This window comes from Talpa occidentalis, unplaced genomic scaffold (genome assembly GCF_014898055.3).
Source record: "Talpa occidentalis isolate TD23 unplaced genomic scaffold, MPIMG_talOcc4v2.1 talOcc4.7, whole genome shotgun sequence".
NCBI lineage: Eukaryota > Metazoa > Chordata > Mammalia > Eulipotyphla > Talpidae > Talpa > Talpa occidentalis.
Window position 1 is genome coordinate 51,289,521 of NW_023605083.1, and position 124,463 is coordinate 51,413,983.

The window sequence follows — 124,463 nt, forward strand, 5'->3', positions numbered from 1 at the left end:
GTGAGAGGATTCACCAGAGACAGAGCGGGGAACAGAACAGGCAGACCGACTGACAGAAATACGCTGAGGGGAGCGGCGGGCGAGACAAGAGAGGTCTACCATGCCATGTGGGTATCCCCCCCCCCCCCCGCCTGCAGGGATGGCACCTGCGCTGACAGCTTCACAGCGCTTCGCTCAACCGCCTGTGCCACCAGGGAGGCCCTTTATTAATACTTTTAAAGAAAAATCTAGAACATGTTAAGTCTGGAAGAAAATGGCTGGCTTGACCCTGCAGATAGTTGGTTCCTATTTTCCAGCACCAAGCTCCCAGGCCCTATCTAAAAAATGTATGTACCAGCTCGATGGGGGCTCAGAGCAGCGCTCGCCATTCCCGCCCGCCTCCCCTATGGTCTACTCATACTTCCATTACTTCCTTCCGCCTTGGCATCGCCTTTCTAAGAATTTCCCAGGGTACCGCGCGGGGCGGAGCGAACTCAGCCGGTCCCAGGCCCCGCCCCTTTCCAGGATCCTCCCACTAACTAGCCGGAGGCCGGGGAAGAAAGGTAGTTTCCGGTAACGCTCTTTGACCTAATCCCGCGAGAAGAGAAGACGGCCGCCATCAGCCGAGAGGTGGCGGTGGCAAGGGAAGGGGGTGTGGCCGGGGAGCGCGAAGTCCCCAGGAGCCAGGGAGAGGGGGCGGGGTCGCGCGCCTCGGGCGTACGCATGCGCGCACGCGGCCAGTCGGGCTGGGCAGTGAGGGGAGGGGGCGGCGGCAGCTGAGGCGGCGTCGTTATTTCTGCGGTCCCGACGGTGCGTGACGGCGCCAGTGGCCCGGGGGAAAGTAGGTAGGGACCGCGTCTGTGGAGCCATTGCGACTCGCGCTCTCCGTGTCCGAGAGCCGCAGCCCCCCGCGCGTGAGGCGGACCCTGCGGACGCTAGGTCACCCTGCGGCCCCGGCCCTCCCGCCGCGCTTCGGCTAGGAGCCGCGGGATCCTCCGTGCCCGCCGCCCGCCGAGGCTCCGGCCTGGCCCGGTGGTACCGGGGCGACAGCCCGGCGCCAGGTGCGCCCGCCCTCCCGCGCGACGACAGCTCCGTCCTGGCTTCCGCGCCCTGGGGGCCGGGGCCGCCTAGCCGGACCCAGGTGGGGCGGATTCCCGCCTCAGGTGCGCCCCGGCGGGGGGGCCGGGCTTTGCTGGGTTCGCGCCTCGGGGTGGGGGGAGGGGAGGGGGAGACTGGCCAGCTGAGCCCCAAGCTGGCGAGGGGACCACCTTGGCTTGAGCAGTTGCCGCTTGGGGTCCTGGGCTTCGCGAGGGCACCCTGAAGAGTGCCTTGGTCTTTTTTGACCTGTGTTGAAAGTTAGGAACTGGAGTGCTTTTAGCAGAGGTGGCATGTTTTCTTAATTTTCTTAATTTTCTTCTTAAATAGTGAAAGGGAGACTTTTTATGAACCCGGCTAGGGAATGGGCTATTAGTAAACGAGCACCAGTTGTGTTAGTTTACGTGCATTTAGTTCATTTTTTCCGGTACCGTTCTCGAGTCCAGAAGAGCTCTGCTTGTATAGTTTATTTAGTAAGACTTTCATCCAGTACTTTAAAAAACAGGCTCACGTAGTTGGCAAATACGCTTGTCCTCAAAACTGCATCCTCTCTTTTACACCAGTTTTAATTTTATAGGCATAATGGTTATGAAAGCTTCTGTAGAAGATGATGATTCGGGATGGGAACTCAGTATACCAGAAAAAATGGAAAAGAGCAATACCACATGGGTGGACATAACCCAAGATTTTGAAGAAGCTTGTCGAGGTGAGTTTTTGGAATAGAAGTTCACAGTCTGGGAAAAGGGAAAAAGTTGATGGTGATTTCTAAGCTATCTCAATAAAGGAAATCAATAGGAAAAGGTGGTTTATCCAATTTGTTAACCACACTTGTTCTCCACTTTAGTAAATTTTATTTTATTTTATTTATTTTTTTTTTAATGGACTTTTTTTTTTTTTAAAGATTTGTTTTTATTTATTTATACAAGCACTGGGTACAGTCAGAAGCGCGGGAGGGTGAGAGAATCCACCAGAGCCAGAGCGGGGAGCAGAGCAGGCAGAAGGACCGAAGTACACTGCTGAGGGGAGCAGCGGGCGGCAGGAGAGGGCGGCAGGAGAGGTCTGCGCGCCATGTGGGACCCTCCTCTGGTGGCCGGGGAGCAGCCGGGGATTGAACCGGCGCTGAAGAGGCTGCTGGCAGCTTTACAACCCAGCGCTCAACCGCTGCGCCACCGGGGAGGCCCCACTTTAGTAAATTTTAAAGCCAATATGTGTTTGATAGAGCATTACATATGTTGAGACAATTTATTAAATTTTTATAACTTTAACTTGTTAGAAAGTATTAGTAATAATTTCACACTGATCACATGAATTCTCTTAAAGACAGTAGTAATGTTGTGTATTTGAGGTTTGAAAATAATCAGGCAACATCATTCCCTGTTTAAGAGCCTCCCATGGCTTTCTTTTGCATGTAGAATAAAATCCGAACTCCTTTCCCACAACCTGTATAATCTGGTGCGTGCCTACCACTCAGACTTCATTTTTGTGCCACTGCCTGCTAGGCTCATTATGTTAATCATAAGGTCCTTCTCATTTAATTAAGCACACCAAGGTAGTTGTACTTATCCTGCCCTCCACCCCTTGTCATATTTTGTTTTTTCTGTCTTAAATTGCTTTGCATCCAGGTTTTCACATAATGGTTTCCTCTTGATCACTAAATGTTACCTCCCCAGTGAGGACTTGACAAAACAATCTAAGCAGATTCACCCTCTCATTCTTTTTTGTCCAACTCCTCATGGTATTTTCTTTGTTAGCCTCAATCTGCTCTCATTTTCAATTATTTCTTTTTTATTATCAATCTTATCCTCTGGAATATAAGCGCTGAGTGCCAAGATCTTGTTTGTAATCCTAGCACATAGAACATTACACATAGTTTAATGTTTGGCCATGAATTATTGGAGAAATGTTTGTTGTTTGAGATGGAAAGAGGGAAATTGAAAAAGGAATGAATGGTAACGTGAGAATTTGAACTTTAAGAGATGATGTGATCAACAATACAGTAGACACATTAACTTGGGGGGAGAAAGGACATACTGAAACAGGAGAAATTGAGGTTTGGGTGCTGACAATACAGTTGTATTTCTTTACCTTTTTTTCCCCCCAGAAAACATATTTCTAAGTGGATGAGGAAGAATGGTGGAGGGATTCACACCTTACTGTCTTTTATTTTCTTGCTGAGAAAAGATCAGATCTTTGGTGATGGTGAAGTGAGGTGTATTTATAATGGTGTTCATAGGTAGAGGAATAGACTTGGAGAGCTGCAGGTAGAAAGGGAGCCAGATGAATATAAGCACAATGTTTAAATCATGTGCCTACTCTTACACTATTTTGAAAACATGTCCAGTTAAAATATGCCTAAGTGAGATAGTGGAAAGAACTTTAGTCTGGGATTTGGGTGACTGTCTACATATGTCTATCTAAAGGAGAGAGAAAGAAGTGTAAGTTTCATTGTAGTTTTTGTTGCTCAGAGATCTTATACTATAAAGTGGATTTGTTTGTATCTTGTACTGACTTTAAGTGGTCTATATGAACCTAAATAGGAAAGGTTTTGTGATGTATATGCAGCTTGAATTGGACTTTTAAGGTGTGGCCAAGCTTCTATAAGTGAATGTGAAGAAATCATTCTAGACTGAGGTGAACCATGAGAGCCAGAGTTTAGTGAGAGTTTCTGTTTGAGAAACAGTATATAATTCTTCTTTATGGAAGGAACCTTGAGTAAAAGAAATGGTTTAGTCCATACTTCTGTGTGGCTTAAGAGGGATAGAATGTCATTTTTTGTCAACATCAGATGATCTTAATTAACTTACATGATTAGCTCTTATGCTATATCAAGTGACACAAAAGGAGGTATGCTTCTTGAAGCTAAAAGGTTGACATAGAATGTATCTTCTTTAGATTTAGGACTAAAGGCGATTAGCAATGCTTAAGCCTGTGGTATTCATTTGTTTTCCCTTCCTGAAAAAATTAGTTCATAATCTCAATTATAGTGTATACTTCTGTCCTAACACCTTCCTGAAAACTAAATTTAAAATCAGTATCAGTACATTCTTTAACACTCTCAGTGGTTTGTCCTCTTTATTAACAGTGTGATGAACTTTCGTGGTTTTTTTTTTTAGTACTGAAAACAGTCTTCATACTGATGACTGTGTTTCACATGCACATTTCTGCTTTTTTTTTTTAAATTGCTGTTTAATGTTCTCTGGATCAAATCCTTAAATTTACTGTTTCTTTTAGTTCCTCTTAAGGAGGTGGCACACATTCTCTATAACTGATCTTGGGTTCTTGTTTTTTTTTCCTCCCCAAATTATTTTCTATAGCATCAGTATCACCACTGAGTGTTGCTTCGCTAGAAAACTTGTCTTATTTAAACCATCTCATTTTGCTACCTGTGAAAGTCTCTGATCTTCATATTCATTTGGCTCTCTATATTAGGAGCTTTTTGAATTACAAACCCACAATTAAGAAATTTCACTTAAACACAAATGAATATAAACTCTTAATTTTATGCATTTATATGCTATATATTCACTGCTGCTTTTGTCTCTCAAATTCCCTTCTTCCACACACTATGTATAGCCAACAGTCTGTCTTAGGATGATGGGGCACCAACAGGTACCTAGAGCACAGAGATGATTTAAGGTCTGCCGTTATAACTTCCATTCTTTTTAAACTGTAGTCTAGGAGATATGAGTCCATACTCTCATCCCATTTTGGGTTTTTTTGATGGCCAAGATCATTCTTCATCTTTAAATTTTTTTAAATTAACATTCCATTATTAGCTCATTCTTTTTAGTCAGTTTTTATCAGAGATACTGTTCTCTCTGTGATACAATGGTATCCATCCAATGTGTTCATGCCTGGTACTTTTAGAAAACTCCTTTTATTACATTTTCTTCCCTCTTTTAAAATATGTGGTACTTAAGCTTTTTGTTTCTCTTCCTTAGTGTTCTTTTTTTCGCCCAGTATGTTTGTAGGTGCTCAGTTTTTATTTTAAGAATAAAAGACCATTCTAAGACCACGTTTCTTCTAACCAGAGAGTATTTTTATCTTTGACTTCAGAATTTCCACTGCATTACATTAAAAATTATCATTTGGGGTGATTGCCTGAAACCGGCATAATTATAAACATGAACTTGGCCACTGAAATTGTAGCAGTTTTTGATTCATTATCCTGTTCATCTTAAATTATTTCCCCACCCCTGCAATCCATGAACCCCAGTTTGAAAATCTGTTGTAGAATTTTGCTTTTTGTTAACACTTTATTTTGAGGGAAAAGATGGACCGAATATGCCCTGATGAAATACATATAAAATATTTTTTTAGGTGGGTTTGGTTTTAGAAATGAAAATTATATTTTCCTTGTTCTATATGATCAAGAATATTTTCAGGGGTATGGCATGGTTGTTGGGGAAGCAGTACTGGTAATTGTGTCACCATTATTACTACCAATTAGATGAGCTGTTCTCCTCTGGGATAATTTTGCCCCTTAAGGGACATTTACCTTATTACTTACTTGGTTGTCACAGTGGGGAGGGGGTGGTTTTCTACTGGCATCTAGTGAACACCAAGAACGCTGCTCTCTAATGTACAAGATAGCCCCCCCCCCAAAAAAAAGGTAATTTTTCTGACCAGAATATTGATAGTGCCACTGAGATGACTCCATTTAAATTGCTTTCAAGAATGTTGAACTATCACGTAACATCTCTGATCCTGGATTTTTTAGGATGGAAACATAATGGATATTGTATGTCTTAAGACCTATAGCAGCTGGTATCAACATAGAGCAAGCAGTAGGAAGTGCACTTTCGATGCACTTGAGTGCATCTCATCAGTTTCCCTTTATTTTGTAGCCTGCTTTATGTTAGGAGGTTTTGTCTGTAGATGGGGTGTCCTTAAAAGTTACTACTTCCCCCCCACTTTACTTGGTATTGCGGTATTTATGATTCCAGAGTACCTGCATTTATTGTTCCTTCTTGATTGCCCATTTCCAATTATAACATTTCTACAGACTTCTCCTATACAGTTATAGCTATATTATGGATATGCAAACATTATTCATAACTGAGTCAAAGAATAAATCTATTATTCTGCCTTGCTGCACATAAAAATTTACCCAGACTATTTGTATTTACCGTTAATTCTGCCTTAGACTCTTCACCAACCATCCAAACCTCTTTAAAGCCATCAGATAATCAAGACATCTTATTATCTTCATCTCTAAACAGATTTTTCTTCTTGAGCCTCTTAATTTGCTCCATCTGGATTTATCATTTGTACCTGGTATGATCCTGAGATCATCTTTGTCATCAGCTTGGACTTTCTTACTTTCCCCCCAGCTCTGATTGGACATCTTTATTATCTTCCTGAATAAAGTGTGATACATTTCTTTTAGGCTCTGGATGCCTAAAAATGTCTTTATTTTATCCTCCCACTTTATTGATAATAGGACTGGGTATGTTTGACAATTCTGAGGTCATTGCCATTGATTTATTGCTCTGATGTTGCTATTAAGGAGACTGATTACATTCTGATTCCTTTCATGCGTACTCTTTTGGGATCTTCTGCCCTTATCCAGAACATTCACCGTGGTTTGCCGTATTGACTTGACTCTAGGGACTTTTTACTTAATCTGATCCTTCAGTTCTGAGAAACTTTATTGAATTATACTATTTCATATTTTTTTGTGTTTTGGTTTTCTCCTTATAGAATGTCTGAGTTGTTTTGGGGTGTTTTTTTTTTTTTTGATGTTGAACCTTCTAGATTGATACTCTGGTTTTCCCTCGTCTTTTCTTATTTTCCATCTGTTTTTTTCCCCTCAAGCTTTGGATTGGATGTTTATGTCCCATCAGGTTTATTTTGAAACCTAATGCCCAACAAGATTGTATTAGGGGGCCTCCCCGGTGGCGCAGTGGTTGAGCGCTGGGTTGCGAAGCTGCCCGCGGCCTCTGCAGCACCGGTTCGATCCCCGGCTGCTCCCCAGACACCGGAGGAGGGTCCCACATGGCGCGCAGACCTCTCCTGCCGCCCGCTGCTCCCCTCAGCAGTGTGCTTCGGTCCTTCTGCCTGCTCTGCTCCCTGCTCTGGCTCTGGTGAATTCTCTCACCCTCCCGCTTCTGACTGTACCCAGTGCATGTATAAACCAAACAAACAAACAAACAAATAGATAAATAAATAAAACATGCCTCTAGAAAATTAAAAAAAAAAAAAAAAGATTGTATTAGGAAGTGAGATCTTTGGGAAGTGCTTTAGTCTTGAGAGTGAAGGTCATACGAATGAATAACATTAGTACTCCTGTAAAAGAGAATCCTCAGAGCTCCCTATTCCCTCCCACCATGTGGTTTCCAGCAACATCATGGGCATCTGGTACACTAAATCTTACTGGCACCATGGACTTCCCAGCTTCCAGAATTGTGAGAAATAAGTTGTAAAGATACCAGTTTGTGGTATTTTTATCTTAGCAGCTTGAATAGACTTACTTAGACTATCAACTTTAGCTTCCAAACTTTCTACTGAATTTTTCTTTTCTCCTGTGATGTTTTTAATTTCTAAGGTTTTTTCTTTGAATGTAACTGTATTTTTAAGTTGTCTTGTTTTTGTTTCAGGGTTGCACTATTTTACCTTTCTGAAAGATAATAATTCTCTTGAATTACTGTTTGCTTGCATTGTGTCTTTCTTCCACCTTGCCTTTTTACATTTGTTTCCTTTGCCTTCTGTCTTATTAGGGGATTACTTCAGATATCTAGGAATCCTTTGTTGCCTATCTAATGTTGGTGGGGGAGGAGGTACCAAAAAGCTAGTTGGAACCTTTGAATTTTTGAACAGGGCTCACTATCCAGCTTGACTTTTTTCTTGGAGAACCTCTGATAAGTTGTTTAACTCTCTTCTCTTGGAAAGATCATACTCTGTAGAGAAAATTTGCCTGACTTCCTTCCTTGAGGTTGAAGATCTGACTTGACTGATTAAACATTTAGGTGGGGGTGGGGGAGAGGTGGCATTTTTACATTCTTTTTTTTTTTTTAAAGATTTGTTTATTTATGCATATAAGAACTGGGTTACAGGCCAGAGTGTGGGAGCTGAGAGGATTCACCAGAGACAGAGTGAGGACCAGAACAGGCAGACTTGACTGAAATACGCTGCTGAGGGGAACAGCGGTCGAGACAGGAGAGGTCTGCTGCACCATGTGGTTATCTCCCTGGGTGGCTGGGGATTGAACTCGTGCTGCGGATAGCTTCATAGTGCTGTGCCCAACACCTTGAGCCACCAGGGAGGCCCTAAAAATTTTTCTTTAAGAAACCTCCATACTGTTTTCCATACTGTTTTCCAACCTATATTCCTACCAACACTGTGCAAGAGTTCCCTTTATTCCACACCCTCACCAACACTTATATCTTTTTTTTTTTTAATGTGGACCATTCTCAGAGGACTGAGATATATATCATTGTGGTTTTGTTTTGCATTTCCCTTGCTTTCCAGTTGACAAGTGATGCATTTTTTTTATGTGCTGTATAGCTTTGCAGTATAGTTTGAAGTCTGGGATAGTGCCTTTCTTTTTGTCAGGGTTGCTTTGGCTATTGGGGGTCTTTTGTGGTTCTACATGAATACAATGTTAAATTTTTGAAATTGTTATTCACATGTCATATATATAGATGTACACCATATTAGAATTTAAAACTGAGAATTTTTAAAATTTATTCCTTTGAAAACGATAGTAAACCCATTACATAACATTTCTTAATGAAAATTTATTTTCCAAAAATTAGAAGAGTGGAATAAACAGTTTTGAGATCTCTTAAATTTTGCCATAATTGAATATATCTGAATTTCATGTTTACTTCTGTATTCAGTCTTTTGCCACAAGTTTTGGTTTTGGTTGAAGTATATGAAGTAAATCTGGCCTTTTCAGTAGTTGAAAAATGGAAGAAACTTTTCAGATAATTGTGGATATTCTACTCTGATACACCAGAACTTGACAGGTGGTAATTTCTTAAAGATTAATTGTAGTGTGGAATCTGAAGCCATGTATCAATGGATGTTTCATGCTCTGATACATTAAAATCCATTGGTCTGTCTTGAACTTTGAGTGACTCCTTGATCCATATCTACTTTTTTAACATACATTATCATTTGCAAAACACTAGTTCAGTGAGTCAAGCAGCTCTTCCAAATGTTGACACACTTCATTATACAGTATTAAAAACCACATTTCTAAGTATGTAAGTTCATATTTTATCATTGCAACATTTTCCTATGTTTTTCTTGAAGCTCATTTATTTTTTGAGTAGATGCCTTATTTTCATGTCTGAGTAACTATAGTTTGTCAGTTGTCCTTTCAGTTAAACAGGATGTTTTATAATTGTGTGAGTGCTTATCCACTTTGGTGCGCAGTTGAAGTATTTATGTATACTTCCCATATTGTCCAAGTATTAAAAAGACATGTACTCAGACTGAAATTTAACAAAAATAATCAACTGGCACTAGAATGAAGAAAGCGAGGCACCTAGGTACAGAATTTAAGAAAACACAACCTGAAAGTGAGTGCCTCCTTAAATTTTACACCTGGATCTCTCTGGTCATGGTCCTCAGATTAATCATTTACTGCTTCATGAAAGACTTAAGTGAAATTTGAAAAAAAAAAATTTTTTTTTCTCTTTTTAAGTCCAGGTTTATGAAGGTGAAGAATGCACTCACTTGGATGCACTGACTTGATTTGTGCCAAAACTATAGCAGTTTTGCCCAGCTTTACTTTCTCTTTTTCTTCTTTATAGTATTGCTTTTACTAAATCAGTGTGATATCAACAGTGTAAAAGACAAAGAACCTTTTAGTTTGTTATGAAAATAATTTTGACATCACAGACTCCTGGATCCCCAGGTCACTTTTGAGAATTGCTCTGTGTTTTGCTATGCTTTATTGTAGTATTTTGGCATATGGTTTTGTTGATTTATCTCCATTGTTAGATGGAATTGATAAAAATTTTATTTAACTTATGATTAGTTAAGAGGATAGGTAAAGTTCTGAAACTCCTTTACACCTTCCAGTGGTTTTGACATCAATATTCAAGCAACTTACTATGTTACGGTCATAGTTCCTGCCTTACCTTCAAATTGAAATTACTTGGAATAGTTTATTACCACTGCTTAGATCTTACTCCTAGAATTTAATTGGTTTGGGGTGCTGCTTTGACATTGGCATTGATAAAAGCTTCCCAGTTGATGATAATATACTGCCAAAATCATTTTGATTTAGCTGTTTACTCAAGTGTTTTGTACAATATTTAAATAAAATTTAGTTTAAAAAATCATCTTGACACTATTTCTGAAACAAAAGTATTAAATTATAGAATTCAAGTATTTTTAGAACTCAAGAAAATGCAACCAATTCCTTGAAAAAGTTTACTTAGGGGGAAATTTACTGATGATTTTTAAAATGAGGTTGGTAATTTTGATTGGACATGGTAACCTGTGACGGATACGTGCTCATTCTTAAAAGCTACTTTTAATTATATTTAAATGTTCACTGTGGAGAATACATGTTAGTAATTGAGTAGAAATAATTAAACCATTTCTAGAAAATAAATTTTAAAATAATGCAAGCACATTCTTTATGTGCTAATGTTTTGTTTTAGTTTTTTTCGAATTGAAAGGTAACTGTGGTATTGAAAGGATTTTTTTCTTTCTGTCTTTTAGAATTAAAGTTGGGAGAACTGCTTCATGATAAGTTGTAAGTATTTGTGTCCTTTGAAATAACATAGTAAATATTTCCACCTGTTTTTCCTCATGTACACTATTATTCCTGGAAGTCCGAGCAGTTTTACATTTCAAAGCATTTAAAGTAAAAATAAAGCTAATTATAAATATGTTTTTAACCTTACTGAGCTATTTTGGGGCAGCTGACCTTAGTTGTTAGTTGAAATGGTTGTCCCCGGTGAAACTGTGGCTTGTGATTCTTTCCTTGAGGGGTAGTATAGGGTAATTGAAGATTGCTCAGGCTTTTATGCTGTTGGCCTCTGTGGCTGTCACCTGTGGCCTTGAATGCAGGAGGCTCTTGGGAGCGTGTCCACATGTGCCTGATAGTGGACACCTGGAGTATGGTATGGGCATGCGTGAGTGGGCACACCTAAGCCTGGAGGCTGAGCATATAAGGGCGTGGCATCACAGAGAGCAGGGAGTGGCAGAGGAGTGTGTGGTGAGATGGCAACAGAGAACAGCTACCAGAGAAAGAAAACACAAGAGAACGTCAGAGAGCCCAGAGAGAGTAAAGATTGGTCAGGGGCCCCCTGCCTGCCCTGCATCTAGTTGCCTCACTACAGATGGTGTAGAAAGATCATTAAAAGCCTGAAAAAGCTACTGAGGGTCCCAGAACTCTCCTTTGCCCGCTCTGCCTGCTTCTACTACAGATAGAGAATTATTTTAAAGAAAAGGTATTGGTTGTATTTCATATGTGATTAGTGACTAGAGAATAGGTGACTAAATGCTTGGATGAAAGTAGTTTGAAAATCCCAGTAAAGGTAAAATAAACAGAAGTGCTTAGCCTCAGTTCCTAAACTGCAATGGCCAGGCTTAATTTTTAGGTGTAGGAATGTGAAAACCAGGTATTTGGGGAGGGGAGGTAGACCCCGGAAGTTTAGTTCTTTACAAACGCTAACGTATATAAGAATCCATTGAAGAACTTTTAAAAACCGTTGCTGGACAACAGAACTCCTTATTTAGTTGGTCCAGTGTGGGACCTCAGAATTTGACAAGTTCCCAGGTGACCTTGATGCTGCTGATCCTGGGACCACACTTTGAGAACTACTGTAGGTGTAGTTGATGATAGAATATCATTTTGATGCTGTAAGCAATCCTGTGAAAGATAGAATGAAAATCAAACCACACGCTAATGCAGGAAAGAATGTTGCTTCTGGCTGTGGAAAAGATTTGAGAGAGGACAGCTACAGGGACCTGGCACCTTCATTTCCCCTAAGGTTTTAGGCTCTGAGCCCAGGGAACATGATTGCCCGCCTTGACCATTTGTCTTGTTTAGTTGTCTTTTGTATTCTCCTTAGCAGGTAATGTCTTCTAACATATTATATAATTTATTTTAAAGTAAATTTTTCTTTACAATTTATTGTCTTTTTTCTTCTACTAGAATGGATGCTCTATATGGCAGGCAAATTTGTTTTACTCACTCTTCTATTCCAGTGCACAGTATAGTACCTAGTACTTAATAGGCACTTATTAAGTATTGTTTGAATAAATGAAATTGCTAACTTAATGCTATTATAGTTTCTGTATCAATTTTAGTAATTAGGCAAATATTATTGTCCCAGAGTTTTAATTATGTCATTAAAAATTTCTTTTTAGTTGTCATGTAATACCTGGATACTTTATTTTTAACAAATTTAAACATCCCATGACACCATCTCTTCTTACCATCTATTTTTTACCCAGCAATAATCACCATTATAAATTAGTAGGTTTTTGCATGTCCTTTTGGACCTGTAAAAAATATATCTTTATATATAAAATCTATAAAAATAGCTGATTGTACTTTTTTTTACCTTTTTCTTTTACCTTTATCTTCTCTATCTCCAGGGGTTTGTCAATTTTAAGAGCCAATTTTCATTTTTGTTGAATTTCTTAATTTTGTTTACTATTTCTTTACCTTCAAATTATAAAAGTAGCTAATTATAAATGGAATATTTAGTAAGTATTATTTTGTAACTTCCTCTCCCTGTTTTAGTGTACAATAGCTCTGCCTTATTAATTTTATTGGTATCTTTGTGTTGTACAAAATGGCTGTACCATAATTTAGTCTATGATATCCTTATTGATGGACATTTAAATTTCAAAATTTTTTTGGTAATAAAAGCAAAAACATCAGATTTATATAAACCTATTTGTATATATAAATGTGCATCTGCTTTTTAGGATAAAAGCCTAGAAATCAAATGACTTTAAGGAATTCAGCTAAATTTCTGTCAAAGTTTGTATTAATTTAAGCTCCAGTAGTGTGTGACAGTACACTAATTTTTTTTTTTTTTTTAATTTTCCTTGTGGCCAAAAAAGCCTCCAAAACTCTTCATTGTTTTGTGTTATCAGATTGTATTTGAATTTGAGTAGCTTTCCACTTTGAATTAGTAGTTATTATTTTATGTGAATTGTCCAAGTTCTTTTTTTTCCTGATTATTTGACTTATTTGTTTGTAAGAGTTATATGTTCTAGATATTACCTCTTTGAAAATTATGTAAAAATATTTCCTCCAGATAATTATCAGTGTTTTACTTGTGATTTTTCTTGTTTATAAATTTAAAATATTTACTTATTGCAGTTATCATCTTAATAATTTTGTAAATTAACGAGTATTTTGTTTTCAATTTAGAGCTTAAATCTGCCAGGGGGTTATTTTTTCAAATTATGTGAATCAAATTTTCATTTTTTTCAAGGTGCTTAGTCTTTTGTCTCTATAGTGTTGACTAATCCATTGTTCCACTAATTTGAAACTCCACTGCTGTCATATGTAATTCCTGCAGAAACAGGTTTGAGCGGTTTTCTAGTGATTTGTATATACTAGACACTTTTTAATTGTAGTTTTTTTTTTTTTTTTTTTTTAAGATTATTTAGGGCCTCCCCTGGTGGCACAGCGGGTTGAGCACAGCGCTCTGAAGCTGTCCACAACCTCTGCAGCGTGGGTTCGATTCCTGGTCAGCCGAGGAGATGCTCACACGGCGCGGAGACCTCTCCTGCCCCGCCCGCTGCTCCCCTCAGCAGTGTACTTCATCAGTCTGCCTGTTCTGCTCCCTGCTCTGGCTCTAGTGAATTCTCTCACCTTCCCGCACTTCTGACTATACCCAGTACTTGTATAAATAAATAAATAAAATCTTTAAAAAAAGATTATTTATGCATACAAAAGCTGGAGTACACGCCAGATGTGCGGGGGTGGGGGGTGGTGAGAAGATTCACCAGAGACAGATTGGGGAACAGAACAGGCAGATCAACTGAGGTGTACTGCTGAGGGGAGCAGTGAGCGAGTCCGGAGAGGTCTGCTGCACCATGTGGGTTGCTCCCTGGCCGACTGGGGATCGAACTCGTGCTGCAGAGGCTGCAGATTGCTTCATAGTGTTGTGTTTAACCCCTTGCGCCACCAGAAAGGTGCTAATTATTATAGTCTTGTTGAAAAAAATTCTCCTTCCAATTTTGCATATCTTCTCTTTTGATTTGATACTCTTTTTTAAATACTATCTTCTCTTTTGATTTGATACTCTTTTTAAAATACTATCTGGGTCTTTATTTATTTATTTATTATAGAGGCATGCTTTATTTTATTTATTTATTTATTTGTTTGTTTTTGTTTATACAAGCACTGGGTACAGTCAGAAGCAGGAGGGTGAGAGAATTCACCAGAGCCAGAGCGGGGAGCAGAGCAGGCAGAAGGACCAAAGTACACTGCTGAGGGGAGCAGCGGGCGGCAGGAGAGGTCTGCGCGCCATGTGGGACCCTCCTCCGGTGGCCGGGGAGCAGCCGGGGATCGAACCGGTGCTGCAGAGGCCACGGGCAGCTTCGCAACCCAGCGCTCAACCGCTGCGCCACGGGGGAGGCCCTAAAATACTATCTGGGTTTTGATTAGCATAATTGCATCAGATTTACAGATAAGAGTTCTCTTATATGAAATCATAACATGCATATTGTTATAGTATCTTAAATTGAAGCTTTAATAGATTTGATGGGTTGCATGGAAAGATTGTCCCCTTAAAGCTCTTTTGGATGTTTTACAAAGCTGCTACTTTTCTGAGACACCTGTTTTAATGTAATAAGGTAGAATGTCTTTATTTTCCTGGTAATCAAATGATTTATTTTTTTTTTTAAAGATTATGCATACAAGAACTGGGGTACAGGCCAGAGGGGTGGGGGGGGTGAGAGAATTTACCAGAGATGGAGTAGGGAATAGAACAGGCAGACTGACTGAAATACACTGCTGAGGGGAGCAGCAGGCGAGTCAGGAGAGGTCTGCTGCACCATGTGGGGATCTCCCTGGCCTGGGATCGAACTCGTGCTGCAGTGACTGCGGCTAGCTTCATAGTTTGCGTCTTAACCCCTTGCACCACCAGGGAGGCCCTAATCAAATGATTTAAATTAAACAAACTATGAAGTCAACAGTGTGATAGTGTGTGTGTGTGTGTATATTTTTTTTTTTTTTTGGTGGGACCCTCACTGGCGGCTGGGGAACGAACCGGCGCTGCAGAGGCTGCAGGCAGCCTTGCAGCCCAGCGCTCAACCACTGCGCCACCAGGGGAGGCCCGATAGTATATATTTTTTTAAACCTTCCTTCTGCTCCTATTTCTTGAGGTTTATCTAATTTAATGATATAATTATCAGTCAACAGTGCATCTCATAGCTATCTGTTTCTGTGGCTCATAAGCTACAAATACCAGACTGTCAGAGTTTCTACATTATTTTTCTTTGTGTAATTGCCGAAGTTTTGGCAGTTATACAGATTGTAATATACCAGATTATTGGTCTTTCAAGATATAAATAAAATTAAGAAATCTAAAAGTTACATTTGATGATTATTCCAAACAGACTTTCTAAATGTTAGAGGAAATTATTTAAAGATAATAAAGTGAAATTCATTATAGATAAGTTGATCACTTTTTCCCCAGAAACTTCAAATATGTAACCTTTTTGAAGGAAACAAAAAGTCTTTTGTTTTAATCCTTTTCTCTGCCAAGTATGTATAAAGTAATTTGAATGACAATTAAATGGAAGGATTTTAAGAAAGATTATTTAATTGAGAGGTCATAACAAGTTGGTAAGACTAAATATAAAAAATACATTTATTTAAAATACTATAATAATTTGATATTATGGGAACTGGGTAAGTTTACAGGTTTAAAAACAATATGTGGGGTCTTTTTTTATATTTGCAGATTTGGTCTTTTTGAAGCCATGTCTGCCATTGAAATGATGGATCCCAAGATGGATGCTGGAATGATTGGAAACCAAGTTAATCGAAAAGTTCTCAATTTTGAACAAGCTATCAAGGTAGTCACCATTGCACTTTTTTAATGTTTTCCCCTATTGTTTGTTATTTTGCATTGTAAAACATTCTGATTAATAATGGAAATCAAGCTTAGTATACTGAAGTGTAATATTTAATGGCATCTCATGTATATAAACAAGAATTATGACCTATAGCTATGTATCTTATTCGTAGAAATCTGGAAATTTATTGTTCAAGGTCTTCAGTAAAAATTTTCTCTGAAATTGTGTGCATATGTGTATATACTTTCAACTGGTTTTTTGAAAGCATTTGAGTACATATTCAAATACCAAGGTAATTGACTTAGGAATTAGATTCGCTGTGTTGGTATATTATGTAAAATACTTGTGGTGGATTAGATTTATTCAATGCAGGTTGATTTAGAAATTCATTCATAGTTGACACAGTTTAATTTTGCATGTTTCATGAAGAAAGATTAGTTAAGGGCCTCCCTGGTGGCCCAGGGGTTGAGACGCAACCTATGAAGCAATCAGCGGCCACTGCAGCACAAGTTTGATTCCCTGCCGGCCAGGGAGAAACCCACATGGCAGCACAGACTTCTTCTGTCTCACCCTCCGCTCCCCTCAGCAGTGTACCTCAGTCCGTTTGCCTGTTCTGTTCCCCACTCTGTCTCTGGTGAATCCTCTCACCCCCCCCACCCTTGCATCTCTGGCCTGTACCCCAATTCTTGTATAAAAACAAATAAATCTTTAAAAATAAAAAAGATTAGTTAAGTACATGAATACTGTAAACAAAATTTTTGTATAGTTAACCAATTTAAGAGGGCAATTTTTTTAAATATTTGTAAATATTGGAATTATTAAATGATTCATATTTGTACTTAACTAAGTTGAACTGTGCTTTCAAATACTTACTGAATTTTTTTATAAAGGGCTTATTCTGCTTCAATTTCGAGAGGCTTTACTTTTCCTTATTGAAGATCTTTAATATGTTATTATTTTTAAGAATACGCAATTTGGAGTCTTCATTGATGATCAGATAGTTTTCCTAGAATTACTATGTTTAAATATTCACTATGTATGTATAGCCATAAATTTTTTTCAAAATTTCAAGAAACTTCTGTTGATGTGTTGTGTTTCCCCTCCTTTTTAGGATGGCACCATTAAAATTAAAGATCTCGCCTTGCCTGAATTAATAGGGATAATGGATACATGTTTTTGCTGTTTGGTAAGAGCTAAAAATAACATAACCAGCATTGAATATGAAGTATCTGTAATGCTTTGTCTAGTATGGTGGATTAAGTGGTAGATAAAATTAGTAGATTCAGGTTATGATATAGTAAAGAGCTTTTTATCATTTTATCACTCTGGGTGATTTTTAGGTTCTCATTTTTTGGGTAAAGGGATATTTTCTTTCCATGGAAGATAGTATCAATATATAGCCATTACCCAGAGTACCTTTTTTGTTCTTAAGGAACCTAGGGGAACAAATCTATAATTGGAAGTTTTCATTAAAATAAGCATGGAATTAAAACAGAGAACTCTAGATTTGCTTTGGAAAGATTCTTCTCCCCTAAAATAGGGTAAATTGTAGCAAACTGACCATATTTTATGAAGAAAATTTTCTGGTGGTTTATATAAGCTGGTTAAACTGTCTTCCCTAGACAGTATTGTTTAATTATGGGGAAGTCTCATTTGTACTGTCATTTTACTTTTTCTGTTTTGTTATTCCTTTCTGACTTGCTTTTTTAAACTTAATGATGGCGCATCATCCTAAGAAATACATAAAATTTATTTGTTAAATTGGAATGATTGCCAGTGTATGTGAAATACTTCTCTTAGTTGTTTTACGTGTGTAGGTCTTACATCATCTCTGTTAGATATCTGTTACCATTTTATTCCATTTGCCTAGGGTTACATTGCTAGGAAGGGGCATTGCCAGAGTCTTAATGCTGATCCTTCTTCCTCCAGAGCTGTCTCTTTCCCTCTAAAGGTATCTTTATCACCTCTTAGCAGTTTATAGTCCTAGTGGAATAGGACAAACAGAAGCAAGACAGGGTTTTTGCCAAAGTTGAGGAATCATTCTGTGAGACTTTGGGATTGTATCTAAGTGTTTGGCCTTTAATAGGCAGATGGTTTTCAGTATCTTCTTGATACTGTTAATACAAAATACACAGATTAAGTTATTTTTATGCTTATTTCTCATGAAATGGATAGCATATATCTTGCTATCTATTGCAGAATTCTCGGACTTAGTGTAAAATATAACCCTGCAGTGCCTCCCCGGTGGTGCAGCAGTTGAACGCTGGGTTGTGAAGCTGCCTGCAGCCTCTGCAGCGCCAGTTCAATCCCCAACCACTGGGCAAGGGTCCCACATGGCGCGCAGACCTCTCCTGCTGCCCACTGCTCCCCCTCAGCAGTGTACTTCGGTCCTTCTGCCTGTTCTGCTCCCTGCTCTGGCTCTGGTGAATTCTCTCACCCTCCCACGCTTCTGTCTGTACCCAGTGCTTATATAAATAAATCTTTAAAAAAAAAATTACCAAGAATCTTTATTAAAAAATATATATATATAACCCTACATACTTTGACAAATGATTTACACTTTTTTTTTTTTTTAAGATTTATTTATTTATTTATACAAGCACTGGGTACAGTCAGAAGCACGGGAGGGTGAGAGAATTCACCAGAGCCAGAGTGGGGAGCAGAGCAGGCAGAAGGACCGAAGTACACTGCTGAGGGGAGCAGCGGGCGGCAGGAGAGGTCTGCGCGCCATGTGGGACCCTCCTCCGGTGGCCGGGGAGCAGCCGGGGATTGAACCGGCGCTGCAGAGGCTGCGGGCAGCTTCGCACCCAGCGCTCAACCGCTGCGCCACCGGGGAGGCCCTGATTTACACTTTCTGACTCTGCTTCTTTATATGTAAAAGGAGAACAATGCCACTTTTCTGAGTTTTGGGGGGGGGGAATGAGGTAAGATATATGAAAATACCTAGCATAGTACTTGGGAATAATAGTTACTTAGTTTTAACTGCTTTTGGTATTCCCAGCTACTACACATGTTCATCATTGAATAAAATAGTGTTGAATGATATTTTTTGTATTTTGGAAAGATGCCTCTAGTGGGGTATTGAATTAGATTAGAGATGGGAGGCAGGAAAACCATTTTTTGAGGTAATCTAAATGAGATATGATGCTTTCGATAGTTGTGAGGTTGAGAAAAGAATAGTGTAACTAGTTAAGGATCTGGTTAGTTTTGACATTGTGAATTTCCTAATTTATGAAATCTTATTGACCGCGTTGTGGAGTGATTGCTTTTGGATGCAATGTAAGGAAATACTCTAATTTCGTTAACCTCCAAATATATTATAATAGAAACTGAATTATGGGCATCCCTGGTGGCGCAGGTGGTTGAGCGCCACACACTATGAAGCTGTCTGCAGCCTCTGCAGCGCAGGTTCCATCCTGGCCAACCAGGGAGCAACCCACATGGCGCAGCAGACCTCTTCTGTCTTACCCGCTGCTCCCCTCGGCAGTGTATTTCTTCAGTCTGCTGTTCTGTTCCCCGCTGTATCTCTGGTGAATCCTGTCACCCTCCCGTACATCTGGCCTGTACCCCGGTTTTATATAAATCTTTAAAAAAAAAAATAGAAACCTAATTATATATGAGAATGCTGTCCATATCTGTCTCTCAGCTGATCAAATTTGTGGTAATGATTCTTGAAAGACTAGTCAATGAAAGTGAATTCTAACACTTGTCTTTCCTGGCCATTTCTTTAATCATCTTTATATCTTTTGATTAATCTTACATTTATTTACATCTGTGGCACTCTCATTTTTGACTGCTGGATCAATGCAGATTCTGCGTATCATTTTAAACATACACATTCTTTCTTACAGATAACATGGTTAGAAGGCCATTCCTTGGCACAGACAGTATTTACGTGCCTTTACATTCATAATCCAGACTTTATAGAAGATCCTGCCATGAAAGCTTTTGCTCTGGGAATTTTGAAAATTTGTGACATTGCAAGGGAAAAAGTGAATAAAGCGGCTGTTTTTGAAGAGGTAAGATTTTGTAATCTAAGTTCCTGAAGTTCATTGACCACCTTACTGTGATGTATTTAAATGGTTATATGATACATAATTTTGTCTCTATATATACATATGTGTGTGTGTGTGTGTGTGTGTGTGTGTGTGTGTGTTTAAAGTGATGTGTTGCTGTCTGCAAATATATTGGCTAAAGCAATCCAGTTTTCTCCCAGCAAGAATTTTCATCTTGGGATATGTACTTTCCGTCCATACCATTCAGTATCTCTTCTGTTCTGGATATTCTGATTCACAAAGGAAATAGAATAGAGCCTCATCCCTTAAGTTTTCTTAGATATTATAACAGATATGCTATACTTCCAGTGTTTGAATAAGAGGGTGCTAAGAAACACATTTATAAAGAATATTTTAGAGTATGAGCATTTTCTTCCAGGGTTTTAAGTACCTCACTCGGAGGAAGTTTTATGAGTTTTAAACGTGTGGTGTTTTGTTTTTTTTTTTTTTAATCAAAATTAAGATTACAGCAACTCTTCTGCTGCCTTTGACTATGCAGGTGCCTCTCTTTCTTTCATCTTTTCCTAATAAATCTGTCCTTTTAAAATGTTAAAAAAAAAATTTCAAATGATTATTTTAACGGGAAATGTGATAGCAATTGAAATAATTATTTTTCTTCAATTCTTCCCTTTATTGAAACTGTTAAACTTTTTTTTTATACTGTAGTTGATTCAAAATAAATAGGTTAGGTGCCAACAATGGTCAGTGTACATTGTATAAACTTTTCTAAATTTAAGTTGTGTATGTGAGAATAATTAAATGAAACCTAGTATCATCCACATTTGAATGTGTGGCTTGTGAGTAGTTTATGAAATACTATTTTACTGTTTATACACTTATTTAGATACATATTTGAATTGATGTGTGGGTATTATCGAAATTCTTATTCATTTGAAAATTTTTAAATGATTACTTTGAGTTAATAAGTGAGAAGAAAAATACAAAGTGTTTTAAATACTCACATTCTCACAGTGCACCCAAAAGAACATCAGAGATCGGGGAGGGGGAGGACAGAGAAAGGATTCTTTTAATAAGTAGTACTAGAATAGGTGGTTAACACCCTTGAAAATTATTATCATTTTACAACTGCCTTAGTCCATTTGGGCTATTAGAATACCATAAATAGGGTGACTTATAAATAACAGAAATTTATTTCTCACAGTTTGGAGACTAAGAAGTCCAAAATCAAGACTCTGACAGATTAGGTGCCAGTTAAGGCCTGTTTTCTGTTTCATCTTCACATTTCATCTTCAAATGGCAGGGTGGAGGGTTGGGGGAGGCTCTTTGGAGTCTCCTGTACTTTTCTTTTTTAATTTTTTGTAGTAATGTGAAATCTCCAGTTCTTGAATTTTTTTTTTTTAGATTTGTTTATTCATGCATACAAGAACTGGGTTACAGGCCAGATGTGCAGGAGGGTAAGAGGATTCACCAGAGACAGAGTGGGGAACAGAACAGGCAGACTGACTGAAATACATTGCCGGCGAGGCAAGAGAGGTCTGCCATGCCATGTGGGAATCTCGCCGGCTGGCTGGGATCGAGCTCATGCTACAAAGGTGGTGGACAGCTCCACAGCGCTGCGCTCAACCATCTGCACCACCAGGGGAGGCCCCTTGAATATTTTATTCTTGAGGTTTCTACCAAATCTTGATCTAATCACCTTCCAAAGGACCTACCTCCAGATTGGGTGTTAGGAATTCATATATGAATTGGAGGGATGGGAGATCAGCACAGATATTTATTTAGTCTGACAACATGAAAATAAATTGCACATAGATGAAATATTTAAAGTGTAAAAATGTTATTAAAAATCAGAAGATAGTTTATAAGAAATAAAATGACCTTTAGAAACATTAGATGCTTGAGCCTCATGTTGGCACAGGGAGTTAAGATGCAACCTATGAAGCTGTCCGGGTCCACTGCAGCGTGAGTTCGATCCCTGTCCAGGGAGATACCCATAGGGTGCCGCAGACCTCTCCTGGCTCTCCTGCTGCTCCCCTCAGCAATGTTTTTCAGTCAGTCCCCCTGTTCTGTTCCCCACTCTGACTCTGGTGAGTCTCTCACCCCCCACACCTGACCTGTACCCCAGTTCTTGTATGCATAAATCTCTTTATTTTTTTAATTAATTTTGTTTCATTTTTTACATTATTCATTTTTAAACAATATTTGTTTCCCCCGATCCCCTCAGGTGTAGTCCCCATAGAGTTTCCTTCACCAGTGCACCCGTGCACTATCACCTTAGTCCCCTTTGCTCCTACCTCCCTCTCTGCATAAATAAATCTTAAAAAAAAAAAAAATTAGATGCTTAATGTCACTTAACTGCAAATTAGAATGGAACTACTGTATTTTTACTGTTACGGGCAAAGATTAGGATTTTTTCATAATATGCCATTTGATGAGAGTGGGAAAGATAGGCTCTCATGTGCTCTTACGTGTGTATGTGTGTTTATATTTCCCTCTTTTTACTCTTTTAGAAAAAATCTTATTTGGAAATAATTTCAAATTAATAGCAGTAATAGTAACATCACAAAAAACACTATATATTCCTCACCCAGGTTCAGCTACTATAACCACTGGCCCATTTGTTTTTTTACCTTCTTATGTTGTATGTACTTCCCCCCATAAACTGTTGCTACATTTTGATCTTTGAAAAATCTCAGTGTGTGCATTTCCAAGAAAAATGCCACACACTCATTCCAGCCATGGCAATTTCAGTAAATCTGTATTCCCAGTCTTCTATCCATTTTCCTCATTTGACCCAATAATGTCATTAGCATTTTACCCCCATATGGGATCTAGTCTAGCATCATTTCCTGCATTTCATTTGTATATCTTTTTAGTATTCTTTCATCTACAGCAGTTTTTTAATCTTTTTTGTCTTTAATGACACTAATATATATGAAGAATATAGCTCTCTCCTTTGTTCCCTTTTTAAATAGAAGTTCTCATTGGGGAACTTTACTTGTGATCAGATTTGGATTTCTGCAATCTGGATTGGAATATGATATAGGTGATATTTTGTCCTTATATATTGCTTCTGAGGCATACATTGTGCTTCACCTCAATCGTGATATTATTTTCATTACTCCATCAAGATGTTTTCTGATTATTGTTTTTTGATGACCATATAGTAATCAGATTACTTCAGTAAATAATCTTTAGGGAAACCTGTAAATACCCTGCTCATTGAAATTTCTCCCCACAGATTTAGCATCCATTGGTGATACTTAGTTGGGTTAATTTTAGCACTCCTTCCACATTTATTTCAGGGATCAAGAATTCCACTATAAGCAAGACTTAAAGATTTTTGATCAGCATGTAAATTTATACAAGTTTTTAAAAGAGCAATTGGGTAATTTTTATCCTACCTATCTTGTTTGTGTTTGTACACAAAGACCTGTGCACAGAAACATTCATTGCATTATTCTAGTAGCTGAACTCCAAAAATTACCTTAATAGCCATCATTAAATAATGCTGTATTTATACATGATGAGTGTTGTGCAACCTTAAAATGGAAGGTGGTAGGTTTATGTGCACCGATTAGATCTCAAAAGTAAGTCAAGTAGAAAAATATGTATGACTTGTTGCTGTTGTTTTTTAAAAGGGAGAGACAGGCAGTTAAATCTTCATGCAAAACACGATAACTTGAGTATTGAGAGTCAGGGTATATATCTGTTTGGATTCTTGGAATTTTTATTATAGGCCAGTATTTTATTTTTAAAGTAAAAATTTATTTTAATAATAGAAGTAATTATCAAAATTCTGTATTTTCTGGGTAAAGGACATTAAAAAATAGGTGAAATCTTAAACAGATGGACTAATAGAGAAAAAAACTAACAGAAAATGCTATCTCATTGTGTATTGCTTATCTCCCCTCCCCCCAACTTTTTATTATTCAGCTGGTTTTGAATATGTTATTCTCTTCCATTATCCCATGCTTCTGCACAGGATGTTCCTTCTGGCTCTGAGGCCTTTTCTTCTTGCCCTTTTAGGGCAGTCTTATTTATCTTTAAACTTGGATCTCATTCTCTTGACGTGCCCAGAAAGATGTTGTTTTTTTTCCCTTGCCCTTCTTTAGGACTTTATTTGTTACATCTGTGGTCATACATGCTGATTTACATAAAACAGTCTTTTGTAATATTTAGTAACGTTCTCCTTTATTCTTAATAATGTACAGTACCAGTTTGAATTATTCAAACACATCCCTTGTCAGTTCTTTGAACATGGATGTAATGTTTGGAGGTAATGCTTCATTTTGTGAACATGAAATGACAGATGTAAAAATCTAAGAACCTGGGATAGTGGAACTGAAAGATGATGACTTCTAATCATTATTTGACATGAGATAAGTCTGCATCACTTAAGTCCTATAGTTGGATTTTTCTCTTACTTGCAACTGAACATAGAAATATGTTTATATAAAACTAAGTCAAATGGTAAAAGAAAGAAATGCTGTTATCTACTTGGTGTGCATCTTTCCAACTTTTTCTATAATTTGTACATATAAAAAAATTTTTTTCTTACATCGTTGTTCAATTTTGAACAACATTTAATTTCTCCCCTCAAGTGTAGTTCCCATAATTCTCCCACTATCATAGCACTCATGAACTATCATTATAGTCCCTTGTGCTCTTCCCTCCTTTATTTTAATCCCTCTCTCTCCCTCTCCCCTACTGTGTGCCTCAGATCTAAGATCAGCTTGCAAGTTTTATCTTTTTCCTGACCCTTTGTTGAGTTTCTCTCTATTCCACATATAAGTGAAACCATCCAGTATTTCTCTTTTTCCTTCTGACTTCACTTAGTATAATCCCTTCCAACTCCATCTATGTTGCTTCAAATGGCATGAGTTTATCTTTTTTGATTGCTGAGTAGTATTCCATTGTGTACACATTTTTTTAACTTGATGGAAGTATCAATATATAAACTATAGGGTTGTTGTAAAAGTCATGACATATTTTTTCTTTGTTGCATCATGACTTTTCCGACAACCCGATATTTGCAACTTGCTTTTTCTTATGTAGAACAGAGAATAGATTTGTTTTACCAATACATATAGGTATATCTACCTTGTTTTTATTGACTGCATAGCATTGTGTTACAAGTACAGGTTTTAAATATTTCTAGCAAGAGTTATCAAAGGATGCTAAATATAACTAGACCAAAGCATGATACTCAAGATTTGTACCTAACATCGGTGTATCGCCCCATAAGATAATTTATTAATTATAAAGGGAGACAAGGATAAGTTTACAGTGGAAAAACTTGGCTAACACCATTTTAACCAATTAACCAGAATTAACATCACCAATAATAGAAAAAGTTGTCATGTTCCTCCATGTGCAATGCTTTAAAAACACAAAATCAGGGCCTTCCTGGTGGCGCAAGGGGTTAAGCATTTCACTATAAAGCAATCCACAGCCTCTGCAGCACGAGTTCAATCCCCAGCCGGCCAGATTGCTACCCACATGAGTAGCTCTCCTGTGTTGCCCGCTGCTCCCCTCAGTAGTGTGTTCAGTCCGTCTGCCTGTTCAGTTCCCCACTCTGTCTCTGATGAGTCCTCTCACCCCCCACATCTTTTGCCTGTACCCCAGCTCTTGTATGCATAAATAAATCTTTAAAAAAAAAACCACAAAATTATTTCTGTGGTATTCATATCAAATATGACAAGCTGAATTTGATCTGGTAAAAACAAGGCAAACCCATTCTGAGCAGCATACACAAAATGACTGACTTGTACTATTCCAAAATGTCAGGGCATGAAAGACAGAGAAAAGATCCAAAGATACATGAGTTTCCTGATTTGATAATTGCTCAATGGTTATGTATGTATTTAAAGATAAAGAGACAACTTTATCTCTGCAACTTAATTTCAAAAGTTTAAGAAAAAAATAAGGAATTATAATGTAATGTTGTAACATGTTATCAGATAGGGAATATGAGTGAAGGGAATGTGGGATTTATTTTCACTTTTTTTTTTTTTTTTTAAAGATTTATTTATTTATTTATACAAGCACTGGGTACAGTCAGAAGCACGGGAGGGTGAGAGAATTCACCAGAGCCAGAGCGGGGAGCAGAGCAGGCAGAAGGACCGAAGTACACTGCTGAGGGGAGCAGCGCGCGGCAGGAGAGGTCTGCGCGCCATGTGGGACCCTCCTCCGGTGGCCGGGGAGCAGCTGGGGATCGAACCGGCGCCACAGAGGCCACGGGCAGCTTCGCAACCCAGCGCTCAACCGCTGCGCCACCGGGGAGGCCCTATTTTCACTTTTAAATCTGAAAATTTTTTTTTAAAAATTTATTCTGGGTCTCCCCGGTGGCGCAGCGGTTGAGCGCTGGGTTGCGAAGCTGCCCGCGGCCTCCGCGGCGCCGGTTCGATCCCCGGCTGCTCCCGGCCACCGGAGGAGGGTCCCACATGGCGCGCAGACCTCTCCTGCCGCCCGCTGCTCCCCTCAGCAGTGTACTTCGGTCCTTCTGCCTGCTCTGCTCCCCGCTCTGGCTCTGGTGAATTCTCTCACCCTCCTGCGCTTCTGACTGTACCCAGTGCTTGTATAAACAAAACAAACAAATAAATAAATAAAAACATGCCTCTATAAAAAAAATAAATTTAAAAAAAATAAAAAATTTATTCATACAAGAACCGGGATACAGGCCAGATGTGGGGAAGGGTGACAGGATTCACCAGAGACAGAGCGGGCATCAGAACAGGCAGACTGACAAAATACACTGCTGAGGGGAGCAGCGGGCAAATCAGGAGAGGTCTGCCATGTCATGTGGGCATCTCCATGGCCAGCGGGGATCGAACCAGCACTGCAGAGGCTGCGGATGGCTTCACAGCCCTGTGCTCAATCACCTGTGCCACCAGGGAGGCCCTAAATCTGAAATTTTTTCAAAATGAAACTATGAGACCTAGGTTTGTGCTTTGACTCTTGTTACTGGCTTAGTGGTTTGGGGGAACTTAAACTTTCTTTGCCTTAGTTTCTAATTTTTATTTTATTTTAAAAAGATTGATTTATTTATGCATACAAGAACTGGGGTTTAGGCCAGAGATGCAGAGGGGGCTGTTGAGAGGATTCACCAGAGACAGAGTGGGGAACAGAACAGGCAGATTGATGGAAATACACTGCCGAGGGGAGCAGCAGGCGAGTCAGAAGAGGTCAGCTCACTGGTTGAGGGTCGAACTCTTGCTGCAGTGGCTGCCAATAGCTTCATAGTGCTGTGGCTAAACCCCTTGTACCACCAGGGAGGCCCATTTCCTAATTTTTTTTTTTAAAAAGATTTATTTATTTATACAAGAACTGGGGTACAGTCAGAGGCACGGGAAGGTGAGAGAACTCACCAGTGACAGAACGGGGAGCAGAACAGGCAGGCGGACTGAAGACACTGCTGAGGGGAGCAACGGGCGAGGCAATAGTGGTCTGCCACGCTATGCAGGATTCTTCCTGGCCGGCCGGGAATCGAACCCGCGCCACAGAGGCTGTGGACAGATTCACACAGCGCTGTACTCAACCCGCTGCGCCACTGGGGAGGCCCCAAGTTCCTAATTTTTAAAATGTAGTTTATAATGTCTATTTCAGAGCCAGGCTAAAGGTAGTCTTAGAAGTGAGAGATGGTGGTGATTAGAGACAGCTGTGAAATGAGAAGTGGTTAGAAATAGAAACTTTTCTGATAAATTGATATGGGCTATGGGAAAAAAACAGGACTTAAAGTACAGGTTTTCAGCTTGAGTAGCTGGATAAATAGAGGTACCATTTAGCCAAGTGGTAAATACTAAGATAATTCCTTTTTTAGACATACAAAAATTGAGAATTGTTTGATGTCCAAGTAGAGATAAAATATAAACATTGCCTAGAGGATAAACTTACAGTTCTGTAACATAATGAGATTTTTTTTAAAGACCCTATCCTGTCAGTTATGTTATGCGTAACACAACTAAGTGAAATCTTTCAGACCAAGGACAGTTTATTTGTTTTTTCTGTTTGTAGGATGCAGCACCTGATATGAATTGTATACTCACTGATTTTTTTTAATTAAGTTTCTAGAGATTTTGCTATAGTTTGGGCCACTGCTGTAAATAACATACTCCATTATGTTAGACTTCTATAGGCATATTTAGAAGAATTGTAATATGACAGAAACACTCCTTTTATAGCTAGTTCTGACTTAATAAAATGATACAGATGCTATTAAATTCAGCAGTGTTTTTAGAAGTTGGAAGCCACACGAGTTTTTTTCTTTACAATGGGGCTAAAGTGGAAATGTGGTTTTTTCATCACTTTGAGTAATTGTATTTGAGAATTAGCCTTGTCACTTAACAGTAGGTATTAAATAATTTTTGAAGAGTTTTGTCTAGATCTTGATGCTTTATTATCAGACTGTAATTACTCTATGCTTACTATTCATTTGTGAATGTGAGAATAGTCTGTAAGTGGGAGTTAACTACTTCGTGATGTTTCATAAGTATTAGCCTTATTTTACAGATGAACGTATGAAAGGAAGTATATTTAAATTGCCTAAAGATCAACAATTAAGGACAGAGACAACATTAGAATATGATGTTCTAAAGATATGCCTATAATGAAATTTTGGATGTATGAGAGCAATATTTTAGACAAACAGGATGACATTCTGTTGTTTTCTGACTAGCAAATAGTGATTTTGTAAGAAGTATAACAAAAAGTTTTCCTACTATTCAAGAGTTTAATTATTCCTTTTCTGTATAGGAAGATTTTCAGTCAATGACTTACGGATTTAAAATGGCAAACAGTGTGACAGATCTTCGAGTTACAGGTAAAACCATTTAGATAGATAATTCACACGTTTTGTGTTTAGATTTCTTTTTTTTAATTCATTGTTTCTCTTTATAGGCATGCTAAAAGATGTGGAAGATGACATGCAAAGAAGAGTAAAGGTATGTATATTTTTTTTTCTTCAGTATGGAATTATTTTTTTCTTCTAAATATCAAGTTAACTTTAGCTAATTGCAAATGGGTAGTATGGGTAGGACAGTCAACTTCCTTTAGATATGCTGTCTTTTTTTAATGAAGACTGTTAGAGGCGTTTTTGTGAATTAACATCACTTTTACATATTAAAATTTAGCCATATTTCTGAATTATTTTCCATATTTTGAATTTCGGTATGCTATTTTAAGAATAGCGTAATGTTCTTAAGAGTCTTAAGTTACTCACATGATAAGGATTATCTTCTTCACCTTTGTATAACACAGAAGAATCCAGTAGATGGTGGTATCACAGATCTAGTGAAAGCCTTCTATGAATCACATCCTTTAGCCAAATGACCTTGGTCATTGGTTCTCATAGAGCTTAAAAAGAAAAAAATATTTTTCTATTTTTTAACACTTATAGCAGCATGGTTATAATAATTATACGTTATTATTTGATATTTACAGTTCTTTAGTGAATTAGGCAATTAGGTGTACAAAATGCCCAGGTTTTAGATAAGAGTTAGGAAACCTGAGTTTAAGGATATACCACTAGTAGTGGCAGCTCCAGGATAGATCTTCCACCAAATTGCTCCTACGGACCTGTAAAAATAATCAACATGCATTACTCTTGTACTAGCAATATGTTTTGCATTTGAGTTTAGAACTGATCAGTATTTACCATGCAACTTTGTGATGATATTTTATAAAAGTTACTGTTTTTTTCTAACAGTTTTGAAAGCATCAGCAATCTCAATAGATTGTTAAAAGAATGACGTCCTGTGAGCTAGGTGTTTTTATGTTACTTCATTGTTTTTGCTATTTTTAACCCTTTGCACTCCGCTGTCCCCTCTCAGGGGACATCGGAATTCTAGCATATCACTCGGATGTCCCCTCTCAGGGGACATTGCAATTTATTAGTGATTACGGGGAATTGAGTTATTTCAACGCAACTTTTTGAGACACGCATGTTTCCCTGAAGTTTTATCTTGAAATGGCACAAGAAATTAAATCAAAATATCGTAAAATTACTAAGATATATACAAGAAATGTCAGCGGGTTTTGTGTCGGACGAGAACGTGAGAAGCGTGCTCACGATGGTCCGAGCACTTTGCAACGCCACTTGAAAAGAGCGATAAGGGGAGTTTGTAGAAGAAAGGTCGGTTTTCGAACATAGCGTGCACTGTATAGTGAGATATATAATTACAAATAAACAAGTCTACATCTGGAGGAAAAGATTTTCAAAGCTGAGCTCGTTTTGGTTTGAAGCTTCGAGCAGTGCACATAGATCTAACGAGGAGAAAATCGGAAAAGTGATTCTTTTCTTAGTGAATAAATTGTTTGGTGAAAGCTATTTTGGTAAATATCATCTTGTCAGTTAGTAATAACAATTAGAAATTTTCAACCCACGCATTTATTCATATTTTTTATTAGAACAATGGCAAAGTGTCCAACCACGAATGAGTCTCATGACACAAGTAGTAGTGAAGATGAGCTCCAGATAGACCTCTATACAGACATGTCAAACATGTACTAATCAGCCTGCAATGCATATTAGGGAGTGTTACAAAACTTATCATACTGTACAAAATTATAAACAATAAAATATTGTTTTTTTTTGCAAATATACATTCCTCAATGTCACCCAATTCATATAAGTCCAATATCATTATAATACGTTACTTGGTTCCAAAATTATACTAAATAATACGAGAGTCTGTAAATGCACGTTTCCGCCGCAAAGTAGCATCGAGTACCTGGTAGCCAATGTCCAGAATGGTTCAGAGTGCAAAGGGTTAATACCTTTTCCTTTGGAATGATCTTTATGATTTACATCACAGTGCACTTTCTGTATATATTATTTATAGGAGGAAAAGAAATATACTAAATACGGCTTTTTTCTGCCAAATTCTTTTCTTTCTTTTTTTTTTTTTTTTAAAGATTTTTTTATTTATACCAGAGCAAAAGTACAGGCCAGATGTGTGGGAGGGTGAGAGAATTCACCCGAGACAGTGGGGAACAGAACAGGCAGACTGACAGAAATACACTGCTGAGGGGAACAGTGGGCGAGACAGGAGAGGTCTGCCATGCCATGTGGGTATCTCCCCAGTTGGCCAGGATCGAACCCACACTGCAGAGGCTGTGGACAGCTTCACAGTGCTGTGCTCAACTGCCTGCGCCTTCAGGGATGTCCCCAAATGCTTTTCTTAAAAAAGCAGATTTGATAATCAATTTTAGTGTACTTTACCTTGTATATTTATCATCTAATATGTCTAAGGTTTGTGTTTGTTTTAAATCACTTTTTTTTTTTTTTTTTTTTTTTTCCTAAAGAGTACTCGAAGTCGACAAGGAGAAGAAAGAGATCCAGAAGTTGAACTGGAAGTAATTGAACTTATTTTCTGGTAGATAATATCAGCGAAGTCTACCTCTTAATGTTGTAATTTTATGAACTGCATTATAATTTATGGAAGCTCTTTTTAAGGTATTTCTTTAAAAATTGGACATTGCAAGGGATTTTTATTTCCCTTGTATTTATTTTGATAGAATGATCAATACATAGTTTCAGAGTTCTTCATTATTCCTCTGAGGTAGAAAGGAAAAATGACTTTCTCCTGATAACACATCAGAATTTGTCAAAATTTAAGAACTTGCACAGTATCAAAAATTGCCAATCCTTCCTTGAGATCCTAAGTTTTCTGGCTCTGCTTTTTGTGACTGGCTCTGCTTAGTGTGGCTTTAGATGTAGGGAAAAACCAGTCCTGATGATACAGCCTTACTTTTATATTTTCATTTCAGTACAATAGGTCAATTTTGTTTTGTTTTTGCAGCTCATTTTCAGCTATTTAACAGACTAAGTGGAGGTGTTTGTAATGTAATAAGTTGTTAGCATTGAGATTTAGAACTTTTGAGATAATTCCTTTGACAGATATTGCATTTTTTTAAAAGATTTATTTATTTATTTATGATTACAAGAACTGGGCTACAGGCCAGAGGTGTGGGAGGTGAGAGGATTCACCAGAGACAGAGCAGGGAACAGAATAGACAGATCGAAGTACACTGCTGAGGGGAGCAGTGGGCGAGTCAGGAGAGGTCTGCTGCGCCATGTGGGTTGCTCCCTGGCCAGGGATCGAACTCACGCTTCAGAGGCTGTGGACAGCTTCACAGCGCTGCGCTCAACCCCTTGTGCCACCAGGGAGACCCAATATTGCATCTTTTAACTTCTAGTCTTTTTTTTTTTTTTTTTTTTCTTTTAAGCATCAACAATGTTTAGCAGTGTTCAGCAGAGTGAAATTTACTCGAGTGTTACTGACAGTGCTTATAGCCTTTACTAAGAAAGAGGTAAGGGCATTTACTGTTAATTTGTTGTTTCAGTGTTTTGCTTTGTTAGAAAGCTTTCTTGAAGTAGTTCTGCTACTTTTTTAATGTCTCTAATTGCACATACAGAGCACTCAGCATTTGGTATATTTGCATTAGAGTAGCTTTGATGATTTTCTAAAAAGTCCTGAATTTTACCTTCTGCTCAAATAACATACCTGTCGCTTGATATAAAATAGTATTTTATATTGCTTTTTAATGGATAAAGTAACAAAAGCTGGAATTCATGTGTGTAGTCTTACTTTGTGGATTACAGAGAAGAAAGTGAAAAATGAGAATTCTTTCATTCAGTTAAATAGTTAACTGTTGCATTTGTGTAGAACCAAATGTAAACCCTAGATAATGAGTATTTTTTCTCTTGTGTGTATTTGCAGTAACTTAAGACAATTACAGACTAGTTTATGATTAAAGACCCAACCTTTATTATTGTCTTAACTTCTGTAATTCTATTTTTTGTGTTTTCTCTTTTTTACCTTGAGTGACACAGTAGAAATATTAAAATTTTTCAGTTGAAAATTTCTGGTTTTTGATTTTTTTTAAATATAAGAATTTTTTTTAACATAACTAAATAAGAAATGTTTCCCTTTTTTTAAACAACTTCTACAAGAAATAGATGTAAAAAAAAATAATATCCTAATAGGATCTGTGCATCCTATATTATGTAAATAGGTTGTGAAAACCAATGTCATTATAATAAACAATTTCATTATTGTTTATAGGATTTTCCTATTTAATGTATATCTTTCAGTGAAAGAATATGTAAGAATGTTTTTGGTGATTTGTTTGCTAGACCAGTGCTGTTGCAGAAGCTCAAAAGTTGATGGTTCAAGCAGCAGATCTTCTTTCTGCCATTCATAATTCATTGCATCATGGCATCCAGGCCCAGAATGATACCACAAAAGGAGGTAATTTTCTGCTTTGCTCTTTTTTTTTCCTTTCCCTTCTAGAACATATGGTGTTCGGTTCTAAAATTACATAAGTCAGTCTGTCTATACCTTAAAATATTTTACTCTGTAGTTATATAGAGTGTGTTTGTTCCTTTCTTTTAATCTATTTTATATCAAAAAGAGTACTATAGAACCTGAGCATCATCTGTGTCTTACTGTTTGGACATTGAATATTTACCCTGTATGATGCTGATACCTTGATATCAGCAGTATTTTCCTCCTTAATCACCTCTCCATTTACTCCTTTGCAAGATCATCACCTCTGCTACATAGTCTTCTGACTCCACCAGGCAGCCCTAGATATTTTTCTGTGACCTGATATCATTCATACGTGCTTCTGTCATTTTATCTTTTTAGTATATCATATTGTTGTTTACACATTTGTCCAAGAGATTTTGACTACTCTAGGCCAGGAACTATCTAATTTGTGTATGTCTGTGGTGCTTGGCATATCATTTGATACTCAGTAGATTTTTGTTATGATATGTGCTTTGAAAGGAATAGTGTGCCTTTGTTGTAAAAATTGAGTGAACATTTTGGATAATGTGTAGCAATTTTGATGACCCTTAGAGCTCCTTAAAATGAGATGACATATGTTAGCTTAATATGGTGATCATTTGGTGGTATATTGAATTGTTGTGTTGTATAACTGAAGTTAATATAATGTTCTATCAGCAACACCTCAGTTTAAAAAAATTCCAGTCTGCTGTTTCAAATACTGTAGTTATGCTGTTGAGACAGAGTACTTCTAATTCCCAGCCCAACTATTAGTATCTTTGTGGCTTTGTACAGGAGATTAAATTTCTTTATCTGTAACATGGGAATAAAAACATATTCTAACTAAAGGAAAAAATAGAGAGATGATATATATATACTCTTTAAATTAGTTTTTCCCAGTGTTGGTCCTGTGACTCGGAAGGCCAGTTTTTACTGATTCATACTGCTTTCCTTACCCCTAAGGTGTTCCCCTTCCCATGGTTTTTTTCTTTCTTAAACATTAGAGAGTAGAATTGTCCAGTAATATCATACTCAATAATATCATACTCTTTTTGGAAATCAATAATATCATACTCTTTGTTTCTTATAATTATACTGATTTTATTAATTCATTAGCTTTTTTTTTTCCCCCATTTTTCTGGAGGGGAGGAGTGCATACATGAGCTAACTAGCATTCTGTAATCATGGGACATAAAAAAGGGTTTTTATTTGTGGCCAAGCTGTCTAGTATGTGTTCATGAGTGACATATTTGCAAATCTTCAAAAGTTTGAAATTTAAGGCAAGAATACTTTCATAAAAACCACTGTATCATACATTACCTCAAAGTAATTAATTGGATTAGGTATCAACAAGGTATTAACGTAAAGCATGACTCTCTAGGAAACTGGATTCTGATGATTTCTTTTTGCCTTAACCTAGCAAGTGTGATTGTTCTGATTTATAGCTGAGAATAGTGATCGACCTTTTTTGGTTTATAATGCTGAGGATAATAACTGCCATAGGATCATAAGTGGCCTATTTGGTTTATATTCTGCTCACAAGTAAGCTTCAGGAAGATGGTTGCATAATGGTGGCTTGAATAAACTTATTAAATATTGTAGCCTGCAACTAAGCGAGTGAAGTTTGAAATTTAAGATGGTATTCGCCCTGTATCACTTTTCTGTTTAACACCTTTAAACTTCCATAATTATCCCTAGACATAAAGCTAAACAGTTATATAATAAGAAAATGAATGCCTTTACAATGTATGTTCTAAGAAGGAGGATGAGAAAGCAGTGATGTAGATTAGTTTGGTTTTATATTGCTTATTTTGTCCTCTTAATAGTGTTAAAACTCTTGCTAAAGACAAAATGACTGTGTAAAGCTTAAAATCACCGAGCATTCATTATCACTTCTCATTGGGAAGTTACGTATTTCTTGGAAATAGTGGGGTAAAAGGAGAAATTTGGAAGATTTAACTTGATCCAGAGAATATATGCTGGCATATTTACTTGATAGATGGGATGTCTTGAAAATACAGAAAGCAGAAGTGGTTTAGGGACCAGAGTGACTTGACAGTAGCTCATATATAATGAATTTGATTTTTTGATGGGGTCACATGAAGTATTTGGTTCTGGAAAATTAAGAAGAAAGCAAGTTTTGGAGTTATTCTCATATTATTGTCATAATATGGAGTTATTCTCATATTAACTGAAATTAAAGAAGTGGATGTAATTACTTCAGCCTTGCTGGGTTTAGGGCCTGGTGTTAGATCTTTGTTGAAAAAACAAGGGAAGAAGATCCAGTGAAGCAAATGTAGCTCTTTGTCTTTGCTTATGCTCATGAATGCTACACTTTCTTTTGTAGAATAACCGATCCTTCAAAATGATGTTTAGATCATCTCTTGCAATGAGACTTTTCATGGTACCACTTGTCAAGCATCTTTTAATAGTTATTAATGAAATGAGAAATTTTTCTTGCTTGAAATTACTCTATGTCTATAAATTTTCTAATTTCAGTTTCAAAATGACTTGTTAGCCTTTCAAAATAAACTAAAAGATGTCTGATTCAAATTGATAGCTTGAATACTTGCGTTTACCTTCTGAAACCCCAATGAAACATGAAGAGTGGTTATTATTTTTAAATAGGCCTAGTTGACAAAAAGGAAAAGGAGACAATAACAACAAAATCTTAGAAGTTGAAAAACAGGACTTTGACTGTCTCCAGATGACTGAATTCTTTCTGAATTCCTACTCTGCTAATTATCAGAAGATAATCTATTTTCTATTTTGTATTACAAATACCTTGAAGAGTCCCATTTTTAATATACCAGCTACTTCTGAAAATGAAAACTTGTTGATTACATAAGAACTGGTTGAAAATCTTTTCAGAAGCCGAGATTTCCTCTTCCTTTTTTCCTGGGACACATTCCTGAGCCTCAGAAGAATAAAAGTTTGTTCTCTGGAATTGGCCTATAAGTATTAAGGACAGTTCAGTAGAGAAAGAAAAGTTTTTTAAAAAAAAAAAACTTTTCAACAAATGACACTGGTACAATTGAACAACCATGTGCAAAAGAATACAGGTGTACAACCTCACATATGTACAAAAATCAAATCAAATTCCATCACTGACCTAAACGTAAGAACTAAAAATACAAAACTTTGAAATCATGGGCATAATTCTAACAGCTCAATAAAAAGAAAATCAATAAAAAAATGGACAAGAGATCTGAATGGACACTTCTTTAAGTAAGATATAATAATTGCCAAGAATCACATGAAAACATGTGAGCATCATTAACCATTATGGAAATGTAATCAAAAGAAAAGAACCCACTTAGCACTTAAACAGGCCTACCCTACTATCCCAAAATAGAGCATTCCAATTTGGTATGATTTGATACGTTATGTTGGGGATATAGGAATGCTTAAATTTTTTTCCATATGCATTAATGGTAATAAAACCTATGAACTCATACCAAATCATTTTATATGCACTTATGGTGCTACTTCATACATTTCCAGCTTTACCTATAACCCTTCCTTATTTTGAAAATTGAAAAGTCAGAGATAATAGGTAAAGCTGACAGAACATGAAGTAGCACTATAAACTTGTTATTTGACAATATGGTGATAAAATCAAATTAAACAGGTAGGAAAGTAGGAGAGATACTTCTGAGAAGAGAGATGTTTAATAAAAACCTCATTCATCTATTTGACTCTAGTGGCATGCATTTATGACTATGTAAAACTAAATTAAAAATAGCATGGATTAAAAAGAGGCTAAGATACAATTTTGAACGTGATTATATATCATCTAATGAGATATCTTTACATGCCAAGGGCTAAACTTGGTGCAGAAGGAGAAACTATGCAACTTCAACACAGTTGGCTTCATTAGCCAGTTTAGCAGAGGTAGGGACTGTCTCCATTTAAAAATCACAATCCAGGCTGCCCTGGTGGCACAAGTGGTTAAGACAAAACTTATGAGGCTGTCCACGGCCACTGTAGCACGAATTCGATCCCCAGCCAGGGAGCAACCCACATGGCGCAGCAGACTTCTGACTCACCCGCTGCTTTCCTCAGCAGTGTAGTTCTGTCTATCTGCCTGTTCTTTTCCCTACTCAGTGTCTGGTGAATCCTCTCTCCCACCACACCTCTGGCCTGTACCTCAGTTCTTGTATCCATAAGTAAATCTTTAAAAAAAAATTAGCTCCATTAGAGAGGCCTGGGTCATAATGTGCTAATGCCAAAAACTTAAGACATTTATTTAGTCTTTCAAGTAAGTTATTTTTCTTAAGAAAAATGCACATATCTCTAGATGTATGGGAGTATATATAATCTAGAGAGCTTCAGAGTTTTAGGTGGAACACTAAAGATTTCTGTTTCTCATCTCTGTGACTAGCTGAAAATAAGGAATATGACAGTATCCTCCCAACTTCTTAAAAAAGTAGGAATCCTTGTAGCTTGAATCAAAATAGAAGGACCATCAAACACAGAAACAGTAGAAACTAGATGAATGAGAACATTGGGAATGGGTTCCAAGTTTTTCTTGTTTTGAAGTATACCAGCAAACCGCAGTGTTTTCCAAAGTAATTGACATGTGAAGGCCAAATTAAGGATTCCTTTGGAATAATAAAAATGGGATACACAAATTAACTGTGGGCACCTAGCTAGTGTTCGAGATACAAAGGCAGTAAGACTATGCCAGAAACCATGCAAATGTGCTATATTTGTTACTCCTGTAAGAGATCTAAAAATGTAGTAGTAATATAATAAAAGATACACAGTGAGCTCCTAAAACTACAAAACAATAACCCAATCAAAAAAATAGGCAGAAAAACTAACAGGTATTTCTCCAAAGATATAAACTGCAAACAGGCATGTGAAAAAAATGTGCACCATTACTTATCATTAGAGAAGTGCAAATCAAGACCACAATGAGATACCATCTCATACTGGTGAGAATGGCCCATATCAAAAAGACCAGAAGCAAGTGCTGGTGAAGATGTAGAGAAAGGTAAACCCTTGTACACTGCTGGTAGAAATGCAGACTGGTCCAGCTCTTATAGAAAACAGTATGAAAGTGTTTCAAAACATTAAAAATGGATCTGCCATATGACCCAGTAATTCTACCCTAGGTATGTACTCCCAAAATTCAAAAATGCTAATTCAAAAGGAAACTTGCACTTCCGTATTTATTGCAGCACTGTTTACTGTAACTGAATTATGGAAACAACCTGAGGGCTTCAAAACAGATGAGTGGATCAAGAAGACAGGGTATATAGGGGGCCTCCCTGGTGGCTCAAGGGGTTAAAATGAAACCTATGAACTTTTCCACAGCCACTGCAGCACGAGTTCAATCCCCGGCCAGGGAGGTGACCCACATGGCACAGCAGAACTCATCCTGACTTGCCCGCTGTTCCCCTCAGCAGTGTATTTCAGTCAGTCTGCCTGTTCTGTTCTCCACTCTGTCTCTGAATCCTCACCCCCTGCTCCCACACCTCTGGCCTATACCCCAGCTCTTGTATGCATAAATAAATCTTTTAAAAAAAGAAGATGGGGTATATATACACATGGAATATTACTCGGTGATTAGAAAAGAGAAACTCATGCCATTCATGGCAACATGTATGGAGCTGGAAGAAATAATGTTAAGTAAAATTAAGTCAGAAGCAGAAAAATAAGTACCAAATGGTGTTATCTATTATGTGGCATATAGAGTAGTTAAACTAAGAGGTAAGACAAGCTTAAACACTAACCCTTAAAAGCTGACTAAAGAAATGAAGCATCCAGAGCAGGGAGGTGGTAGGGGAAGGGTAAGAGCAAAGAGGGAGGAAAGCACAGTAGACTGTGGGTTATCTGGTGGTGGGTACACCACTGTAGCAATACCTGATGGGAATATCCAAATAAGTCAATTAAAAATCTTTAAAAAAAAATAAAAAGGAAGTGTTGCCACACTCCATTTTTAGAAAATGTTGCATATAGCCTTATTAAGAAAAGATAAATGTGCATATGAACTCCAAGTGTATTTGTTATAAATTTTAAAATCTATAAAAATTAAGAAAGTTGTCTTATGTTTAAGGATGACTGTAATATGTTTCTAAAGAGACAAACCTGTTGCAAGATATACATACAACTGAATGATAGCCAAAAGAAAAAATTAGTAGTCTAACAATTGGTAATCTTTATTAGCAAAGGAGAAAAAAATAACGTTTGCATTCTCACGCAACATAGACACATCATATGAGTCTTAAATGCAGTCTATGAGACTTCTGTTAGTCCAGAGAAATAGTCTAATACCTCACCCATTAACTGGCTTAGGAAGCATTCATTCAGTGATGTAAAAAAAGAAGCCATACACAGGCCTCCCTGGTGGCGCAGGTGGTTGAGCACTGCACTTGTGGAGCTGTCCACAGCCTCTGCAGCACAGGTTCTATCCTGGCCAGCTGGCGAGGGTCCCACATGGCGAAGCAGACCTTTCCTGCCTTGCCCGCTGCTCCTCTCAGCAGTGTATTCAGTCTGCCTGTTCTGTTCCCCGCTCTGTCTCCAGTGAATCCTCTCGCCCTCCCACGCATCTGGCCTGTACCCCGGTTCTTGTATAAAAAAAAGGTACTTATACACAAATATTCCAGGAAGTTAATGAGCAAAAAAACAAGACAGATAAAAAACAGACCAGAAGCATTTTATCTGCAGATTTCAGAGAATATTAAAAAGTAAAATCACTGCTATACAAGCAGAAATATTAGGATGAGAGGAGGAAATAACAGAAAATACAAGTGAGCGGGCGGAGTTCAGGAAAGGACAAGAGAAAAATCTGTAAAGTGAAGATTTTCTCTTTGAAAAGAGCAAAAAGAGGCGCGCTCTCCTGCCGCCCGCTGCTCCCCTCAGCAGTCCTTCTGCCTGCTCTGGTCCCTGCTCTGTCTCTGGTGAATTCTCTCACCCTCCTGCGCTTCTGACTGTACCCAGTGCTTGTATAAATAAATAAATAAATCTTAAAATAATAAAATAAAAAATAAAGGCTTTAAAAAAAAAAGAAAAGAAAATAGCAAAAAGAATGCTAAGTATTTCTGCAAAGCTGTACAGGACATGGAGATCAGGACTGAGGAAAAAGCTAAGCAAAATGAAAGCGCAAAAAAATTTAAAGTGTTAGATAATAGGTAAGGAAAAAAAGACTCATAATCAGTGTCTCAAGAGGAAAACTATAATGGAGAGAAAAAAATGTGTTAAACATTTCTAGAAAGAAACAAAAATGTTTATAGATTTAATTGGAAGACTAAAATGTGTCCTATGGAAAATTGGTAGAGTTAAGGGAATCCAAGAATATCATTTAAGATATAAAGCTATAATGATGCATGCAAGCTTGACTTCTGAGTTGCTCATATCAACATTCACGAGCAAAGATAGTAAGTAGAACAGTATCTTAAATTAAAAGTCCTCAGTTTTAAAAATGTTATCCAAGAATTTTATATCCACCTCAGCTATCTCTTAAGTGATACTCAGGAAAGTGTTTTTAAACTTGCAAGGACTCAGGAAATGTTTTGCCTAGTTTTTTCCTGGATGGAAAATGTTGGAACAGAGAGTGAAAAATTAATAAAAGAAAATCTTTAAAATATGAGGAAGATATACCAGAGTAAACTGTAGTGAAATGTAAAAATCAAAAGCTTTACAAAGGAAAGCATAGATTTTGTATTGAGTGGAAACAAAACTAAGATCTCATTCTAGTTCTTAGTTTTTGAAAAATTTCACACTGTAAGCCGTGAACTGGATCTGAGCAAGTTGGGCATCTGTACTAGAGTACGATTTTGGAGCCCAACCCAGGATTAAGATCATGTCTGTGTAGGGGTAGAGATTGCAGTGATATAATTAGGAAGGACATCATGGTTCTAGGATATTCTTCAGGTTCATTAAAACCTGTGTGGAATGAGAAAGCTTCTAAGTATAATAGTGGAAGACAGATGAGGGCATTTGTGAAGAGGTAACCCTGAATCAAGATTTTGGAGTTAAGTAATTGAGGGCATCATCATGAATGGGCAACCGAGTTGTATTTACTCCTTCCCATGTGAGATGAGAAGGGTATCTTCACAGGAGGGCAACTGTTCCTATGGTAGCTGAAGCTAAGCAGGGTCAGAAAGGTGACCATGTGTGGGCAGCCTGACACTATGTTTCTAGAGCCTAAATAGGATGAGGTGAGTGTGTATACGGGACGGCATTTTAGTGCAGGATTTTTGAGCCTAAAGGTAGAGCAAGGAGAGCGTATTAATGAGTGTGGCCTATTGTGGTGTGCTAGAGCCTGAGACAGATTCATAGAGGTGACTATGCAAACACATAGGAGACCATGAAGGTAAGAGGACAGCTGTGTAGGTGATGGCCCTATGTTGGATTTCAAAGCCTAAGCATGTTGAAAAAGGTTTCCCTGTGGAAAGGTGCTCAGATCACAAGTGGAATGAAGCATGCATTTGTACAGCATAGAATGTCAGAGTCTAAACAGCAAGAGGAGGGTGTCTGAATGGAATGGTAGCCCCTTTTGATGAGTTACCTGCACAGGTTGAAGAAGGGTATCTGTACAGAAAGAGGAGCTAACATAGGGTTTTCAGAACTTAAATGACTTGAAAAGGCATCTCTGTGGAAGGGCAGCCTTGCCGGGGTGTAGGAGGCCAAACATAGTGGGGGGGTTGAGGGGTTATGGTGTCTTTGCCTGTGAGAACCCCTGTAAGGTGAGTAGAACAGGTGGGTGTCAGTCATACAAGAGTGTAAGGGGCTGAATGATAACCAGAAACAGACAAACTTCCTAATTCTTGGATTCTGTAAGAGTTACCTTTATTTGAAAAAAAAAATACCTTTGCAAATGCAGTTAAGTAAGGCTCTTTCAGTGAGATAATCTTGGATTATCTGGTTGGATCTCAATTACATCCCAAGTGTCCTTAAATAGGAGGCAGAGAGATTAGACCACACACAGGAGAAGAGGTGATGTGAAGTTAGAGGTAGGCATGATACAAATGTAAGCCAAGGAACTCCAACATGTTGGAAGAAGCAAGGAACAGATTTTTCCCTTAGAGCCTTTGGACACAGTGCTGCCCTGCTAACATCTTGATTTCAGCCCAGGGAAACTGAGGTTGAACAGAAGTCCAGAACTGTGAGAGAGAAAAAGCCTCTCTTGTTTTGAGACACCCAATTTTTGGTAATTTGTTACAGCAACCCTAGAAATCAATGCAAAGATTAATACATACAGGGAAATTAATTACATAGATGTGTGTAATCAGAACTATGGCCACATTTTTTAGAGTTGGAAAGTTAAGTTATACTGATCTCCAGAAAGGAAGAAAATGAAATAAAACTAGTTTTGAATTGAAATTAAAAGTATGGTATAAATTCAGTCTAATCTATATAGATTGATATAGAAAAAAGTACATGTAAAATATATGACTGTGGGTGTGTATGTAAACATGTATGTGTCCATATATATATTTTCCCTAGCTCATCTGGAGAACCTTAGAATAGTGATACCCCAAAGTAGTGAGCACACCTCCAGATCTCGCTTCCTCAGAGGCATTCCACTAAAAGTAATTAGGGGTGGGATTTGACCAACATATTGGTACAGGAGGCTTATGAGTACCCCTCTTCTCATGGACACATTGAATATAGAACTACATAAGGAGCACTACCCTCTGAAAGAGATTCAGAACTATAGTTGATTGACTCCTACACATAAGATGAATGAGAAATTCCCCTCACTGAAACAGGTAAGAAAGATTGAGTCATACTCTGCCGTAAACCCCACCTCCTAATACAGCATTATATGACCAAGAGAGAATTCACAGCTCCCAGCTTCTGAAAAACAAAAGGGTTTATTTATACCCCACAAATAGTGTCCCAACTTTTAAAACTCCCTTTGGAGGGATAAGCTCCCAAAGCAACCTAGCTCTAAAATCCAACGGGGCTAGTGTCCGTAAAACCCACAAGACCAGAGCAGACAAAAGAAGCAGTTTTTCATAGGGCATGAGCACTCAGTTTGTGCGTGGCTACTGCTGCAAGGGCAGCATTGAGGAAGTAGGCAAAACTGCTGGTCTCCCAGTCTGTCCCTGAAAGGTTTATCGATATACTTTAAAACTCCCTGCCTAAGGGCTGAGCTTCAAATTTAGCCCACACTGGGGACTGATTGCTATCCTCCCCAGAGACCAGGAAAACTAGAAGACAGTTTGCCCCTTCTTCCATTAACCCATTCCAAGTTGCCAGTATCATTTGAAGGAGTTTATCAACTTACCAGTACCTTAGCTTTTATGGCTGTAGTCTGAAGGATAGAACCTAGATTACCTGTCTCTCATAGCCAAAGGGATTTCCAGTCGTGTGTCCCAGAGGACTGGAACAAACCAGCAATTCTTAATTGGCTACCCACTGCCACCCACTCTAGGATTTAATGCAGAGAGATCAGGCAAAATTGACTCTCTCCCAGTCTTCCCCCAAATAGTCTTACCTATTTTAAACTTGCCTGAGTGCCAGGTTTCTGATTTATCTGCCACTGGCTGGCTGAGATCCTCAGGCAAAGAACAGTGGGCACCTCTTCACCTGTCTATCTCAGCGGTAATAAAACTCATTTACCAGGATCTCCTAGGAAGGAGCTTGTACATACATCTGCTGCCTAATATTTGCAGCTGCCACCCAAGCAATGATCCTGTGGGTCACCTGACTCTAATAGGCCAAAGGGACGTGTGTTCATGAGTACCATAACAAAAAAAAAGTTAACAGGTGTGGGAGTACCCTTTTTCTGTGTCCATACACCCAGGCCCAGCTCAAAGGGATTAGGTGAAGCATACATCTTCTGCTTTGTCATTGCAACAGGCTTAACCGCACACTACCTGAGGGTCTAGTTTCTTTCTAATCAGCCTGTGTCTATATGCTGTATTCCTCCCCTTTGGGATGCTAGTGGGTTTTGGCATACTCTAAATTGCTGGTAGCTGCTAAGAACAGACCAGAAAGCTTGGGTAATCACAAGTTTGAGAGACAGCTAGGAACTTAAGCTGGGCTAATTTATAAGGTTCATGTATATTAGATCACTCAGTAAAGACTGGGAGATGTGACTGTTTTATCTGCTGTGCACAAACTAAAACAGACTCAAGGAAAATTAATAAATAGATGTTCCAAACAAAAGAACTAGATAAATACCCAGAGATAGATGTTAATGAAATAAGTATCAAACAGGGCCTCCTTGGTGGCACAAGGGGTTAAGACGCAGCCCTTGAAGCTGTCCACAGCCTCTGAAGCACGAGTTCAATCCCCCAGCCAGCCAGGGAGCAACCCGCATGGCGCAGCAGACCTCTCCTGACTTGCCTGCTGCTCGCCTTAGCAGTGTACTTCAGTCAGTCTGCCTGTTGTGTTCCCCACTCTGTCTCTGGTGAATCCTCTCACCCCCACCCCCTCCACGCTTCTGGCCTGTACCCCAGCTCTTGTATGCATAAATGAATCTTTTTTAAAAAGTATCAAAACAGGAATCACAGAGCTGAAGAATGCAATAACTGACCTGAAAAATTCAGTAGAGGGGTTTAGCAGACAAAATCAAATAGAAGGGAGGATTAGCAAACTTCAAGATAAGTCAGTGGGATTCATTCAATGAGAAGAGCAAAATGAGAAGTGAAAAAAAGTGAAGGTAACTTAGATTTATGCCACACTATCAAGCCGCTAAGCATTATACATTATAGGGGTTCCAGCAGAAGAGAGGAAGAGGGGTAGAAAGCTTATTCAAAGAAATAATGGCTAAAATTTTCCCTCAACTAGGGAAGGAAACCAACAACCAGCTCTAGGAAACCAAAAAAGTTCCAGATAAGAGGAATCCAAAGATCCCCATAGCGAGAGACAACCGAAATCTTGCAGGGCAGAATGGATCATATATTTAAAAATATTGAAAGAAAAAACTCCCAACCAAGAATACTCTACCAGTTAGCCAAGCAGTGTAGAATAGCATAATAAAACCTTAGTAGTTTCTGCATTTTTTTCCCTAGAATTCCTTCTAACTTCCATGCATCAGGCTTGTTATTTCAGTAAGTATAACTAATTTATCTGTGTAATTTGAGAGGCATTTTGAAAACTAATAAAATGTCTCTCTCCTAATACATTTCCAGGTCTTTAGATGTGACATCTACTTTATTTTAAAATAGCTTGCTTTGCTATGTTAAAATACATTGTTACTATGAATCATTTTATAAGAATCCTGTGCTGTTTGTAACATTTTTCTACTGCTTAATAATGAAGACCTGTTATCTAACAAGGATTTCAGTAACTAAAATACTCTAATGTGCCATATCTATTAAAAATAGTAACTATATGTTATCATTTTCTTTTTAAGAGAGTAGTAGTGTGAGAGGGAAAATCATCTTATTTGACATTCTTTTTTTTTTTTTTTTTTTTTTTTTTTTTTTTTTTTTTTTTTTTTTTTTTAAGAGAGGCATGTTTTATTTATTTATTTTGTTTGTTTGTTTTGTTTTTACATGCACTGGGTACAGTCAGAAGCGCGGGAGGGTGAGAGAATTCACCAGAGCCAGAGCGGGGAGCAGAGCAGGCAGAAGGACCGAAGTACACTGCTGAGGGGAGCAGCGGGCGGCAGGAGGGGTCTGCGCGCCATGTGGGATCCTCCGCCGGTGGCCGGGAAGCAGCCGGGGATCGAACCGGCGCTGCAGAGGCCGCGGGCAGCTTCGCAACCCAGCGCTCAACCACTGCGCCACTGGGGAGGCCCTTATTTGACATTCTTGCATTAAGAAGTATTTTATGGGGCCTCCCCTGGTGGTGCAGTGGTTGAGCGCTGGGTTGTGAAGCTGCCCGCAGCCTCTGCAGGGCTGGTTCGATCCCTGGCCGCTGGTGAGGGTCCCACATGGCGCGACAGACCTCTACTGCCGTGTCTGCTGCTCCCCTCAGCAGTGTTTCATCACTTTGCTCTGGCTCTGGTGAATTCTCTCACCCTCCGGCGCTTCTGACTGTACCCAGTGCTTGTATAAATAAATAAATAAATAAATCTTTTAAAAAAGGTATTTTATGTATGAGGTATTTTAGCTAGAAAACCAAAGTAATTTTCCTAAATCTACAGACTTTTAAAATCAGAAGTGAGTCTATAAGTTATTTTGTCTCATCTATATCCAGTTCATTACAGAAAAATTTATTGAGCACAGCATACTCTAGGTAGAATGTGATAAGAATTATGTTCTTTGCTGAGCTGATTTAAGGTATTCAGTTTATTTTACATGAGATAAATTATGTGGTAGAGATATGTGAAATAATATATGGGGGAAATGTTAGAACAGTGTATTCTGGGAGATTTTGGCCATGGGAAGGTTGTTTTTAACATTTCATACTTTTTGTTGCCACAAAGCCAAATGCAAACTTCTGTCTGACTTAACCCCTCTCACACTCAACTCTATTCCATATCCTGAATAACTGCTGTGATCCCTTACGGTTTTCAATTCTTCTGATCTCTTCTAGTCAGGCAAGTTAGTATTTCTTAGTAGAATAGTTACAAGGTTCTTATGCATGAGAGTCAACAACAGAAACTTAAAAATAGCATTCATCATTAATAATATCCAGAAAAATTAGGGAGGGGAGAATTTAAATATATGCAGAAAATGGAAAGAAGCCTACCTATAACTTGCAAATCTATACTTATGACTTTGTCCCCCTTCTATTTATATGCATCTACTTTTCCTTCCTGAGTTGGTGAACTTACAACTTGGAAAGTTGCATCTCCCTAAGGCAAAAGCAAAAGGAGCTATGTTCTCTATTCCCTAGATAGATACATTTGAAATACTTTATCCTGAGCAGTAGTTTGTCCTTTGACTAACTTATAGGTCTTTCCTTAATCATCTAGCAAGTTTTTCATGTAATTTTTCAATGGATAAGATGTTCCTGTTACTTTCTAAGCTTATCCACACTGAATTATGTTTGCTTATTTAATTTGTCTAGACCAGTATTTTTCCTTTTTTTTTTTTTTATTTTCTTACATTGTTATTTTTTTGTACAGCATTTGATTTTTCCCCTCAGATGTAGTCCCTGTAGTTTTCCCACCCATAGTACCTGTGATCCATCACCACAGTCCCTTGTGCTCTTCCCTCCCCTGTTTTGACCCCCTTGCTCCACCTCCCTTGCTGTATGCTTCAGGTCTAATGTCAGCTTGCAAGTTTCATCTTTTACCTGATCATTTGCTTGGTTTCTCTGTATTTCTGGTTGGTTTCTGTATATTTCACTTAGCTTATGCAGCAGTCCCTTCCAGTTCCATCCATGTTACCACAAGTGTCATTAATTTATCTTTTTTGATGGCCAAATAGTGTTCCATTGTGTATATATACTACATCATCTTGATTCATTCATCTGTTTTGGGGCATTGTGGTTGTTTCCATAGCTTGACTATTGTAAATAGCGCTACAGTAAACAAAGGAGTGCAAATTTCCTTTGACTTAGTGTGTTTATGTCCTTTGGGTAGATTCTTAGGAGTGGAATTGCTGGTAGACCAGTATTTTCGATTAGGGCCCCAGAAACAATGGCAATATCTGTTTATATTTTCCTTTTTCACAATTGGGGAGTGTTAATGGCATCTAACAGGTAAAGATCAGGGATGCTGCTCAACACTGTGTGAAAGGACAGCTGAATTTGAGAAATTAATGCTGTATTATATTGGACTTTACAGCTTATATAAAAATGAATGCATTCATTATCCATTTCTCAGGAATAAACATTATTATGGTAATACAGATTTTTATGAGTGACTATTATCTAATTAATTATCTTCAGTTTGTGGTAGAAAGACTGAAAATATGTGTATTTAGAATAAAAGAATATTCTTGGGTTATGATTTCAGGTCCATAGTAGAATCCTTTGAAGAAAAGTAAGAGTAATGTACTATCTAAGTATTTGAATTTCTGTAATTTATTATTAAAGCCTAATATGTACTTATGTTGATGTGATAAAGAACCTTCTAACAGCATTGTCAATATTACTTTATCTTAGTTCTAAATGAAATGCTTTAAAACAGAAATTCAAACTTGTTAGAGTGATTAGCAGTCTGTTTATTTTGAGCATGCATATGTTGTCATTCAGTAAACATGTACCTAATGCCTGTTATGGGCCATGCATTTAAATATTTGAGACACAGTAGTGTTTCTTTGTAAAAGAACTCAGATGCACTCTTACAAAGTAGAGTGGTAGGTATGTTCACTAATACTAAAGGAAGACCTAGAGGGAGAGGGAATTCAAGCTGTATCAAGTCTCCCAGGCTAAGAATAAGGTTTTTACAAATAGAATTATTTGTGTAGACTTAAAATAATATATTTGTAAGTCACTGTGCCTGCTTATACTTAGGGAGCCTAGGAAATAGGAGCACATCTATTGATGATTATCAGAAAAAAGTAGAACCATGAATCTCATACAGACAAAACATGTTTTGGATTTTTGTTAAATTCATTCAGTAATATGACCAGACTGAAATGTTTTTAAATGAACAAATTTATGTGAACTAATGAAATGTTGGAATAAATTATAAACAGAGCAAAACTTTTTTTTAAAGATTGATTGATTGATTTATACAAGAGCCGGGGTACAGACCAGATGTGCAGGAGGATGAGAGGATTCACCAGAGACAGAGTGGGGCACAGAACAGGCAGACTGACTGAAATACACTGCTGAGGAGAGCAGCGGGCAAGACAGGAGAGGTCTGCCGCACCATGTGGGTATCTCCCTGGCCAGCCAGGATCAAACCTGCACTGAAGAGACTGCAGACAGCTTCACAGCACTGCGGTCAACCGCCTGCGCCACCAGGGAGGCCTGCAAAACTTTTTTAATAGAGTGGGGAAGAAATAATTTGGACATAATTTGCATGTCTGAGTCACCTATAAGTTACAGATTTGTAAAATAGCTCCCTTAGAATCAGTCTGTTAGTGCATACTTTTCCATTACAATACAGAAATTTTTTCTATAGGAGTGGCAGGAAGTTGTAGAACACTTTCCAATGCCCTGCCAGAGAGTCTATATGTAATAGGGAGGTAAACAAAATTTTTGGATTAGGGGAGTGAAGGTAGGTTGTAATTTAGATAAAACACTGGAGATGACGTTGTGTAGATTTCATTTAATAGGGAGCAGCAATCTGTGCATTGAAACTAGGCTTTGCAATGGCAGTAAGATTGAGCAAAAGGGACAGTTGGTAGATTTAGGACATGGAATACTTAAGATTTATGGCCTGGTTAAATAAAGCAGATGAGGAGGTAAGAAGAGACAGGAGGTGTCTGGCATATGCACTTGTAAGGAAAGTGGCTTATTTCACTGAAGAAGGGAATACCAGAGGAAAAGCACTATTTGTGGAAAGATAAAAGTTAGTATTGGATATGTGCCTTTTGAGATAATGTGGGATACCAGGGTGCACATGTTCATTATGTAGTTAGAAATCTTAAGTTTGGAACTCAGATGGAAGATTTTGGACTAAGAATTTCAATCTGTAAACTATTAGCTAAATTGAAATTTACATAAAATAACTGAGCAGGGAGAACTTCACTGTGAAGAGGAAGACAAATAGTAGCTCTGGGAAAAATCTTTATTTGCCTATTCCCCTGGAGCAATTATAGTGTATGTCTTGGGACCATTATTATAATTTGGTGAGGTATCGTCTTACTTTTCATTGTTAATAATGACACTTGCTGAGTTTTAATTATATTTTGTATTGACCTTTGAAGCTATTATTTATTCTTGGTTTGTAGTCCAGCGAGAGAACTTTGAATCAAAAATTATAAACATTTTAGATTTCAGATTAGAAAGACTTAGTTGAAACTCTGCACTAGTGTGAAAAGTAAAATCCCCCCCAAGGGACAAAGAATAGGAAAAAAGGATTTGCCATTAGGTTTATATAACATATTTGCAATATGTTATACTGTGAATTTCTGTAATTACCTCTCAGTTCCAAATGCATTCCAGACTCATGGGAGTGGTGTAGGGACTGTTCTCTGATATTTTACACTGTGATAATAGGTAAGTTTGAATAGATTCTACTGTTCAATAATTGAAGCCTACATTTGTGTTCCCATTTACTTTTCTTCACAGTCTCAGAATTAATGAAGCATAAAGCCTTTTTCTTTTCTTTGAGGGAATCTATTAACCGTATTTTATACCATTCTTGTCTTGGAGTTAATTTTGAGATAGAAACCCCTTTCTATTACCACTGTCACCACCATATAGATAGGAAGTATAGCTGTGTATTATAACATCACATTTTTAAAAATGTGTGTCTACGGCTATATCAGTTATAAATTATAAAATCCATTTAGGGAATATTGTGATTAGAATGTGTTCGGAGATTTTTTGAAACTGGCCTTTTTTTTAATGTTTAGTTGTATTTGAAGTTTAAAACTCAGAGAAGCATTGAAAATCTTTTTTCTTTTCAGATCATCCAATTATGATGGGTTTTGAGCCCCTTGTTAACCAGAGACTGCTTCCACCTACCTTCCCTCGATATGCAAAAATAATTAAAAGGGAAGAAATGGTCAACTATTTTGCAAGATTAATAGATAGAATAAAAACTGTCTGTGAGGTGGTCAATTTAACAAATTTACATTGCATCCTGGTAAGTAGACATTCTATTTTGGAATCAAACATTGAGTTGACAACAGAATAGTTAATCACTTTTTAGAGACTGTTCCAAAGGTAAATAATACTGCTAACCTGTTCACTGTGGTGACTGAATTAAGTGGTATATATATAGATAGATAGCTGGATGGCTGGATAGATAGATATACATAGATATCTATTGATGTATTTCTGTTTATCTTCTTTTTTTTTTTTTAAAGATTTATTTAGTTATGCATACAAGAGCTGGGGTACAGGCCAGAGATGCGGGGGGTGAGAGGACCCACCAGAGACAGAGTGGGGAACAGAGTAGGCAGACTGAAACACACTGCTGAAGGGAGAGACAGGAGAGGTCTGCCTCGCCATGTCGGTTTCTCCCTAGCCGGCTGGGGATCAAACTCGTGCTGCAGTGGCTGTGGATTGCTTTATAGTGTGGTGCTTAACCCCTTGCACTACCAGGGAGATTAATACAGTTTAGAGAAATTAGATAATTCACCCAGTTTTTACAAATGGGAGTTTGAACCTAGATTCTGCCTTCAAAACCTTTTATGAAACTTATGTGTGTGTATAATTTTTCATACAAAGATTGGATCATAGTGGTTTCTAACCTGTCTTTTAAACTACTCATCTATGGTGTGAACATGTTTTAATATCAACAAAAACACGTACTTCCACAGTATTTAAACGGCTGTGTGGTACTTCATTATGTGCATATACCACAGGTTTTTTTTTAAGTCCATTCATATTGATACATTTAGGATTTTTTCATTGTTTACTGTTATAAACAATTCCAAGATGAACCTCTCTACATGTAATTTTTTTTTAAAGATTTATTTATTTATACAAGAACTGGGGTACAGAGCCTCCCTGGTGGCACAAGGGGTTAAGCACCACACTCTGAAGCTATCCTCAGCCTCTGCAGTGCGAGTTCGATCCCTGGCCAGCCAGGGAGCAACCCACATGGTGAGGCAGACCTCTCTTGTCTCGCCTGCTGCTCTCCTCAGCAGTGTGTTTCAGTCAGTCTGCCTGTTCCGTTCCCTACTCTGTCTCTGGTGAATCCTCTCACCCCCAGCATCTCTGGCCTGTACCCCAGCTCTTGTATGCATAAATAAATAAATCTTTAAAAAAAAAAAGAACGGGGGTACAGGTCAGAGGTGCAGGAGGGTGAGAGAATTCACCAGAGACAGTGGGGAGCAGAACAGGCAGATGGACCAAAGACACTGCTGAGGGGAGCAGTGGGTGAGGCAGGAGAGATCTGCCGCGCCATGTGGGTTTCTCCCTGGCCGGGTGGGAATTGAACCCATGCTGCAGAGGCTGTGGACAGCTTCACAGTGCAGCACACAACCCGCTGCGCCACCAGGGAGGCCCTCTACATGTAAATCTTTGTATCATGTATTTCCTTCCTCCTTAATCTAAATTCCTAAACAATAAAGTTGCTGGGAAAAGGTATGCGTGTTATTAAGTTAGCATATTTTGGATTAATCTTTTTTACTGGTTAAGATATAGAAGAACAAAATTTATCCAAAGGCTATTAAAGCATTCAGAGGTAGAGATTTGTTAAGCTCATAATGACTTATGTAAGGTTGATAGGAAGGTAGAAAATGTGCAAAATAATACTGTTGTATAGATATAAGCACACTATTTTGCATAATTCTATATAGATGTGCATTTGGGTACTATCCCCTTGCATGCTGAGGTATAGAATTCCTGGCCCCTATGTCTATTCCTCTGTGAAGCCTTCCTTATTGGTTCTAGATTGAAATTTTACCTGTGTTTGCTAAGATGAAAAATTACCTAGTTTATACTCCTAGAATTAAGCAACAGCCTCTGGGACATAATTGATACCCAATAAAAATGTGTACGTTTTACTTATGCTCTTTTTTGTAATAACCTTTCCTTTCTTCTAATTTGTTGTTGTTTAAGTCGGTGAAATGTTGGTGAAACTTTCACTGATGATGCCTTTTGCGTTTGCTTCCTTTTTAGTAGTTTGTCCCATTCTGTCATAAGACTCATAAAAGACAGATAAAAGCAGAAAAGATCAGACATCAGCCAGTTCACTTTGCAATTTACTAAGGTTTAGAGAGCTTATAATTAAATTTGCTGATTGTTAATGGTATAATCTGGATTTTATTTTTTTTCCTTTTTCTAATTTAAATTTTATTTTTATATTCCCCATACAATTACAACCCCCTTATTTTGACCCTGATCCCTCCTTTCCCCGTCCCCCACCTCCATAGTATGTCTCTGGTTTATAGTGGTTTGTTGATTTTGATTTTTTCTTTCTTATAGTTATTCTTTTTCCTGGTCCCTTATTTAAGTTTTCTAGATTCCTGCTATGAGTGAGACCATCCGGTATTTTTCTTTTTCTTTCTGGCTGCTTTCATTGAGCATGATCCCTTCCAGCGCCATCCATGTTGCTGCAAATTGCATGTGTTTATCTTTTTTGAATGCTGAGTAATATTCCATGGTGTATATGTACCACATCTTCTTGATCCAGTCATCTATTTTTGGGCATTTGGGTTGTTTCCAAAGCTTAGCTATTGTAAACAGTGCTGCTATAAACATAGGGGTGCAGGTGCTCTTTGGAATTGATGTTTCTGTGTCCTTTGGGTAAATACCTAGGAGTGGAATTGCTGGATCATATGGAAGCTCTATGTTTAGTAGGTCCAGAAATCTCCACACAGCTCTCCATAGTGGTTGGACCAGTTTGCACTCCCACCAGCAGTGCAGGAGAGTTCCTTTTTCTCCACAACCTCGCCAACATTTGTTGTTGCTAGTTTTTTTAATATGTGCCATTCTCACTGGTGTAAGATGGTATCTCATGGTAGTTTTGATTTGCATTTCCCTGATTACAAGTGATGTTGAACATTTTTTCATATGCCTGTTGGCCTATAATCTGGATTTTAAAGAGATTTTTTTTAACTCTTCTGCTGCATCTACTTTCTGATCTTAATTGTTTTGTGTATATATATATTTGTGTTCATCAGATTTAATTATAGGATTTTAGAAAAGGAGAAGCTCAATGTGTATTGGAATAAGAAAGTATAATACAACAGATGGAATTTGATATTCTGGGGGAGGATTATAGATAGCCTTGGGGGGGGGGCGGAGTTGAATGTATGATGATACCCATAATAGAGGGGAGCTGAGAGAGCCCAGGGAGCTGGACTACTGGTACTGGACATGAAAGGGGCAGAGTAGGAGAAGAGTCTGGACCCATGGAAGGCTTGGGACAGAGGGAAAGGTGACAGTAGTTATGGAGGACAGGGTAGCAGAGACTAAGAATATAGGAAAAGATTAACGTTAGGAAGAATAAGGGACCAACTAATCTGCTGGCTATGCCTGAGAAATCTGTTACTGATACGATAAAGTACTCGTGTCGATAAGATATAAAGGTAAAAGCATCTCAGTGAAAAATTGGCAAAGAACACAAGCACACACATTTTAAAAGTGCATATGAAAAATGCTAGAAGTAAAATAGGGGAAAAGGACTTAACATTTTAAGTAAAGAAATGCAGTTTATAGCAATTAAGTTGAAAAGTATGACAATTTAGTGTTCATAAGAGGAAATAGTCATTTTTCTATACTCCAGTGATTGTCTTTCTCAAAAGTCTTAAAAGTGTGTACATTTTGACCCAGGACCTTCCTTGGTGGAGAATATTTAACAGTCAATTGACCAGAGAAATTTGGTAGATCTTGGTAGAACAGGCACTTAAACTGAGAAACAGGAGTGTCCTTAGACTTTGTGTAAGTGTGGAAGGAAAAGCATACTAAAATTGGTGATGAAGAGCTGATAAAGGAGTTAGAATGAGTGGATCAGAAAGATAGTAAATGGAGCTAAAAAGTAGAAGATTTGTCTCCACTAAAAGAGAGAATTTAAAGCATGTTGCATAACTATTCAAAAAGAAGAAAAGTTAAGTGTCATGAGATGGTAACCAGACAGAATAATAGTTCAAGGAGAAAAGGAAAACCTTTTTAAAAATAGTTGTGACTTAAGCTGACATATTTTAATAACCCTGGAAACACTCATTCCCTCACTACCCTCTTCCTCTTTGTCTCCACCACTTCCTTCTACTCCTTCTCTTCCTCCTTTATCCTACCCTGCCCCACGTCCCTTCTCTTATTTTAGGGATGCTACATAATAAAAAAGACTGGTAATTTTCCCAGCCCAATAGTAACATTGCCTTTCTTGGATAGAGTTTGGATAGAGTTTGGGTGGCACATACCTTGAATACAAGCTTTAAGTCATTGATGGTTAGGTAGTGCTGTGCTGAGGGGATCTTTCAGCTGTAATACAGGGGGAAGTGCTATAATTGTCTAGATAGTTTTTGCCCAAATGACTATCACTGTAGAAAACAGTCTCTTTCCAGGAAAGGAAACTATAGGCTCTATATCTTTAATTCGCTCATTGCCATCATATAGCAATGCCGTAAGTGTCCGGAAGCACAGATACCTTGTCCTTACTTAATGAGCCCAATCCAAATATTAAAATGCATACATTTTTACTAACTCTAAAATTTGGAAAATGCAAAAAATGTGAAGTTGATAAATCACTAATGTTATAATCTGCAAATGTTAACATTTCAGTGTATATTACCTTTTTCTTTTATTTGTGTATAAGCTGACATACAATTTTCTGGCATGTCTTTTGGTTTACCTAAAGTCAGAAACAGCAATATGAATTCAGTCAGCCTGGTTACTTGGTATTTATGTGAAATAGGAAATAAACCTCTCCCATTAGTTATAATTTCTTGATTCTATTTTTTTCATGGTGTACACATTTACTATTGATATTATTGATATTCTTGCAGTACTCAGTTTGTTAAAATTCTAAAATTATTCATTAATCCCAGTGACTGCAATTAAATAAGCCCTATAGATATGTTCTGAAGTTATTTGTCTTAACACAGGTGGTAAATTACACTCTGCAAATATTTTCAGCTTTTATTTAATCTGCTAATGACATTCCTTTTTCTCTTGTGTATCAGGATTTTTTCTGTGAATTTAGTGAACAATCACCTTGTGTTCTTTCGAGATCTTTATTACAAGTAAGTTCCCATTAGTATCATTCCATTATAAAGATGGGATGTTTTTTAAACATTAAGTGTTGTGTATACTCACATTGTTTTTTTGATGGAACAAGGAGATGCTTCTAAAGGATGTTCCACAGTTAGTGTTATTTTAATAGAATAGACTTAAAAGTGTTAGACATTCATCAAGATAATAGGCCATAAAATAAACTTCATTAATTTTAAAATAATATAAATTGTACAAAGTATGCTCTTTGTTTTTTTTTTTTTTTTTTTTTAGGCATGTTTTATTTATTTATTTATTATATTTGTTTGTTTGTTGTTTATACATGCACTGGGTACAGTCAGAAGCGCGGGAGGGTGAGAGAATTCACCAGAGCCAGAGTGGGGAGCAGAGCAGGCAGAAGGACTGAAGTACACTGCTGAGGGGAGCAGCGGGTGGCAGGAGGGGTCTGCGCACCATGTGGGATCCTCCTCTGGTGGCCGGGGAGCAGCCGGGGATTGAACCGGCGCCGCAGAGGCCGCGGGCAGCTTCGCAACCCAGCGCTCAACCGCTGCGCCACCGGGGAGGCCCCAAAGTATGCTCTTTGACTGCTATGAAGTTAAACTAATCAATAACAGGAATGTATCTGGAAAATTCTCCAGATATTGGAAATTAACACTTGTCTAAAAAATCTGTGGATCAAGGAAGAAGTCTTAAGAATGAAAAAGAAAATATATCAGAATCTGTAAGGTACAATTAAATTAAGCAGTGCCTAGGGGGAAATTGACAACATTAAATGTTTATATGAAAAATAAGAAAAATCTAAAATTAGTAATTTAAGATTGTGTTTTAGAAAACAAGGGGATAAAAAACAAACTCTAAGCAATCAAAAGGAAGGAAATAACAAATGCAGAAATCTGTAAAATAGGAAACAAGTGGTAGAGAAAATCAGCACAATCAAAAGCAGGTTCTTTGAAAATGTCAACAAAATTGATGAACCTCTAACCTGACAGAGCATGAAAATAGAAGATAGAGAATCATAATTTTATCAGGAATGAAAGAGAAGATACCATGATAGGCCCTACACATTAAGGTGATCATTTAAGAATATTATAAACAGGGCCTCCCCTGGTGGCGCAGCGGTTGAGCGCTGGGTTGCAAAGCTGCCCGCAGCCTCTGTAGCGCCGGTTCCATCCCCAGCTGCTCCCTGGCCACTGGAGGAGAGTCCCACATGATGCGCAGACCTCTCCTGCCGCCCGCTGCTCCCCTCAGCAGTGTGCTTCAGTCCTTCTGCCTGCTCTGCTCCCTGCTCTGGCTCTGGTGAATCCTCTCACCCTCCCGCGCTTCTGACTGTACCCAGTGCTTGTATAAATAAATAAATAAATAAATAAAATAAAAATAAATAAAGCTTTTTTTTTTTAAAAAAAAAAAGAATATTATAAACAACTCTGTGTCCATAAATTCAAAATTTTTTTAAAGATTTATTTATGCATACAAGAATGGGATACAGGCCAGAGGTGCGGGAGAGGAGTGGGGGTGAGAGGATTAACCAAACAGAACAGGCAGAATGACTGAAATACACTGCTGAGGGGAGCAGTGGGCAAGTCAGGAGAGGTCTGCTGCGCCATGTGGGTAGCTCCCTGGCTGGGGATTGAACTCATACTGCAGTGGCTGTGGTTAGCTTCATAGGTTGCGTCTTAACCCCTTGCACCACCAGGGAGGCCCCATAAATTCAAAATTATAAATGAAATAGACCAATTCCTTGAAGGACACTACCAAAATTCAAAAAGAAATATATAACTTGAATAATCCTATGTTTAGTAAAGAAATTGAATTCATAGTTGAAAACTTTGCAGCAAAGAAAATGCCAGGTCATTTGTATCTTCCAGAAAATAGAACAGGCAAAAACACTTGATATTTTTAAGATGTTAATTCTCCCCAAAACTGATCTACAAATTCAAAGCAATCTCAATCAAAATAATAGCAGGAAAATTTGTAGATAACAGCAAGCTTATTCTAAAATGTATATGGAAAGACAGAGAAATTAGAATAGCCAGAGCAATTTTGAAAATAAAGTTAGGAAACTTACATTACATGACTGCAAGACAGGTATGGTATTGGTAAGATAATGGGCACATAGATCAGTAGAATGAAGGGTAAAGCCCAGAAAAGGCCTATTCTTTAATTAGTCCTTTATATAGCCATTTTTATAGTATATATGGTCTTTATTAATTGACTAATGTGGTTGATTAATATATAATCGGTTGTTGACAAAGCGCAAAGATTAGTGGTGAAATGGTGTGGTGCTCTTTTCAACAAATGGAGCAAGAACAGTTGGACAGACATAGAAGAAATTGACTCAGAATATATTATAAACCTAAATATAAAATGTGAAGCTATAAAACTTATGGAAGAAAAGTAGGAGATAAGTCTGTGACTTTGGGGAAGGCAGAAAATTCTTAGATATTACATCAAAACTACAAGCCATAAAAAAATAGATAAATTGATAGGGAAAGGAAAGGGGACTACAGAATGGAAAAAGTCATTTGTAAATCCTCTCTGACAAAGGATTTGTATTTAAAACATAAAAACTCTGTAAAAATAACTAAAAAACAGATAACCTTAAAATACGCAGAAGTTGTTAAAGGGAGAAAATTAAATGCAGATTATTAATAACTTATTTTAAGTATGTTTTCTCCAATTTCAGAAAGTTTGTAGTATTCCTAAGTGTTCCTTGGGGGTAAAGATTATCAACTAAATATTTATAACCATTTAATATTTCATAATTTGTGAATCCCTTTTACATATTAGCTTGCATGACATGCTCATACTAGGCATTTCATTTTGATTAGTTCAGTTTTTCTGCTTTTGGGAGATATTTTTTTCTCTCCCTCAGAACACACGTTAACATAGGGATCAATAATAGTGCCTATTAGGAAATCATTGATTTATAAAAATTTTCTAGCAGTTTTTTATATTTTAATCCCTTGTATTCTGTGGTATTTTAAGAAATATATTCATGTCACACTGATCATTTAGTATATGTATATATAGTATGTCAAGATTGTGACAGCATTACTAATATGTAGCACTTATTTTAAGACCACTTTCCTAGTGGATAACAAAAAGGTCTTTGGAACCCATCTCATGCAAGACATGGTCAAAGATGCACTTCGATCTTTTGTCAGTCCTCCAGTTCTCTCCCCAAAGTAAGTATCCTAACATTTTATAGCATTTGTGTTTCTTAAAACCTGAAATTCTCTTTGTTCCTTCGCTGCCAAAGCATAAAAACTGTTGGAATCAAGTCACCATATAAAAGAAAGTGCAGACATGCTAATATTAATTGATTTCTGCCACAGGTTGTTTGAAATGAAGTATGTGTGAGAATGGCATTAGGGTCTAACATAAGAAACACTGAAGTCATTTGCAACTTAAGTAACTTGTATTGAACCTCATTGTATGCAAATTACTGTTACGCAGGCATTTTATAAAACAAGATAAGTTCTCAGTGATCTGAGTCTAAGTAGAAATAAAAAATGCAGATAATTGATCTCTAAACTTTTTTCTGGTGGCATCACTGCCCTGCCCTGAAAACACTAACAGATTTTATGCAGAAAGTACAAACATTTGAGTTAGAGTTTAAGACTTAAGTAGAGCTTTTCCAGTGGGGAGCAGAGAAAAGTATTGTCCCTTATTTTCAACTCAACATGGTCACAGCATCTTTACCAGGAGTAAATTCCATCCCCAGAAACCACTTTCTAAGCTCATCTATAAGAAGCAATTCCTCACCCATTCAATTTTTATCATGAAATTATAGTTTAGTTATACTTCAGACTCTATTTCTAATTTTAGTTCTTGTTATTTCTACTACTCCTGCAGTTTCTTCCTCCACTGAAGTCTTGAATTCCTCATCAGGGTTGAAATCAACTTCTTCCAAATGCCGGTTATATTTTTACCTCCTCCCATGAATCATTAGTGTTTTAAAGGCATTCATAATGCTAAATCCTTTCAGGTTTTCAGTTGATTTCGCTCATGTCGCTAAGAAGAATCACAGTCTGTGGCAGTTACAGCTTTATAAGATGTCTTTCTTCATAAGACTTGAAAGTTGAAGTGACTCCTTGATCCTGCAGAATGGACATAGCACTAGCAGGCGCACACATGAAAACATTCATCTCTTTGTACCTCTCCACCAGAACCCTTGGGTGACCGGGTGCAGTGTTACTAAACAGTCCTATTTTGAAAGGCATCTTTGTTTCCTGAACAAGAGAAAGCCTTTGGTGTCTTAGGGGCAAAGGCAACTGACCTCTCACCTCAGTAATAGAAAAATAAGTATTTCCCATCAATTCAGACCTATAGTACATTTAGGGCCAGGCAGGGAGCAAATCCTCCCAGAGTGCTTAAGGAAGGCTTTAGTCAAAAAGTGATGCTATCAACTGAGATAAAGAACACCACGGGGAAACTACTTTGTGAGGATAGATGAGGTGCCAGAGGGTTTTGTAGATGATGATTTTGGGTAGTAGTTTAAAGTGTGAGTACATCTTGAAAAAAATTAGGATTCTGTACATTTTCTTGGCAGTTACTGTCAAGAGCACAGACCATAGCATGAGAATATCAATTACAGGGAAATAAAAAATGGGAAAATTGGATCATGAAAAAGTAGAGCTTTGGGATTTTCTTTTTGTCATTAACTTGATGTATTATTGGATCCAGTGCTAATACCCAAATAGAGAATAAAAAGAAATGGAAATACTGCACATTTGTTGTGAACAACACAATAATGAAATATTTCTCAATCTAATGCCTGCAGATTTTTCCATTTTCTCTTTTTCTGCCTTCCCTTGTTCATTGGTACACCACTGCTGCTTTTTGTAGGCCAGGCATTAATAGTTTGATCTTAATGACGTGAATATTATCTTACAGGTGCTACCTTTATAATAATCACCAGGCTAAGGACTGTATTGACTCTTTTGTTACTCACTGTGTTCGGGTAAGAGCTACAATTTGAATCACTGTGGTGGACATTTAAAAAATTGTGGAGTGTAATTTCTTTAGTAGCATTAATTTCTCCTACTTTTTCATCTAAAATTTCTTATTCATGTTCACTGAATAAATAAGCAATTTCGGTCTCCTGTTTAACACTGTACATGACCTGTGCTCTTCCTGGTAGGTACTGAGCTCCTTTTGATGCTATCTCAGTATAGTTCTTAGGGGCCACAGAACGTAATATTACAGTAAGTCATGATCCCCATTTGGGAAAATAGCAGTGTTCACTTTTTAAAAATTTTTTTGGTAAATGGACAAAACACTTTAATCTTGTAAACAAAGAATATAACATCCCCGGGCATTTACCTTTATACTACATTAATGAGCAGGATACTAGTGAAATTAAAATTATTATCAAATCATTCTTATTAATTATCTAAACAGTTCTCTTAAGAGTGCTTGGCTGTATACCAATATGGGCTCTAATTTGATTTATACCAAGTTCCAGGAAGGCAGCATGGTATGGTGAAAGGAGAATATGAATAAAAGACCAAATTTCATTGTTATCATTATCAGACAGATCACTTTTCAATAAACTTCCTCAGTCTTTAAAAGTGATATGTTAATACTGCCTCTACAGCTATTTATTTGAACAAATAGCTATTTATTTGTCAGATATTTTGACAATATCTGTCAAAATATGCAAATGTAAAACACTGTTGTGCTTAAAGAATCTTATAGTTCATACTTCTTAAATCATTCTGGTGTTGAGTTCCACACAAAGGAAACACCTATGTAAAAAACATACGTAGACATTATTCATTCATACACGGCATTTTCCCCCATTTAAACCTAGAATGTTTTGGAATGTTTTCTTTTGTATCAGGAAATTTCATATTGATGGTTGAATAAATTGTATGTGTATTGCAGCCATTCTGTAGTCTCATTCAGATCCATGGACATAACAGGGCTCGACAGAGAGATAAACTTGGTCATATTCTTGAGGAATTTGCTACCTTGCAGGATGAGGTAAGAGCCTGCAAGTTTCCCTCTCCTCTAATTAAGCAGTTTATATACTTTGACCAGATTTTAAAAAACAACTCTTTGGAACTCTTTTGATTTTAATTTTTCAATATGATGAATTTGCTTTTAACTTAAAATGTATTGTCTTTCTACATGAAAGAGTTAATAAAAAGAAATACCAGTAATCAAACTGAAAAACATCTTATTTTGCTGATAATCAGTGTAAATTATGAAATGTGTATTGAACTCCGAATTATAGTTTTATGTAAAGTTAACATTATAATAATACCGTAAATTTGAGAGCAGAGGCAAATTAATAAAGATCTGAAGTCGATTGCATATCTGTCCTATAAAATGTGTGTCTTTTTGTTTAAGGAATATTTAGGTGAAAATTATCCATTGTGACATGAGATGTTTGAATATAAATCTAACCACAAATGTATTTGAAAGTGTCTTTAGGTCTTTACATTTTCCGTTCATGTGCTGTTTTTAGCATTTTTTTTTTTTTTCAATTCTCACATTAAGAAGAAAGTCAATGTTATGACATTTCATTCTGATAGGCAGAGAAGGTTGATGCAACCCTTCACACTATGCTGTTGAAACAGGAACCACAAAGGCAACATTTGGCCTGTTTAGGTACCTGGGTCCTTTACCATAACCTCCGAATTATGATACAGTATCTTCTAAGTGGCTTTGAATTGGAACTCTACAGCATGCATGAGTACTACTACATCTATTGGTAAGAGAATAATATGAGTAAAAATTGGTGGAGTGTGGGATAGATGGGATCTGAGAGCATCCATAAAAATATAATTTCAGGGTACTGCTTTATTTAGTATATTTTAACTTTAATTACGGGAAAATTGAAAAATAGCTATTGAAAAATTAGAACCAGGTCATCTTGAATATCTTAGGCTACCATTAAACTGTACAAATATACTTTCTACAGCCATTGAATACTTATTTTAAAAGTTCTAGTAAATGTGGCTCTAAGGTAAATGGATTATTTTGTTTTATTAATACATTGTTAATGCATTTTGCTCAGATTTCAGTGATGCTCGGTACTAGCGTGGAATGTACTTAATATTCCAAACTTGACCTAATTCATGACTTGAGATTTTCATTGAGAGCAAACAATGACTCTGATTTGTCTTAGGAGCTTTAAGGGAGTTGATAAGAGATAATCCTTAGTAGAGTAGTTCTTCATTTTCTTTTCAGTATGGGGTAAATAATCCAAGGAAGAGGATGCTTGAGACTATTTGAAGCATAGAAAAACTCACAGAAAAGAGAATTGAGAGCTAATGAATTTTTTCTTTTTTTTTTTCAATTTTATTTAAAAAAAAATTTTTTTTTAAAGATTTATTTATTTATTTATTTATACAAGCACTGGCTACAGTCAGAAGTGCGGGAGGGTGAGAGAATTCACCAGAGCCAGAGCAGGGAACAGAGCAGGCAGAAGGACCGAAGTACACTGCTGAGGGGAGCAGTGAGCGGCAGGAGAGGTCTGCGCGCCATGTGGGACCCTCCTCCAGTGGCCGGGGAGCAGCCGGGGATCGAACCAGCGTTGCAGAGACTGCAGGCAGCTCCACAACCCAGCGCTCAACCACTGCGCCGTCGGGGAGGCCCTATTTAAAAAATTTTTAAATGTAGTGTTTTGTTTTTTTTTTCCCTCCATCGTTGTTAGTTTTTGTACAATATATGATTTTTCCACTCAGGTGTGATCACCGTAGTTCTCCCACCACCAAAGCACCCATAGTCATGACCATATTCCCTTGTGCTCTCCCCCCGACTGTTTTCACCTGTTCCTCACTGCCTCCCCTACCACCTCCCCTCCTGGATGCCTCATACCCATGTTAGCTTTTAAGATTTGTCTTTGAACCTTTGGTTTTTCTGTCTTCCACATATAAGTAAAACCATCCGATATTTATCCTTTTGACTTATTTCACCTAGCATCAACACTTCCAGTTCCATCCATATTGCTGCAAATGGCATGAGTTTATCTGTTCTGATCACTAAGTAGTATTCCATTGGGTATATACACACCACATCTTGATCCGTTCATCTGCTATACGACCCAGCTATTCGACTCCTTGGAATCTACCCAAAGAACACAAAAACATTAATTTGAAAGGACACCTACACCCTTTTGTTTATTGCAGCACTAACAGTAGCCAAGGTATGGAAACAACCTAAATGCCTGAAAACAGTTTAAATCTTTTCCTTATTTCTGGCAAAGCATGATAATTTAAATAATGACCTTTTCTTGTTCATTACAAACAATTAGATTTAATATTATCAGATCTTAGTATAGTTCATCTTAACTCAAATTATTAAAAATACTGTATATTCTATGGAGGCACTGTTATGAAGAAAGTTAATCTTTTCTACTTTGTTGACCTTATTTTGTTAATATTATTTACTGTTATAGCTAAGCATTAGTAGATAATGCTTAGCTATGAAAATTTAATTTGAGCATCAGCTATAGTAATATGAGAATCATATTTAGTATATTCCCACATTCATATTTTGCCACATCTACTTAGGATAATACATTTTGTTATTAACTCAAGTGGACACTCGAACATGAGTTCACGTTCTTTGTAGTTTGAGACAGCTGACTGGAATCTTTTCTGTTACTTACAATTTTTATATGCTTTTGGCACAAAGAATTGTTATATTTTAATTAAAGTAATATTGTATTATAACACATAAGTTTCAGATATGCATCATTGAGAATTAGCATGTATACATACTACATTAAGCTTACTGCTAAAAGTCTAACTCTGTTCTGCCACACCTTGTCCCCTTTTTCCCAATTAGCTCAGCACCTTCCCCTTTCCCATCTAGCAACCACTAGTTGGTCTTATATTCCAAAAGTTTGGTTTTTGTTTTTTTAAGATTTATTTATTTATACAAGCACTGGGTACAGTCAGAAGTGTGGGAGGGTAAGAAAATTCACCAGTCAGAGTGGAGAGCAGAGCAGGCAGACTGATGAAACACACTGCTGAGTGGAGCAGCGGGCGGCAGGAGAGGTGTGCTCGCCATGTGGGACCCTCACCCGGTGGCCGGGGATCGAACTGGCGCTGCAGAGGCTCTGGGCAGCTTCGCAACCCAGCACTCAACCACTGCGCCACCGGGGAGGCCCCCCAAAAGTTTGTTTTTGTTTCATTTAATTCATCTATTTTCTCTATATAAAGCATGCAAGTGACATCAACATGGTGTTTGTCTTTCTCTTCACTAAGCTTAAATAATTGAAATTTTATTTCAGCAAATAAAGAATATTCAGATAAATACTTCATATACTAAGCAGTGTCATTACTTGGTAATGAAAGAAGTTTTATTTCTGCCTATAATTAACCCTGTGATCTGTTTTCATGTTAATGTTAACTGATTTTTAGTTTTAAAATTACCGATTGGGATCCTGCTTCTTTGCAGGATCATCTTGTTGCTGAGCATGATCAGTAAAGTATATAAACAGTAGAAAATAGTGATTTGTAAACTTTAGCATGCATCGTGACTTAGAAAAGAACATTAGCACTCAACTTGGGTCCCTAGAGTTACTGGTTTTGTAGGTCTAAGGTAGAACCAATCATTTACACTGATCACTAGTTCTCCTGGTGCTGTTGCTGCTAGACCAGAAATCACAATTTGAGAACCAGGGGTAGGGAATATCAGTAATCTGATTTCTTAGATATAGCTGTCTATTAATTTTGATAAAGCTCTTAATAAAAATTCATTTAGATATCTGATATTTGAGAAGAAAGGCTTGAATCATGCCAACTATCCCTATACTCATCTGTCCTTGGGTTAGATAATTAGAAGGTAGAAGAGAGCATTATTTCCATAAAGAAATCCTATAAGTTGGGCCTCCCCGGTGGTGCAGCGGTTGAGCGTTTGGCTGCGAAGCTGCCTGTAGCCTCTGCAGCCACCAGGCGAGGGTCCCACATGGCGCGCAGACCTCTCCTGCCGCCCGCTGTTCCCCTCAGCAGTGTACTTCGGTCCTTCTGCCTGTTCTGCTCCCTGCTCTGGCTCTGGTGAATTCTTTCACCCTCCCGCGCTTCTGACTGTACCCGGTGCTTGTATAAATAAAAATAAATCTTTAAAAAAAAAGAAAAGAAAAGAATTCCTTTAAGTCAAGATATAAACCTTCAGATTTTGTATTGTGATGGAAAAAATTCATTTGTATCTTGTAAAAAGGATACAACAATAAATATTTTTTAAAAATTTATTTCCGGGAATTACTTTCCTTTCCATATGAAATTACATGCTTTTTAAAATGTATTTATTACTTCATTCTTCTTTTTTATAGAATGTATGCTTTCTCCACTCAGGTGTAGTCCCTGTCATAATTCCTACCACCAGTTCACCCGTGCACCATCCCTTGTGTTTCTCCCTCCCTCCTTCCGATTCCTCTCCTTCCCCCTCCCCTGCAGAATGTCTCTGATTTATAGTTGCCTGTTAATTTTGTTTTTTTATTTATTATAACTTCTTTTTCCTGATCCCTTATTTGGTTCCCCTATATTCCTCCTGTAAATGAAACCATCCGATATTTTTTTTCCTTCTGGCTTATGCTTTTTTTTAACCAAGTAAAATCATATTGGCCAGTATGCTGTAACTGCCAGGGAGCATAGTTCTCACATTAGCTTTTGCATACAGTACCTAAGTCATACCACATGTACTTTTTGACTAGCTTTTGTTTTGCTTTATCTTTTTGCATGTGTTTTAATATTATAACCTACATCATAACTTTTAGGGATATTTTGGGAATATGCATTATATATACAAACTTAACCATAAATTTTCTTATAAATCAAAAAATTTTCTTTTAAGTCTTTTTTACTTTATGTAGTAGTGGTTCATAATTTTTTTATTGAACATATATAAAGTATATTTGTTCATAATCCTAAATTTGAACTGCTTTTCTGGCTTAGAAGAATGTAATTTTCGTTAAACTTATGAAAAATTAGTGTCTGGTGGAGTAACCAGTTTCACATTCCATTTATGGAATAAACACAAGTAAATAAAATAAGCCTGAATGTTCTTAAATTTTTATAATGATTTTGCAGAATGCATGGTGTTTTCTCTGTTCTGTGTTTACTTTTTTCATAATTAACAGGAGACTGAAATATTTAGTAGGTTGAGTCAAAATGTGTCCTGACATAGCAAAACCAATTTAATGAGCTATCCTTTGATTTACACATATTTATCAGGAAATCTGAAAGGTTTGAAAATACATATTATTATAGGAAATAAAACAAATTTTCAGTATTTTACAGCAGCATATATGGCAACAAGGGAGTTAATCATTTGTAATGTTCATTTCTTTTGAGAGCTCACATTATCAATTATCTAATTGGATAATCTGGGTTTTGTTTTTTTTTTTTCCTAAAGATTTATTTATTTTTATACAAGAACCAGGCACAGGCCAGATGTGTGGGAGGGTGAGAGGATTCACCAGAGACAGAGCAGGGAACAGAACAGGCAAACTGATGAAATACACTGCTGAGGGGAGCAGTGGGTGAGACTGGAGAGGTCTGCTTCGCCGTGTGGGATTCTCGCCCAGCCAGCCGGGATCAAACCCATGCTGCAGAGGCTGTGGACAGCTTCACAGTCTGGCGCTCAACCGCCTGCGCCACCAGGGAGGCCCCTGGGGTTTTTTTGTTGTTGTTGTTGTTGTTTTTAAGACTTAAAGTGTTATTAAAAATACCTATTATTATTAATACATGTACTGATAAAGTTATCTCATTGAGACATCTGTGTTTTAATATTTGTATCTTTGAAGGTATTAATATTTGTATCTTTGAAGGTATCTCTCTGAATTCCTTTATGCATGGTTGATGTCAACATTAAGTCGTGCGGATGGCTCTCAAATGGCAGAGGAAAGGATAATGGAAGAGCAGCAGAAAGGCCGTAGCAGTAAAAAAACAAAGAAAAAGAAGAAAGGTGCTATGGATTATTTTTAAATTTAAGAAATAATTAACATTGATGTGCACTTTAATTTCTACAGCTAAATACATAGAGAGTTACCTGTGCATTGTAACGGGTAAATTAGTTACTACATTTTAATTCTCACCCATTATCTCTTCAGAGAGTATAATTAGTAACTGATATTAGTGATAACAAGCCTTTTTGGCTCCTTTTCTTTTACTCCTTTATTACTCCATGTGTCAGATGACTGTTAGGAAAAGAAGCAACAGTTACATGAAGCACAAAAAGAGGATGGGTTAAGGAAGAAGACAGAAGGGGAATCTATGATCTCCTTTTAATAGAAGGCTGACAGTTCAGGAGGTAGATCTGGAGTTGTTGTTACAACCATCACAGAAAGAGATCACAGGTACCACCAAAGCATCATGCGGGGAAAGAAATGTTTCAAAGGGAAGGCTCTGTAAATCAGTCCAAAGGTTACAGATATTGCTACAATTGTTAAAAATATTACTTTATATTTTCTTAGGATTTCAACAATTTGGTGGGTCATTAAATGACTATATTCATAACCTGTAGGAACTGAAATTTTAATTTAGTAAACTAGGTGGAATAATACAGAGGAGGGGAAAAAGACTACAAATGATTTTCTTTTTAATTATAGTTCGCCCACTGAGCCGAGAGATCACAATGAGTCAGGCATATCAGAACATGTGTGCTGGAATGTTCAAAGTAAGTTGTTGAAAATGACCTTTTTTGCTTTTTAACTTTGTTGCTCCTGTGTAGTTTAGCACAAACTCTTCTGTCATTCTTTCTGGATTCTAAATCATCTGCTTGAAAATTGCCCTTTTCCCCAGTCTAGTTGTTGATTCAATTTTTTTTTAAAGATTCATTTGTTTACTTATGCATACAAGAGCTGAGGTATAAGCCAGAAGTGCGGGGACTGGGGGGCAGGGGGAGGGTTTTTTTTTTGTTGTTTTTTTTAAGATTTATTTATTTATGCATACAAGAACTAGGGTACAGGCCAGGGGTGTGGTTGGAGAGAGGATTCACCAGAGACAGAGCGGGGAACAGAACAGGCAGACTGATGAAATACACTGCTGAGGGGAACAGTGGGCGAGACAGGAGAGGTCTGCCGTGCCATGTGGTATTCTCTCCTGCCGGCCAGGATTGAACCTGCGCTGCAGAGGCTGCGGACAGCTTCACAGTGTGGCACTCAACCGCCTGCGCCACCAGGAAGGACCCCATTTTAATTTTTTTAACAAATATTCGAACCTTGCTGAGTGGCAGATACCTTTTCCTGAGTAGATTGCAGTCTAATCAGATGTGATCCTTCTCTCAAGAGCCTATTTAATGACAGGTCAGGTGACATATGTGTGACACATGTAATAAGAATACAGAAGATTAATGATCAGGAAAAATTTCTTGAAGAGACAGGGTTTAGTTTATTTAAGTGTACACTAGGGAGGGGGTGGGCTACACAATGAGTGGCTTAAGCAAAAGCAAACACTTTGCAGAGTTATGAGTACCTTCAGTTGTACTAGGCAATTCAAAAAACAATGTGAGAATTTATATTAAAGTATACAAATAGAACATGCACTTCTATTTGAAAAACAGGACCTATGCTTATAAAAATTATATATTTGTTTTTTCTGAATCTTTTACTTGATGATTTCAAAGCTATTACAAAAGCATGCGCTTAGAAGAATCATATACATGTGTATGATTTCACTTGGAAAGATCATATATAAAAATTGCAACTTGAAAATTTTTTGTATAAAAGTTGGTACATGTCATAGCAAAGAATAAGCAAGGTCAATTTTTCTCTTCTCAGTTCTGATTTCTGAGCCACAAATTGTTTTAGCTATGTGTAAATAGCCATTTCTTGTTTTCTATTCTGATTTAATAAGGATGTTTGCTTTTTCATATTGATGGCAACTTTGTCCTCTTTTTTTCCTTAGACCATGGTAGCATTTGACATGGATGGCAAAGTACGAAAACCTAAGTTTGAACTTGACAGTGAACAAGTTCGATATGAGCACAGATTTGCTCCATTCAACAGTGTAATGACACCACCACCAGTGCACTATCTGCAGTTTAAGGTGAACCTGTTCATTGAAATAATTATAAAATATTTAGTCCTACACCCTCTTAAGAGAGGTGGCATTGGTACCTAGTCATTTTGTTAAGGCAGTCAAATCAAGCTATTACTAGATCAACGGGGTAAGGTCATAAAATAACAGTTTTAAATAGTGTGAAAATTATTTGACTTTGTTTGGATTTACTAATATTAACAGTTATTTAAGTATGAGAATAATTTGTAATGTGAAGATAAAATATTGAATATTACATAGGGAAAAATGAGGATACAGGATCAATGAATGGATAATATAAAATTCTTTAATTGCAAAAGAAACTAGAGCTTTTCTTGTTAATAAACATGTTCTGAATAATAGTATTTGCCTCCTTTTAGGAGATGTCTGACCTCAATAAATACAACCCTCCTCCTCAGTCTCCAGAACTGTATGTGGCAGCTAGTAAGCACTTCCAGCAAGCAAAAATGATACTGGAAAATATCCCAAACCCAGACCATGAGGTAAGATGGCAGTCCCAGTAATTCTAGAGAAAAAACTTGGTAGACGTATATATTTTACTATTAGATGGCTGTGATTATAAAAATAAATTTCATACTATTAATAAATTAAGCCTGTCCTGTTTCTGGCAAAGATTTCAAATGACTTTACTAACCTAATTTTGTCAGACTATATTATTTAATAAAGAGGTGGTATAAATACCTCCTTTGTGTAAATTTAGAAATGAATGCAAAGAGAAATTAAGACTTGTGACCATGAAGTAATTACGGAGAAAAGGAATAAAATTCAGATTGAGCCATAGCTCAGAAATGTTAGCATTTAAATTTTTTTACTTTTAATTTGTAGTTCACTATTGAAACATAATTACTTAAATCTAAAATGTGAAAAAGAATCTGTCAGTTATCACAAGTAAAACCACCTTATTTCACTTGACTGTTTAAAGTAAAGACCATTTAAAATAAAAACTTTGAAATAAAGTTTTGAAGATTTTGTGATATTCTGCAGAGCTAAAAACTTACAAAAATAGCTAATGGCTTCAGATTTTTGTTATTTTCACAATTTACTAGTGTATACCTAATTTTATTGTAATGCATTTATTCTGTTAATGAGAGTTACCTGTAACACACAGACCATTTCAGGGAGTACATCTTGATACAGCATCCACGGAAAGAAAATTTAGTAGTATCAGTCAAAAGTCACAATTGTTTAGGACCAGCAGTTCTTCTTGAGATTTATTGTATAGATATATGTGCGCATGTGACAAGTGTGGAAAAGTAATGGATGTATATGAGTATTCATTTCAGCAGGGTTACTGATAGCAAAAAACAACTTTAGTGTCCTTTAGTAGGAAACCATTAAATTATACATTATACAGTAGAATACTATGCAGTCTTTAAAAGGGCAAGAAAGATCTTTATGTACTATAATGGACTATCCTCAGGATAAAAGAAGTTTAAAAGGCAAGTACTAGACAGCATATATAGTATACTACCACTTCAACCTCAAGGAGCCACGGATGACTATATGTATATTTATAAGGGTTACTAATAATAATTATATTTACTCCTTGGTAGGGGGTACTACTAAGTGGCTTGGGGAACAGGAATAAAAGTATGATTTTTATTTATGTCTTTGAAGTACCTTTATTTAACACATTGTACAACGTAACTATTTGTATCTATAATATAAAAGCATTTTGACTATGAATTTTATATTTGATGGTCATTTCTTAGGTCAACAGAATTTTAAAGGTCGCCAAACCCAATTTCGTGGTGATGAAGTTATTGGCAGGAGGACACAAAAAGGAATCTAAGGTAAGTACATTATTATAAAAGTTGTTTTTTTCCCTTTCAAAAAGATGGCATATTACCCCCCAAAAAAGCACTCATAAAACATCAAGTTCAGCAACAGAAAATAAATTCACCAGAACTTGTCATTTTGCTTTGAAATTTATATTTTGCTGACTTAAAATTTCTAAAATCTGCTTTTTGACTTATGAATTACTGAATGACATGCGATCAAAACGAAAGTGTATCAAAAAAAGTTTATGCTTTTAGAAACATGAAGACTATAACAGTTAGACCTTTTTTCATGGCTCAGGAAATGGAAGATTCTGTAAGTTTCCCTTGATAAAGTTGTTATATCATCAGTGCTATATCACCATTCACAGAAGTTCTGCATTATGGAACTGAGGCATTTTTTATGGCATTTTCCCATTATATGTACCAATCCTTTTCGGTAATTCATCTTCTTTATCTCCTGCCTTGTTTTTCCAGTGACTCACTGTATTGCTTAGTAATATCAATGACCTTGAAACTAAAAAAGTTTGCTGAACCATGACCCTCTTTCCTGTAATTTAAGTCCATTTTCCTTTTTAACTGTTCTCTGAAAATGGACAACTAATGAGCATGTTTTCTAATGACTTTCGTAAACCTAGAGATAAGCTAATTATTTTTCCTCTTCAGGTTCCTTCCTAACAATGTTTTTTGTCATTAAGCCAATTTTTAATATCTTTTGTGCTATACCTTCCCTCTCAGAATGAAAAGCTCTAAAATAAAATGTCTTTGTTTACTGTCTGAATATTTGTAGATACATAATTGACTGTTAGGTTTTCTTCACAGGTTCCTCCTGAATTTGACTTCTCTGCTCACAAATATTTTCCTGTTGTGAAACTTGTTTGAAAGAGACTGTGATCATAAATGGGTAGGCACTACTTTTTAGATTCTACTCTTAGAGGATCCTCCCATGTCTTACCACAACATGAAGTGAAATGGATTTCTTGGATAACAGCCCATTATAAGGAATACTTTTAATTTGACAGCCTTACATGGTGTGAATGAAAACTGCTGTTTTAAAGTGGTTTATTATGTTCCATGGATGAAATTGGTCTTACTGAATGCATTGCTGAACGTTATATGGTTTTATTATTACAGATTTAATCATAAATCATTTTTTATGAATGAATGAAAATAGTGTTTGTAAAGGTTAATAAATTTCTTGACAAAAATGCACTACTGGAGATAAAAAACAATAGTACTTTGTTGGTACATGTTGCCAACTAAAGGTGTTTACTCTTTAACATTTGAGTAGTTCACACACAAATTATCCAAAAAGGTTTCAAATCAAGGAGTCTAGTAAAATTCTTTTATGGGATTTTGGCAAAATACATTTAAAACGATTTTTTGTGAGGAGACTACATGAAGATTGTGATTTTATGTTATGACATCTTAATTTATATACTTGTAAGAGAATATAGATGTTTTTAGAAAACATGTTACTTTTGGCACTTTTAGAAGACATTTGCTAGTGACGTTCAAAAGGTAAAAATGTAGATTGTTAATTTTTAGGCTAGGTTTAAATGTGACATATTCCTTTTTGTTTACTAGTTCATAGTCAGCTTAACACAGGAAACATTTTCAAATGGGGTCTTTTCCAGTGTTCTCCAGATTTAAAAATAGACTCTCTCCACGTGCCCAGTGCCAAAAGACCCCACCCTTTTTTTTTTTTTTTTTTTTTTTGCTGCTCTTTGTCCTCTCGTCTCTGCTCTGCTCCTCTGTTTCATGCTGCCATGTCAACTGTCCAGACCTCTGGGGACTTCTCTTTCGTCCTCCTTAGGGGGCAGTAGTAGTAGCAAAATAAGCTACATACACTGTGACTAAAATTGGCTTTTGTGGCTTGGCCTAAGACTAACATTCTTTTATATCTGATGTATGGTAAAAGGGGTTCCAAGCTTTAACTCTGATTTGACACCTTTATAAATACAAAGGTGATATTAAAACTTTATTTCTGGAACTTTTTTTTTTAAGATTTATTTATTTATATAAGCACTGGGGTACAGGCCAGAGGCGTGAGAGGGTGAGAGAATTCACCAGAGGCAGAGCAGGGAGCAGAACAGGCAGACTGACTGAAATACACTGCTGAGGGGAGCAGCGGGTGAGACAGGAGAGGTCTACCGTGCCATGTGGGTATCTCCCTGGCCAGCCTGGAATTGAACCAGTGCTGCAGAGGCTGCGGACAGCTTCACAGTGATGCGCTTAACCCGCTGCACCACCTGGGAGGCCCTTTCTGGAACTATTTTAAAGCAGCTAATCTGACTGAATCTTGCCTGATACGGTGGTGCTTGTTATAGGTTAAAAATTTTCCTGACTTCTTTCTTCTCAGGGCTACTTTTCCAAAAGTGCTTAAATTTGTGTTATCCAGAAACAGCCAATAGACACAGAACCTAGAAGTGTTAGCAACAACAACAACAAAAAAAAATAGCTTGTACAATAGCCACTTAAGCTATGGGGAGATAAAGATGAAGGACACACCTGTAGTTATCTGCTTAATTTATTTGTTGGTAATTTCTGGGAACTCTAAAAAAAGCAAAGAAATGGTAGGAAACAGAAAATAGAATAGTTAAAAGAAAAAACGAGAATATAAGAAAGAGCAGCAACATTTAGCAAACAACTGAGAAACTGAGGCAAGATTTAAAGTGGATCCTTGCCTCAGGGGCTCTGCTAAATGATGGGCTGGCTCACTCTGGCATTTTTAAACATGACATGGCTTTTATGGGTCAGCTAATATAAAGGAAAATAATTGAGGTAGCAAGGATTCAACCTAATTTGAAAATGTCTGGGCTGTTTTTTAGGAGTAGATCTTCCTAAGAGCAAGAGTCTTCCTATGAGTCATCAACTGAAAGACAAAATATTTATTGTATTCATTGAAAGAAATGTGTTTTTCTTTAGTAACTTCAGTATTTTTTTAACTGCAGGTTCCCTAATCAGAAAATTGAAGTTGCTTTTAGAACTTTTAAAAAAATCTGCCATGCAAGAACCTAAAAAACAATGGGAGAAATAAGACAGTCTCTTTTCACAGAATTTATAACCTTATGAAGAATGCAGAAAAGCAAACAGGTATTTAAAAACTGAGAAAAATACAGTATGCTGGTGTAGGAGAACCACCTAAAGGTACATGGAGAAAGTCACCATTTGGGGCACCGTGGAGCCTCAAAGGTTAATAAAGCAGCATTAGCTGTAACGGGGCCTTAGCAGGTAAATAGACATGTACAGATCTAGAGGTGAAAGGGAGGCAGTTTGACATAAGTGTGGAGCAGGAAAAGGGATTTTGGAGAACTAAGATCGAGAGATTAGGGGAAGGCCAGAATTTGGGGAGCCAGGTTAAAGAATTTGGACTTTATCTTATGTGTTGGTGGGTACCATTAAAGAGTTTGATGCAAGGATGATGGGGTCAAGTTATATCTGTTAATCTTCTCAGGCAAAGTAAAAAGCAGACAAGACCAGAGAAAGTAGTTTGGGGAGAGAAAATAAGGTTTAAAAATTCAAACATTGAGCCAAGCTTCAAGGAAAATGTGGTGCTTTATTTTGTTCTGTTGACTCCTAGAATAACCTTTTAAATGAGCCCATTTCAAAATCCTAGAGAAAGGATCCTGAGTGTTATATAACAAGATTGTCCTTCAAAGAAAAAAAAAAAAAAAAAAAACAGCAGCTGTATACTGCTGCTCCAGGTCACAGAACTACCTTAAATAATATTCAGATGTTAACTGATTTTAATGCAGTAGCTTTTTTAGAGAGTGAAAACCACTTAGATAAGCATTTCCGTTCTAGATAAAGACAGATGTGATGTATCACCCTGCAGGTTCTGTCATTTCACTTCAGCTTTAAGAGACAAATTAGTATAAAACAAGCAGCATCAGGAACTCTTCCTCAAAGATGATTTATTTATTAAAACTGAGTTTACATCCTAATTTCCATATATTTAACATTCATTCTAAAAAGGCTAAATCTAAGATTAACTCTATTTCTAAAAGTTTTTTAAAGGGCAAGACTTCAGTTACATGGAAAATTAGGTTCTGTAGGACCATACCTCTGATGAGTCACATTTACTTATTTTGACTTTAAATTTCTAATACCCATCAGTTTTAGGATCTCTGTAGAGGGATATAAAGTTGTACAAACCAGGTATGGCCATTGTCACTCAACTCAGGATTTTTAGGAAGTATAATTCTAAGGGGTAAAATGAGTATCAAGCATTTGTCTCAACTGGTCAGGGCCCTGGTTTATAAAAAAGCTCATCTGAATTTTATATCTCATTTAAAGATGAAAATATTTCAAATCAAATCATTTAACTTTCCCAGGCACACCAACAAGGATGGAAACATTTCATTTTTTTTTTTTTTTCATTTTTTTCTTAAAGTGCAATAGGAAAACACCTATTTTAAGTAACCCATAAACGTATACATTTTACAAACCTGTTTTTAAGGGGCAGTGACTTAGTACATTTTAAGAAAATGCTGCCCTCTGAACTGAGGGATAGCACATAAACCTACAGACATTTATACATATAATTAAGCTTTCTCCAACTTTGATATTAATGAGTATGCACAGTCTAAGCTAACCATATGAAAAAGTGTTAATATAACCCATCATAAATGGAAAATTTGTATTTCTAAAATTCATTTCAAAGGCATCTTAGAAGTTGAATGTTGTATAAACTACAGTCTGTTTGTAATTTTGGGAGTAGGTTTTTCTGGACCTTAGATGACCCTGAATTCACAATTCTTTCCACCGTTTCAGGTTTTACTGTGAATAGCTAACCAGCTACTGCCAATTAAAACAACCATGCTATTAATTTAGCGATTTAATGGCAGCATGCTGATTTATAACAGGTAATAGTTTTTTTCTCAAGTTCCATCACACAAAATAAAAAATTGCAGTGATTGTTCATAAAACCTAATCCAGGATTATGACAAATGAATCATCACGCCTGTCAGTCTGCACCCCATTTGAAAATATAAACAAAGGTGTGAAATTAGTTTTATACCTAAAAAATTAGCATAGCTATTTATTTGATTGTGGATGAAAAGACCAAGGTCAGGGTTTGATATCTACTTAATGTTTATTACACAAGTTTTGTGTTTTGTTTTTCCCTTTTAAATAACTACGACTAAACAGTCACCTTGGAATAGGCACCTGTGCCCCTAAGGGAGACTAATGGTAATAAATCATGTCTGCCTAGAGAAGTAGCTCAAAGTATATACTTCCTGAATCAATGGCCTTTTTGTGACTCTGTACATGAAAATGAAATCATCTGGTTGCTATTTATTTATACTGATATTCCACATGAGGTTTAATAAGACAAACCACTATCCTTAATCCACAATTTAAGTTGATTCTTTAGAGACAGAATAGGGGATGAAAGCAGTTTTAAAAGCTGAACTAGCAGTATTTTATTTCTTGGTAACTATGCACATTGATTAAACTTGGTGTTTTACTATTAGGCTTTACCGAGAAAGCAAGAGGGGAAAATCAACCCTAAGACCGTAAGACAGAGAGGGAGGTTGAACACAACCTTAAGTAATATAATAAAGCTACTTTTATAATACCCTTCTTCAGTGGGCTTTCCTGGGTGGAAAAGTTTAATCTTAGTGGTTAGGTTAAAGGATTTTATACATGAAGAACGTTCAGGTTAGAGATCTTAACCTAAATAAAAACCAGAACCTGCATTCCATGATTGCCAGGGCAGAGTGAGTCCATGTGTGTCGGTCCTCCACCTCCCCCACTTCACCCTCCCTGGCCCGAGGTGAGAGACCAGGTATTCCAGCTATCTGGCATGCATTTAAGCTCCATGAATTCTCTGGGTCCTGGTTCTCTGAAAGGAGGCGGTTATACCAAGTGATCAGAGGTCCCTGCATCTCAAATGCAAGGACTTCAAACATGCTAAACTGTGCCCCACTGAAAGTCAATGTGACTTTGACAGTCATTCACAAAACTGGCAAGAGCAGTTTACCTTAAATAAAAACCAGCTGAAGTCAAACCTGATGTCACTTTTGTCAGTGTGAATTATGATTAGTCGTTTTCAAATTAACATTAATATTTGGTTTTCAAATCTAATTTGCTACAAGCTGAGACTTAACTGTTGCATTTCTCTTGACTTTCTATACTTCCCAAATTTGTAACACTGTATATCCCGGTCAACATCCACCATCTTCCTCTAGTAGTAGAGTAAGGTGGTTTGTCACCATTAACCTCCCCTCCACCGTGCTCTACTGCCCTCTCTCTGTTCTGCCAGATACCTGAGTTTAGCTCTACTTTGGCCCCAATTGTGTCAAAAGTCTAATCCACTAGTGGCTTTTCTTAGTAATAAGAAGTCATTCCAAAAGATCTGCTTTTGCCCACACAATTAAGCAAAATAAGTATAGATCACAAGTGTTCAAATTACAAATCATTTAAAACTATTTAGTCCATTAATGACAAGTATTATTATACAAGCAATCTTTTTTTTTTTTTTTTTTAAACAAAATTCTTGCACAAAACACTTTTGTATTTAGACTCATTTGAAACTGTTCCTAGTGATGTTTTTGCTGACTGTCAGTACTCTGGGCCAATGACTGTCACAGCTGGAGTAAGCTTATCAATAAAATTATTCAGTGCTAACCTGGGAGAATAAATAATTAGCTGGTACCAGCCACTCTGCACAGCATGTGAAGAAATGACTCCAGGGAGAGGTAAGAGGCGTTCTCTAAGAAGAAAGACTTCCTACACTTTGTTTAAAAAAACAAAAGTTATATTCCAAAATAATCAAGCGCCACTGTAACCATACTTGAACTTCCTCTTTTTGTCTTGATCTTCTCATGAAACACCTATTAGCCAAATAATTTTGACAAATTGTGAAATATAAACATTTAAAAAGTATCCCCCAAAAACTGCCTAAAAAAGACAGTTTTCCTAGATAAGTACATACTAAAACTCCACAATTATCATCCTTAGATATGTATTTTTTTCACTTGGTACTTTTCACAGTATTCAACCCCTCATGAATATTTTGTAGTGATCTCTGTTTAGACCTAACATGAAGTATCTGATTCCAGTTTGATTCATTCAGTGTGATTCCTCTATTCATGTTGATCAAGTAAATTTATCATGTTTCTTTCTGATTTTCAGCATTAAGAACTAAAAAGGGAAAAAAGAAAAAAGCATGTTGAGAAATCAACCTAGGCATATCCCATTTAACATTAAGTATGTGGAAACTATTGGAGGAAATCCTAACGTGGAATTGCATTCTTAATCAAGCAAGAGACCATGTATCACGAACCAGGTGCAAGAAATAAAACATCTAAAAACCCCATAATTACTTAAACAGTGAAAAGATGTCCTACAAATCAGACAATAGAAAGTATATTCATAAATACACTTATCAGAAACCTAATGTGCCACTGCAGCTTCCACAGGAAGCACCCTGCCTCCTAAGAGCCATCTGTGACTTTGGTCAGTTGCTACTCCAAAGCTCTTTGACGGAGCTGAGGTCTGTATCACCGTGATTCCTACTTTATTCTTTATGTATGTCTATTACTTTGACATATAAAGGACATAAAAGACATCACATTAAATCTAAAAAGTTTTCTCATTTATAGCTATTGCACATTACATGGTGAATTGTAAATTGACTGCCTTAAATTAATAGTGTCTCTAATATAAAGTTGGAGCTAATGCTGCTTCTGATTTGCCTAAAGCAAACAAGGTCTTAAGCTGGTATTTCTTCATGTTAAAACTTTGCCAGCTCCTTTAAGAAATTATCCTCTTGCCTACCTTCTCACTTTGTTTAGAATCTTTGTACAAGGTCAAATTCTTAGGACACCAAGGTGTAGAGAATGAGAGATCCTAATACTTAACTGCTTAAGGCAATCACTTAGTAGGACACTAGGCTCATTGAAAAGCAACATACTGTTAAATCAAGCACAAATAAGGGTTGCCCCTGTGGCCTAGGGGGTTAAGGCTCAGCGCTAGCAACCTAATGCCAGCCACTGCTGCCTGAGTTCGACCCCCGGCTCGGGAGCTAACTCACATCCTGAGGCAGCAGAGCCTCTGTCTTGCCTGCTGCTCCACCTAGTGGTGTCTTTCTCCACACTCCCCTCCCCTCTCCCTTCACCCTTCACCCTCCTCCCCTCTCCCTCCCCCCCCCATTCTTCCCCCCTCCCCCCCCCAATAAATCAAGGGGACGTTCTAGCAAACAACTGATCAGAACACTTCAAAAAATATTGTCATAAATGATAGCAAAAGGCTAGTAAAGGGGTATGGCATTAAACACAGCAGGGGATCCTGGATCACAAAGGGGAAATGAAAGGTGACTTCATCACAGTTATTACCATTTAAGTTTTTATCATTCCCTGCAAGCGCTGCCTGTTTGTCTGTTTCAGATTCTGCCTCATTTTCATCCATATTGTAGTCGTCATCTCCCAGTTTTTGCTGGTTTCTCCCTATAAAAGATCAGGACAAAACACACTCAAGAAACATTGTAGGGGTTTAATGTAAAATATTTCTCATACAGAGTTAGGTAAAATCTTTCTTTAAAAAGCAAACCTATGAAAGTCAACTCTGGTTCTATTTCCCTGCACAAAAGCCTGACCTAGAGACGAAGCACAGGCCTAGATGCCCCAGAGCTTTCTGTACGTCAGCTCATTACAGCTGCACCCAGAACAAGGTGGTCTGCCAGGCTTAGCAGGACTCCGCCCATACAGAGCTAGTTCACTTTTGTACCAGCCGCTGAGTGGTGAGAAGACTGAGCATCACTGGGCGAGCCACTCTTCTTCCCTGCCATAGACATGAAGGGGGTGAGCCATGACCTTCTGGAGGGAGGGCAACAAAATACAGTTCTTCAACAGAACTTGTAAAAAACATGCTTCAGAAAGAAAAACAAGTGAAAATTGTATTTTTATGCACTCAGGGTGACTTCCGCAAATAAGCATTCCCCAACATCTTATTTGGTCAGTTACAGAGCACGTTGTCAAAAAGGCCCCTGATGCAGCAAAGACTGACATTTTCTACATCTTAAAGGGATGGAAATTATACCGGAATATTCTGCTCATGTCAGTTTCCCATTCTTTGCTGTATTTCTCTCAAAAAGAGCAAAATCAACCAGATGAGAAAAGTGGGATGCTTCTCCACAATGCTCAAATAATGCCTAAAACTCCATTACTCACTTGCCTTTCAGGGCACCTGTGTATATTTGATGCCAAGCTTCTCAAGGCTTTCATGTGAAAAGGTCCCTCAACTCCCTATGAAACTTATTACTGACACTGCGCCTCCCTGGTGGCCTAGGGGTTAAGTCTCTTGCTGTCACCTTGATGGTCACCTGAGTTCGATCCCCAGCCAGGGAAATAATCCACATAAGGCACAGCATACCCCTCCTTGTCTTGCCCACTGCTCCCCTCAACAGTGTATTTCAGTAGATCTACCTGTTCTGTTCCCCACTGTGTCTGGTGAATCCTCTCAACCCCGCATCGCTGGCCTACCACCCCACCACCCCCGCCCCAGTTCTCTTCTATGCGGCAAAAAAAAGTTATTACTGACACATGGGAATGCACTGCTTTTCCCTCCTACTTGAGCCACCAAAGTGTGTGCTACCATCAGTAACCTTCAGGGGGCCTTTCCTGGCTTGGAAAGAGACTGGGGTGAAGGTGTCAGTGGGCAGCAGAGGGGCTTCTCACCCATGTCCTCATCAGCGTCCTGCTGCTCCTGCCCATCCCGGATGACCAGTTGGTCCCGCTCAGGGCCCTCCGTCTCCTGATTTTCCTGGCTTGCCAATGGGACAGCTGGCACCTGTGGGGTCTCGCGAACATCACCAGCTTCTCCAATGCCCCTTTCATCCACAAGTCCGTCGTCTTCCAGGGCTTGCCCTTTTCCTGGCTCCTGCGGCAGCCCCGGACTGTCCCTCGGAACTTCCTCCTCACTAACGACCTGAATCTCGTTGGTGTCCGCTGTGCCTGGAACACAGTTGCCCGTGATCTCACTTGCATTTAACTTAACTGAAACCAAGACCTCACACCAATGACTCCAGACTCTATACCTCATTACATCTTCAGACCCATGAAGAGACAAGTGGCTTAAAAAAAATACCTGGACTAAAGTTATTTGAAGACAGCGGGGCTAGCTCTAAGTGGAGAAGGGTGCACTTCGGGGGTTATCTGATCGTTCTAGCTCAGACAGGTACCCAGGAACCAGAACAGGCTAACTCACTCAGTCTGCACACATACTGGTCCCGTGACATGCCTACGACTTAGCTGCCTCCCGTTAACCCCACAATCCCGCTGATCTGAAGACAGGCATAGCCCGTATCTTTCCTTACACAGCTGCCAAAGAAAAGATGCTTAGTTTATAAGGACGTGACATAAGAAAGAACAAAAAGGCCTTGTGTCCAGAGAGAGAGATTCACATGCCAGCCCCTTGGTTGACTCAAATAGTATACTCTGCCCTGGTAACAGGTGCAGAGCATGGAGGACATGAACTGCCTCTTTCTCATTTGCGTGAATCTTGCTGAGCATTGCTTACCTTTCTCACTTTGTCTCTTCAAATCCAAAGCCACCTCAGAACCTGGGGCGGGTGTTTGGAGCTCACCATTGATAGGCACCTTTCCTTTCACTTGTGGCACCTCTGCCTGTGGAAGGCCTGCCTCCTGCAGCTTGGGCTGAGGTTCACTGGGGGCTCGAAGCTGAAACAGGAGCACAGGTGTCCAGGCAGGACCTCCATGACATAAACCTTCCAATAACCTCCACCAACAAAATGAGCCACCATGACCCTCTGACAAATGAGAATAGTGAAACCCTGAAGAGTGACATGAGGTATCCCAATTGTCCCCTATGCCCTGGCATAAATCAGGAGATCTAACACTGAGTCAAGAGCTCCCAGAATGTACTTTTAATAAAGGCCTGACAGGAGACAGAAGGTCAACAAGGAAAAAGGAGACTGGAACACTACAAATCAACTCGACCTAACAGACGTCTGTGGACCACTTGACTCAACGAGCAAAACAAATTCTTCAAAATGAACATGGAATGTTCTCTAGGACAGACGTGCCAGGCCACATGCCTCAAAACAACAGAAAATTATGTTTTGGTTATTAATGTGTAATGTCATTTCATTGTGATTACAAAAGAAATTCAATGACATGTAGAAATTAGACAACATATTCCCAAATAACCACTGGCTGAAAGAAATCACAGCGAAAAATTAGATAATAACCTTGAGAAAAATTAAAAACACAACACAGCAAACTTATGGGAGATAGCCAAACCAATACTTAGAGGGAAATTTACAGGCCTCACTCAAGAAAAAAGATCCGAAAACCTAATCTACCTTAAGATACTGAAGAAAGAAGAGGGAACTGAACCTAAACAAGGAAAGAAAGATTAGAGCAATAATGAAGTAGGGGGCCTCTCTGGTGGTGCAAGGGGTTATACTGCACTATGAAGCTATCCGTAGCCACTGCAGCATGAGTTCAATCCCTGGCCAGGGAGCTACCCACATGGCACAGCAGACCTCTCCTGACTCTCACGCTGCTCCCCTCAGCAGTGTATTTCAGTCAGTCTTCCTGTTTTGTTCCCCACTCTGTCTCTGGTGAATCCTCTCACCCCACCCCCCCCCACCTCTGGCCTATACCCTAATTCTTGTATGCATAAATAAATTTTTAAAAAATTAATGAAGGAGGGGCCTCCCCTTGTGGCGCAGCAGTTGAGTGCTGGGCTGCGAAGCTGCCTGCAGCCTCTGCAGTGCCAGTTCGATCCCCGGCCACCAGTGAGGGTCCCACATGGTGCGCAGACCTCTCCTGCCGCCCGCTGCTCCCCTCAGCAGTGTACTTTGGTCCTTCTGCCTGCTCTGTTCCCCGCTCAGGCTCTGGTGAATTCTCTCACCCTCCTGTGCTTCTGACTGTGCCCAGTGCTTGTATGAATAAATAAATCTTTAAAAAAAAAATTAATGGAGAAAAATCAATGAAAACAAGAGAGTGGCAGATTAAAAAACGAACAGGTTAAGAGAAAAAAAGACTTCAATTATAGAAATAATAAAATGAAAGGGGACAACACTACCAACCATATACAAATTAAAAAGTATGAGGGAATATAAGCAACTATTTGCCAACAAGGTGATACTGTATATGAAATATGAAGTGCTCCTAGAAAGACACAAACAACCAAAACTGACACACAAAGTGAAAAATCTGAGTAGGCTCATAGCAAGATATTGAGTCAGTGATTCAAAATCTTCCCCAGGGCCTTCCCCAGCCAGGAGCTAACCCACATATGGCGCAGCAGACCTCTCCTGTCTCGCCCGCTGCTCCCCTCAGTAGATCTGCCTGTTCTGTTCCCCACTCTGTCTCTGATGAATCCTCTTACCACCCCCATCTCTGGTCTACACGCCAGTTCTATGCAAAAATAAAATAAAACAAAACAAAACCTGCCCCCAAAGAACTACCATAGCTTCAGATAGCTTCACTAGTGAATTCTACCTAGCATAACTTTGTGTATATGCTAAAAACCATGGAATTAAAAACATTACATGGGTAAATTGCATGGTATGTGCTATGTTTAAAAGCAAAAACAGATTTCCTCAGAAGGCCTGGACCAACAGTTGCCTGTAGGCTTTCATGTGCTTCACGCAGGAGGCAGCCTGAGGCTCTGGCTCTGACAGTTGGGCACTGGCCACAGTATCTGACCATCTGCATGGGCTGCAGTGCCCTCAAAACAGGAGAACAACTCTCGGGGTAGTTGTGACCTTTCAGTGAAGTGATCCCTGTAAGGCCCCGAGCATAGGACCAGGGGCAGCGTGCTTGGTCACACTTAGAACATCCTGGACCAGGGATGCCCTGCTGTCTCTCAGGGAACCAGACCCCTTGGATTGGATGGCAAAGGTTAGAGCAAATCAGACAGCAGATGGGGGTTGGGCGGGGGTGGGGTGGAGGGAGGAGAAATGCCTGAAGGAATACCTTCTGGCAACCCTTAGCAGAAGCAGGGCAAAAGCAACTACCTGCTGGCTTTGGTCTCTTTTTTCACTCAGATCTCTGGAAGCTTCATATCCCTTTTTAGTGACTTCTGCTATTCGCTCTTCACACTGTTCCTTCACCTCTTTCATTTGATTGATGCACTGGCTCCTTTGGGGAGAGAAAGTAAAGAAAAGATGAATATTTATGGATGTGCTTACACACTAAGTATTCCCCTGCTATGACTGTGAAATCCACTTCAAAACACAGCTTCAGGCACTTTGCCTGAGGACGCAGTCAGGAAGGGCAACGTGTTCAATACCAAAATGATTGAAACATACTAAAAATCTGCCACATTCTTCTAAAACAAGTGAACTTTATTGGTTAGGGGGGAAAAAAAACTTTATTGATCTTTGCTATTATTGGCAGAGTTCCCAAAACCTATGGAGTTTCGTGAGTAACAAAAATGCCCCATGTTATTCATAATGAATCCCAGCAGACCACACCTGAGCTTACGCTAATAATGACTCGCTGGAGTCTGCACAGTTTCAGGATAGGGACAGGCGGCCAGAGGAACCAATCACATGGAGGATTCGGATTTACCACCCCCACCCCCCAGGGAACGGGGAGGGACTGGGAAATGAATTCAATCCTGTGACCAATGATACAATCAATCAGACCTATGTAATAAGACCTCAGATAAAATCTCTGGATCATCAGACTCCATGTACCTCCTGGCTGATGAACAGATCTGCACAGCAGAAAGATCCGCTCAACTCATGGGGACAGGAGCTCCTGCCCTCCCTCCACCCCAGGCATTGCCTAATGAGTCGCTACCATTTGATTATTCCTGAGTTGCCTCCTTAAAAAAAAAAAAAAGGTGATTGTAAGTACAGAGCCTTACTGAATTCTGTGAGTGGTTCTAAAGAATATTGAGCCTGAGGGGATGGAGGGAAAGCCTAGAATCTGTGCAAGCCAGGCAGACACCCAGAACTTGTGGCTGGTGTCTGAAGTGGGAACAGTCTGGTGGGGCTGAGCCCTTTCACCTGTGAGGTTTGTGCTAACTATGGAGTGTTAAAATTGAACTTCCACTTCCGAGAAGAGGGAGTAGGTGTATTTTCTCCTAATTCTTCCTGACAAACACAACTGGCAGTCTGGGCATCATACTGGAAACAAACACAAGAAAACTGAACGGTGGAAAGAAGGAACATCAGGCTCTGAAGAGCAATGCACTGAGGTGAGTGGAGAGTGAGCGCCCACACTTCAGCCCCACCTGACAGGAAGGCATTCCCGCCCCCATCTGCCGGATGGGGTAGTGTCACAGGATGTCAAAACTTGGGGCTCTCTTCACCATCCGAGGTTTCAATTGAAATTCATCTGTCAAACCAAGAACCAGGAGGATCTCAAATAGCATGAAAGGGGACAACAGAAAAGGGACAACTTCTACATGACAGAGAAGTTAAAATTATCTAAGATTTTAAAGCAGCCACCCAAAAGATATTTAAATGACCAATTAAACTCATTCTTAAAAAAAATGAATAGTCTCAGCAAAGACAGAAATCCTTAGCAAGGAAATAGAAGACATAAAGGGGAACCAGATGAAATTCTGGCACTGAAAATTGTGATCACCAGAATAAACTCCAAAGGAAAGTATCGCTGAGCTGGAAGATAAGCAATAGTTATCACCCAATCTGAACAGCAGACAAGAAACCGACTAGGGGAAAAAAGGGCTCTAGCGTCAGGGACCTGTCTGACCCTAACAAAAAAGCTGGCGTTCACACCGCTGCAGTCCGGGAAGCCCACGGAACTCCTCATTCTGCAGCCCATCAGAACAGTCACTGACCTCCCCAACAGTACAGCCCCCCTCCCGCCAAGTCCTAATCTCCTTTCTCCACGTCCTGTTCTTTAGGACTCAATTCTAAATGGTCTTCTCAAAAGTCCAATTTAGGGGAGTAAATAAGCGCTCAACTAGCCTGGTTAAGAAAAGCACTTTCAGGGCCTCCCAGTTGGCGCAGCGGTTGAGCGCTGGGTTGTGAAGCTGCCCGCAGCCTCTGCAGCGCTGGTTCGATCCCCGGCTGCTCCCCGGCCACCGGAGGAGGGTCCCACATGGCGCGCAGACCTCTCCTGCCGCCCGCTGCTCCCCTCAGCAGTGTACTTCGGTCCTTCTGCCTGCTCTGCTCCCTGCTCTGGCTCTGGTGAATTCTCTCACCCTCCCGCGCTTCTGACTGTACCCAGTGCTTGAATAAATAAATTAAATAAAAATAAATCTTTAAAAAAAAAAAAATAAGAAAAGCACTTTCAGGGGCCTCCCCTGGTGGCGCAGTGGTTGAGCGCTGGGCTGCGAAGCTGCCCGCAGCTTCTGCAGAGTCGGTTCAATCCCTGGTCACCGGTGAGGGTCCCACATGGCGTGACAGACCTCTCCTGCCTCGCCCGCTGCTCCCCTCAGCAGTGTATTTCGTCAGTCTGCCTGTTCTGGTCCCCGCTCTGGCTCTGGTGAATCCTCTCACCCCCGCCCCGTGCTTCTGACTGTACCCAGTGCTTGTATAAATAAATAAATTCTTTTTTAAAAAATATTAAAAAGAAAAAAAAGCATTTTCAAAAAGATTAGTTTGAATCAGTTTTGGCTGAATAAAACAAGCCAAAGGATAAAAGCATATTTATCCCTCACATAAAAGATGTCACACAGTAGCTTAAAAACAAAGACATCTGTACGCTGTCAGAAAGTGCCCAATTCACCGTCACCAAACAGTATCCTAGAAGCTCAGGATTAGCCAGTGGGTAGGTACAAGTCATCCCTGACCACTGAATGTACAAAAGAGAAATTCTGTTCACCTGCACTCAGCTGTGCCAAAACGAATCCAATGAGCCTCTGTCTCAGCCTTGCAGATGAAAGCCAGCTTTGCACAGCCCAGCTCAAAGACAATAAAATGAACACTCACAACAGAGCTCAAACTCCCAGACAAAAGCCATGCAGACTCTCAAGGCCTCGGGCTACCTTTGTCTTACATCTACCGAGTAGATGGTCAGGCACTCACTGGAGCTGAAAGGTAGAGACAATGTGGTCACCAGCCGCTGTTGTCACTGCACAGCTGGTGGCCAGGCTGCCACTTGCAAAATGTGCTCAGTACAGGAAATTGCCCCGTAACCTGTCAGTGTTACTGTTACATTCCAGGCACAATATCTGCAAACCCTGCTGCCTCGTGGCATGGCGGTGAGATGTCAAGCAGGTCATCTGAGGCACGAATGCTAAGTACGTACTTTGGGGAGGCCATGTAATGCGATATTGATGACAATAACGTCAGCCACGGATATGGGGGCAAGAAGCAGGGCTGAGGACACACACTGACTTGTGCATCAGAGGGCCTGGCCTGCTGTCAGCTTGTTCTCCTCAGCACTGCATCTATGAAAGGATAAGACCAGGGAGGCCTTATGAAAGAATAAGAGGTGGCTAAGAGGTGTGCAGGGATGCTTCAGAGGTCCCACAAGTGAAACGCATATATCATTTGTAAATTTACTAAAAAGTGCCCATACCCTTTATCAGATATTCAAAATGGATTTGTAATCCCCAAAAAGCTATGGACAACTAACTTTCCATCTTTCAACACCCATCATCCCTGGGGAGCACAACCAGTGACACAGATGCAGGCAGCAGCGCACATATGACCGAGAAATCAGGGCATTAAAATTGACAGAATATCCCAAACGGTGTCAGGTGCCATTAGAAGAGTAGAAAGTCTGCCCATCCACCACCCTCAGGCAACCAGCATCCTGACTCCTGGCACTAGGGAGTTTGGAAAGAGTGCCCCAAGCCTTCCCACAAAGATGAATAAACGCTATCAGATTTGGCTTCAAGAAGGACGCTTGGCACGTGCACCTACACACACCCCACCCCTTTGCACGTCTTTTCTTTCCTCTTCCAAAAATTGCACTAGCTGACATAGAGGAGGCAGCTCTGCCTGTGTAAGTTCAGTATTTTTCAGCCATGTGGGAAAATTTACAAGGCCTTACCTCGTGGTGTCTCCCCAAATTACAATTCCCTGCAGACCCCAAATAAAAGCCTTCTTTCCGCCTGCAAATGAAGCTCTGATTTGCCCTATTACTCTTTAATGTTGGGGTTTTCACTCTCGCTCTCAACCTTGGAGGACAAAAACAGTGCATCCTGCGTCACAGCCATGCCAGGTCGGAGCACTCTGGGCCCCTGTCAGATCCTCCTGCGCAGCTGGCACGGCCCTCTCTGTCAGTGGGCCTGGCTGGCTTCCAGCTGGGTCAGAATCTGCTAGGTCAACATTTACTACATCAGGCCATTGATGGCTTGTTGTGTGTCAGTCAATCAAGGGAAATGGGTGTGTGACAGTCTTTTCAAGAGGAATAAGCGGGTGCACTGCATTTTTTGTCTGAATGCGCCCTGCGGATTGCCAGCCCAGCTCAGGCTTTCTCAACCCGGGCCCGGAGAAAACCGTGGTGGGGACTGACTTGAGCATCATGGGCTGCTGGGTAGAGTCCCTCTCTCTATCCACCCAGTAACACTCTCCCCAGAGCTGCAACTGCAAAAATGGCCCCAAACATTGCCAAGTGTCTCTGGGGGAGCAAAACTGCCACCTGCTGAGAACCACTGACCTAGCAGAGTAAGGATCTGCACGTGTGTTTTCCGATGACGTCTCCTTGGTATTGACTGTGCGTGCCCTTCGTATATTTGTGTGTCCCGGGCTTCCTGTTTCTAGTTGTATTTGGTTTAAAGTGATCAGGAAGATACTGCCATGTGAAGACAATCGTTTGGAAGGGCATCACAATTCCCATGAAGTCAATGGGTGTGAGGAAATTATTCCTATATTGCTGGCACCTATACAGACAAAATCCTTTCAGACGGCACTCTGACAATTTATGCCAAGTGACGTAAACTAAACTTACAATTTTTTAGGTTGTTTTTAGAAAGAAATAATTGTTTTTAGAAAGAAAGAATCCAAAATAATTTTTTGAAAGTTAGATGCACTGATGTTAGTCTAGTTGTAAGCCCCAAAACTTAGAAGTAGCCTAAATACCCAACGAACAGGGAAATGGTGAGTTAAATTTGGTATCTCTACTGTATGGAATACGAAGCAGACATTTTAAATAAAACATTTTAGATCCGTATACCATATATAATATGCAAGTAAATGCAAAAGTGATTTAAACATTTTAAAGCCAACTGCAAAAAATGGGAGGAACTTGGGCAAGGACTAGAGAGAGAAAGTCAAAAGAGGACTGAGGCCATGGGCAGCTGGCTGCTCTGAAGTCCACACTTGCCATGCTTGAGCTCTATTGTTTTTATGAGCTAAAAGGGCCCAGGGAGGAGAGGAGGTTATACAGAATAGCACTTAATTTTCTACCCTTCAAATTTGTTTTTATTCTCTTACTAATGGGTTTAGCTAATTTTTAAAAAGTTTACTGATCTGATCACAAAAATACTCTAAGAAGTACAGTGGTTTTGTATGTGACTAATTTGCTCTGAGAGTAAGTTGTTTCTTGGCAACTTAGAATGCCAAGTATTTTATTTTTAAACGTCTAAACTGGAAAACAAGACAGCTGAGGTTAAGTAACAGTTTTCTAAAGCTGAACAGGACTCAGTTTTTCTGTCCTGAAGCATAAGACAACTTCCTAAGTCCCCTGGGCAGAAGCACTGCTGTGCTGATCTGCTGTGATTAGGTGAGCTGATCAAGCTCGGCTGATAACGTCCTTTTTCTCCTTTGTCAGGGTTTTAAAAATCCTAGGACAGATGCATTTTTCTAGCCTTATACTGACACAGCTTCATCCCAAATGTCTCCTGAGAGGCATATACCATATGCAGGAATCCATCTTCATTCTTTTTCCTTTCACACACTTTAGAAATTGGCAGGTGCACACACCATGCTGTGTCCCTTCACTAACAGGATTGATTAGTGTTACGTCGTTAAGCCTCTCCTGATTATCTTGATGAGTACTCTCGTGTTGATGTGATCAACTACAAGGAAGCTGCCTCTCACCCTTGTATATTTCTATTACCATCAGGATTTTGGTAGTAAAACAGTGCTATAGCCAATCAAAAGGACTGCTGCCTCTCTGGTGGCTTGTTTCCCTTGCTTACCATTAAGACCTATGATGATGCCAAGGGCTCCAAATTCAATTTCAAATTGCTAGAACTGACAGTGAATCTTTGCAGCCTGGGATGGTTGCAAAACAGTAGACCTTTAGTGTTCTCACCACAGCACACCCATACACCACATCCTACCCCACCCCCCAACATCAGACACAATATGGGAGGTGCTGGATGCCTGGTTAGCTCGACTGGGAGCAACCTTTCAGAATGTATGGGCAGATCAAACTCCACCTTGTACACCTTAAATATATGCAATAGTCATTTATCAACCACACCTCAGAAAAGCTGAAAAAATGAAAGCACTCCACTCTCACTGCAGAAATTCAGAAAGACACTCAAAAGATCTCAAGACAACAAAATGCCACAATGCAATAGCAATAAATCATACTGCTCTTCTGGTGAAACGCCTCCTACTCTGAGTTTGGCTTAGGTCACATTTGAGGACACATTTTTAAAGACTTTAGGTTATTGATTTAACCAGGACACTTGCACTTTTTTAGTTATAGTAAGCGGTAAGGTACATTGCATAAGTCACTTCCTGCTACCGAGAACAGCCCTCTTATTTATTTTCTATTAAGAGTCTGCGGGCTGACACTTTTCTGTGGCTTCCGGAAGCATGGCTGACACTTAAAAGTCATTATTTCTAAAGGATGTGACTCCTAGCAGGGCCTATGCCTTTCCCACAGGACCCCGTATGATTCGGAGCAGGAAGGGCAAACAGTCATTTGCTGGACTCCGACCACGGCCCTCAGCTTAGCATGTTGGCCCCCGGTATGTGTACATGGTGCAGACACACTTACAGGTCATAGGAAAACTTCCTCTCCAGGTTGGTCTGGTTCTTCTGAAATTGGAGGACATCCTGCTGCAGCTTGCCGTATTTCTTCTGCAGGGCTTTTAACTGGTCTGAGCCAAGAGAAGGACATGAATGCCACAGGTCACCAGCATGGCCCTCAGGACAGCAGCAGACACAGCAAAACCCACCAGGGGCTCGGCCAGGGCAGTGGCGCACCAGGGACAGAGGGAAGGGAAAGTAAAAGTCAAGTAGATGGCCCCTTCCCAGTAGCCACCACACCCCAACCACAAAAGCTATAATTTGCTCTAAGACCAACAATCCTATCGGAATCTGCCCCTAGAAATGTTTCCAACAGCTCTCAACCTCCTTCTGGACTTCCACCATTCAAAATGGAGGAGGAGGTTCTACTGGCCTGTTTCTTAGACATCATAAGCCCTGAGCTGTTGCCACACTCACGCAGCAGCCATATATCCTCTGGTCTGTAAACACCGATTTCCACATCTGGTCAGAAAAAGCCGCTGTCCTCAGCCACCAGGCTACCCATCAGCACCCATCTGACACTTAGGCACAGCCAAGCCATTCTCTGAGACCCCCTGGGAACAGCCCCATCCCTCCTGCCTGACTACTTGGCTCCTAAAAGCCTCTCAGTAGAATAAAGCAACTTGGTGACCAAGGGCCAAGCTGGGGGCAGAAGGAAAAGCAGCCGCAGGTGACGCTGCAGGGGCAGAGAGCAGCGCCCGGAGCCAGAGCACAGCCATGCCAGCCGCCACATCCCCAAGGTCTGTCTCCACAACACTTGACCCACAAAGCTCTCTGAGGGGGATGGTAAAATGGGACAGAAGTGAAGGAGTCAAGGAGCTGCTGATGTAGCAGCAAGGATGGATCTAAAAAGCACTTGCAAGACCAGACTGCAGGATGAAGAGGCCTGAGGCCAAGGTGGGGCAGGGGCAGGACTACACAGGACTGGGTGTGGGGGTGGAGTTCCTGGAAAGATAGGTCTGTGCCACCTCTAACTGGTGATCTAGGGGCCTCTGCACTTGTCAAAATGTATAGCACTATATGCTATAAAGGGTAACAATGGTTTTATTAGCAAAGAAGGATAAATGGTTGTTGGTTAAGCCACTACTAAAGTCTTCCAAAATAAGAGAAAAACAAATATTTTGCCCATTGCATACCAGTACTTCACAATACAAAGTAAGGCAATGCAATGATCTATGACTACAAAAATCTTCTTTTGTGTCAATATTAGCAATAGAATCCTGAGTCAAATAGTTCACGGATTCGATCAAGTGCAACAAAACCTAGCTTTTAAAAAGACACAGATTTGGGCCTCCCTGGTGGTGCAGGGGCTAAAGATAGAGCGCTATTAAGCTTTCGCCAGCCACTGCAACATGAGTTCAATCCCCAGCCAGGGAGCTGACCCACATGGCGCAGCAGACCTCTCCTGCCTCGCCCACTGCTCCCCTCAGCAGTGTATTTCTATACATCTGCCTGTTCTGCTCCCCACTCTGTCTCTGATGAATCCTCTCACCCCTCCCCCCCGCACCTCTGGCCTGCACATACAGTTCTTGTATGCATAAATGAATAAAATAAATCTTTAAAAATAATAAAAAGACACAGATTCCATAATCAAACCAAGTATGTGGTGAAGGAATACTACTCAGCAATAAAAAGAAAAATGAACTGTTGACATCTACCACAACGTGGATGAACTTCAAATTCATGATGTCAATGAAAGAAGTCAGACCAAAAAAAGCTATGTACTACCTGATCCCAAGTATGCGGAAAAATAAAAAATGCAAACTAATCTACAGGGACAAAAAGCAGATCAGAGGCTGCCTGGGAAGGCTTACCAAGGGGCACAGAGAAATTTCTGGGGGTGACAGATATGTTCACTATCTTGATTTTGGTGCTGGTTTCTTGGAAGTATACACCAATGTCAGCATTTGTCACTTTACAATGTGCCTGATTAAAGCTGTTCAGAAAATATACTAAGTATGGGAAAGGCAGCACCTATATCCCCTTTTTAAATTATTGAAGATTAACTAAAACTACAGTTCTTCTGTCCCACTAGCTACAGTAAATGTTCACTGGCCACGCAGGGCTCGAGGACACCATTCTGGACAGTGAGGCTCCGAGGCTGACCGTCCTCCCTTGCAGGCAGAAACAGGCTTGGGCTTAGGGGAGTCTCCTAACTTGCGGGCAAAGTCGAGACAACGGTCAGGTCAGGAATCGCAGGACCCGCTGCTCCCATCACATTCTACGATCATACTGGACCCTGCTGATCCTCGAGGCCCGGCAGAAGGGGCGCATACCCCACAGAGAGGTTCACCCCCCCTAATTCCACTGCTGCTTCAGAATGGTGGGGAGCAAACAAACCCAAACTGAATTAGAGTAGCAAAAGAATGGAATTAAACTAAGCTGGATCATTTTTATAAGTTTCATAAAGAAAATCTAAATTCTGGGTAAAATGATGAGATCACATATTTCTTGATATATTAAAAAAAAATGAGTCCAAAGTCATGGATGCAGTAGTATTTTTAAAGGGAAAGCTCTTTCAGGCAAAGAGAATAAAAACAAAGACTATTACTCACGATATTCCCCATTACTCAATTAGAATAAGAAACCGCAGAGACAGCCAGAGGAGAGGTAGATTTTTCTGAAAAGGGCCAACATCCCAAGTAAAGGAGGAAGCAGAACTCACCTTGCAGGGTTCTGCTGAGCCTCTCACTGGCAGTGATATTATTCACTAAAGCCGCCTGCAAGGAAAAGAAACACAAAATGAAACACCTGCAACCTAGCAACTGGGAAGAGCCTTGCTAAGAAGGACCTGTTGGCACAGAAGAGCGCAGGCCCTCCGGCGCCCCAGCAGCTGTGGGAGGACCTGGCCCGCGGCCCTGAGTCGGCTATGCACTGCCTGCCGGGAACATGCATGTTAGAGATTGGCTGCCCAAACACCAGCCTGTAACCCGAGGAAGGAGTAAATAGATCCTCTGGCTCTATTTCAGTTGCACGAGCTAATCTTCCTCCAGGAAAGGCCCTGCCAGGCCTGACTTCCCACTCAGACAGCAGCCAGGGCTGAAATGGCAATCAGCACTCTCTCTGGGAAACCCTGCTACGGCCGCATCTTCAATCACAAGGTAAACCGAACACCAGGCTGCTGACAGCAAAAAGAGAAGGTACTTCAGTGACCAGTCTCCCAGGGAAGTCTCTGCTGCACTTAGCTGCCAGCCTCCTTTCTTCTGTCAATTGATCCTATAAGCTGGGGGCGGCAGGGTTCACACACACAGTTCAGAAAGCCAACGATCAAGGAAGGAAGAAGTGGGCCTCCCTGCTGGTGCAAGGGGTTAAGCGTCAGCACTATTAGCAATCCATAGCCACTCAGCACGAGTTTGATCCCCAGCCAGGGAGCAACCCACATGGCGCAGCAGACCTCTCCTGTCTCACCCGCTGCTCCCCTCAGCAGTGTATTTCTGTAGATCTGCCTGTTCTGCTCCCCACTCTGTCTCTGGCGAATCCTCTGACCCCTCCACCTCTGGCCTGCACCCCAGCTCTTGTATGCATAAATAAAGCTTTAAAAAAAGGAAGGAAGGGCCTCCCCGGTGGCGCAGTGGTTGAGCGCTGGGTTGCGAAGCTGCCCACAGCCTCTGCGGCGCCGGTTCGATCCCCGGCTGCTCCCCGGCCACCGGAGGAGGGTCCCACATGGCGCGCAGACCTTTCCTGCCGCCCGCTGCTCCCCTCAGCAGTGTACTTCGGTCCTTCTGCCTGCTCTGCTCCCTGCTCTGGCTCTGGTGAATTCTCTCACCCTCCTGCGCTTCTGACTGTGCCCAGTGCTTGTATAAATAAATAAATAAATCTTAAAAAAAAAAAAAAAGGAAGGAAGAGGGCATCCCCGGTGGCGCAGCGGGTTGAGCGCTGTGCTGTGGAGCTGTCCACAGCTTCTGTAGTGCGGGCTCGATCCCTGCCGGCTGGCGAGAAACCCACACGGTATGGCAGACCTCTCCTGTCTCGCCCGCTGCTCCCCTCAGCAGCGTATTTCTTTCATCTACCTGTTCTGCTCCCCGCTCTGTCTCTGGTGAATCCTCTCAACCTCCCGCACTCTGGCCTGTACCCCAGTGTAGGGTAAAGAAAATGTCAGGCTTTTCTGCCCTTCCGCCATCAGGATAGATGATGGATCCTTGTCCTGAATGCATGCCTGATGGCGGGCACCTGGAATAGGGTGTGGGCATAGGTAGATGGGATTCAGCTGAGCTAAGACTGTGCTTTTTAAGGGCGGCGTCACGGGGGGACGCCAGCAGCACCAGTAGCAGCAGTAAAAGCCAAAGCCGAAGCTGAAAGAAAAGCCGAGAAGCAGCAGAACCAACGCCAGAGAGCCCAGATAGAGTGAAGACTTGCTGGTGAAGTGAAGACCAGCCTGCACCCCTGCCTGCCATATGCCTGGTGAACCCCAAATAAAAAACCTGCAAAACTACTGAGGACTCTGACTCCTCCTTTACCCGGTCTGCATGGGATCACAAAACCTGCACTGTGCCCAGTTCCTGCCTCTACACCCAGCTCTTGTATAAAGATAAAAAATAAATAATAAAAATAAATCTTTAAAAAAATAAATAAAAAAGGAAAGTAGATGCAATATAGGACTCAACAATGAAGAGAGGTGAAACATGAGAAGAGTGTGGCGTCCTGTACAAGGAGCAACGGGCCAGAGCGACCACCCATCCAGGTGCCTTTCTGAGCACCACCTCCACGAGCTCATTCATCGTCACACCTGCCACATGGGGAGGGAAATACTCTGACCCACTTTAGGTAAATTGAAGCTCAGAGCCCTTAACAGGCTCTCTAAATAACAAGCAAAGCCAAAGAAGGAGCCCAGCAGGCCTGCTGCCGACGGCCAGCTCTTCCTCACCACTTGCCAAATTGGGATCAAAACCTGGAGATCCCTGAAGAGAGAGCGCACGCACTGTACATAAAGGAAGAACAATGTAAAATATATATAAAATTGGGGTGGGGGGACGCTGGAAATGTAGTGCACGGCATCGGTGCTAAAAGCTAACAAAATTCCGAAAAACGGGACTGGGGTGCTAAACATCAAAGTGCTCCACACAAAGGTGGTTTTGTGACCAAATACAGAGAGTTGTGTACTGGGCCACAATGTGCAAGTATCTGACTGTGGAGCTGCAATCGCTTGTAAAATACCCGACTACCTGACATGTTGCCTGTGATGTTGAGACACCTCCCGATGCCACCCCGGCAGTGGTGGGCGGTGACACCCCATCCTGTCCCTTGCTGGTCCTCTCAGCCCCACCTCCCTCTTTTCTTGGCCCGGACGCAGCCTTCTGGCATAAGGTGTGCACCTTCTGAATTGGCCAAACGAATCTGGGAGGTCTGAAGACATGGAACATTTCCTGGCACAAGTCATTCTATCATCTACACAATTACTCTCTCAGGGAGAGATGATCAAGAGGGACACCTAGAAATATTCTCCACTGTGGAAGGAGAGAAAAGAGTGCAAGTGACAGGAGGACTCCCATGATGGGGAATCAGGTTTCCACAGCCTGCAGCTCCTGCCTGCACACACTCAATTAAAAAAGACAACGGTTACCTGTGATCCAGCACTCCCACTCCCAGGTATATATCCCAAAATCCCTCAAAGCAAGAGCTTGAAGAGATACCTGCACCCCCTTGTTCACAGCAGCACTATTCACAACAGTCAAGAGTGAGAAGCGGGCCTCCCTGGTGGCGCAAGGGATTAAGACACAACCTATGAAGCTGTCCACAGCCACTGCAGCACGAGTTCGATCCCCGGCCAGGGAGCCACCCACATGGCGCAGCAGACCTCTCCTGACTCGCCCGCTGCTCCCCTCAGCAGTGTATTTCAGTCAGTCTGCATGTTCTGTTCCCCACTCTGTCTCTGGTGAATCCTCTCATCCCTTTACCCTGGCCTACACCCCAATTCTTGTATGCATAAATAAATAAATCTTTAAAAAAAAAAAAAAAGCCAGCAAGCAGGTTGCCAAGAGCTGGCAGGGAGAAGGAGAACGAGGGTCCAAGAGGCAGAGAGTCTCAGAGCTGCAAGAGGGAAAGTTCACGCCGCACAGCCATGTGAACACGGCGACACCGCAGAACTCAACAGTGGAGCTTCCACCTTGCAGAGGTCTCAGAACCACCATCCCTCTCAACATCAGCGATGAAACCAAACAGAACAGGAAAAGGAACACCGACATGATTATACACTGATTATCTGGAAGACTCGTCTATTTCCTAGGCAAATCACTGCTATATAAATCCTGACTATATGACTATATGACTTGTCATGCAGGCATCTCTATCACTCCTCTGGCCCCCACTCAAAAAGTCCATGTTAGAGTTTGCAACAACATGAGAGTTTAAGGACAGCTGCAATGTGAAACACCCGGAGAGGTTTCTGTCTGCTATGTGACTATTATTCCAAAGAAAAAAATTTTATCTTCCCCCACTTACTTACTAATGAATGGAAAAACATTTAAGAAATCTTTAAGAAAATGGGAAAAGTTTCCTAAAATGCTTTCAAGATCTTTTACATTAATTGAAATTCTTGTTGAATCATACTCAGGATGGTCATGAAAATGCTGTTGTTTGGGGGATCAATATTAAAAAAATCGGGGCCTCGCCGGTGGCGCAGTGGTTGAGCGTTGGGTTGCGAAGCTGCCCATAGCCTCTGCAGCGCCGGTTCGATCCCCAGCTGCTGGGCGAGGGTCCCACATGGCGTGCAGACCTCTCCTGCCGCCCACTGCTCCCCTCAGCAGTGTACTTCGTCATTCTGCCTGTTCTACTCTCCGCTCTGGCTCTGGTGAATTCTCTCACCCTCCCGTGCTTCTGACTGTACCCAGTGCTTGTACAAATAAAAAATAAATCTTAAAAAAAATAAAAACTTAAAAAAAAATCTTTATTAAAAAAATATTAAAAAAATCTTCATTACAGAGTTATTTTTAAATGAATTATCTATTCTGCTCTAAAAATGGTGGTTATTCCTCACAGTTTGATACAGAGTGACTTTGGGATGCTGTACTTCCTGGTGTTGGAGGTATTGCACTTACTGGTATCAGTGTACTATACCCTGGGAACACTCAGTAGTAGACAAGGAAGCAATAAATTCACCGGAATTTGACTGGAAACTAAACACCACCTTAGGACAAATCACGTAAATAAATATGTATGTTAAATATTTAAATACACATTTATTATTACCATTCTATTCCAGGAAACTGATCAGGGGCCTCTCTGGTGACTCAAGGGGCTAAGCATCAGCACTATGAAGCTGTCCCGAAGCCACTGCAGCACGAGTTTGATCTGCAGCCAGGGAGCTACCCACATGGTGCAGCAGACCTCTCCTGACTCGCCCACTGCTCCCCTCAGCAGTGTATTTCAGTCGATCTGCCTGTTCTGTTCCCCACTCTGTCTCTGGTGAATCCTCTCACCCCCTGCCTGCACCTGTGACCTGTCCTCCAGCTCTTGTATGCATAAGTAAGTAAATCTTTTTTTTTTTTTAAAAAAAGAAACTGATCAAATGATTTCTGCCTTAGATTCCTACAAAAAAATAACATAGTAAATTTTCAAAGCAATAAATCAATAATAAATAATCACTTTCTGAAAGCTAATAAAATGTTAATAACCACATTTTTAAAAATGCTTTTGATAAGTTCACTGAAAGTGTAACGGTTACATTCATAAAAACAAGAAGGAATTTTTACTGCTATCATTGTTTAGTTCATGAAAATAGTCAACCTGTCTTGAAGGTTAAGGGGTCCACCTTAGCTTTTTAAGCCTTACTTAAAGAGGACCTCCCCCATGGAGTGCCCTGGCAATCAGGGCCCTGGATAACATTTTTGTAATGACATTCCTATTAGTGCCTCAGAAGAAAAACCAAAAATGAAAAAGTTAGTGGCCTGGGAAGAATGTGAATTATGCACTAGAGTCTTATTTTCCCCCTTACCAATTTCAGATCAGTGCTATCCAAAAGAAATAGAATGCCAATCATGTTAAATAAAAGGAAACGAGTTGGGAAAAGGACTTTTTTCCAAAGAAGATACACAAAGGCTAATAAACCCATGAAATATGCTCAGCATCACTAGTCACTACAGAAGTGCAAATCAAAATAAGAATACACCACACTTCACACACCGCACAGCGGCCACAGGCAAGTAAGTACCGGTGAGGATGTGGAGAAACAAGAACCTGCACACCCAGGTGATGAAAATGTAAAATGGTGTAACCTCCGTGGAAAGGTATGGTGGCTCCTCAAAAAGTTAGTTCTCATAGGAGCCGTAACTCCACTGTAGGTTACACCCAAGAGCTGGAAACGCGTCCACTCAAAAACTTGTCCACAAAAATGTTCACAGAGGAATTATTAAAATTACAATTACAAAGTGGATGCCAGTTACTTACTCCCTCTGAACCTTAGAGTTCCTCCATCTGTAAAATAATAATAATCAGAAGCTTGGAAGAGTGTGTAGATATTAGTCCAGAAGTTTGGACATTTTTGGCCACTAGAATTTCATAAGCATTTGGTAAACTGCTGGAGTTAAGAAAAAGGACGCCTAAAGGCAACCACCAAATCCCACCATGGACACACTACCCCATGCTCTCTTCTTTCACTAGCATTGCAAAAATAAATTTAAAAAAACAGGTCAGAAACTGCAGAAAAGAATTTTTTCTAAGAAGGGTAAAAAGCAGCAGACACTCGCAAACAACCTTATTTTCCTCACTCCCTACAGACGGGCAGTGGTGCTCTGGCTGGACCCACCATAACCAGGCCCTGAAGAGGCATGAGTGGTCCTTCCCACCTTGCCCTGGCCAGCCGGAGCCCCTCCGCCAGGTGGGAAGCCAGGCCTGCTGGTCACTGAGGCGCCCTGCAGCCCCCCCAGGCTCTTCAGTCCCTCCTTACCTGCGGGCAGGTGTTCTCTACACAGCCTGCAAGGCCCAGAAGGAATTTCTGAAAATCTATTCCTTGAGAATAAATACTACTTCCTCCCCCAAAATGTGCTTTAAGGGGTTGCGTGTACCCACTATGAGAAAAGCCATATTCTCTTCAGTTAAAGGGTATTTCAAAGAGTGTCACCTGCATATAAGAAAAGCTAAGACAAATAGGGAAGCACGTTACTGTAACAGCTTTAAAATCAGAATAACTCCCAGAGAAGATAGATTTGTGATTATGGGAAGGCATTCTCCAACACGCGCGTGTGCACACACACACACCCCACACCACACCCACACCACACCCCCACCCCACCCCTCAGATTTTATGAGTTTTATCTTTAAAAAGTCTGAGGCCCTACATAAGAAAGCATTTATTATCTGGTACAGGGCTCATTGGTAAAGTTTACTCGATACTAAAACCAAGTTAACCCCAGAGACTACGGATCTCAACACACAAGCTGCTTCCAGTCAGTCAGCATTTCACTGAGAGGTGTATGTGCAAGTGGGAGCTGAACTGTTCTTGGTAATTAATGGTTTGTGCACCGGAGAAGAGAAACTTTAGTAGAGTTGCCCCCATTTTCCTCAAGGCACATGCTCCAGGGTCCTGTGCATGCCTGTACTGTGGAGTACTGAACCCTATACTTTCCATCTTTTTCCCTATACATCTAGACCTATGATGAAGTCAAAAAATTAGGCACAGTAAGAGATTAGCAACAACAGCTACAAAGTAGCGAATTATATACTATACTAAAGTACAGTGAATGTGGTCTTTCTCTTGCTCTCACAGTATCTTATCATACATAATATTTTCTTTTTTTTTTTTTAAGAGGCATGTTTTGATTTATTTATTTGTTTGTTTGTTTGTTTGTACATGCACTGGGTACAGTCAGAAGCACGGGAGGGTGAAAGAATCCACCAGAGCCAGAGCGGGGAGCAGAGCAGGCAGAAGGACCGAAGCACACTGCTGAGGGGAGCAGCGGGCGGCAGGAGAGGTCTGCGCGCCATGTGGGACCCTCCTCCGGTGGCCGGGGAGCAGCCAGGGATTGAACCGGCGCCGCAGAGGCCGCGGGCAGCTTCGCAACCCAGCGCTCAACCGCCACGCCACCGGGGAGGCCCCTCATACATAATATTTTCAAACCAGGGTTGACTGGGGGTAACGCAAGCCAGGGAAAGGTGAAACCATGGATAAAGAGGCCCACTGTAACTCACACTGTCACACAATTTAAATAAATTGGACGTACCGTCACACATTCCTAAGGAAGTCAGAAAAAGCAAGTCATACAAAGCTTAGATATAGTTCATTCACAGGAAGTTCCTCTCTAATCTCTGCAGGATCTGATTTTTTTAACTTGAAAACCAGCACTCATGAGCTCTCTACTTTCTTTGTTAATGTTTCTCCAGAGGTTACATCTCCTCTCACTTGTGAGATATTCAAGGGCTCAAATGTGATTGCTGTTTGAGAGAGAAGCATCCAGCCTGGGTATGGCATAGAGCAGCTATTTAATATGTGTGTGTAGAAAGTAAGAAAAAAAAAAAAAAAGCCAATAGGCTGACTCTGATGCTAAGATAGTTCTTTTGCTTTTCCCCCATCTATCACCATTGTGAAATATTTTACAACAAGCCCACCCAGGGGCTGATGGGCAGACAGAATTCCATCTCCCTGCATACACATACACACAGCTGCTTATCCTCCCACCGTAGAGAATGTGACAGCAGGTTAACTGCTACTCAGCACAGAATTCTGAGGCAAACAAAGCAAGCCTTGCCTTTTCGTCCTGGTATAACTTGTTGACGCTCTCCATCTGAAAGTTGTGGCTGGACTGGATCTTGTCAAGCTGCTCTCGTTGCTTTTCCAGTTCGCCCTGGAACTCATTCTTCTTCAGCTCCACGGCACCCCTCTCTGCAGCTGCTCTGCGGACCCTGCCTTCCAGCTCCATGATTCGTGTCTACAAGGATACCACACAGTAAGGGCAAATCCCAGTCATCTCCAGAGAGCAGACTGCCAGGGCAGGCCCTCTGGCAAAATCAGCACCAGTGTCCACAGCTGCATCAAGCCTCACACACCCAGCATGTTCCCCTGGGTCAATCTTTAAGTCAATTGTGTATCAGTCTCAACAGGTTTTTCCAGAGAAATGGTGATGGAAGAAATGGTGATGGAAGAAGAGAATTCACTTCTCTGAGCTTCTGTGTCTCTCCAACAAAACTGAAACACCACCGCGTCCCTCCCAGTGATTCTGTGAAGTGTCAAGGAGGTAAGCACACAAAGTGTCTCACACATTCCCCTGTGTGAGCTGGTGCTCAAATATTTAGTTCCTTCTCTTCACTCACAGGACACTTGACAACTACTTATCAGAATTTCCAAAATAAGAAACTGAGTTGGAGAAATGATTTAGTATTCCAACCCCGGACACGAAGTCCATACCAACCCGGAGGTCAGGAAGACGTTTACACAAAGGAACTGAAACCCGGCAGAAGGAGGCCTGAGACAAGGGCGGTCCACTGGATGGAGCCCCGTGACTAACAGTCCAAGCTCTGCCATCAGAGGGATGTGGGCTGTCACGGAGACAGCTAGAGACACACTCTCAGGGGGCACGCCGCCCACATCTAAAGGGAGCTGCATGGAAGTCAACATCTAGGCCAGGAGGTTATGAGCCTGGGCATCCAACAGGGAATCCAGAAGGCCCAGGATGTCTCTTTTTTTTCATTTCACTGTTTTTTTTTGTTTTTTTTTTTAAGATTTATTTATTTATACAAGCACTGGGTACAGTCAGAAGCGCGGGAGGGTGAGAGAATTCACCAGAGCCAGAGCGGGGAGCAGAACAGGCAGACAGACGAAATACACTGCTGAGGGGAGCAGCGGGCGGCAGGAGAGGTCTGCGGCCCTTGTGGGACCCTCGCCCAGCGGCCGGGGATGGAAGGGGCATTGCAGAGGCTGCGGGCAGCTTTGCAGCCCAGTGCTCAACCGCTGCGCCACCAGGGGAGGCCCGGTGTCTCTTTTTTTTTTTTGGAGTGGTGAAAACAAAAGGATGAAGAATCAAAACACGTGATACAATGTTCAAGGAAAAAAGAGCAGAGCACAAAAGTATCTCTGCTGTGACACAAGAGCATCTCCGTTTTAGTGACAATGATAGTTATGTAAGGAGGAACGAGAAAAGAAAATGGAAAAAAGCAGTTGATGTGGCAGCATGAGGATATTGTGAATAAATTTTGCTATCTGACATGCTCTGCTACAGTAACACCGCTCAGACAGTAGGAGAAAGAAAAAGAAAAAAGAAGAGGGAGACAGGGAGGCAAGGACATGGGATGGAAGGGGGAGAGGGGTGGGGAAAGGAGGAAGGGAAGGCGGGGAAAGGAAAGAACAGTGCCATCCAGGCTCCCCCGGACCTAACCGCTCTGTGACACAGTTTGCCCACCTGTGAAATGAGGGGGAAGCCCCAACCCTGTAGGGCTTGTGTACAAAAGAAGATGGTGCATGGTATGGGTAGGGGAGATGCATTCTGACACTGTCAGAACAAGGAACACTTGATTGAAGACGACTGCAGGAGAGGTCACGGATACCACAGCAGCAGAAAGAGAAGGTTCCCTCCACTCTGAACATGGCAAAGACAGGTGAAGTCTAGAGTCACCGAGCAGAGGAAGGGGGCGGTAGAAGGAAGAGTACTAAGAGGAGTAGAGGGATTCTTGCTGAGGTCGATCTAGGATGCAGGTGAGGCTCTTGATGGGCTAGCAAGGATACAGGGGTGACTTAGGAGGACTCTTTTTTCTTTAAAGATTTATTTATTTGTACAAGCACTGGGTACAGTCAGAGGCACGGGAGGGTGAGAGGACTCACCAGAGCCAGAGCGGGGAGCAGAACAGGCAGACGGACCAAAGACACTGCTGAGGGGAGCAGCGGGCGAGACAGGAGAGGTCTGCGCGCCATGTGGGTTTCAAATCAGGCGCTGCAGAGGCTGCGGACAGCTTCACAGCGCTGCGCTCAACCTGCTGCACCACCGGGGAGGCCCAGGAGGATTCTTTACAAAGCCTGGGCTAGGCAGGCTGAAGGCAGGATGGAGGACTAAGTCAGAGGACTAAGTCAGAGGCCTAGTGCAGAAGAGAGCTCAGAGGGGCCTTGGTTTGGCCCAAGAGCTTCTCTCATAGCTTAGCACTGTGCCTGGGCCATGAGGGGAAAGGTTGCTTAGTATTTATCATTAAGTGATGATGGATACCCCTGAAAACACCTCGCTCACTCCCATTATCCAAATACATTTCTACCACCACCCTGGGATGTAGTGTGGTTTGGAGGACAGGACTGGGCTGTGGCTGGTATACTTCTAAGCAAGCTATCTTCTCAGAACCAGCCCAAAGGACTCCACCGAAAATTGTTAACTCATAGGAAAAGCAGAAAGGGATGTTGGGCAGCAACCCTCAGAAGTCCCGAAGGGGTCCTCTCCCACCCAACAGCAGGGCTGTGGACTGAGTGGGTGATAGGTACCTGCCCACCTCAGAGAAGCACACTTTAGTGGGGATGAATACAACCCCCTTAGCCCCCCACCCAGTGACTTTAAATACCCTGACACCAAAATAAAATAAGCACCTGGAGGTCCACGCTGCGGGAGCTGGCGATCCAGTAGTTGAAGCCCAAGACGATGATGCAGGCCACCAGGGCAGCCAGCACCAGGGGCGGCGACTTCATGCTGCGACGCCCACTGCCCAATCCCATCATCTCACAGACTCAGCGGGAGAATCTACCAAAAAGAAAATCAACAAGCTTCACCCCGAGCATTACCATGCCCCATTGTCTCCACCAAGGGGGAAGGTGTCTGGCTCTAAGATGGGCCACTCTGTCCTTGAAAGGCATGGAGGACAGGCAGAGCCTGTCCCCAGCCCGATACCCGCCTCGACAGCCCCCTCGCAAACCTTTCACTACTGGTTCAAGACCTTTGGCCAGTCACCATTTCTCCCCGGCTTCCTCGCCTGTGGAATGGGAATAGAGTACCTACCTGTCCAGCACAGCTGGAGATTTTATCATCCCTGCAAACAGCTATGGCAAAGAGTTTGCTTCCACGTCACACTGGAAAGAACCCATGTCTCATTATACTCCAAAAAGACTTTTTTGATTTGATCCCTAACAAGGAAGGGATTTTTTTTTCCTCGTTGACAGAATTGCTCACACACCCAATTAAAGAAAGCGCTTCTTGAGCAAAGCAGGAGTGCAGCCCGTGGGGTGGCCCCGGCCGGACCTGGGGCTGCAGCTCTGTGCCTCCGGGCCCCGAAGGCACGAGCTCCCTCAGGGAAAGGCTCTAGCCGTTGTGTTCACATGCTCAGCTCAAAACCAGGCCTACCTGGAGTCCAGCACTGGCGACCCCAGAGAAGTAAAGTTGACTTTTCCAAATGGCTACTGAGATGATAAAACAGAGTCTTATCAGAAGGAGGATGAAGTATGTAATAACCAGCCTCCCCAGAGAGCAAAGATGCTTTTGTATCAGGTTTGGTCAGCAATGAGGAAGAGGGAAGGAGTAGAGACCAGCAGGGACTCACCACAAGGCTAAGTTCTTGCCACAGGAGAGCTGACAGCGCTGCCTCCAACCCTGTGGTGTTCCTAAAGATGGTGGTGTTCCTGGAAGATGATTTCTTTCTTAATAGCTGGGGACTGTGTGAGGGCCACGGGGATAAGAAAGCAAGCTCATTGAATCACCTAAAATAAAGTGCCACCAGAACTCCTATGCCTAGAAGGGACAGCTGACTCCATGCCCCACTGGTGCCTTCCGTACCAGCTTCTTCCTCTTAGGAGGAAAGAGGAAAAGATGTTTTTAATTCAATGGTCAGTTGATATAAGCAAGCACTTTACATACTAAAGGAGAGCAATGCTCACAAATACTAAACTTCTAGAAGATTCTACAGATCTGATGAAAATGCATCTCCACTGACTTTTATCTGAGTTTAATTACAATCTCTTTTTAACTTTTTAATATTTTGAATATAGTATTTTAAATAAAAATATTAAATATTTTAATATCTTAAATATAAATATATATATTTTAAATTTTTAAATATTTTAAATATTACAAATATAATTGGGGAGGGGGATCATACAGTACAGAAGAATGAAAGGTTAAAACCTCCCTTTCCACTCTAGTGACAGATGGATCACTGAATATTCTCCTTCCTCCTGCTAAGGGAAGGAGGAAATTAAACTGATCAACCACCATGAGTCAGGTGCAATGCAAAAAACAGGAAACGGTATTAAGAAAACCAACTCTGGAACCCAACAGCAGGTGTCAGATCCTAGTTCCACTCCTTAGGAGCAATTGGACCCATCTATGCCTCACTGTTCTCCTCACAGGGTTATTAAGATGATTACATTAAGATATGAAAAGTGCTTAGGACTGCATCTGGCACATAGTAACTGCTCAATAAATGCTGCTGCTAATGATGATGATTAGAGCTGAAAATATGAATCACAAATCGTTTTTTAGATCTAATCACCGCCACCCCCCTCCGGTCCATTTTCTAGGGAAAAGGCGATGCATGTTTTCTATCCATAATCATTCTACTCTCCAGGAACCAGCCATCTGCTGTCAGTCTATAGCAGCAACTGCCATTACCTGGGGCTGATTCACAGGTGCCACTGCAGCAGCAGACACTCCAGACCAAGACTATGTTAGAACACAGGTTCAGGGAAACTGAAAACCAGTATGGTCTCAGAAGCCCCTGCACTGGCTACTGTGAAAGACGTGCAACTGCACAGAGGGTGCATCAGGAGAGCTCTCGGCTCTCATTCAACTTTTATCCCTGCTAGACTAAAAGGGGCAAATGCAGAAATGACAAAGACTGATGACTGATCATAACAACACAGAGCCAGATTTTATAATTGTCAAATATTTCAAATATTCTTTTCCCCACCTTAGAATTTATGTGCACTGAGGGGACAAGGAAGAGGGTGGAAGATGCTCAGAGATATATTAAGAACCACTGTAATTTGGGCTTCAGAATGTGTTTTGTCTCATATCTGAAAAATGACTAACTGAAATCAGCTCAATTCTGGGCAGCCCCAGGCTTATCTGGAGTACAAGCTAACCGGTATGTTTCCGCATGAAAAGTCTCTTGGTAAACTAGAGCAGTAATGTAAAAACTGCAGATTCTTTCTGGAGTGGCAGCAGGCAACAGGGCAGAGGAGGCAAAGGAGAGTCCTGGAGTCTTCAGTGGCTTTTTTCAGACTTTTAATGCTCTTTCCACCCCATGTGTAGTGAGTTTGTCAGGTGCAGGGCAGGCAGCGGAGCTAGTGGCTCTGCCACACTCCGTCCTCTGCCGCCGCCCGTACAGGCTTGTTTCTGGCTCAGGTGCGCCCACTCTTGCACGCCCACGCCGCACTCCAGGTACCGCCATCAGGCACGCGTGTCAGACCACAGGTGTTGAACACAGATGCTAATGGCAGGAAAAACTTCCATTTACCTTACATTTCTAATTGACTTAATTAAAAATTTCAACCTACTGTTAAACCTATTGTTTGCTTGGGCCTCCCCGGTGGTGCAGCGGTTGAGCGCTGGGTTGCGAAGCTGCCCGCGGCCTCTGCGGCACCGGTTCGATCCCCGGCTGCTCCCCGGCCACCGGAGGAGGGTCCCACATGGCGCGCAGACCTCTCCTGCAGCCCGCTGCTCCCCTCAGCAGTGTACTTTGGTCCCTCTGCCTGCTCTGCTCCCCGCTCTGGCTCTCCCCGCTCTAGCTCTGGTGAATTCTCTCACCCTCCCGCGCTTCTGACTGTACCCAGTGCTTGTATAAACAAAACAAACAAATAAATAAATAAAACATGCCTCTATTAAAAAAAATAAATTAAAAAAAAACTATTGTTTGCTTATAAGACAAAAATTTTTCTAAGTGAACAGAGACCTTTAATCACTCTAAAAAAGCAAAACGCATAGAAAAATGGAATGTGCCAAATGCTTGAACCTTCCAGTTAAGTACTTTCTTTTCATTTATTTTCACATAGTGTTTTTTTAATTACATAGGCAAATACACATGAGCAATCAAATCAGGTGAACTTGTTTGACCAACGTCACCACTGCAGAAACAATACATTTTCTCCAAACAATGAGGAAGCCACTGCTTGATTCTTTCTAGGAGGAAATGGTCTCACCTGAGTGTTAGCCAAGGCGTTATAGCAGGAAGTTCACAAGTCACTGCAAAGAGCAAACAGACCTGACCACACCCTGGCACAGTGCTAGGGGTGGGGGAAGGAGTCTATTATCAACACTTGAGAGTTTAGAAATTGTCCATCCTGTCCCAATAATGTTTCTAGCCCTGGGGTCAGCAAACCGAGGCCCAAAGGCCACAGGCAGCCTGTAGGTAAACAAAGTGCCACCGAGTAGTCAGTCACGCCGTTCCTTTCAGTATTGCCCACAGCTGTTGTCCAGCTGCAAGCAGAGTTGAACAGCTGATGCAGAGATCAACTCATGGGTTTACTGTGAGAATCAAACCCGTTAAAAGATTCATTGACTGCCCCCTTGGAGGAAGTTTGTCAACTGCTCTAAACCATTAAGGTTACATGACCACGTCCATTGTATCCCGCTTATGTCATTTTAAAAACTTACCAGAAATTACACAGGATCTCGTCACATCCCCAACCCCTATCATAAACATCATGTGTTCCCCAATTCTGGAAACTGATGGTTTTAAAATTAAAGTGCATATTTAGTATTATCTAGTAGAATACCAAAAAGCAAGTGGGGTGAGTGAAAATGCATGAAAGGAAGCACATTTGATCATGTTTTTTCTACTGGGGATTTTGGAAAGAAAGAGTAGACAGACGCTAAGACTACATCTTGGTAGACGCCCCCCCAAATTTCCTCTAGGTCTGGGGTCCTCACACTGCAGCCCACAAAGAGAATCCTGCTATCCACCTGTTTCTGTATACTACCACAAGCCCAGCTTTTACATTTTCTCCTGGTTAAAAGGAAGTCAAAAGAATACTATTTCGTGACAAGTGAGAAGTATACGAAATTAAAATTTCAGTGGTGTAGGGTAAGGTAAAAGTATCAGGCCTTTCTGCCCTCCCGCTATTAGGGTAGATGAGGGGACCCTGTGGTCCTGACTGCATGCACCTGGAGTGGGTACACCTGGGCTGAGAGACAGTTTATAAGGGCGGCATCACGGGGACGCCAGCAGAAGCCGAGAGAAGAAGAGAAGCAGAGAACACGCCAGAGAGAGCCCAGCTAGAGTGAGGATTTGCTGGGGGCTGGGAGGACTGCCAGCCTCCCGGCCCCCCAGAGCCCCTGCCTGCCATGTGCCTGGTAAATCTAAATAAAGGACCTGCAAAAGCCACTGAGGACTCTGACTCCTCCTTTACCAGGTCTGCGGGATCAGAAAACCTGCACTGTGTCCATTCCTGCCCCTACGAGTGTCCATGAATGAAGTTTTATGGGGTCACAAACACATTCTCTCACTGAAGTACTGTCTGGCTGGCAGGGTCCAAAAGCTGAGTGGCTATGACACAGACCACATTACCTGCAAAGTCTGAAATATTATCTGGCTCTTTACAGAAAAGGGTTGCTGGTCCCTGCTGTAGTCCAACAGTTCTGTTCGTAAAGTGTGCTCTCTGGACCAGCAGGATCAGGATCACCAGATAATGTGTTAGGAATGCAAATTTTCTGGCTCACCCCTGACCACACCTCGCATGGGGTAGGGCCTACTGTCCATGTTTAAGAGCCCGCCAGATGATGATGACGCAGACTCAATCTTGAGGGCCAGTGTACTCCTGGATCACGAAAGAAGAATCTGACAGTGAATCTTGATCTGACTGTGCCCATCTATTTTCAAGAAAAAGTAGGCACATTGGATTGGGGGATATGCTATCTTTGGGGGATAGATTTATATTTCCATACCACTTAAGGGTTCAGTTTTGTTTTCCGCCAGGCCCTTTGTTGGCCTTTTTGCCTTCAGTTTTATTCTATTGTTGTCTCCCATCTTGCATCTTGCAAACATTTTTCCTAAACCTTATCTACTACTGTCCGCCCTAGAGACAAGAGTAACCTAAAGTGAACCCCATTTGTAGTAACTTCTTAATCTAAGGTCCTTTCTCCTTTTGGCATCTCCACCTGTAGACAAAGGTTATCTTTTCTTTAATCAAAAGAAATGACCATTAACTCCAAAGCAGCGTAACTTATACAGGGCCCTCCTCAGCTGATACAGAAAAAACAGGAGAAGGATAAGGAATAACCCATCTGCTGCACAGACATTAAGTGACAGAAAGCAAGAAATGATGGACCAGCCCCTCCAGTTCGGAGGGCACTGAAATTGGAGAAATGTAGTTTAAAATTTCTGCATCAATTATTAGTATATTAAAACTTTGTCCCTTCTAATAATTCACCAAGACAACACTTTTAAAACTGCGAATAACCAGCGAGCTACCTTGAAGGACCAGCCCAAAGAAGCCTCGAAATACTCCAGCCCCCGCAGCTCCATCACAAGTATCTCCAAGCTTAAAACCACCATTTTATTATTGCTCATGATTCTATGGATTGACTGGCCAAACGGTACCAAAAAATTAAGATGCAAGGAAGATCCAAAATGGCAGATTATCAAAATTTGAAGCTGTCTTTTCTAGTAGTCCCAGATTTAATCACAGTATTTTATAGCTTCCTCATTAAAAGCAAAACAATTAAAAACAATGAACTCATTGAAATACATTCGAAGTCTCTTCTATTCTGCAACAAAAAGTGGCAAGAAAGAGCCCTGTTGCCAAGGAACAAAGAGCAAACCCGGTCCTCTGCTTGAGCTGGGGCAAGTACGCCGGCGGAGAGTGCCGGGCGGGCATCCCTGTTCTGCCAGAGCCATGGTCCTGGTGTCTCTCCTAAGACTGGTATGAAAATTAAATGAGAGCACTTTCTTGCCACCAGGTAAGTACTTAACGAGAAGGGATGGGTGTGGTATTACTTGACCTTTTTTAGTCTCAGTTAACTTATTATTTTTTTTTTTAAAGATTTATTTATTCACACAAGCACTGCGTACAGTCAGAAGCGCGGGAGGGTGAGAGAATTCACCAGAGCCAGAGCGGGATGCAGAGCAGGCAGAAGGACCGAAGTACACTGCTGAGGGGAGCAGCGGGCGGCAGGAGAGGTCTGCGCGCCATGTGGGACCCTTGCCGGTGGCCGGGGATCTGGGGATCGAACCGGCACTGCAAAGGCTGCGGGCAGCCTCGCAGCCCAGTGCTCAACTGCTGCGCCACCAGGGGAGGCCCAATTTATTTATTTTTTTTTAAAGAAAAGGATGAAATCAATAATATCTATCTTCAGGGAGTTCTTCTGACAAGCAAGGGAAAGAAGCATCAGGGTGAAGGAAGAGACCAGGTGGGTACATGCACTTCACAGGGTATAGACAACTATACCTGGTTGGGAGAAAAGCCTAGAGGTTTATTTTCTTTTAAAGATTTTTTTTTTTTTTTTTTTTTTTTGTGGGACCCTCGCCGGCAGCCGGGAATCGAACTGGCACTGCAGAGGCCACGGGCAGCCTCACAACCCAGCGCTCAACCACTGTGCCACCAGGGGAGGCCCCTAAAGATTTATTTTATTTATTTATGCATTCAAGAACTGGGGTGTAAGCTAGAGGTGCGGTGGTTGAGAGGATTCACCAGAGACAAAGTGGGGAGCAGAACAACTGGATCTACCGAAATACACTGCTGAGGGGCCTCCCTGGTGGCGCAAGGGATTAAGATGCAGCACTATTAAGCTACCCGGCCCGAAGCCACTGCAGCACAAGTTCGATCCCCTGCCAGGGAGGTGACCCACATGGCATAGCAGACCTCTCCTGACTCGCCCACTGCTCCCCTCAGCAGTGTATTTCAGCAGATCTGCCTGTTCTGTTCCCCACTCTGTCTCTGATGAATTCTCTCACCCCCTACACCTCTGGCCTACACCCCAGTTCTTGTATGCATAAATAAATACATCTTAAAAAAAAAAGAAAGAAATACACTGCTGAGGGGAGCAGCAGGCAAGAGAGGTTTGCCATGCCATATGTGGGTTAGCTCCCTGGCTGGGGATCAAACTCATACCACTATGACTGGCCATAGCTTGATAGTGCTGAGACTTTAACCCCTGCAACATCAGGGAGGCCCCATTATATTATTTTGATTCCCCCCAATAAGATAGGAACTGTGATTCAAGTAATGTAATAATACCTATAATAAAACGATATATTACACTATTTTGGGGCCTCCTTGGTGGTACAAGGGGTTAAGCACAGCACTATGAAGCAATCTGCAGCCTCTGCAGCACGAGTTCAATCCCCGGCTGGCCAGGGAGCAACCCACATGGCGAGGCAGACCTCTCCTGTCTCACCCGCTGTGCCCCTCAGCAGTGTATTTCGGTCAGTCTGCCTGTTCTGTTCCCTGCTCTGTCTCTGGTGAATCCTCTCATCCCCAACCCCGCATCTCTGGCCTGTACCCCAGTTCTTATATGCATAAATAAATCTTTTTTAAAAATTATACTATTTTACACTATTTCACATGACACCAATTATGTTATACATCCATAAAAGACTAACAGTGCTAAAGGCAAAAGCTGTGGGGTCTCCCTGGTGGCACAACGGGTTAAGACACAGCACTATGAAGCTGTCCGTAGCCACTGTAGCACAAGTTCGATCCCCGGGCAGAGAGCTACCCACATGGCACAGCAGACCTCTCCTGTCTCCCCCACTGCTCCCCTCAGCAGTGCATTTCAGTCAATCTGCCTGTTTCTTTCCCCACTCTGTCTCTGGTGAATTCTCTCCCCAGCCACACCTCTGGCCTGTATCCCCGTTCTTGTATGCATAAATAAATAAATCTTTAAAAGCAAAAGCTGAGTCTGCACCCTCACTGCATCCCTAAGGAGGACCTCAACTCACCACCACAAGAGTGCATGAGGGCCCCTTCCTTTGCCTTCATGTGTACACAGTGGGGTAGGGTGAGAAATCATAACAAAACTGAGCCTTATGAAGAACAGGAAGTTTTCAATTGTGCTAGAAAAAGCACAAATTAAAGTTATACTATTAAACATCAAGTGTGGGCAAACCAACAGGGCAGGACAAAAAACTATGATCAAGTAATCATAACTGATATAAAACAAGTCAAAATAATGAGAATGATTTAAAAAGTTTGGAAAACACGGCAAATATATAGATATATCACTATAATCATATAGTACATATATATTTAAATGCATACTTTTACTACACTCTATACTCCTCTATACTTTTTATTTTTAATGTTTTTAAATGTATACTTTGTGTGTGTGTGCGCATTTTTTATTGCTATTAGGAACTAGTTAATCTTCAAGATCTTACCTAAGGTTAGCTCTTCTACTATGGCTTCAAGGGTTTTAAAGAAAAACAGGATAAAAATGTAAAGAGCCTGAGAAGGCATGGCATTTTTTCCCCTGAAATTGTGAGGAATTTCTGTATGAAGCAAAGTAGACTCTAAGAATTTAGGATATACTTTAACTTCAAGCCAAGTATCTCTTTCAAGTAATTTCATCAGTAACTTTAAACGTCTAGAGAAGAAAATGACCACAGTGTAAGAGAGGGCAAAAGAGAGCTCACGCACGATTTTCGAAGGTAAGAGAAAAGCAGAGCAAGACTGTTCTAACTCCCACTTTTGCAAATGTTTAGAAAAAAATTTTAAATTGTTTGAAAAGTTATTTCTAACATTTTCCCAAGGCAACTTTTTTCCTAAGGAAAACAAGGAATAGCAACAATAATTCAACTCACCCCTCCCAACCACCATTTTAGAAATGGGACTGGTCTTGGGGACCACACTCCTTCAAGCTCCCCTAATGTGCCACCACGGGTCCTGTTCCCCTCCCTGCACGGCCTGCAGAAGTGATGCTCCATTCTTAAATTCTTCCCGCAGAGGCGCTTCTCCAGCCTCTGCCTTTCTGCCCCTGTGCTTGGATGCAGAAGGGCAGACTGCACTTGCACAGGATTCTCTGTAAGATCTGAGGGAAGGTGGACATACACAAGGGCTGAAGGAAGCTTTGGGGGAACCCCTCAACCATCCTCACTGTTTCTGCCTCCCTCCCTCTCCCCACCTCCACAAAAAGAAAAAAATGTAAACGCAAAATCTTTTTTCCCCCATCAAGAACTAGACGAACGACCAGCAGTAGAAAGCAGATGGCATCCTTGTCAAGCAGCAAAGTCACAGCAGTCTGACCCCCCACCCCATGCCGTCCCCTGCCCCTCATGACACTTCATTTTTGAGCAAAACTTAGGACCTATCCATAAGACAAAATACGCCTCTGAAGATTTAGCCTTTCTAAGTGTGTGCATGTGTTTTCCTGTGCGTGCGCACGCACTCTTTAGAATTTTTCTGTTTTTTTTAGAATTCAATAATTCAATGTTTTAACCACTGACACTTTGAAAATTGAGTTCGGCCCAAGAACACTTTAGTCTTAGCAAGTTACGGATTTATATATACAAATAAAGTAAAATTATTCTTTTGAATAGGACCAGCTTAATCTTTTATGACACAAATAGGAGTCAGACCGCCTTAGGAAGCCCATAAGGAAGGGGAGATTCCACTGCTTCCTCCCATGCTCCAAGCAATTCAGAAATATTAAAAGTGCCCCAATTAGAGCCAATCTGATAGCCATGAGCCCACAGCAGAGTCACTCTAGAGCCGTTAAATATTTCATGGGGTGGTTGGACAGCTTAATAATCTGCCCCTAGGAATGTTCCACATCTGCATAATTTCAGGTTGTATCGTCTCAGAGACGCAAACCAGACAAAGGAAATCTAAAAACCGTAAGGTTTGCTCATGTAAACTTGGGAATGGAACATCTGAAAATAACTGGCATCATCAGACAATCAAAATAATGGCTTTTAAACCCTGCTAAAAAGTACATTTATTAAAACAGATATTTTTTCCCAATTTTTACCAAGAATCATCAAAAATACTAAATACGGCGTAGAATATAAAGTATATAAACCCAAGAGACTATTTTTCCAGCAGAGCAAAAGTTTCGTGGATTCCCACAAGGCCAAGGGTAGACAAACACGGGCACAGAGGGTCCTGGGGGCATCATCCATGCGGACACCGAGGGTGCCCCAGAGGCTCGCGGCCCGCAGCCCCGGCGCCCAGCAGCCCGTCACCTGCCGGGGTGCCCGCGCTGACACGTGGGCCCCAGCCCCCCGCAGCGCGCCCGAGGGTGCCGGGAGCACAGGGGCGTAGCGAGCATCCCTCCCTCCGTGCAAAGCACGCCCGCAGGCCTGGCACTAGTGTGACTTGGGGAACGCCCGCTTTTGACTTTGGCTGCACACGGGTGACAAAGCTCAGAACAAAAAGGACCCCCGCTCTTCCCGGGCCGGCCTTCGCCAAGGCGCAAAGCCTCGCCAACCCCTCGCGGAGGCCGGGGGGCGACACCTGGGGCTCGCGGCCGCCTGGGGCAAGAGATCCGGTGCCGGGAGGTGGAGCGCCCGCCCCCAGCCCACTCCGGCCACAGGCGGCAGCCCGGGAGCCCGACGGGGGGGTCTCCGGGGACCCGCGCGGCCCGGGCGGAGAAGGGGCCACGGCGGGCAGGCAGCCTGGGCGGCCGCGCGGCGAGAAGGCGCGCCGGGCCCACGCCACCCACTCACCTCCGGCCGCGACTCCGGCGGCCCCTAGGCGCGGCGGGCGCGGCTCGCAGGCCCCCGGCCACTCCGCCGCTGCCGCGGGCCTCAGGCTCCTGCCCGCGCCGCACCGTGCGCCCCGCGCCCCGCGCCGCGTCCAGCGCCAGCGTCTCCCGCCTCCGCCGCGCGGAGTCCCCGCCCCGGGCAGCGCGGGCCGCGCGGGGAGGAGGCGGTGCCACGAGCGCGCGGAGGCCAGGCCGGGGCCGCGTCCGGACACCCAGCGCCACGGTGCGCGCGCCCGCCCCGACGCTGCCCCCCATCGCCGGCCACGGCCCCTCTGCAGGGCCGCCGCGCGCTCGTGGGGAAGCGGCCCCGAAAGCAGAAAGCGGCGATGCGGCCGCTGCAGGTCACCCCCTCCGCCAGGCACCTGGCCACACTCACGCCTCGCCCTGCGGGGGCCCCGGCCCAAGCTGCCCGGAGTAGAGGAGCCACGAAAGACGGCATTTAGGATTTATACTCATGAAACTGCCTTTTCCCCTCTTCCACAGCCCTTCTCCATGGACCATAATCGTCCCGCAGCTGTTCTCCCGAGCCTTCTCTCAGGCCACTTTTGACTGATAAAATGAAGATTCCTAGGCGTTGAACAAGCAGGATCTTCTGGGAATCGCTCAGACTGAAGGCTGAACACCTGCCTTCTAAACAGCGCCCAGGCAACTCTGGGGCACAAGAAAGTTTGAGCATTGTTAGGTCAGACCTCGAAACTAATAATCTACGCGGTAATCAAGCTAGAACTCTACAGCCTTGGCACTGGCCAGGCATTAGAATAATCCCGGGAGTTTTCTGTGTATACAGATGTTAGGGTCCCCCCTTAAGAGTTCTGATCCCAAACATTGGTATTTTTGTTTGCTTTAAAGTTTCCCAGATAATTCTAACATATGGCCAGAATTAAGAACAATTCCAGAATCATCTCTTGTAGATTCTACCTAACTGTGGTGTCTAGGAGAGGAACCTCTTCACTCACCCCTTCCAAATCCCAACAACAAAAACAGGTAAATACACCAGCTTCTAAGGGAACACTCACAGATGAAATTGTTTTCAAGCAGAACAAAAACTTACCTTGGAAAAGGTGACCAAGTTCCCTTACTGATACCTATGTGAGGGTCTCCTTAACTGCAGGAAAGTTAGCTTTATGAGCCAAGACCTCTTAACTGAATTATGAACCTATGATGCAAGCTGTCTTTAGAGTAATATTCTACTATACCCTGTGATGGTATTTGTGGTATTCACTGCTAGCGCGCCACCTGGTTAGGCCAGGCTTTCAGGAGGGAGGGTGCATTGGACATCAGCCAGGGCTTTCCAAAGGCTTGATTTGCATTACTTCCTGCACCTGTTTTGGGACAACTGCTATGAATTCCCTTTATTGCTCCTTTCGGTACTCCTACTTATGTTCTGCATTCTTAGACTGAGGCACCCTAACTCCCATCTCACTTGCAGGTCTCATTAGTATCTCTTATTGATCAGCAACTTTTGCCAGTGACTTTTTTTTTTAAAGATTTATTTATGTATACAAGAACTGGGGTACACGGGCCTCCCCGGTGGTGCAGCGGTTGAGCGCTGGGTTGCGAAGCTGCCCGCAGCCTCTGCAGCGCCGGTTCGATCCCCGGCTGCTCCCCGGCCACCGGAGGAGGGTCCCACATGGCGTGCAGACCTCTCCTGCCGCCCGCTGCTCCCCTCAGCAGTGTACTTCGGTCCTTCTGCCTGCTCTGCTCCCCGCTCTGGCTCTGGTGAATTCTCTCACCCTCCCGCGCTTCTGACTGTACCCAGTGCATGTATAAACAAAAACAAAGAAGGAAAGAAAGAAAGAAAACATGCCTCTATATAAAAATAAAAAAAATAAAAAAATAAAAAAAGAACTGGGGTACAGGCCAGATATGTGGGAGGGTGAGATGATTCACCAGAGTCAGAGTGGAGAACAGAACAGGCAGACTGAGGAAATACACTGCTGAAGGGAGCAGCGGGTGAGTCAGGAGAGGTCTGCTGCGCCATGTGGCCGGCCGGGATCGAACCCACACTGCAGAGGCTGCGGACAGCTTCACAGCACAGCGCTCAACCGCCTGCGCCACCAGGGAAGCCCTAAGCCAGTGACTCTTTTTACACTTTATGCAACAAGTCCCTATGTCAGGGTATAGGGCAGCTGCTGAATTAACTACATCTTCACTGAGGAAGTATCAGTGAACTTTCATTTGAAAGCTTTCTATATAATTCTAACATATGACCAGAATTGAAAACAACTCTAGGATCATCGCTTTTAGATCATACCTAACGCTGAACTCTAGGAAGGTTCTACAAAGGTTCAAACATTTAACTTTTTTAATCTTTGGAGTGTAAGTATAAAGAATTGTATTTTATTTTAGTCTTTTTCCCACTACCATCTCTTAAAGCCCCTTGTCTTTCCCTCCCTCTTTAACCAGCTCTGTCCACTGGTTTTTTGAAAGTATTTTATATTCTTGAATTATATTGTACATTCAGTATTTGTTTCTATTCTGACTTCATTACACAGAATTCTCTCCAATTCCTATTTTGTTGAAAATGGCTGCATTTCATCTTCCCTTATGACTGAATAGGACAAACACACCTTGATCTAATTGTTTATTGATGGACATTTTGATTACTTCCAGATCCTGACTTGGAAGGGTGTGGTAGAATGTCTCACTGGCTTACAGGGAGGAAAAGATTTCCTGAGTCAATGACTTGAGTCATAAGGAGAGAGAGCATAGGAAGAGGTCTTTCAGCAGAGGGTGTCTGCTTGAGGAAATACATGAAGAGCACTGTGTGTCTGGGAAACTGTTAAGCAGGCGGGTCTGCTAGAGGGTCAAGTGCAAGGCTAAGGTGGACATGAGTATTGAGCCTGGAACCATGATCAGGAGTAGATAAAGGAAGACTTTTGTTGCAAAAGAGGACTTACCAGTAAGGTAGGACTTTGTCCTATAGGCACTAAAGAGTCATTTAGGGGTTTGGGGCTTTGGTATGAGTGGTGCAGGGAGTCAGTCACTAAGGTAGTTGTAAAGAATACAAATTTTAAGTTATATTAAAAGCTGTGTTTTGAACGACTCACTTTGGATGCTGTGGAGAGGCTTCAATGTGAACGTGGGAAGGTGGGTGATATGAAACTGGAAGCAAGGTCTCGAAAAGGCAGATGATGGAACTGGAATTAGGGAGAAGGGGAGAGAAAGTGAGGATTGAGTAGAAGCAGGGGCGGCAGATTAATAATGACTTTTTTTTTCCTGGCTGGGGGGTTTCAGTGGATGGTGGAGAACATGGGAGAAACAAATTTGAGGGATACTGATGAGTTTATATTAGAATATATTGCATTTGAGTGATAATGGGGTGTTCAAGAGGGGAACTTCACAGATTATTCAGAAGCTGGAAATACAGATAGAAGCTCTAGGGGGTGAAGCTGTGACTATAGATAAGAATCTTGAAGCTATCAGTAGGAAAGGATGCAAGAACCGGAAAACCAGAGAGAGCCCTAATTTTAAAGGGGGGTGGGGGGCCACAGAAAGAAAATTCAGAAAGACACAAGGAGGATGGAATGAGGAGCATTATCATGAAAGTCAGAGAGGCACAGAGCCTTAAGGAATGGGGAGAAATTAGAGTATTTCTCCTACACCACCGCAAGACAAATGCTGCGAAGTGTTTGTTGTACTTGACATTCAGGAAGCCACTGGTAAACTTGTGACTGGCAGGAGCAAGTTTTGGCAGGTACAGTATCCCAGTCTCACTGCACCTGTGTGGGGAAGGAGCCTGGGAGTCAATATGCAGAACTGGTCTTGGTCAATAGAGTGGGATATTAAAGGTAAATGAAGTTGCATTTTAGAATAAAACTTTAAAGTTGTAGGCTATACATTCAAAAATCATTTAAACTTGTTTATTCCTAGTCAACAATTTATGCCTAGTTAATATGGAATAAATAAAACAATGCTTAGGATGGACCGAGTCGCTGAGCTGTGTACTGACTTTATACTGCTCTGTAAAACAAATTTCTTAGCAATAGGAAAGCATATTTTTGCAAGCTGATAGCCTATCAGTCCTGACAGAAGCCTTAAAAGGCTTTTATCTGGAGCTTCATTTTGCACCACAGTGCCCTCTGGCGTGCACATCATGCATAAATACTTTCATTCTAGAAATACTGCTGCATAGACTTTAAACTTAAAAATTTCAAACAGTTGTTGAGGAACAGGGGAAATGTTTGACTTGGGGAGCTAGTTTAGGTTTTATGCGATGCAACATTCGGAGGTATCGAAGTATCTGCTCTGGCTCATGTAAAAGGATAAAAATTTTAAGTTGTGCTTGTATGAGTCATGTAGTGATCATTTCTTTAGTTTGTAAAACAATATATATATATGGTTTATAAACTATATATACAGAAAACTGAACAAATCTTAAATGTAAATTTCTCAAGTGGAATCATTGTGTAATCAAGCCTATGGGTCAACAGGAAATCATTAAGCACTGAGAGGCCCCTTATGCCCTTTGCTCTATCCCTGTCAAGGAACCACTACCAGACCTTCTCATGGCACAAACCATTCTGTTTATTTCTGAACTTTAAAAGATTTATTTTTCTTTATTTATGCATACAAGAACTGGGGTGTAGGCCAGAGATGTGAGGGGTGAGAGGATTCACCAGAGAGTGGGGAGCAGAACAGGCAGATATACTGAAATACATTGCTGAGGGGAGTGGTGGGCAAGACAGGTGAGGACTGCTGTGCCATGTGGGTAGCTCCCTGGCCGGGGATCAAACTCATGCCGCAGTGGCTGGTGATAGCTTGATAGTGCTGAGACTTTAACCCCTGTGCCACCAGGGATGCCCTATTTCTGAACTATTAGTTCAAAAGAATAATTTTCTGTGTCTTATTCAATGTATTTAAGATTCATCCATGTTGCCCTATGGAGTTGTATTTCCTTCTGGATGTATAAAATGTTTCCAGTTTTGGGCTGTTATACTCTATAAACATTCAGGCCTTTTGGGGGAAATCACTGAGTTACAGGGTATGTTTACCTTTAGCAGGTAATGTCAAGGAGTTTTCTAAGTTGGTTCTTCCAGATTTTATTTCCATCAGCAGTGTATGAAAATCCCAGTTGTCATACCATCCACAACATAGTATTGTTAATCTTTTTACAGCGATTCTGGTGGGCATATGCCATGTTTTTGGGAAAGAAAAACACCATTAAGATACAATCAATCCTCAAAGTGTACAAATCAATGGCTTTCAATATATTCACAGAATTGTGCATCCATCAATTTCAGAACATTTTTATTATCTCAAAGATATCCTATGCTTCTTACAAGTCACTCCCAAACTTCCTGTCCTGTCAGCCTTAGTCAACCACCGATCTACTTTGTGTCTCTAGATTTGCCTTTGACATTTTTCATAAATGAAATCATACGATATATGGCTTCATGTGCCTTCTTAGCATGTCTTCATCTGGCTGTTTATTTTTTAAGATTTATTTATTTATGCATACAAGAACCGGGGTACAGGCCAGAAGTGTGGGTGGTGAGAGGATTCACCAGAGACAGAGTAGGGAACAGAACAGGTAGACTGACTGGAATACACTGATGAGGGGAGCAGCGGGCGAGATAGGAGAGGTCTGCTGCGCCACTTGGGTAGCTCCCTGGCTGGGAATCGAACTCATGCTGCAGTGGTGCCTCAGCTTCATAGGTTGTGTCTTAATCCCTTGTGCCACCAGGGAGGCCCCATTTTTTTTTAAAAGATTTATTTATGCATACAATAACTGGGGTATAGACCAGAGGTGTGTGTGTGAGGGGGTGAGAGGATTCACCAGAGACAGAGTGGGGAACAGAACAGGCCGAATGACTGAAATACACTGCTGAGGGGAGCAGTGGGAGCCACAGGAGAGGTCTGTTGCGCCATGTGGGTCACTTCCTTGGCCGGGGATCTAACTCGTGCTGCAGTGGCTGTGGATAGCTTCATAGTGCTGACACTTAACCCTTTGCACCAACAGGGAGGCCCCAGATTTTTTCAACGTTTTCAAAAGGACAGGTTTATTAGGAAAAGAGAAAAAAGACAGGTACCTGCAGAGTCACAGGTGAGTAGAAGAGCTGCCTTATCAGATTTTGATTCATCCAAGGATCATGGATCAAATTGTACATTTGGGATAAAAAAATGAATCTAGCAGCTAGAAGCTCAGTATCTTCCTGCTAGAGACCTCCTATACTCCTCCACCCTCAAGCATCCCCACCCTTCCTAACACATAGCACGACACAACAAAATGTCTTAAGTGTACATCATACATTTATTACCAACAACCCTCTCAACTCCAAAATTGGGCACAGGGATTAAAAATAAAAATTCATTGCACTACTTAGTAAAGCATTACTAGTAACTTTCATAAAAAATGTACAAACTTTGTTAAAAATTTATCAAGCCTTCAAATGATTTGGTTACAGATATTTATAATACGTACATTTAAAACTATATGTTAACTGATACAATGGAATATGATTTGAGGAAATGACTCGGCAAATGATTCCAAAAATCACCCCTGTAAGCTTTCATAATCTGAAACAAACAGCAAAATGAGGTAACCAAATGTACCAACAGGGGGAAATCGCTTTCTAACGAAGGCCTAAAGATATCTGTGAAAAATATTCTCATGTGAGTTGGAAGATCTCATTTAAAATATTGTAAGAGGCCCCAATTTAAGGTTCTTAACAAATCACATTTCAGAGTGTAAAAAATCTAAATATGCTTTCACATTTTCCAGATTTTGCTTTAAAAAAAAAAAAAACAAAAAAAAAAACCACACCAAAAAAAAAACCCTCATGAGATCTTGATACCTGGAGGCCATGAATTTTTTTTGGGGGGGGGAGGGAGAGCCCCCCCAAAAAAACAAAGGTGGTAATTCACGCCAACAACAAAACAAAACCCCAACAAACAAACCCTACAGCAGAGTTAAGATGGTAAAGCCAATATTGTTTTAGGAGGAAAGAGGAAGGAGGCAACAAAATGACATCTGCCTGCTATCTGGTGTCTCACCCATGGTGACAACAGCTGAGCACCAATCAACTGTCTTCCTTCTCTTTTGCTAGCCATGCAGTTGCTCACGGTGGCTAGTCTGAGCTGGTCAGAACACATGCATGTATGCTCCTAATACCCACTAACCACTTAATAAGCAAGTCTGCACACATCTCTAAGAGCCCCATGCAAAGAAAAGTCATTCCCAAAGAGAGATCAGTCACAAGAGTGCAACAATTCAGGATTTCACTAAAATAGACCCTGCTGCCTCCTAAATGGCCAACTGCCTCTCAAAATTTTACTGGAAAAGGGATATTATGTCAAGAATTCGTCAGAGGGAGGGAAGAAATAAGCTACTTTTCCTAGTCATTAGTACAATGTGCCTTGTTAATTAGGTATCTATATAAATTAGAAAAAGTGCTTTATTTGCATGCTTCAATAAAATGAATACTGAGTGTAGTAGTGTTATGTTAGATCTGTACAGATATAAATTTTCTGCAGCTATATAAAAAGAGTATGTATAAGATGGACTTTTGCCATTTTAAACATGATTTTTTTCATTAAAATAAAAATAAAGATTAAACTGTACGTGATTTGTAATGTATAATATGCCAATAATTTTGGTCTTAAACTTTTTATTCATCAGGAACAAGGTGGGGTTTATCCTAATGATTTAAGAAAGTAACACGTATTTTGCCACTGCTTAGATGTAGTTCTGATGCACTGACAAATACAGGGGCAAACAAAGTATGCAAAATCCTAGTTGTATGTAGATAGAGGCAAGAGTGTCTGGAAAAGGGTAAAATTGTGCTTCTGTGTGAATTGACTTTACTGAACTCTAAGCTGTAATGAGCTTATAGCGACTTCAAGGGAAGGCAAGCAGCATGGCAGTAACAAGTAGTTAACACTGTGTGAATAGAAAGCTAACACAGAGCCAACTGAAAAGTCAAGTGAGGCTGGCAGCAAATGATCACAGTCCTGCTTAGAATTATGCAGCTTGCGCTACTGCAGACGAAGCAATGACATCAACTGCAGGACAATGTTGAACACACTATAAGAATGAGAGAGAAACCTACACATTGCTGGAGAAATGACTTTAAACAATCTGAATTATGCTCAATGAACCTATAAAGAAACCCAATACAGCTATGTATTTCAGACCAACTAAATGAAGGTCAATTCCTGTTTTACAGCATTATTTTTATACAAAAATCAAATCTTCATTTATACTGCAAGTACATACTGGACACCTGTTATATTAAATTTTTCT

General features: G+C 40.5%; 2 protein-coding genes across 6 annotated transcripts; one reads left to right on the forward strand and one right to left on the reverse strand.

Annotated features, from left to right (window-relative positions):
* The first annotated feature begins 697 nt into the window (after nucleotides 1-697).
* Nucleotides 698-79,838, forward strand: NAA35 (N-alpha-acetyltransferase 35, NatC auxiliary subunit). Of its 5 annotated transcripts, XM_037493702.2 has the most exons (24): nucleotides 726-824; nucleotides 1,652-1,780; nucleotides 10,756-10,789; nucleotides 15,975-16,089; nucleotides 17,201-17,275; nucleotides 19,941-20,108; nucleotides 28,860-28,926; nucleotides 29,004-29,047; nucleotides 31,410-31,460; nucleotides 32,334-32,417; nucleotides 33,244-33,358; nucleotides 50,782-50,960; nucleotides 55,951-56,010; nucleotides 59,078-59,184; nucleotides 60,896-60,962; nucleotides 61,889-61,987; nucleotides 62,542-62,720; nucleotides 67,788-67,924; nucleotides 68,568-68,635; nucleotides 69,865-70,005; nucleotides 70,377-70,499; nucleotides 71,730-71,810; nucleotides 72,618-72,699; nucleotides 74,750-79,838. In XM_037493702.2, exons 2-23 carry the CDS (start codon nucleotides 1,657-1,659, stop codon nucleotides 72,675-72,677), a joined length of 2,178 nt encoding a protein of 725 aa, XP_037349599.1. In that variant the 5' UTR covers nucleotides 726-824; nucleotides 1,652-1,656; the 3' UTR covers nucleotides 72,678-72,699; nucleotides 74,750-79,838. The 5 variants fall into 5 exon arrangements, with proteins under 5 accessions (XP_054545317.1, XP_037349599.1, XP_054545318.1 ...); XM_054689342.1 differs by lacking the exon at nucleotides 74,750-79,838 and having other exon boundaries at nucleotides 698-820; nucleotides 72,618-74,739; XM_054689343.1 differs by lacking the exon at nucleotides 74,750-79,838 and having other exon boundaries at nucleotides 733-789; nucleotides 72,618-74,739.
* GOLM1 (golgi membrane protein 1) lies at nucleotides 71,000-116,227 on the reverse strand. Its single transcript, XM_037493700.2, has 10 exons — nucleotides 116,181-116,227; nucleotides 105,178-105,328; nucleotides 102,368-102,547; nucleotides 94,354-94,408; nucleotides 91,657-91,759; nucleotides 84,792-84,915; nucleotides 82,323-82,482; nucleotides 81,482-81,757; nucleotides 80,141-80,251; nucleotides 71,000-78,947 (listed from the first exon to the last, which is right to left on the reverse strand). Exons 2-10 carry the CDS (start codon nucleotides 105,304-105,306, stop codon nucleotides 78,916-78,918), a joined length of 1,170 nt encoding a protein of 389 aa, XP_037349597.1. The 5' UTR covers nucleotides 105,307-105,328; nucleotides 116,181-116,227; the 3' UTR covers nucleotides 71,000-78,915.
* Nucleotides 116,228-124,463: the final 8,236 nt, after the last annotated feature.

What these genes read in the sequence shown, in the direction of transcription:
- GOLM1 (XM_037493700.2), bottom strand. Translation starts at nt 105,306, where the DNA reads ATGATGGGATTGGGCAGTGGGCGTCGCAGCATGAAGTCGCCGCCCCTG. An exon ending in GAAGAGACAAAGTGAGAAAG is followed by an intron (nt 81,758 to 82,322) that starts GTAAGCAATGCT and finishes ACTGTGTTCCAG; the next exon opens with GCACAGCGGACACCAACGAG. An exon ending in GGACGCTGATGAGGACATGG is followed by an intron (nt 80,252 to 81,481) that starts GTGAGAAGCCCC and finishes GATCTTTTATAG; the next exon opens with GGAGAAACCAGCAAAAACTG.
- NAA35 (XM_054689342.1), top strand. Translation starts at nt 1,657, where the DNA reads ATGGTTATGAAAGCTTCTGTAGAAGATGATGATTCGGGATGGGAACTC. An exon ending in TGTGTGCTGGAATGTTCAAA is followed by an intron (nt 68,636 to 69,864) that starts GTAAGTTGTTGA and finishes TTTTTTCCTTAG; the next exon opens with ACCATGGTAGCATTTGACAT. An exon ending in GACACAAAAAGGAATCTAAG is followed by an intron (nt 71,811 to 72,617) that starts GTAAGTACATTA and finishes TTTTCTTCACAG; the next exon opens with GTTCCTCCTGAATTTGACTT.